This window comes from Buteo buteo, chromosome 19, assembly GCF_964188355.1.
Source record: "Buteo buteo chromosome 19, bButBut1.hap1.1, whole genome shotgun sequence".
NCBI lineage: Eukaryota > Metazoa > Chordata > Aves > Accipitriformes > Accipitridae > Buteo > Buteo buteo.
The window spans coordinates 27,608,354-27,752,532 of record NC_134189.1 but is presented as its reverse complement, the minus strand read 5'-3'; the positions used below and the strand labels follow the sequence as shown (position 1 = coordinate 27,752,532).

At 43.5% G+C, this 144,179-nt stretch overlaps 1 protein-coding gene across 2 annotated transcripts; it reads left to right on the top strand.

Moving 5' to 3' along the window:
* Positions 1-63,585: 63,585 nt before the first annotated feature.
* Positions 63,586-119,030, top strand: PRR5 (proline rich 5). 2 transcript variants are annotated; one of them, XM_075051826.1, is made up of 9 exons: positions 63,586-63,873; positions 64,091-64,204; positions 74,787-74,867; positions 81,483-81,531; positions 82,221-82,278; positions 86,981-87,072; positions 89,287-89,427; positions 114,672-114,810; positions 117,669-119,030. In XM_075051826.1, the coding sequence occupies exons 2-9, from the start codon at positions 64,101-64,103 to the stop codon at positions 118,217-118,219; spliced, it is 1,215 nt and encodes a 404-aa protein (XP_074907927.1). In that variant the 5' UTR covers positions 63,586-63,873; positions 64,091-64,100; the 3' UTR covers positions 118,220-119,030. The 2 variants fall into 2 exon arrangements, with proteins under 2 accessions (XP_074907927.1, XP_074907926.1); XM_075051825.1 differs by having other exon boundaries at positions 63,586-64,204.
* The last annotated feature ends 25,149 nt before the right edge of the window (positions 119,031-144,179 follow it).

Sequence of the window (144,179 nt, the reverse complement as noted above, 5' to 3'; positions counted from 1 at the left end):
TCTGCTGTAAGACCTCCTCAACAGCTATTCAGTTTTCTTCTATATAGCCTTTTCTGAATATTTTTGCATCAGACACGTGGGTACTTGATTTCCTTTCTTGACAACTGTGGCCATATTTTTGGAGTCTGTAACACAAGTTTTCAGGGCATCAGAGGAAACTCGCATGCAGTACAGGCTCTCTGGTATCCAGGCAGGGAGGAGAAAAGACACAGAGACACCGGATTCCTGATGCCCTCTTCTCTCTGTTGGCAGCTGGAAAACAAGCTGCAGTTCAGTCTTCACTTCCAGGCAGCTCCACTACTGCCAGGATCCCAGGAGAGACAGTGGGGATTCAGGCTACGAATGCCTTAACACCTCCAGTATCAAAACCAGAAGGAAACACTGTGGTTTAAAAAAAGAAATCCGATTTTATGAGCACATCTTAATACATCAGAACAAGAGACACAGGCATACTTCTGTTATTTTGGACTTAGTCTCATTTTAAATGCCATTTCCTGTTTTACTAGCTCATAAAAAATCAAGGTCATATATTCTGTGGTAAAATCTGACACAGGTCTATTAATTGCAGGAAGACAACTCTGTTTATGCTGCTTGAGGCTCTGGCCCTTTTAAACAAGCTTCATGTGTCAGAGACTCTTTGAGCACACCTTGATGCAAAGGAGAAGAAATATGTATTTGTGATCCATGGTTTAACTCTGCATGATAATGTAACTCATATTGCTTTCATGTACCCTATTTATTAAAAAATTATAATTGCCTTCATTTTATCCCTTCTCTGCTTGTCGCAATGCAATATTTCGTATGTATTGATTATATTCAAAAGTACCCAGGTGATGATTTCTCCTCCTTTATTATTCCTGTATTTCACACCCTGTAAGACTTGATCTGAAACATGTTTATTAAAAGTGACAGCTGGGAATATAAGAACCCGAGCACAATGAAGACATTATCTGCCTTGCTGGGTTGTGCTCCTGGAAGTGTTCGTCTTCAGGCTAGGCTGCCTCTTGCAAGATTTTGTAATCCAAAAAGTCATTATTACACAAACGTGTCCCTGAAAACTTTGTTAACAAAATTGGTAGAAAAATTCAAAATGAAAAAAATTGGCTAATTTTGAAGTCATTTTCAGTCTACAGGTTTTGAAAAAAAAAATAATTTTGTGTCCCTGACACAGTTTGCAAACATTTTAATACAAAATGTTCTTTTGTCTCCCATCTAGTATTCCCTCTTTCATATCCTTTTTGTCTCGCCATATATCCTTTCCCAATCGTAGCACACTGCTAAGCAAAGAAAAGAAATAAGGGGAGAAAAACTTAAAAGGTGCAGAAAACAGTTTTTTAAAGGAAGGGGACAATGCCAAAAAAATGCACATTTTCTCTTCTCCTGCTACAGAAAAAGCAGAAAATTGAGATGAAAAAGAGATAAAACACTCTTCTCTTAAAAAGTCTTGAGCCAATAATTTGCACACTAATGGTAATTAATTAATGGCACTAGTTCCTCCCACCACCACCACTGCCTTGAGGGTATAATTTCATTCTGTCCTCTGTAGAGGCATGACGGTGGGGAGAGCAGAATGAGGAAGCTACAGCCCATGTCTGCAGTACAGCCACAGGGCAGGGGTCTCCGGTTAAGCAGATGAGCGTGGGGAGAAACAAGCCCCCCCGGTGAATCTCAGCACTAGAGTTAAGCTCTTCTTCCCCTTTCACAGTGGTCAAGAAGGTAGATTAGGGTTTGGTGGCACGTTAGCTGAGGGGGATGTAAATCCACACTGCGGCACCGTGCGGTCCTTCACCTGCAGTCCTGTTTCCCCGCTGGTGACAGCACCGGCAGTTTTGCGGCGAGGGGGATTTCTGTCCAAAATTGAGCTTTGTTAGGTACAAAGACATTCACATGAGAAGAGAACTACTGCGTTCAGGGCCAGCCTGGAGTCAGAGCAGATGAAGGGGATCATCGAGGCGTTCCCACAGGGATGTACCAAGGATGCGGGTTGTGATGCTGCTCTAGGAAGGTGGCTGTGACAGGGGACAGAGTGATTCATGCTCTAAGTACAAATGCTTCATTCATGTTTAGAACAGTGCTGTACTCTCTGAGTAGTCCTGGTAAGAGAGGCAGGTCTAGATCTGAAACAGAGTACCAGCCCACAGGGAAAGGGGACCGGTGCTCCTCACCCAATGGAGAATTGTGCTAGAACTGGAGTATGTGTCCCCTGGGCACCACGAGTGTGGTCCAGCTGTTCCTATACCCCATGTCCAGCAGTACCCATCTTGCAGCACTTCAGGGGAAAAGGAAAGGTACCTTAGAGCTAGTTATTTCAAAATTACATGTCAACACATAGGGAACGTTTTCAATTTCACCTTCTTTCTGTGCTGGTTACTACTCCATTACTAAGTGGTACCAATCATTTCTAAAACATATGAACACAGCTGTGCACAGATCTGTGGATGGCAGGATAGACAGAAACATCAATACTCCTCAGCAGAAGCCTAAAAGAGAAGTGATGTCCTCTCACTGTGCCCAAAAGCAAGCAGGCCTCTGGTTGGAGGGTCTGAAAAGCCTTTATGGTTTTACTGCACTTGAGAGGATTTCTGTCAGGGCCCTTAATAGGCTTTAATGACCCCAACCAGCCTCACCTGGGGCCTCCACCCACACCCATGAGCTCTATTTAAGATCAGCCCTGAGGCACTTGTTCCCACCTGACCTATGTTGGAGGAGTGCTAGTCTACAGCTATGACCACCCTTGATCTGGACCTCAACCCACGGACTGGTTTTCTGTCTTGACCTGGGACCTGCCTTGGCTCTGTGGATCTGTGGTTGGTGATGCTCCTGGGAGAGATGGGCTAGCAGGATAAGGGATGAGTAGCACCTGAGAAACAGCTCACGCCACCAGACTGGTGGTATCTTGGATCAGGTCTTGATACCAAGTGACACTGGATAGTCCCAGACTGTAGAGCAGTTCCCACAAGTAGGGTTGGGAAAGGAAACATCTTGATCACAACAGCTGTCTGTCTCTCCAGAGGAGAGAGGGCTCTGGGACGCTTCCAGCTGTACTTGAGGAACTGGGTGGTGTTTGACATCAGCCTCCTTGGACTCCTTGGGGGCATGGGGGCTAGGACTAGCTCTTGAATAAAACATGAAATCATTGACACTAGAATGTTTAGCTTAACTTCTCCAGATCTCTGGATGAGACTTGAGCCAGTATTGTATTAGTGATGCTTTAAAACTTGATCTGCAGCTGTTGCCTCTAATGAAGCACTGGCAAAAAGCTTGTATAAGCGTACTAAGAGAACAGCTTAGAAAACCCACTCTGCGAGTGACTTTCCTTCAGGGGAAGTATTTACACAGTGACTGTGGCAAGTTTTCAAACAATCTATCTAGGAAAGAATGGTCAAAGGTGTTAAGGGTGGTTAGGTGCCAGGTACCTCATGGGCAATGAAGCAAATGCAAACAGGATATACAGGTCCTACTTATCTCCTATAAACTCTCCAGCTGATAGTACTGTGGTCTAACCAGCCTCTGTTTCTCTTCCCCAACTGACTCCTACCTTTGTGGGGGAAAGGCTTTGGAGAATCAGTCCACGCGATACTCCTGATGTTAATACAGAGTTGATACGTCATGCTGAGGCTTGACTGAGCTCCAGCTGCTTCTGTAAACGTGAACTCATGGCCAGATAAAGCTTCATAGCATCCTCCATTTCCTATCATTTTAGAAAAAAGAAGGGATGAACGCTAGAATGATGGATTTGTCAGGTGTTTTCACTGTTATAACTTTATCTTGCTCCCTTCCCACACCTGTTTCTGCTCCAGCCAGCTCTGCTGAGTATTGCTGACTAACTCTTACACCAGTGACTCAGAAGAACTCATCCTGGTTCAATATTTCCCTGTGTAATTATAGGGTACCAAAGTGGTTATTAATGTTGGTGCAATGCAAAGATACTATCTTCATTCTCCATATGTTCTGTCAGAACAAATGTTATTGCTACAAATGACACTTCTCTATCAAGTCATACAAATGTAGCTGTCTTCTCCTGCTACTGCTGTTCATTTTTACCTTCCAAATAACTGTTTACACTTTAGAAGATGAAGTGAATCCATCTGTGTTTTGCAAGTAACAGGACCATATGTCTGGTAGGGGTCAGCTGTAGACATTACGTGAAACCATGGGAGTCAAGAAAAGCAGTTAAAACAGCAGCCACTGCACTGTCTTAATGATGAGAGACATCAAATTTGATGTTTAGCCAAATGCTTGTTCCAGACATTTTTGGAAGGAAGTGCCAATGACTGTCAGAGACATCCTCAGAAAGGCCGAATGCTGTATTCAGCCAAATGCTGGGAATGTTTGATTACTTGTTGTAAATATATGAATAAAGGGAGTGTTAAAAGAGGTAAGTGTAATGCTGTGCTGAAATGAGCAAAAGGGTGAGGCAGAACCACTGCTTTGACACTTCGTGCTGGGTTGCAGGACTGTAAATTTGGTACCAACAAAGTCCTGATTTTCTTCTTTCCTCGAGAGTGAGGTCTAATTTCACTTAGTAGGGCTATAACTGAAGTCTTTTTTACCTCCTGAACTTCTCCATTCCTCATTTTCTCCAATGAGTTGAGTCAAGCATCTTGCTCATCACTTACAGTCCATTCATGATCCAAGTGTTGCATTTCATTTGGCTTTTGTCTTGGGGGGCTTACTGAGCCTGTGGCCAAACTTTCAGTTCTAAAATCTTTGTTCTTTGATCACGAATAGAGGTGGACTAAATGATTTTTAGCCCACTGTTCCTTTACACAGTACAAGTAACATTCACAGCTTCAGCAGAGGACTATGTCCCACCAGCCAGCTCTAAAACTTTTATCCACAGCCTGACCATCTTCACAAAGCACCCATAAACTGGAAAATGTTTGAGGTAAAAATGAGAATTTGGAGTCTCTCAGGTACCTATCGCTAGTCAAAATGCAATGCATCAGGTTTACCCTTGGAGCATTTTGTTTATAGTCTACAGACTTCTCATATTGCCAAGGTGGTTCTAGCAGTGCTGGTATTCACAGCCAACTCCTTTTTGTGGGTACAGGCACAGGAAAGATCTGTCAGTGATATTCTGATGTAGTTGGTGCAATCACAGCTATACTGACACGCTATTCACACCTTACTATGTCCTGTGAATACTTTCCTTATGATGTAGTAGCATCATTCTGTGGGATGCAGGCAGACCACCCATTCAAAAATCATCTGAATTTCAGCCAAGGCAGTAAAATTGAATTACTCATGAATGCTTGTTACCAGACTTGCTTTTTGCTTACATTTTTTTGGAAGAAAAGTGGATAAAGTATCTTTGCCTTCTTCAGTGCTCTAACTTCGGGCAACTGGAAATCTTCCAGAGCAATTTAACAATGATCAATGCAAAGTGAATTAATGCAAGTCACAGACTAGATAATAATGTTGAATTTATTGGGTACCTATGGGTGTCTATTGTTAGGTGCCTCTGTGCTTACATAGGAATTTCCAGACTGTCCTGATATGGCAATAATGAACTGTTAGAAAAATCAGTCTGCAAAGAAAAAAGGCATTTCTAGAAAGGTTTTTTTAATAAAAGAAAAATATTGAACTGCATGTATTGCATGCAAGTTGCTCAAAACAGATGTAGCAATTAACTTTTAATGCATCTCTTCTGAAATGCACTGGACACATAATTCTATATTTCAACTTATAGATGAATGATAAAGGAATTTATTAATATGGATTTGTTATAACCATTATCTCTGTGACCCAAAACAGGGTACTTCATATTTGTTATTATAAGTCATGGTCTCTATTAGTGTATTTGCTAGGTGTGTCGTATTTCAGAGTGGCAGCCTGCAGAACACAGGTTTTGACCACAGACTGCAGTTTAACAAAAAAACCTTTGGAATATGTGTATTAGTAAGTATATGCATAAAGGTATCCCTATTCACCATGGCCACTGCTGAATCAAGGTCTCCAGTTCCTGCAACTTTAGTGTCTTTGGCATACTGCGTGATTGTTGCTATTCCTCAGCAGCTGAATATTATTGTGCAATAAAATAGGGGATTTATTTCATCTTTTTAATCATTTTGACTTCATGGAGTGTGTTTTGGCTCCTTCCTTTTAATACATGTTGGCTTTTTACATGGCTGATCCATGCCTGTCTCTGAGTTATGCCCTGACAATTTACCTGCAATTATTTCTTTTTTTATTTCTTTGTGATTACAATTGTTATTCCAGTCTAGTTTACTCTTTGCTTTAATTTCATGCTCATCGTTTAGGTATTGTTGAAAGCTAATAGCATGATCGCTGCTCTGTTATAACTAGGACAAGCAATATCAGATGTCTTAAGGAGTTTATAATTGAAAACAGATTGACGACCATAGTTAATCCATTGCATTCTAAAGTAATCCTTCCTGGGTTTGTTTTTTCTGCTGGCTTCCAAATGTTTCAAAAACTGATTTCAATTTAGAGCACTGGCTCTGTGGTTCATAACTGCTCACCAAATAACTTCTGCAGCTTACGTTGCCAGCCTTCTGTTTATTGGTTGTTGATGTTAATATTTGTACCTGGGATTTATGTTGCTACTTTCACAGGGATGAAAGAGGTGTGGTACCCAGGCCACATAACTTCCATTCCCTCCTTAGATATCCAAGGGGGTGACTTCACATCATACCCCCTCTGATTTATGAAGTGCTGATGAGAAGGACAGCCTTGTCCTCGTCAGCATCTCCGCGTTGAACTTGGTGGTCTGCAGTCTCACTGGCAGGAGATTGCCTTGCTCATCTCAAAGACAACGAGTTTCTTTTCTTGTTTCTGCAAACTGATCTGATTCAACACATGGATGCAAAATCTGTATTTGATGCAGTAAAAATAGTGGGAGGGTACAGCCAAGAGAGGAGACACCAGCACTTGCAGTTAGACAAGGTTAGGAATAATATTAAACTACACCACTAAGTCCCACCGATACTATTAACATTATTTGTGGGTTTAAAGGCAATTGCTCTGAGTTGCTGTTAAACCCTTGAATGGGAGACTAAGAAATGGGAAGAGAGTTAATAACAAGTGACTAATGTAATTCATTATTTACTTGTAATGGTGGTTTCCAGAATGCAATCTAAAGTCCAAGCTACAAGTAGACAAAAAAGGAAATGGGTAAAGTGTATGTCCTTTTTGGGGAGCTCACTGTATGAAATATATATTTTATATAGAATTCTTCCCAAACAGGGAACAGAAGACTTTCTTCATTTTGTAGAAAGCAATCCTTTCTTTTGCAATTCTTGAAAGTTTTGTATCAGCACGTGTTTTTGTTTCTGTCATAATCTAGATTTGTATCTAGATTTCATTTATCTCAAACTTGCCTATCCAGATAAGTAGGTGTACCCTCAGGTCATCTAAGTATTCTTGAGGGATGAACAGTGCAACCTTGCAAGCAGATCTAAGTCAGCATTTCCATTCACAATCATATTTCTTATTTTCCTCAGGTTTTTTTGTTGTTGTTTTTTTTGTTTTGGTGGGGGTTTTTTTCCTAATCTAATGACAAACAGCTCAGATGAAGAATGCATTGACTTAGAGTTTGGAGGAGCCTTGCATGAAGTGATGTAGGTCTCCTAAAAATATCATGTTCCTTTCATCTGCACATCCTTCTAAAAAAGGCATGTTGGAATGAGGGCTGCCTCAGAGAATTCCTGTGAATACAGGAAAAAGCAAAAAGCTGGCACGTGTAAAGAACTCGTAAGTGTAGCAAAGATTTAGGAATGTCACTTGCCATATGTGCATGCCAAGTAAAGAAATGCAGCAAAGTGTTTCTGCCTTGTTAGGACAAATACCTTTATTGGCTTCTCTTTTGGTGCATTTGTGTTTTCAACTGGATAGTCTTTTTCTTTAGAAAATTATTTATAAAGCCCATTGCCCCCGCTGATTACTTGTCTCCTTCCTTAGAAACAAATGCAGGTAACCATGGAGGAAACAATGATTATTTTGCTGGAATATCACTAGAATTTCCATTCTGGCTGTAGATGTTTTCAGGTCTTGTGGCCAAACAAAATAGCCTGAGTTTTTGCAGCAGGAGAATGGATCAAAAGGCCTCACTTTTTCAATTTCACGGCTACTACTTAGATAATATACAGCAGCTTCTTCTATGTATTTTTTTTTTCAGTTTGTGAAAAGCATGCTATCCTGAGCCTAGCAGAAGGAAAAGCCTAGCAAACATATCCTGTACATTCAATGCAATTCTTTGAGGCCAAAAAGATGTAAAGATTAGACACATGTTATGAGTCCCAGCCAGAAATCTGTCTTCATCTTGTGCCCCAAATTCCCTGAAGAGCTAAAGATGTTGCTCCTTGGTAACATCAGGCTCTAGTTTGCCCTAAGAATATTTCTGAATGAGTCTGATCCTCCCTGTACCGTTCAACTAGGCAAGGCTCCAGGCCTGCCCTGGTTGCTCCCTTCCCTCCCAGTTCTTCCCATTCATTTTTCTGACATGCTTTCTGTGTCACCTCCCCTCACCCCCCCCCCCCTTCTATTTTTGCACGTGCGTTTGTGTTGCGCCTATGTAGCTTTTTTCCGCTGTAATCCTAATTAAATGTAATTGCATTGCCTGGGTAGCCTTCTACAGAGCTTTGTCTGCAACACCCCATTTGGTTTAACTCAAATGTTAACTAAATGTCCGCGTCTTTCTGAAAGCATGTCAAATGAGACAGAGCCTAGGTTATATAAAGCAAGCTTGGTTCTAGCATGTTCAGCTTAACAGCAGATAACAAGAAATAAAACGGAACACCATAGCTGCTCTCTCTTCAACCTCTCCTTTGCTTGGAATTGTAAATGCAAGCAAATATTTTGCAATTTTAGTATTTTTGTTGGTGTGTGGTTTGTTTTTTTTAATGTGTAGGGACTCATATAGGTTCCTGAAGGGAGCGGGGGAGGAGATGATGAAGTCAGAGAAAAAGCCTTTCAGAGCTTAAGAGGTGAGAGTTAAGGGATTGCAAGTGCTGGAGCAAGGCGAGAGCTCAGTTAATGCTACAGGACAGAGAGCAAGCTCCAGGAGAGCTGCACCCCTCAGTGCTTCACTTTCCTCCCCAAAAGGGAGTATCATGCTTAGCACAGTGAACAGTGTTCACCATCCATTTGGGGCCTGGATGAAGCCCTGTTGGACTTATGAATTTATTAGGATCTCTACTAGTTACATTAATCTTTGAACTAAGTTTATATTTTTTGTGCTAAGGTATAGTGAACAGTTTAAACTGGTATTATGCTCTTGCTTGTATGTTTTACAGGGACGAGGTGCAAAGTTTGCAGTAGGTATTACGATAATGTTAATCCAAATGATCTAGATGACAGGAGCAAGGGGTGTTGTGTGTAATAGATTCATGTTCAGATTGCTACAATGCCCACCCCTAGAAGGAAGAAAAGCTCTTAAGTGTTTACACTCCTTTCCCCCCTCAAGTTAATTACCTGAATTAATGATCAGAAGTTTGTGTTAATAGGCAATAAATTGAATGAAATAAAAATTCCCTGAGTCAAGACTTTTGCTTGTGACTTTGCTGAAGGACATGAAATACTCAGGTGAAGTGGAAGAACAATCAAAGGGTCACAAGAAAAGCTTTGAGTAGGAGGCCCTGGCTATCAAGGGGACCTGGGTCCAAACTAAAGAACACAGGAGAGAGCAAGGAAGTTGAGGCAAGGATGTTTACTGGGCTTTTTACTTTGCCTAGACCATGTATTTCTTGTACTCCTTGGTGAGAGTCAAGAAAAGCAGTAGTCTTGTGAGATTCATGTGACATTTCTGCATATGTGCCTATGTGACTGCATGCATATGTTTACACCTATAACACATCCAAAAAGTTAATTGTAAACCAAACAAATCACATCTCAATCATGTGTTTGGGCCTGGAGTGTGTTTAGGTCACTACAGAGCAGGGACCTGGGAGGTGATGTTAGTGCAGTAGTTCCCTAATTGGTCACTATTTTAATGGTGTGATACCTCAAAAAAGATGTCTTTTGTCTGGCTCTGAACTTTCTTCACTTCCAATCAATGCAACTTGTAGTACTATTTGCTACTAGTTTAATTATCCATCTAATATCACAAGTCTTTTCTGTATGGAGCTTGCTGAGAGATCATTATCAGGTCTCCTCAAGTGTTTGTCTTGCATGATGGAAGGAAGGCAGACTTTCCAGTCCTCAAGTCATCCATCTTATCCCCATACCTTCTTTTTTGACTTTTTTTTTTTAAATATGGACACCGGCAGATAATCTGCTGCCTTGTAATCAGGAAAGTCAGGAGACAATGATCTTCGAATCCTTTCATTTTTGCCATTGAATTTGTCTTTTCCTTTCACACAGGAGTCTGGGTATTTGGATAATACTAGACTTATGCCAGAAATATCCATGGTTCTTAGATTTACTTGTGCCTCTGTGTGATACAATGCAGATATGTTTTCCTAAGAACATTTTTAAAAGTGGGTAGGCTCTTCCTCCAAGAGCTAGGAGCTGTGTGTGTCTATTTAGTGCCTTAAAAGATCCTGGTCCTTCACAGAACTTTAGTTGAATGTTTTTGGGAAAGACTAATCAAATCAGCTGATTTTGGCATTAAACCTTAGTGCTTTCAATTGCCCCTTCCCCCCACCAGGAAATGTCGTCTCAGTCATTCACTAGCTACATAGGCAGCATAAGCATTATTCTGAATATGAAAGGAGCTTAAGCTAAATGCCTGAAGAAGCTGGTGTGAATTTTCCCTTCTGGATACATCTGCATGGCATGTTGCAGTGCTGTGTAAAAATATTCCTATTACCATGCAGAGTCCCACTGGAGTCAGTGGTTCTGTTTTTGTAGACTGTTTGAAACATGAGGTCCTCAGCTTCAGTTGTTAAAATATATAGATATTTCACTGTAGCCTAGGCTGAAGCAAGATTGATATTTTTGATATGTGCATAATGATGCAGCTAGACTTCATCTTTCTGATTTCTTCTACATTTACACATTTCTCTGTCAGTATGACCTACAACAGAAACACACTGATATGACTGCAGAGCATGAAAATACTACAGAAATATGTCAAATAATACATTTCTATCATAAAGCTTTAACACATTATATTGTGTATATTTGGGGAAAAAAAGGTATTGTGAATTAAGACCTATCCCATTTAAGTTAAATTGCTGGGGGAAGAAGAAAGGAATTGAGAATGCAGAATTAAAATTGGCTTTTCTGGAGCTCTTCTGAGCTGGAATGCATATCAGCAATATGATACCTGGAGCACAGAATTGCTATGATCTTCCTTGTTGAAGAAGAGGAGCTTCATCCAAAATATCTCTCATGAATGTCACAAAAGTCGCATTTACTATTCTGGTATATTGTCATGAATGTGTCTTAGATGCGAAAATTATATTTGATCCCTCCACTTTCTCTGCAGATTCACTGTAGTGGGAGTAGGATCAGGCTTTTGTTAGATATTTTGTTCTGCACTCTGTCTATCTGTCTGCACCTCCCTCTCTCCCGCTCTCTTTAATCTTTCTGAGCAATTTTCTCTCTTCCTGCAGGGGTGATTGAAATGATCCTTTGAAGCAACCAGCTTTGACATTTGGAAAAAAATTTCAAAAATGAAAGAATGCTCTAATTAAGCAAAACATCAGTTAAAGCTCAAGCAAAAATATAAGATTCTGATCAGTTCTTTCATGTACACTTGAAAACTGCACTGCATTAGCAGAGGGGCTCATTAGAGGGTGCTTACAGAAAAGTGCAGATTATCGAGTGGAGACACCCATGAGTGATATCCAAGACTATATGTAGGAAAATTAAATATTCACCACCCTTCACATAACACATGGTGTGACGTACTGCCCAAGCAGCTCAGGAAAAGAGAAAACTTTTGTTTACACTGGGGCTATTAAACACTCTTCCAGAAGTGAAAAGGGGACTCAAAAGGGGGGGGGGGGGTAGTATATTCTCCATTGTTGGTTTCACTGAGAACTGAGCCCTCTGGGTCCAGGCACTTGCACATGTGTCTGCTTAATCGTACCCGTGTGACTTACCAAATATATGGCAAGATTAAGAAAAAAAAATCTTTTCAAGGCCATGGTCTTTTGTTCTTCCATAGTGTTGTCCCCATCGTAGGTGTACACTAGGTTCAGAAAACGGTGAAAGTACAAGTTTTACCTTGTATCCCCAGGTCTTATGGCCACCTGATATAAAAAGCTGAATTTGGATGTTGTGAGAGCTGAGGCTGGCACTTCTGCACACAAAATACCCACAGCTCATTGTTTCAGCTGTAATGCCATTGTTGATAAGATAGCGATTACTTTTGTTGTGAAAATGACACACACAATATAAGGAGATGTTCTGAGTTTAACATCAGAGCGGCTCTCTGTGAGGCAGGGCTGGGGAGGATGTCAGGGGCCAGCAGGTTCGCAGAATCCAATTCATAACAGTAGTGAGATAGAACTTAAAAATGAATAATTGTGGCATGCCCACACACTGCCCTTTGAAAAGCTGTTTAAGTAGAATGATATAAATTGTTTGCATTGTTTTACTTGCTTTCCTTTTCTTTTTTGCTGAGTGAGGAATAATTTTGTGCAGTGAGGTTATGTGCTGCTGAGGCTTTTTTTCCTGAAGCTTTCTCAACTCATTTAGTGTTGTTGGGTGAAAATGCTAGAGGAGCAAGATGGGCGGAACTCACAAAAACCCTGGTTTCAGTCTCCCTGAGTTTCAGGTGTGCCCATCTCCTGGCATGGATGGTTTTCATTTAGTCATAGGGTTTTTTGCTCAGGGCCTGCAGACAGTTACATGCATTCTTAAACGTTCTACCACAAGCGCTCCTGTTGGAAAGCTGCACGCCCACAGAAGGCAAAATGGATGAAATGGGCACAGAGACAGGAGGAGGGTCATGGTACTTTGGCAGGACTGGGAGTTTATTGCCTGCATTAATAACATGCTAGTGCAGGAGAAATAAATTTTGAGAACTGATTGCATGTGGGAGTGCTACTATGGTGTGAAGAATTTTCCTTGCAAAAACCCACAGCTTTTATCTTGCAATGGCCGTTTGTCACCGAACACTGTCCTAGGGGACTGGGCACATTTAGCCTGGCTGTTTCAGGTGGCTATCTCCAGATTTTGCTGTCCTTGCCTGACTTACAGCACGGGTCTAATGTACTCTCCCTAGGGGCTGCAGAAGGAGTCTCCTTGGATAGCTTAGAAAGACACCCAAGTGTTGGGGGCCAGTCCATGCACGCATGATAACAGGTTTTTGTGTCTTGTTGCTCTTTAAGGGCACCTTGCAGAAGTCTCACTGCTGGGGCTAAGCAAGGACATCTTCCCTTGGGTAACAAGAACTGTTTATGAACAGGGTTTACTGATGGGCAGGGGTGCTTTTCTGGGGACAACAGACTAGAGAATTCCTGACCACTCAGGAATTTGAACTGAGACTGGTCAGTCTCAGTTTCAACATGAGACAACATGGTGCATGAGTATGTGGAACAGCTTCTACCCACTTTGCAGGTATCACGGTGGTGCTCCAGAGATCTTTGCAGTGTAGTTAAGAGTTGGGAAAGATGTGGCTGCCTGGGTGGAAATTATTTCCTCATGCACAAGTACAGCATAGGTTAAAAAAAAAAAAGTGTTTTTTGGAAAAATGGGCTCAAGCACTGAAATCTTGAACTGTTGGCAGAACAAGGAAGAGCCTGTTCTTTACTCCTTCAGTCATCAGGCTTTTGTTGACAATTATTTTGGCATGCATAACGCACACTATGATTGACCATACAATTATGCAACCTCCTGAAAAAAAATGAGGATTGTGTTGGTGTTTGATTCTGCAGCCCTCTCTGATGCCCAGCATGACAGAAAGTAAGATCTAATAGAGTAAGTCTTGTGTTCCTTTACTTTTAAATACATGCATTTTTGTTTTATATCATTCTCCCAGAACACTTACTGGCAGCAGATATAGCAATACCGTTTTAAAGTTGACTCCTTTGATGGCTTCAATCAGATCTGACAAGGAGTCTGTTCCCAACAGATATTTGTTGGGGCTTCTTGGCTAAAGCATCTTCCCAATCTTTTGACAAATTCAGTGTCTCAACACTGTGAATCTCACACCCACCACCCCCAAAATACTGTCAGAGCAAGTGGCTTTCTTTAGAAATGTCCTCTTTCCAAGTTTTGCACACTGAAAGTTCCTCTTCAGATTTACTAAGTCTAGCTTGTGGGAGGATCTGATGACGTCTTCTCTTTTTTATCTTCATCTGCAGCGTATCAGTTGTTCCTGCCCTGCAGACTTGATGGCTGATCCCTCACTGCATGCACGCCTCCAGCCTGCCCGTGTGTACTAACGAGGCTAGAAAGCAAGTTTCTCAGGGCTGGTCCTGTGAGCAGGACCTTGCGCCTGGGTGCCTGCTTCACTACCGCAAGAAAAGGCTGGAAAGTCAAGTTGTGTCACCAGATCGCCTAGCACAGTTCAGTGAGTAACAAATACTAATTGCCATCTGCTGACTAACAGTGATGGCTATCCATGACAGACAGTATCTATTTCGCTTGTTCTCACTTCATAGATTATCTCCCTGTAAGAAGGGTGAAGCTGGGTGAAGAAGCCTCTGGAAGGAGAAGGGATGCTCTTTCCCTTAGGGAGCAATTGAATCTGCCCAGGGGAGAGAGATGCATCCAGATTATGGGGCGGATCAGAGGAAGCAACAGTAAGGCTTTAGCAAGGCAGCAATTTGCAGCACAGCGAGGAAGCGAAAGACCGGGGAGAGAAGCAGTGAGCACGCTTTGAGCTCTGTGCTGATATAAGAGAAAACCTCTTAGAGAGCTGAGGGGACTCTGTATGTAGTTGCAGCCCACCAAAAAACTCCAAATATAGTTTGAGAGCAACGGCCTGCCTTTCTAAGATACAATGGGCAGGGGGAGATTTGTTTATAAGCTTTTTAAACTACTCCTCGGTCTTATCTACTGTCTTTCTTAGTTACTTGGCATCTTCTGATCTAAAAAGTCAACAAATCAGATTTTTTTGTCTAATAAAGACTGGCTTTCTCTAAATTTGAAGACTTTGAGGAGCTCCCTGTAAAAGAAAAGGTCTTGACAGATCTGTATGAAAGCTTGGGCTAGGCTGGGATCCCGTCACACAATCTGGTGGTTTTCATAAAATGAGTTAGCTATCTGACCTCATTTGAATTGAATCATCATAGTAGTAAATGACACTTTGTTCTTATGTTACCAGACTTAACAGAAAATCCTGCGACTGAATCATCAGATCACCATGAAGGTAAGGTGCTTTTCCATCCTCTGTGCCTGACCTCTGCAGATCTGCTGAGGTGCATGGCTGGGCTGCCTCTGCCTGGGTGGAAGGACTTCATCTTTGCAGTGCAGTGGACAGGACACTTCAATTCTCTCCTTCATCAGGGTATTGTACATCTCTAACACTGAGAAACTGCCTCCCCAAAATGTATCTCCAAGTTTTGCCACGTTTTGGGGTAGGGTCTGCTTTCCTCTGTCCTGGGGAGCAGAGGGCGCTGGCAGGGGCCTGGACTGGTAGTCAGATGAAGTGTGCAATGGAAAGAATAACCCTTCCTTGTGCGGGTTTTTTCTGCCCGTCTCTGTCAGCTGGCACCCTTTGGGGCAGGAACTGTCTTGCGCTGTGTGACGGTACGATGCGCATTGATGGTCTCGTTCTGGGCTGAGGCTGCCGGAAGATCCTCTGAAGAGGAAAGAGGAGCGTTTCTTTTCTCTGGCTTTGGCAGATCAGGTGTGCTGCTGTTGTGCTGCCCCAGGCAGGCCGGGTGGATTAGCCATGTTGCCCCTCTCAGACTCTCACCAGCAGATCAAACCCTGTGAGGCAGAAGTGCATGTCAAACCCCTTCAAAAGTTGGTTCAGTAGCTCTGTCCTCCCTTCCCTTCTCCACAGCTCTGTATGGACTGAACCTGCCCTGACCAAGGCAGAGGCACATCCTCCCCTGCTTCTTTGGGAGTCAGCAGAGCTACAAGATTTGCCTCTGGTGCTCCAGACACTCCACCCCCCTCAGTGGGTTTCGACTTATCACCAGCCTTAAGCTTTGGCAAAGGCAGAGGAGAATTTCTTGGAGAGGAGGAAGCTCTTTTCTGCCCAGTATTGACAAACATGCTGGTGTATATTAAGTCCGTACTGTCCATGTGAGAAACAAGCACAGTAAAAGGAAAATAGGTACCTCCCACAGGAAAAAAAAAAAAGCATCATCAGTGTGCAGCTGAACTTGAAAAATGTTATAAAACATCACTCTGAAACTCTTCAGTGGGTTTGTAGCTGGTCTAACCAGTCTTTTACATCATGGAATCTTCCCCTACATATTATTCATTAAACAAAGGTATTTATTAGAGCAGAAACTGCAGCATGCGGCATAGATAACATCTCTATTGCAGGGCAAAAAAGCTCTAACCATTCTTTAAACACACCTTGCTTTTGTGTGAATGGCAGGTAATGCTCCTTCAGTGGCAGGGACAACATATTCCTGAGGAGTAGACAGAGGATTTCCACTGTTGGAGCAGTTAAGAGCCAGCAAATGCCCTACTGCTGCTTCCACCCACCTTGTTCATCTATGACTGTTGCTCTTAGTATGCTTTTCTACCCTGTTTTTCTGCATATTCCATGCAGCGGGCTTCCAGCTGCTCCTGAGGGGCAGCCTTTTAAATTGGTGCCTTTCACTTGTTCTTTTCATGGGCTCCTAAGTGTCTCTGACTTTAAGGTGTCCACACAAAGGTACAAACAAAAAAGCCATCATGCTGGCAAGTGGGCTTACATTTGGCATGTAGGAGGCTGTAGAGTCACTTGGAAGGCTTTACAATTGTACAGCTAAAAGGAGATTGAAACCCCCAGTTTAGTTGAAAGCAGAAAGGATTATTACACTTGTACCCATGTATGTTTTGGCTGCCTGATAATGGCTGTATCAGAGCAAAGGCCTTCTCCAAAGCAATTGAATTACATAGGCAGTGATTACCATTCTGGTGGCACACAAGCCTTCCAGTTATTTGCATAGGTTGTTTATCTTTCTGTATTGTTGTTTTTCTCTTAAATTTCCTTGAACTGTCTTTTTCCAAGGTATCAGCAAGAAAAACTCTTTAATGACTGTACACAGCTCCATGATCAAGGATATTTCTCTTCCACAGAGCTGTTCTTTGGAAACATGGTGATGTTTTGACCAGGGAGCTGAGTTGCTCATGATAGAAAAGCTGTCTTTTAAGCAGGAATGCTACGTACCTATGTATGTACCTATTCACATGGAGATGCCACTTGACCTTTTGCAAATATAAAATTTGCAGACTTTGGATCTTGACTGACTAGTAAACTACCTACTGACATTCTGTTTTATACAACTCCCAAAGTCTTCAGCCATTCCCCAAAAGAGAGAATGCTCATGAACAGCTGGGATTTTCTCAGTCTGCCTTTATTATTCTTGTCCCCTGAAGTGAGCGGTGTAAAGGTCTCTGTAATGATGCCTGGCTGCCTTATGTAGCCAATAGAGTCCAGCAGCTTAAACTCAAGAAAATTCCTAAGCCACAAATATGCAACATTTGAGTTAATTTGTATTTGCTGTTGGAGAAACTTCAGCTATGGGTGCTGCTGCAAACAAGTGTTGGCCAAAGTATAAATGAGACGGAGTGGATGTAAACAGTCCTGGGCAGCCAGTTGTCGTGCAAGCAATGTATCTGGATACATTAAGAAAGATTAAACTTTTTTTTTACTTGGAAACAGCAGTGGCTGTGCAAAGACAAATAGGAAATGCTGTTGGAGTCTTACAGAAATTCCAGATGCCTTTATGGTAATTTTTTTGAAAGAGCTGTTACAACAGTGGGTATAAGGGAGCAAATATGTATGAATTATAATTTTATTACTTTTAGTCCAGCATCAGATTTGTAATGTTATTTATTAAAGTCATTTTGGTATGTATTTTAAAGAAGATATTATTCCCTACAGCATTACTAGTGTGTTGCTATTAATATTTAAAATCTGTTACATAGGACTACTGAGTTTGATCTTCAGGGTATTAAAAACAGTACTTAAAGAAAACAGACTTTCTTAAGGAAGAGCCTCAGCAGTGTAATAAACAAGTTGTTTAAAAAAAATTAGAAAATATAAAGTGAAAAATGTTAAAATGAAAATACTTTTGTAAGAACTTGAAATCACTGTAAATTATACATGTTGGTTCTTTAGCCAAACCTTTTTCCTTGCAGTCTGTCTCATTTCATGCTTGCTTCTGAGTGTCTCATTGTTCTGGGAAACTTAATCATGATTATTATGTACCATCTCTTCTTTGACAAAGACTCTTAGCACTTAACAAACTTTTAATGGTATTATGAGGTGTAAGAATCACTCTTGCAATTGGGGAAATGCAGCCAGTCCTGGCATGGAGTATGGCAACTGCTTAGAAGCAAAGCTAACAGGCTACATGGTGTCACGGTCACGGAAGGAATAGTTGAATTGGATCCAGTGGTGAAATAAACAGTGGTGCCAATTTATTAACCACCTAAAAATCTTGGAAAGGATGACTAGAGATGTCCTATAACCTAGTTCCCTGGACCAGAGCGAGTTACTGATTCAGAAGGGTAAGAGCATGACAGCAAGAAAACACCTGCATCATTCCCTGCCATACCTGTAGCAGAGCAGTGCAGAAACAGTTTTTACCGTTCAAAGTATTTTATTTTTTTTTCATTAGAGTGGTTCTGCTTTGAGGAAGTCATCAGATAGATACTCCCCATGGCTGGGAAAGTCCCAGCTGGCTGGCGAGAGGCAGGGGTGGTCTAGACCTTCATGGAGCACACGGGAGGTTTGAGGGACGGAGGGGACAGTGGTGTCTGCAGCCCCGTTACACGGTAAGGGAGAGCGAGCCCTTGCCAACAGGGGTGAGAGTAGGGTGAGAGGGCAGCGATAGCTTCAACAGATTCCTTTTCTTGGCAGATCTTGTGTCCTAGGGATGGAGGTATTCCCGGGATTCATGTCATCGCTGTGCAGTTCCCTGATGTCCAACAGGAAGGTCACTGGGCAAGAGCCTGTCCCTTTGCCCAGTTTATAGCGAACGATTCACACCAAACGGAATAGTTCCAAAGACAAGACAGATGCAGATCTGACTTCAAGCAGCCAAAGTCCCAGTTGTAGTTTCGCTCCTACAGCAGCTGTGGGAGACCTGCCTGCAAATTCAACAGTTGAATCAAAGTAGGAACTTGGGTCCCTGGCATCCTGGACAAGTGTTTTAAGTCCTTGGGTGTGCCATGTATTCTCAGGGCAGCCTCACTGATTTGGACCAAAAGTTTGTCTCGATTTGAGACTTTTTCTAATGAAAGCTTCATTTGGAAATTACCTAATTCCTGGTTAGTTTATAAGATAAAAACAAGAGGAAAGATAGTCTCTCTCTCTCCCCTCTGTGGTTCATAGCCATCTCATATCTGGGATGGTGGGTTTGGAACTGTGGGCTCCTGCCAGACTTCACCCGAGTGCGTGTTTAAGTGATGCTAAGTGCAAAAAGAGCAGAGATCCCAGCCAGCATCTCTGCAGAGTACTGCAGTACTGCTACAAGTAATTGTGCTCAGGGCTGACATTGCATTGAATTGCATCATCAGAGATGGTGGTTTTTTTAAATGTCAGCTGAACTGCAGTTCCTTTTCCTTCTCAGCTGACTGTCAAGTTGAAACCTCTGGTTTATTTTATATATCCTCCAATGTTGGCCAAAACAACTCCAAAATGAAAAATGGTTCTAATGTTCAAACCTGTTTGTTTATGCTGAATCCTTGGTGGAAGCCATCTACCGCTGTATTTATGTTTAATTTGCTGGAACACTTGAAGATATCTTGAGGTTGGAAAGTTCCTGGACCACTGAGAAGCAATATGAGATGGGGTATAGGATGTCTAAGACACATATCAGTGGTACATCACTGATTTGCTATATGCCCTTCAGCAACTCATACCTACTTTTACATTTATTTTGGTGCAAGTATGCTTACATGTATTTTGGTGTTTTACCTATTGCAGCTATTTTGCAAAATAGCTATCGCTGTCTTGACTGGATGCTTTGAGAGAGCTAATTAATTAATGCTAGTGAAGCATTTGGTATTCTTGGATGAAAGACACTACAGAAAAACAAATTATTATCCCTTATGTTGTAAATCAGATTCCACTCCATTCCTAAAAACTTGCTTTATCTAAGGCTGATAGCAAAAACTAACAAGCTCATTTTAAAAAAAAAAAAGGTTAGATACAGTTGCCTGAGGGCATCCTTAATCGGAGAAGATATTTCCTTTTCAGATGAAAAAGGCATCTACAGTGAACAATTTCACTAGCCAAGAAACAGTAAAGAGAAGGCTTCCCATGCTAAGTTAAATAGGCGGTAATTGCTTTGTGGCTAGAGAAGGGGTGTGGGAAGAAGGCTAAGACAAGCATCCCACTTCTGAGCCACTTAAGCTATGAAGGAAGCCAAAGTCCTACGGCTCCATTAAGAATCAGAGATCTTTATCCCAGCTGTCCCATAGCTGAGAAAGTTAACTAATCATCTACTTGTGCCTTGGTTGCCTAGGTAGGTTTCTTTTTTCCACTCTCCGCAACTGTACCTTTGTACTATAAGCCCTATTTAAAATTTTGTGATTATGGTTCATCTTCACTTCCCGTGAGCTTCCCATCCTCAGCCCCTTGGACAGCAATCCCTTATGTAATTTGAGGAGAAGCAACAGCAGGGACATGTAAAACAAGTGCGCACACAAAACCCATCACTGTGTGCAATAAAGTAAATCCGGCCTCGTATTAATTTTAACCAGCTGGTGAAAACTGAGCTTTCTCTGTGCTCTTACTTCATTGTTTAGAAAAATGACTGGTTGGCAAGGTATTGTTCTTGCAGATGGAGGGAAATTTCTGCCTCCAGTAATATCTGTGGAATGAAGTTGCCTGGAGTGGGCATGCTACAGCTTAACTGAGGACACTCTCTGGCAGTCATACTCTTTGACAGCGTGAGCTGGTAATTTTCCACAGCCTTTACCCAGTATCAGGACATCAACCTTTTTCCATTAACTCATCCTTTCTGCAGCTCTGTGGTTTCCTGTGCTTATTCTAGTGTGAATTTCCTTCCATCCACAACTTTGTTGTGCAGCTTTTACTTCAGGAGGTAAGAGGTTTGCCCTTGTTTTGTAATTGTGAACTGCTGAGGGCACCAAAAAAACCCCTGCTAACAGCTAATGCCCTACATTTTCAAAAGCCCTACATATTCTTTCTGCTGCCGTAGCTGAGACATCGAAAAAACGTGCCACCTCAGCATATCTAGGCACCAGGAAATGCTGGCTTAAAATTAACTTTACCAATCTCCTGTCTCTTTGGCAGCCTGAGAATGTGAGCACCAGAGTCTCCAACAACGCGTGGATGACCACGTTTCTGGCAGGGCTGTCTCGGAGCTTGGCAGCCCGGCTCAGCGTGACCTATGCAGGCTGTTCTTGCTGCTCATCTCAGCCTTTGCTGCTGCTGCTCAGGCTGCCCTTGTGCTTAATGTTGCTGGCGGGGGTGGCCCTGCTCCTTGCAAATATTCCAGTTGATATTTGCCTTCTGATCAAGTCTCCTCAGTGACATGACCCACCGGAGGGAAACTGAGCTCACAAAGCTGCTGCTGACTCCAACCACATCCCAGTCTATTTGAGTGTGATGCTGCTGCTCCCTTTGGTCACCTAGTGCAGGAAAACAAAGCAGGATGGAAGTTAGATGAGGTCCTGTCAGTAGGATAGTCCCCAATTACCCCCCATAATTACCTTGCTGCTTAGCACAGACCCTCTGCTAGACAAGCTCCCTCAGGTAGAGAAACCTCCTACTCCAGCCATACAAACTTCTGCCTCCCTCGACAGCTGATCAAGAGTGTATTTGCATGTGCAAGGCAGCAGTTTGGGCTTTTGCAGTGTAAGCGTGCCCTGCCAGCTCTTGCGCGTGGCCTGCTAGCAAAGCCATCTTTGTGAGGAGATGAAGAGCAGTGAGAGGATCATCCTGCGTCACCCCCCCAGCCGGCTGGCTCCACGCACCTCCGGTTCTGCTGGAAGTACGTTTTCAGACAGGAACCTAAAACTGGCTCTGGGAAGGAAGGAACTGAAACACAGAACGGGGCTGAGCCACCTGTTGATTTGGCTTCTGCTGCCTTCCTGGGCATGCTTTGGTTGATCATTTCTAGTTTTACACGGGTACTGAAGAGGGCTTGCTTTCTGTCTGGCTGTGTCCTTTAAGACAGGGAAAAAATTAACAATTGTCTCCTATGTACAGATAAGTCTGCACCACACTGTTTTGCTGCCCTGGGCACCTGGTCTGACTGCAGTTATAACGCTCCTAGTCTGCTTCTTGGTGCACTTATATCACTATTGAACTGATGGGGAGCAATAAAATCAGTAGACACCTTCTCTGAACTGTTGCTGTTTCCATGTTAGAACTGTTCCCAGTGTAGCTATGCTGTACTAAACTGTGCCCATCATCTCTTGTACTTAGACTAGTAAAAAGTGTAAGTATACAGATTAGACCTTAGTAGGAAGATGTTGCTAGTGATGTGGTTTTTTTTCTGAAGCAACTGGATGTGTTTGGCTGTTAGCAAAGGATCTGAGCATATTCTGACTGATGTTACTCCACCTGGCACTGAGATTAATTTGAATCCTTTGGTATTTTCTCCTGCTGTGAAAACCAGGCAGCACTAAATATTTCTCACACCAAGATACCACATCGGTCAGGGTGGTATTTCACCTACCCAGAGTAATCACAAATTAATACTGTAAAATGAGGCTCTGATCCCATAAGAGGTTCCTAATGGAAGGGGGTTTGTGCCCATGCTAGTTTTGCTAGAAGTCAGCTGGGCTGCAGAGGGGTGCAGAGAGGTTGCTCATTCGGCTGTAGCTACGATCCTGGTAGTCATCATTAAAATCAATTGTAAGTACCAATTCTTTCATTTTTATGCTTGCTAGGGAGTAAGCAGTTTTTAAAGCAAAGCTTTTGGAAAACTCCCAGAGATAATGGAACCTGTACGTTTTTGTTTTGTTAAATAAACAAATGAATGTATCTGAAGCTTCTGATGAGAAATTCAGATACCAGTTCCTACCAAAAAAGCATCATCTAATAGTGATTCTGTAACACTTATGGATCAAAGATGCAGTTCAGGTTCCTTTGCATATTAATTAACTGTGTTTTAATAATTCGGTTTAGATTTTCTAAGATGGAGACAACTTAAAAGAAAACAGACAGTTTTGAAAATGTTTCTTCCGAGGGCTTTAGTTTGTCATAGAGACCTACTGTTTGAAAAAATGCCAGATCTGGAGAAGAAACTGCTCCCTGACCCTTAGTTTAACTCTTCTTTGCATTTAGGGACAAGGGCAGTCAGGGACATTCCTGACATTCCTCCACCGCAGGTTTAGAAGGGCAAAGTTGTCTTCCCCAGATTTCTGGGTCAGTTAAGCTGATGAGAAATCACAGCTTTTTTCTATGCAGGAGTATAGTTTTATAGGTTACATGACTCTCGGACTGCTTAGTCGTGAACTTGACAGTTTCACCGTTTAATCGCAAAAGACACCATGAATTCTGCAGGTATAAATACCCCATGACAACTCACACACTGCTGCTGTTGCCTTTGCAGTCAGAAAACAGGCAAGGGTGTGCTTTATTAATCGCTTTTGAAATGTACCAGTTTGCCCTGAATGCTGTAAAGGAGGACTCCTTTACATGATCCTTACTTCTCCTCTGTTAGTTTCCTTCACCTAGTGTTACCATCCAAAGTCATTATAGTCTGAACACAACCTGAAATCAGCGCAGTAAGTCACTGACGTCCACCTTCCACCGAAATGGGAAGTGAAGCACGAGCAGCCCCTTCCCAGATGAGCAGACCGCGTATTTTGAAGCCCGCAGTACCGTGACGTGGTGTTGTCGGGCACTGAGGCCCAAACGCAGCCGTCCTTCGAGTCCCCTTCTTGGCGCTGCCGATCCCTCGGGCGGGACAGCGGAAGCAGGTAGGAAACCGAAGCAGCGTGCCCGGCAGATACCCCACACCAGCTGCGGTTTGATGTGGCTGAAACCCGTGGTGGAATCGATTTGTATAAAACTTCCTTTGGTTTAAATCCCTGCAGGGCGCGCTTAAAATCCCATAACTCAGATCAAAACTACCAACTGCAGGCCAGGCGAAACCACAAGTTTTGATTGATACGCAAACCCTAAAGCAAACTCCAGCCGGCCAGCGGGCCCGGGGGGCTTCCAGCTTCCCGGGGGGGGTTCCAGCTTCCCCGGGGGGGTCCCAGCTCCTGTATTATTCCCCCTTCTCCCCCCTCGTCAGCCCGCCGGAGCGGGGAGGGGGCTCCTCGGCCGCCTTCGTGCTGGGCGGTCGTTCCGCAGAACACCTCGGGGGGGCTGCACGGAGGAGCTCGGCCCTCGGCCGTCCCGAACCGGCCGCCGCTCACCTGCCCACCGGCACCGGCACGGGATCCGCCGTCGCTCCCCGCCGCCCCGGCCCACCGAACACCAGCGGGCGGGGAGGGAAGGGGCTGCCGGCGACCGGGGGGGGGGGGGGGCTTGGCGGATCTGGGGGGGCTCTGAGGTGCCGCTTTTCCCTCGGCTCCCTCCCGGCGGCCAGGCGAGGCTGAGGCTGAGGCTGAGGCGGCGGCCCGGCCCCGCCCCGCCCCGCCCCGCCCCGCCCCGCCGGCGCGGCTCCCGCGGCCGCGCATTGTGCATCGCGCCGCTGCCCCGGGCGGCAGTGCCGGTCCCGTCCCTCCGGGCTGTGGGGCTGCCGGACACCAGCACCCTCCAACCCAACCCAGCCCAGCCCAGCCCAACGCACCCCTCCCGGGCTCGGGCCGGGCCTCCGGCTCCTTCCCCTCCGGCGCACGGTGAGTGGGGGGCGGCGGCGGAGGGGGCCGCGCACCCCCGGCGGCGCGGTCTGGGGGGGGGGGGGGGCGAAGCGGCCGCCGCCGGTTTCTGTGCCCGGCGTGGGGCTGGCCCCGGGGAACTGGGTCTGTCTCTGTGTCCCCCTGTCCCCCCCCCCCCCCGGCGGACAGGGCGGCCGCGGGGACCCCTCTGTCCCCCCCGAGGGCCGGGGGGTGCCGGGGAGGTGGGGGAGCCGGCAGCCGCACGGTCCCCGCGCTCTCGGGGGGGCTCCCGGCTTTGTTCGTGCCCGTGAAGTGCGATAAAATACCCCTCGTAGCCGTCCGGGTGAATTTCTGTTAATTCTAGACCCGGGGCTTGCGGTTTTTGCACACTACGGGAATATTCAATTAGTGTTTGTGCAGACACTCGTCTCCTTTTTTTCTTTACAGTCTGAAATAGCTATCTCAGGTAACTGGAGTTGACTCTAAATGTGATTCCTGTGGGTTGACTGCTGTAAGCCTTATTCACGCAAGTAAGATCCGTGTGCATGAGTAAGATAATTTTTTGCAGAATGATCTTGCATGTTGCCGCCCTGAAGTGCATCATCTCTGATAGCTTTTGTAGAAGATGGGCTCGTCCGTTACAATTTTTGCGTGCGTGCAGTCGCTGTTAATTTTGGCAGCTTGTAAGCGATCGTTGGGAAAGGTCCGGTGTCTTCGTTTTCTTCGAGAATACCTTAAGTTGGATGTATGCCAGTGTTTTGATAGTGTAAAAGCAACAAGAGAGACAGCCTTAGAAAAAGGATCAAGGAAATTATTTAGTGTTCACAATGTTCATCAATGTTTCCAGCCAGCGTACTTTCAAGTGCTTCATTTTAAAGTACAGGAAACAATCAGTTTTTGCGTTTACCAGCGTGTTGATTAATAATGGAAAGATAGGTCTAAAACTAAATTTTGATGCATTTAAAATAAATGCTTTTTTTTCATCTGTCTCACGCACCTGTTAGCTTTTAGGAAAAAGAAGGTTATTAGGTGATGATTAGGCAGCTTGCTTACAATTTGAGTAAAAAAAATAGTTCAATATAGGCTGGCTATAGAATAATGGACACGCTTGGCATCTAGTATATAGTTGGATGTAGAGGTGTGGTGCTGCCTCACAGAACTGTTCTTTGTTCATAAGTTCCCCTGTAGCCAAAGCGTAGTGTATCGAAAACTTAGTTCTGGGAGTCAGATGAATACTGCGTATAACTCTAGTTTCTCTGTGGTAGGCTATAAATATGTGACTTACTATGAAACGTGTATTGACAGGGATTTCATATTTATTATATACACCATTGATTGAATGACTTAATGCCTCATCTTTCTTTTTCTCATTATTAATCTAATTAGGGGAAGACTCTGGAAGGAATATGGAATTAAGACACGTTCCCAGTGGATACGCAGTAAAAAAGACACTGCAAAGCAGACAGTGTAAGAGGAATTTCCAAAAGTACTCATCACCCAAGACAGAGCCCGATTTTGAACTCTCCTAGGCTTGCGTTTAGGCTCCAGAGTAAATTGCTATATTTGCGGGTCTTTCTTTTCAGTTCTCAAACTTTTGTATCCAGAGTTCTTTGGGGCAACCTTGAGGGAAATGTATCTGTGTAAACCAAGTTCTGAGTCTTCAACACTTAAGAAAATCAAGCCCTGAGCACTTCAAAGAATCTGATCCTTGGGTTACAGTCATACCTCCCCCCATTTTCATTCTGGAGGCATTTCCTTTTAATTTTGACAGAATTATAGTTGTAAAATGTAGCCACAATAAAGCAAGCCAGTAAAATTACTTTAATTATTTTTTTTTTAACATAAAAGCCAGCAGGATTAATGAACAGCTGTATAAATACACATGATAAAATGCAAGAACAGTAGTAGAACTGCAAGTGGGACTTAATCTTTGAACTAAAATAATAGGTAATGGCTAAAAATAGTATTTCCCGTTTCATCCGTTACAATATTTAACTCTTTAGTTATTAACTGCAACAAGGTAGATTGGTCCAGAGCTGGAGGCTCTGACCATTCATACCCGCTGACCTTCTGGCCTACTTCTTTATTTTCTTTTGAAGTAGCACTCTTGCACGTGTATTTGATAATAAACCAGAAATGCAAACCAGAAAGCTGTTCTTTAAAGGGAAAATCAGAGTGTTTTTGCCGCACAATAGCGGGACTATAATTTCTAGAATGTATTCTGATCTCATGTAGCTCAGTGCAAACTGCTGAGCCGTGTTCAGGTTGCGCCTAGATTTACACAAGTAGTTGGTCCCACGCATGGCCAAGAGCATCCTTGCACCAGAGAGAAAACGATTAGGCCTGGTTCTGATCGTTTAACAGTGTTTGAAGTGTTTCAACATCACCGCTAGATAAATGCCTTCATATTAAGGTCAGTGAAAAATTTGCCTCTCCGAATAGCCCTGGCCAGAGCCTCTCAAGGAACTGTTGAATTACGAGAGCTGGTAATTATCTGCCTACACCTGTGGCCTGGGACTCCTTGACACTGAGCACAAAGAAGAGAAGAAAATGACAAATGCTTGTCCAGAAGCACGTCCTCACAGTGGTGTTTGCTTTTTCCCCTTGGTTTCTTAGGATAACACTGGTGAGTTTGGGGTGTGGAGAAAGCAGTGATTAATTAGCTAGTGCATATCTAACCCTTGGAAGATGGAAAATATTGTATGGGTATGATTTGAATTAAGTGCTGTTATTCTCTGCTATTAAAGAAATTGCTTGCCTGCTCTACGTCTCAAGTTGGAGTCGTAGGCGATTTTAAAGCATTATTTAAACTGTAGTTTAGGTCTGTTTAAGCAGAAGGGCCAGGGGAAGTCTTTCAATAGGAAAAAATAGTAGGTAAAGATTTTCATGTTTAAGCCTTTTTTTAGTAGCTGCAAAATCCATGTATGTGGGAGGGAGGAAAAGGGAGTCGAATGGACCCAAACGAGGAGCTGTAGTGTGGTAAAATTCTGATATTGTTCTCTCTTGCCACCCCACAAATACATTTGCATTTAAAATTTCCAGGCGAGCCAAACTGTAGGACCGGTGCAGAATGCTAAATGAAACCTGCCAGCTAACTTGGAAAACGCCACATAATGATGGCAGGCGTTCCCTTGCTCGGACAATTGAGTTGAGGATTGTTTCTTGTAACAATCGTGGATCTGAAACAAAGGCAGGTGCAGGAAAAAAAGAAAAAAAGAGACATCAGTTTTATTCCGAGCTGTTTTCACTTGAAAGATGTTTACTTTCTGTCACATCACGCTGTGACTGCTGGAAGACTCACAGGAACTGTAAACCCCAAATCCCTTCCTGCCCATCAGCTAGCCACAATATACTCCTTTGTGTCGCTCAGGCTGAAATTCAATCTGCCTGGGAGGCTGACGAGTGGTTCGGGGCGCAGTTGTGATCTGAAAGATATTGGGTGTCACCAGGGAGGTACCCTTTATGCCGCTTGTGCGAGCAGACAAAGCAGCTGCTCTTTTGGGGAAACTTAGTGATGCATCTCCTGTATAAGAAGAAAATGTATTTATGCCTAGTGGCAGTGTGATGTAGAAGCCGGGATGATGACAACCGAGGAAAGAACATGAAAGGCATCAGAAAAGCTCAGTGCGTTTTACCTTTTCACATGTAAAACTTGGGTGTCTGCAGTTACTGGCAATGAACTGTCCTTCTGCAGACAGACCAATGGTGCAGAACAATCTGAGCAGACTAAGGGATGGAAACAGGAAAAGAAAATGAATGCTAAGTTAGCCTGTGTTTTGGGTGTGAAAGAGCACACGCAAAGTCACGGGGCTGAAGCAAATCAAGGGCCTGTGGTCAGGCACGGCGGCTGCAGTGACGCAGTAATACAAGGCAGCTCAGTTGTCCGTGATACCCCGGTTACGAATGGAAGAATAACAGGCTTTACGTGTGCTGTGTGGATGCATCTGGCTCCCTGGCTTAAATATAGGACACCTGCCCTTTGAAGGCTTGAGAGGGAAGGGAAAGAGCTGATTAGGAGGGCAAAGGGACTGATTTCTGAGGAATGATTAAAAATGCTTAATATAGGTACATTATCAAAGAAGCAAAGATGGCAACAATTTCAGGTGTGGGTACTTGGGAGATAATCGCTTAGCCATTGCAAGAGGGTGCAACTACACTTAACGGGCTGCAAAAGAGAAGGTAACTTGAACATCAAGAAAAAGTTCTTGGTGGAATGAAGCTACTTAAATCTTCCACGAAAAATGCTGGTAGTGTTGTCGGTTGGGGCTTTGTAAAGCTCCTGGAGAGCCCTGGAAAATGTTCTGCGAGGCTGGCAGCTCAGGGTCGCATCTCCCCTGGCTGAACTGTGCCTGGGGATTAGGGTGGAGGTTTTGGAAACAAGGCTCTAGAGTGAGCACGCCAACTCCTCTGCTGGGAGTCGGCTTCTCAGCTCCCCGTATGGTCTGCTGGAAGGGTCAGAGTCATTCTCTGCTGGCTTGGATGAGATGCCTGTCGGGAGGGAGATGGACTGCCTGGATTAATAGATCTTACTCCGTCTTTAGCCTGTGATCCGGGAAATATACGAACACTTATCTTGCTGGCAGCTGACATGTATGCAGTTATTCTGTAAAAGCAAACGCTATAGCATCTCGGCTGCCTTTCTGATCACGCGGCAAGGGAGGCTGGGAGGGGGGAAGACACTATCCTGTGGTGAGCACAGCAGGCTGGGCTAGAAATACTGCTTGGTTTACACTGATTCTGTTAGTTTGTGTCCTTGGACCCATGTTGAATTTTCCTCTTGAGGAAAAGCTAGAAAGCAGCAGGCTTGGGGTGTTTTCCTGCTTTAAGTTCCAGCCGTTATCAGCAGAAGAAAAATTTATATTCTTGGACAGTAGTTACCTCTTCCTTTGCAGAGTCCTGTAATAGACACAACATTGTGTACTTGCCGAAATGCGAAGAGCAACTTCAAAGGGGCGCGCAGCTCTGCTGAAGTTGTAGGCGAGGCACAAACAGATTAGAAGGGCTGAGGGCTGTGATCCAAAACGCACCGCAGTCGGGGGAGAGACTGATGCTTTGGATCAGCTCTGGCAGTTCTTTAGTCCAAGATCTCATGTTCGCTTATGTTTGGATTTAATCAGTTTCTTTGGGATTAAGGTATTTTTTAGAATGTGGTTCCAAGAATATAAAGAGGTTGCAATTTTGAACTTAATTAGTTTTATGGTGTTACTGTATACTAGTGATATTGTTCTGCTCCTCGCTTCAGATACGAGGTGGGTCAGTTCATGAAAAGTCTGATTAAAGAGACCCCTGATAGTATGATGTAGATAGTATGGTATAGTACCTCTCCCGGGTGGTTTGATGTCTTAACATATAATCTTTCCTCCACTGAATTTCTGGTTGTATCCCAGAATACACCAGAGTTTGTATAAATTAGATATGCTCTTACTGCAGGACAGGTGGCGTTAGAAGTGCTTCAAGGTGGCATGTTGTTGATGGATAGGAAGGAATATTTTTATTGTGATTCATAGTGGCTGCTTTAAAAATCAGAGACAGTTTGACTGTCTTCAGCATGAATGGTTTATTGGAGGGCAGGCAGGAAAAACACTGACGAACATTTACAATGCTGGCTTAAGGATGACTCTCCTCTAATTACATGTGACTTGAGTCCCAAAATTCCTCATCTGTTGACTTGGTACCAGGTTTTTACTTCCTGCATTGTCCATTTGAAGTGGAACATTGGAAGAAAAGAAACTGAAATTTTGTTGTCTTGATTGCAAAGGAAATCAGAAAGCTGAGAGAAGTTAAGCATTCGTCCAGAAAGTGCATTAACCCAGCTTGGATGTGCTCGTCCAGCCCCTCTGTAAGCCAGTACTGCTGGTTTTCTTTTCACCACTATATTCATTTTTCTTTCTGTAAAATATTGTGTTAAGGTTCTCTCCAGGAAGAATGGAGGGCCACTTCTTTTCCTTTGATTAGCTACTTATATCCTGATCCAGAGAAATACCAGTGAACTGGTTAAATTCGGTGATTTTCATTGATTCCAATGAATAAATTAATTTCATATCCAACTGTCCCTGTAAGAGGAACACTCACTGTTGTCTGCATTAGTTCATAGGTATGACTTGGCTTTATAGTATCGATTCCTTTTCAAAGTACGGGCACTAAGGATTACATACAGAGAGTCTTGATTCACTCCTGACTGCTCCGCTGGTGGTTACCATGACTTTGTGGGCATGGTTTTGCTTGTTTGTTTTGCTGTGTTTTGTGGTGGAGTCTTTGTTTGGTTTGGGTTTTTTTTAATTTATTTTAATTTTTGCTCTGGAGGGGCAAAGGCCGCTGTCAGCAAGTTATCGGACTTAACAGATGATTGGGCTGGCTTGGCATAACAAAACCTCTACTCCTAAATAAAGCATCACTCCTGGTATAAATTATCCTATAGTGTATTCTGTCAGTGAGGTCTGAATCAGTCCAATTCAAAGTGCCAGGAAAAAGACATTCTTGTGGTAATTCTGGCATCCCTGAAGATAGAAAGTATTGGAAAATTTGAGAGAGAGCTTGTTCTCATGAAATACACAAGCCAGTTTTGTAACTGAGAAGCAGCTTGGAAAGTTCAGATAAGAAGCCAGATGTTGGCCCAAACTTGTGAGATTTGTTTGCATGGATCAAATTTGGCATTACAGCATGATTCCCAAATTAATTCTGTAATGTATAATCCAGCATGGGTCGATTTTCCATTTTATTCGGCATGACTTTTGTTCATTTATCATTATTAAACAATTTCCTGGAGATACTCAGGCTTAAGTATGTGTTTGTATGACTACCAGAATCGTCTGCGGTTATACAGACAGGACAGAAAATATTAATGCAGGTTAGAAGATAAATTTTTCCCCATCTACAGCACTGTGTCTACCCTGTTACAGTCATCGAGGATTTCTCGAAGTGTACCAGAAGATCTAATTTGAGAATGGTCCCAGTCAGGAATAAGATGCAAGGTTTATGCTTAGCATACTCATGTATAGTAAATTCCTCTTTCTTTTGTTGTTTTTAGGCTCAAGTTTTTAACATTGATAATACGCTACTGGCATCATCCCTTTTTACTCTTTTGCTGGGAGAGGGGTATCCAAAAGAATATTTATTAGCTGATTTATATTCAGTTAACTTAATTTCCCTTTCATGGAGTTTTTAACAATGTTTAATGAGAGATGCAACTGAATTGCAGAGCTATTATCTCCCCCTGAGCACATCGAAGTCTGTCTTGAATTCCCATGAAGGTTTCTTGATCATTCACATTTTAATCCCGGCCCTCATAATTATTTTGTAGCATATGGAAAGTCCTGTAAATGCTAATTCTGGTAGCCTTTGTCAGGCCTATTTAAAAAATAGTTCCAGTCTCTCACTTATCTGCCTTAGTATCTATTGTTTATTGGTGATCTGATTTTTTTTTTTTTTCCCTGCCTTTAAACCCTTGGGTTGAGGAACTAAGACCACCCTGTGCTAGGCAGAGTACAAACACAAAGCAAAGTGCAGTCCCTGCCCTGCACATGGACACTTTCTTTTTATGTCTAAATGAGGGAGATTCTTCTTAACCCATCTGTACTCAGACCTCTCCAGACTCTCAGTTGTCACTTTAGCAGCATTTAGATACCCTAGAAAGCAAATCTTCAGCTTAGGGAAAACAATTTAAAACTCAGCACCACTGCTGCAAAAACAAGCCTTGTGCTTGTTGGAAGCTGTAAAAATTTAAGTTTTTAAAGCCTATCTATCATCTCTGTGCTTAGGCAAAAATGTGAATCTCGCTCTTCTTTGCCTCGTTTTTCCTCTCATTCAAGCAAATGGGCTGATGAATGCTTAGGCAAAATGTGCCCCTCCTTTTGTCTGTCTTGTTTTCTCGCCTTCTTTCAACAGCTGCTCTGTTCAGTGTTAAACAACAGGAGAAGAAAATGACTGCTAAAAATGAAGATATTCTATTATCACGTAATCCTGTAAAGAAGGATGTTCTGCTTTCCCCACAAATGGTCAAACTAGAAAGGTTCCATGCTGGCCCTAGAATCTGTGATTGCAAGAAGGATGATAAAAGCACACTGAAATTACAAATCACTGCGTTGCTGAGCGCAAACTACTGGATGTGGAGCACTCTGTACCATTTGAAGACTACAGCCTGGAGTGTGATTTTGTCGGCAGCTGAGATTCAGAGGCAGAGCTTGGGGATGTCAGAGGGCAGTTAACTGAACTAAGCTCTTTTCTAAGCATTCCTTGTTTTTCCTTTGGTTTTCCATACAGGAGCTTATCCATACACAGACATATATAGATACACATGCAGACACACGATGTTTAACAGACCGAGCATGAAGGCTGACCTGCCGCTCTTAAAACAGCAGCCACCACTCTGCAGGTTTTGCAACGTGTCCTCCCTAGTGCCCCGTGTAACCTTGTTTGAGGTATTAAGCGGAATGTGACTCTTGGAAAGATACATCGGGTGCCTAGATGATGCCTTTCTTGTACTGACACAGCTGGTGGAAAAAGTGTATGGGGCTTGCTGTTCTTTTGATCCAGGAGAAGGCATGTCCAGGCAGACCCTGGATGGCTTGTGTGCAGTGATGCCATCACCAGCGGGTGCTAGGAAGGATGGATGTGGCTTTATGCTGCGAGGGTGGACCCTTGAATGCTCCTTGCTTCATGCTCTTACAGGGAACGTGGGGAATGCTGTCTACTTGTGAAGACCAATGAAACAGCTGACGTATCTATTGGGATACCTACTCTTTCAACCTGAGCTTTCCAAAGCCTGGTGAGATATATCTGGTAGAGCCCTGAAGAGCTCAGAATGGCTTTTTATCCACGAGTCCTACCGAGCAGTATTTATGTAACTTGGGGCAGGATCCCCGGTGGTTTGATCTTTGGGTATGACCCAACCCAACTCTCTACCACTGCATGATCCCATATAAAGACTAGAGGCGTGCTGTGATTTGGGATGACCGCAGTGATTAGGAGAACCCCTCCTGGAGGGGCATGGGAAGCTTAGGAAACCATTGCTGCTGCTTTGGCTGGCCCTAGCAGCTCCGTGGATGCATTCAGACATCCTAGATGCAAGCAAATAAAAGCCATTTGCTTAGGTTCCCCCCCCTTCTTTTTTTTTTTTAAACTCCTGCATCTGCTGTGTTGCACAGTCTTCTGCCTGCTTCTACAAATGAGACAGTAATGGAGCAGATTTATTAAGCTGATAAAGAACAGGAAATAACAGTGGATTTAGTGGAATTTGAAGACGGTTCTGACCTCTGAGGAGCACAGCATGGTGTGCTGGAATAAAGCTGAAAGGTGCCCTTGGTCAGGGTGTCCAAAGTCATGGGGGATGTTTGAAGTCATTTAAGAGAGACTCACTTTGCTTGTGTTTCAAGAACACCTTGTTGTTTTGCTGACTCTACAGCAAAGCCCCTATCTTCCTACCTTGGAAACAAAGTACAAAACCTTTAGTATGCTAGTGGTGCAGGTCCCTCTCAGACCAACACTCAGTTTAGTTCTTAATTTACTATGTTTTTTGCTTACTGAGAGGAGGTCAAGTGGATTGAGGCACTTGGATGGTGGCAAGTGTCTGGGAATGGTGAGTCCGGTGCTGTTGCAAACAAACCTTGGAGCTCACGGCTTGCTTTGTAGCTACCAGGCGGGGTGTCATGAGCCGGGGCGTGATGAGCCGGGGCTTACACCGTTGTGTTACAGAGTTGGATGAATTCTGGGAGAGCGCTTCGGTAAGAAATCTAAGTGCAGGTTTTATTTGAACAAGTGTGGAGAGGTCAAGTAATGCCCATGCATTTAGAGTAGCTAAAGGTATCGATTAATTTTGCATTGAGTTTTTAGGTATGAATCCTGTCTATAAGCAGCACTGTGTGTCCTCTTCCTTGGAGCTTTTCCATGCAAACACTGCTATCTCGTGCTGTAGCTGATGCCTGCAGCACTGACAGCCAAGTCTTGTGTGCTGTCCTATTTCTTATCCTTCCCTCTTCCCCACCCCCTCCAATTTTGGTTTCTTCTATTTAAGAACTATAAATTACTACAGTAAACCTATTACTCTCTGGGGTTATGTTTATCTGTTGCTGATTTTACCGAATGGAACTGTGCAACAGCCTAAATGATAAGACCATGTGAATTAGGATACTAGGTTGTGTTGGGGGCTTTTAGTCTCTGCTAAGTGGAAGAGCAAATACTGCAAGCTTGAAGAAATATAAGGGAAATATTTACTGCAGCCTCTATGCATGGAATAACTTCAGGGGACGATGCAGACTCGCCAGCCCTGCTGTACCTCAGTACACCTAGGTGAAACACGGTGCAGCTTCCTGGTACCTAAGTGGAAGATGGATGTTTGGCACAGCACAGCTTGACGCAGCTGTGACCTCGTGCCTTGTCCCAGCAAGGTTGTGCAACGGAGGACAGTGGCAGCAGGGAGCGAGGACAGAAGGGAAATGACCTTCCAGTTCTCTCTCCTCCCTCCCAGGGAAACCTGGGCATCGTGAAGTCACCCTGAAGCTAAAGCAGTTTGAAAACTCACCGAGTCAAGCCACCACCCTTGCCAGAGACCAGAAATCTGGTCCTCATTTCAGTTAATTCTGCTTCAGCCACCAAACCCCCTTTGTATTCGGCGCTTAGGGCGATATTCCAGCTGTTTATTTTAAAAAGGCAGTCTGGCTGATGTCTTCTTGGGGGAAGAGCCTTACTCTTACTGGGGATACCAACCCTGGAGAGTCCTCTGGCTCCACAGAGGATACTTACATTCAAATAGAAACAAGCAGAGCTTTTTACTGAATCGAAAATCCCCGTCTCCGGTGCGTTTGCTGGCTGACTGCTGCAGCATCTTATTTGCTGTGCTCTCGTGGCTCGCTGGCAGGGTTCTCCGCTGTCGTGTTTCATTGTATGTTTTCCGTGAACACAAAGGCATCTGTGTTAATCTCTCATTTTCCAGGCGATTCAGTGTTCTCTTCCAGCCTCTGGCTTTCTCCTTTTTCTCAGCTCTTTCCCGAGGTGGAAGTCAGATTTGGTAAAAATGAGGAATGAATGTATGTAAGGGGGACTGACCCAAGTTTTCAAGACTTGAAAATTTCTATGAAAGGAAGCCAAATGCATTTATGCCCTTCTTTATTTCTGTTTGATTTTTTTATAGAAAGTCAGATCCAGCCGAGCCTGTGAGTCTCCATGACTGTAGTAAGTCAGGCAAGGCAGGAGGGACTCTTGCATTTTTTTTCTTTAGCAAAACCTATAGCCTTCTAGTCAAATCCCACCGCCTTAGAAAGGCAGCAGATTATTTCAGCTTTTGAAGGCCTACCTGCAGACTGCTCCGTCACTGAAGAAAATGTACTTGGGGGGCTGTGGGGGAGGGAGTGTTTTCCCTTGTGTTTGATTTTGTTTTTCACTTTTAGAGAGCTATTTTTGTTCGTATATTTTTTTTCACTTCCTTGAGCATCACTATCATATCGGAAACTAACCTTTTAGAGTATCTTTCTTCTGCCCTTTAGTTAGCGGATGAGAGCTACCAAACATCATCCCACAAATATTTCAGCAAAACGGAGACATTCCTGGTGTATCTATAAGGTAAACAGACGGAAGGAAAAAAAACATAAGTTTTTTTATAGCAGTCATATAATATTAATAGTAGACTTTCAACTTCTTCTGAGGCTTCAGAATTAATTTTGAGGCAGGGAAGTAATTTTTTAATTACCTTTAAATACAGTGCTGAGGAGTAAAAAAAGCTGTGTTGACTCTGCGTGGGGAATGGAGCAGCAGTGACCCAGACCATCTTTCCTGGCGGACTGTTGTGTTGTAGTAGTCTCAGTGAGGTCTTCAGTATTCAGAGTCGGATACCAACTCTGTGTGAAACAAATGGAGTCTGCCAGCCTTTTGTGGCGTCTTGTAAAAGCCTTTTTCTCCCTCATTGTTTGAAAATGAAGGGAAATAGGGAGGAATTTTTTGAGTCGTCTAGCATGCTGCTATGAGATTATGTGGAAATGCTTTTGCTACTCTTTAGTTACCCATGAATGATTGTGCCTAGAACATATCCTGAGAGAACATATGCTTCTGGTTTTGCTTATGCTTAATTATCTTTTTTGTGCTGCCTTCCCACAGCACCTACCTCAGTCAGATTTTGGTCTGTAAATCTATGGTTGAGGCTCCGTAGTTGGAGAATAATGCAAAAAACCCCAACAAATAATAATTCAAAATCCTTAAATACAACTACTTTTATGCTATTTTGTAGATCCTTAGGAGCCTGCTTGATAAAACTTGGTGGAAAAAATTGTCCAACTTGTAGTTAATTTTTATTGAGGTGTGATTGTCCTTGAAGCTCAGAGAGAGTTTTCCCTGAATAAAGAGTCTTGAGAAACTATGCTTAGGCTTGTGCAGTCTCTTGAGCAGCTTTAAGGTTTGGGGTTTGTGTTTTTGGGGGTTTCCCCCTCTTCGTTCTCTTTGCGTCTGAACCCTTGGCAGTTTTCCAGCATTGTTCTCTGACTTGCTGTGAACGAGTGCAGGAGCGGTGCTCTCACCACTAATTCAGCAGCGATCGAGCGATAACTTTTGGTAAAGGTTAGAGACGCCAGCTGAGGATAGGTTCAGAGTCACCCACCCGGCCACATGCGTCAGCTTGTGGTTCCTCCCCATTGTATGTGCCTGTTTCTTACTCAGTGAAGGTGAGCACTACCAAAGCTGGTCATTGCTCTTCGGGATCCTTCCGACTCAGTTTTTCTTAGTGTATTTTTTCTTTCTTTTGTTGCGTACATGGAATAACTGATGCTCCAGTGTAAATACTGTGGCCCTGGCAAAAGCCTCTCTCTCCCCCCCTTCTTTATAAATGCTATACAGATGATTGTATCTCTGCGTAGTGCAGAACAGTGACAAAAAAAGATTCCAGGTAAATTAATCGTCAAAGCACTTACTAGCCAGTATTGTCCACCAGCACAGTTTTGATAAGTCCTACAGTGTGCCTTAATATCCAGATTCTTCCTTCTCTTTGGTTATCACCTAAATTTTGCTATTGTTATGCAGAGTTTTAATAAGATTTCCCAAAGTTTGGTTTCACATGTAGCAAAATCTTCTGGTTGGTTGTGCTGCTGGATCTGAAATCCAAATTGTGTTGCCCTTCAACTACCTGCGATCCTAGACCTGCAGTGTTTCCTTTGCTTTCATGGAAGCTTGAAAATTCTCCAACTCCAATCTTTTCTTGAAGTAGCAGTTTTGTTCGGGTTTTAAATGACGACTCCTGCTTGCATAGGGTTGTTACCTGCTTACAAAAGGGTTGTGGAAATAGCATTAAAAAAGTCTGTAGGTTTGCGTTCTTACGCCAGCAGAAAGTTGCACTGAGGCTTTTGCTGGATCACTCAGATAAGGCACGGCAAAGATGCTGCACTGCCATCCACTTCACAAACTGCTGTTGCTGGTTAAAATATGGAGAGGCACCCTTTGCCGCAGCTGTTTGATACTGCCCCTGCTCCTCTTGCAGCAGTGAGTCTTGCGTGTGTCTACTTAGCAGAATAGACTGAGCACTCCCTAACCCACTTCAGGCAAAATCGGAAAGCTCAGCTTAAACTGCGGATGGGAGCTGCCTGCACGGGGATGGCTGTGTTAGTGCTGGTGTGGCTGCTCCTCCTCTGCCCTGGGCAGGAGGTTTCCCTGGACCTGGGCACTGCTTTAAGCCTCCCACTTGCATCTGCAAAGGGATCTGTTTGAAATAAATCCATTTAACACTAGTGCAGCAATCATGTTCTGGCAGAACTGGAGTGTTCCAGTGAGCCTGGATAATTTGTTAGTTTGCAAAATGTTCACCTTTAAATTGCCCAGTATTCTTTTTCTAGCAGCACTCTCCTCTGCCTGGTGAGAGGCTAACACTTGGGGCTTTCATTTATGAGTGTTTTTTTTGTCCATGTGTCTTGGTACATGCTCCCAAAGCTCACAGAGGACTGTGCAGGTAGCAGGCTGCCTGTGGTCTCTCAGCAGGTGGTAACTCTTCCTTTGCTGGAAACAAACTCATCCATCCATTCATGTGTGAATATGTCAACAGTCATGGAAATTGCAGTAGGAATGAAGACATGACAATGAAAGTCTCTCAGCACAACCTGGCAAATTAAAATGGGGAAGACACCACCACTTAGAATGAAAAGGATCTTATTTTTAAAAGTTCGAAGTTGTGTAGAACTTTAGCCAAATTGGGGACCAGTTGGGTAGTCCAGGGTAAGTCATTGCTTTTACCAAGTGGAGGAGAATGGGGAAGAAGTTTTAGGTTTGGTTTGTTTTTGTTTTTTTTTTTTACTGATGAATCAGCGTTCCTTTTTTTTCCCCTCTTCTTTTTGTAGTAAGGGTGTTTCGTTTCAGTTCAGCTGATACCAGTTTAGCCCTCAAGATGGTCTTGAGGCATGTTTGTATGCTCACAACAGTGGCAGGTGGGGACAAAGCAGTGCCATGACAGTTGATGAAGTGGCATCATATTCTGGCTGTAGAATGACTGAAGGGAGACTCTTAGTGATATTGCTGCTGTTGCAGTTACTTGATCATGATTGTACTTAAGTCGCTTATTAGCAGAACCATTGTATTAGACTTTACATAAGTACATGGAAATAGACACTTAAAATGCATATATATATACACACACTCACATATGTATACACATTCTAAGTTAATAAAAAATAAGATGTCTAGTAAGAGCTCCTTGGAGTGAAGTAACTAGAACCAGTGCCAGTGAGGATGCTACAGCCTCCTTCAGTCCTCCAATAAATGCCCAGTGTCAACTGGCGTGATCTAAGTCTAAATGGACAAGTATATACTAGACTTTTCTGTGATTAAACTGCCAGCCATCCTGCTGGAACAGCTTCCAAATCACACTCTTCTTAGCCGATAGGCTGGGTTTTCTTCCTTGATTTCTTTGCAGCTGATGAGCCAAACCAGCATCACACCTGCCTGCCGTTCATCCGCCAGCTTTGCCGGTGCCAGACCAGCTGTGCAGCAGCAGTTGCCATCTGTCTGGGGTGAGGACAGATTGCTAGTACAGAGACTCAGGAAGTAATTAGAAGGCGAATTTAATTTGCTCTTCAAGCACATTGAAGTCCAAGTAGCTCGCCCTCCTCCTGACAAAAGAATCGGGTGGGGGGGAGGAAAGAAAAGGATAGGAGGGAAATATAGGGAGGAAAGAGTCGAGCTGCATCCTCGCCATCTGTCCGCTTGGACTTGCGCAGCTGCTCTGCCATTGACAGGTTGCCGTCTCTCCACCCAGCGCAGACAGCCAAATGACTTGCATCGTGAACACAAACCACTGAAGATTAATACTAGTAAACAGCCTGGTCAGAATAAACTATACCCAGAGGCAGAGCCTTTAATGGCTCGAAAACCCTCAATATCCTCTTCCTTCTCCTCTCATTTCTCCCTTCTCTCCACCCCAGATTTTCCCAGAATTTGGGAGCCAAATATAATTTCAGTACGTGTGCTTTTTCTGGATCAAATCCCATGCCTCTGAATGCAGCACCATCAGTTCTGGAACATTAAAAGGTTACCTAGAAGCAAAGGGGAATGGCCAATTAGAGCTACAGTGGAACTACTTCTGTGCTTAATATCAGTTGAGGATGTGCTTAAATGCTTCGTTAGCTCAGGGCCTCTACCTGCTACCTGGTGCTGCACAGTTTCTGACAGTCCCAGCTCCAGGGGCATGTGGAAGATGCCCTCCTTTTATTTGAGAAGAATATGTATTTTGCATCAATTGCTGTGGAAATGTGGAAAATGGGCAAATGTGGACTTCAGGGTAACAAATACTTGAAACTCAGCAGAAATACCAAGGGTGAAGTGTGCTTTTGTGAATGGCTTTAGATGCCTTCCTTGAAATCTCAGTTAGGCACTCAATAGGTGTCTGAGGGGTTGCCCCAGCACAAGGTGCATGGAGTCCACCTCTCCTCTCCTGGAGCCGCAGGCTCTTCAGGGTGGTCTTATAACAACCCGAGGCCTGATCTAGTATCTGTTGACATCAATAGAAAAATATTTTGTGTACCCAATACAAAAAAATCCAGCATACTGCTATTTTTGGTTTTCATCTCCTGGTATTACTAATGATCATAGAGATTTTCCAGAGATTAGTCACTGGCAAGTGTCCCTTCCTGAGCCTGAAGGACCATTCAGGCAGGTGTTAATCTCCAAGAATAGCTCTGCACTTGAGTCATTACTGAAAAATTGAATATTGTTTAGGGGCTTAAGGTGTATTTCATAACTGTTCAGAGAGAGATAATGGGATGACAGTTTTTACATCTGTAGTATTTGCACTGTAGGACTTTAAATTATTGATGGCAGAAGCACAAAGAGATAGCTGAGTTGAATGCAGGTGCTTTTTGTGATAGTTGTGTAATTGCTGCTACTTCTATTTACCTCTTCTTTTTTTGAAGTCAGTTTATTTCCCACAAAACCCTTCCCTACATACTGCCTCCAGCACACCGAGTCCTGACATTGCTTCACAGTTTATCTAGCTTCTGCGTGGTTTCAGTGATGGAGGATCAATGGAGCCACGAACTTGCTGAGTTCTGTGTAAGTCCAAGCCCAGCATTCTCATCTCCCCAAACTTCGGCAACTGAGAGATTAGAGACCTGGCCTGTCTCCTCCCAACAGCTGCTTATCCTCTGCTCTCCAGGTATATCATCCTCTTTAGAGAGGCGTCAAAAACTTCTTTTATGTCCTTTCTCCTTTTATTCTCAAGGCATTCAGGCAGCAGTACCTGCTTTGAGAATGGCAGCAGATGCAGGCTGTGGAGCTGTATTCTCATGTTACTGGGTTTCCTCAGGAAGCTTTTGACTAAGCAGCTGCTGGCTCGTATGTAGTCAGAAGCTGAATCTGAGACTGTAGTAGAAATGTCAGAGGAAATATAAGAAGTCGCTGCCTGCAGCTATTTGCTACCTTTCTTCAAAATCTGCAAGGCTGGTAGAGCAGAAAATATCTCGGTATTGCATCTGGCACCTTCACCGGAACCTCACCTTCCTCGGCAGCAGAGCTGACACCACTGGATTTTGTGCAGAACCAGAGTATAATGCATTCCCTCTGCCAACTTCACTTTGGTAGGGCAGGGGAAGAGGCAGAAGGGGTAGTAGTGTCATCATTACTTAAATTTCTCTTTGCAGACTTGGAAACCATCTGTAATGAGCTTAGGATGTACTGCCTTCTTACTGTTCTTTTCTTTTTTTTCCCCTTTTCCCTCACATTTTTAAATGCAAGTGGCAATTACTTCTGCTTTCAGGATGCATGACTGTAATGATAGTAGAGTACTACCCATCTAAGGATTGCACTCTCTTTTTTTTTTTTTTTTCCTCCCCCCTCCCCCTCCACCCTTGCAGTCATAGTGATCGTGGAAATGGGGAATTATGGTGTTTCACATTCCTTTTGCCCAATCCATGCCACCCAAACAAAATTTTCTTTTGCAGCCAGGGCTTTGTGAGCATCTCTTGTAAAACTCCGCTACAGGTCCTGCATATGTCTCTAATCTGGTGCCAATGCTGGCATCGTTAGGCTTGGTTATCCCTGCTGTGGCCATAAGTAACCCCAGCTCTGCTCTAAAAATAGAGAAATGTGAGTGGCTTTTGCTCTGGTGTGTGCCTGAAATGTGCTGAGCCAGAAGCTTGGTGGATTGAGCAGAGAAGTCCATGTTAATGTTGACGGGCCTTAGAGCATGTCTAGCAAAGTCTACAGATTTGTGAAAAGAGACAGATGAAATTGTCAAGGGGGTTTGTGGGTTGTGACCTTGTCATTCCTTTTTGCCATGCAGACTTGAAATTCTTGCTGTATTGGAAGTCACTTCTGGCTCCGCTTTGCTGTCAGATGTCTGTCTCTCCCTCTCCTGTTGCTTCTTCCAAAGCTTGCTTATTGCTGGCCGTGCCAGGAGCGATGGATCGGCTGAGAAGGGTGTGATTTGTTTCTCTAAGCTGGTTATGAGTCTCAGTTGCGCAGGATCAATCAGTCTCTTAATCTCTCCATAGAGGGTTGCTGTTGTTCTTAATAGGAAGCTACTGTTCGTGGCGGATGTTTTTCACGTAGGCTTCAGAAGCAGCTACTTTAAATGTGGTCTGGCGCCTCTGCAGACAGAGGCTGAGCACTGGGCTTGGAGAGGGGCCGGGGTGAGGATGGCTGTGGGCAGGACCTCCCCGTGGTGCAGGGATTGCTTATAAATAGGAAGACAAATTGAAATGTTCCCTTTTTGGTTTTCCACCTCCCGCAGTTCTTGGGAATGAGGAAGGAGGCCAGTAAGAAATGTTGGCATTTTAGTATTTTAGTCAAAAGCAAAGGCAGCTGAAGGGGAATGCCTCTTTTTTTGATTCTTTTTTTGAGAAATTTTGCCGCAGAGATGGTGCCAGGTTGCTGTGCAAAAAAACCCTATCTGGATTTGCTTGGTGTTCAAATACAGGGGTAAAGCAGTTGACAGTCCCTGTCCGTGAGATTGCCTGAAGTGACTGAGCGAGCAAAGGCTCAAGTGAAATTCTTCCAAAATGCCCTCGTTTACACTCACCGCATCCTTTTCCAGTAAAACCCTTCAAATGCTGCTTCAAAAATTCATGAGTTTGAGCGCTTTAACGGAAGCAAAGGACAGACTTTTCCGTTTCATCCTGAAAGAGCCTGTGGAAAGTTCAAAGGGAACTTTTAGTGTTTAGTTATGCTGCATTCACCCATCCAAGAACTCTTCTCCCTGAGTTACCTGAAGCTTTAATGTTTTATTGAGATAGCTGTGGGATGTTGACTTTCATGTGAGGCTTGTAAATGGGCAGAAATGGGCAGCCTGTAAAACCAGGGCACTAATATATCAAATATGAATTTAGCTTAAAATGATGGATGTTATGAATAGGATTTTCCAGTCTTTTCCTGCTGAAATTGTTGAATATTTTTCTTTAATTTTCATTAAAGCAGAGCCAGGGTAGTGCAGAAAGATTTAAAAATCTCAGTCTATAAAGACAGTTATGAATTTGAGGAGCACTGCCGTTGGGATTTTTTGTCTGTTTTGTTAAGTGGTAGTCAGCCCTTGAAAAATGTGTTCTTGTTCTACCTGCATGATTAAATTCACAGCCTGCTTGTCTGTGTAAAAACACTGGCAGTGATGCAGTTACATTTGCAAGCTTTGCTTGTGAGATGTTTTCACTCAGCTGAATACAAATTAAACTTGGGGTGCTGTGAAGTCCAGTTCACAAGGTGCTCTCTGCAAAATGGAGCATCGCCACTGACATCTGTGGAAGCACGCTTGCAGTAGTCTGTGTACCACTTGTCCATGCAATCAATTAGTCCTTTAATTTAAGATTCGGTCTATGGGAAATGAAGAATGAGGGAGGTTTTAAATATGAATTATTGGAGTTTTGAGTGTGGAGAAAGTCATCATCTGAGATGGGAGATCTTTTGGTTCTTTTAGACTAGGTTAATCCTGTAATTGGCCCCTTGAAGTTTCATTTTTGTTTTTGGTATGTACTAGCTATTTCTTTGTCTCCATGGAGTTAAATTTGACACTTTTTAATGCAGAGCTTTCTACAACTTTTTCATCTGACTTCTTTTAAGAATAACATCAAGGATTTTCAGGAGAAATTATCGCCTTTAGGGTTCTATCTTCTTAAGTTTATGTCCTCAGAGATATAAAAGCAGATTAAGTGTCACTATTGCAGCAGAAAAGAAACTCAGCAATACATGCAACAGAAACAGACTGTCAGCAAAAAAAAATTCAGCTGTGAGAAGTCAGCATTAAAAACAATCTTATTATTTGTCTGAGGTACAATGTTGCCCCAGGGAAAGTCAACAGGGGCTTTCCTATCCATTTCTGTAGCCAGAATTCATCCTTTAGTTATAATTTGAATTTATAGTATGAGCTTTAATTCCATTGAAGTGAAATATTTTTTTAAAGGAGCAAGATCAGGGAAATAAAGCCCAGAAGACATACTACCATCTTTTTATCTCTGGCAAAAAAAAGAAAAAGTACTTTATAGCTGCAAATCTTTCACAGGTCTGAAAGAAGAGTGAACCAAGGTGCTTGGGAAGCCAGTTATAGCATAGGCTGAACCCCATGGTTTTGCTTGGTGGGACCAGTTGCAGACTGGCTTGTTAAATGGCTGGGGAGGGGAAGGCCAAGAGCACAAAAAGCCACTTGCTTCACAGACTGAAATAAGGCTTAGCTAGCCCAAAGAAAATGTATACGTATGTAACTCAAGGAATAAAGCCAAGAGTACAGATGGTACTTTTTATATCGACTTCATTCTTCCCATGCACTCTTTTCTACACTTCTGGTTGATTGAGCTGAGCTTGCAAAACTCTGAAACTAGTGACCAAGCCTTTGCAATTTCCAGCCATTGATATTCTTCCTGGTCATTGCAGCCCCAAATCAAAATCTTCTAATAGAAAAAGGTCCGTAATGGTGCTGGGTTTGTACATGACTGACCTTGATCACATCAACCTGCCAGGCTGATTGTAGTTTAATTGCAATCACCATTTCCAGCCAGTGTGTTGATTCTTGGCTTGCACCTTTGTAGACTGCAGTCACTGAAATGATAGAGCTCACTTGCTGGCCACTTTACAGCTGAATTGAAAGACACACGCAGTAATACCCGAAATTAGAGTCCGTGTGACTGATTTCTCAGGCCGTAGCTGGCTGAGCAGTAGGTGTAAGTGGGGCAACTGTCAGCTCCACTGAAATACTGATTTACAGCAGCTCTCGTTGTCAGTCCTGAGGAGGAACTGACATTCCTTTCGCTGAGCAAGTTCATGCTGTATGAGAAATGAATTTCACCCACACTCACAAATAAGTTAATTTTAAAGTATGGTCACTTAGAAAAGGAGGGCAGTTATATTAATGTATTATTTATAATGCACCTGTGATGCATGATCCTGTGTTTTACCCTATATTTTTGAATATTCTCTAGCATTTGGACAACTAGCCTCTCTGCCAGAAGTAGCATTTTAGATTTGAACAAATTCCAAAATAGCTGTTTTTTCAAGCAGCATCACTAGCCATGCTACACCTTTTCCTCCTCTGCCTCACATGCAGAATATACCTGGAACTCACGCTGCCCTGCAGCTCAGAGCAGTTTGAGCTGAATCTGGGTTTGTAGCAGCTTTGGAGTCCAAAAACCTCTAGAGTCGTGTTTCTTTCCATGCTGGTCAGGAGGTCTCTAAAGCTACAACGTGATGGTTATGTCTCCAAAAGTATTTCGGGTCTTTCACAGTGATTCTCCTCAGAGACTTGTATTGCTGCTTTCCCTATAGCACAGTGGAGGGATGGGTAAGTAGTTCTGAAATTCTGCCTGTGGGAGATGCCTGGTTTAAGGCATGGTATCAATACTTGATAACAAAATGCTATATGAATTCTTGATTTGCTTTACCTGCCAAAATAACATACTGATTGCTCAGCTGGTGTGAGCAATATGCTTAATTACAGTCTCCTGGAACTTCTGTACAACAGCATCATGGGTTGGTTTTTTTTTCAGGCATTCTCTTCTTCCCTTTCCCCTGAACCTATAAATAGTTTAAGATATACAGGCCATTAGATGAAAGCAAGATAAATGTAATTCACAAGTTTAAAAAGAAATTATTTATACTTCATGCATGCATTGACGGAATAGCTGAGCTTTGATCGTCAAAGTTGGGTTGATTTAAATAAAAAAGGCAGTGGAGTTTTATTCTGAAATAACCCTCTCAAATCCTGAAGGATAGCACTGTGATGTTGGTTTACTACCCCAGCTAATCAAATTATCACAAGTTATAGGCAAAATGGAGGATTTTTTTTTTATCTGCTAGCATAGAAATGTCAAAGCAGGATCTCCAAGCAAAACACTGTTTTCGTACCCATAAGCATCTACTATTTTGAGAACCAAATAGCTGTTATTACCCTTTCTGTCTGTCCATAATATCCGTCTAAAATCAGTGGGATTTCTCATATACTTTAAACTAGAAGATTAAGAATCTTCTTCAACTTGCCTGTTAAGCAGGGAGGGGGGAAAAAGCCAAAATTCATGGCAAGGCCTATTATTTTAGATACGTACTTTGACAGTATCCACTTCCAGCTGAGATCAATCGGTCATAGCTTTTGGAAGACCTCAATGTCCTGACCACTCTAGCAGTTTTGGCAGACGCTCTTAATATAAACCCAGCTATATCAAGAAAGCTCTAGTGTGACAGCTTGCTTTCCTTGGAGCAGTTTTTCGTATACTAGTGCAACATATAGCTGTGTCCACGGGAGTTTTTGTTGGTATAGCATGTTCGTATCCAGTGTACTATGCTCATATCTTGAGTTTTTGCTATACATCCCGCACTTCAAATTTGTTCATGTGTCATCTCCCAGATGCACACATGTCGCTGAAAAGGTTGCTTTCCCTACCTTGCCCCTAGGTATTTAAAATACCAGTTCATGGCTGTAGCCTACAAGCTGCAGATAATTTCTCCCATTCTGCAGGCTGTCTGCTGAGCTGCTTGTGTGTGTGCTCCTTAACGCATTGCAGTCAAAATGCACTGACTTCGCACAACACTGTTATTTAAACTAACACCTCTGATTTTGAGTAAAATAAGTGGTAACAGAATGAAGCTCACACCCATAGAGCAGAAAAAAGGTGGGAATATAAGGGGGTTTCTTAGTTCTCTTAAATGCAGGAAAGATTAACCTTAAAGTATATATTTGTAAACACATGCAGTTATTTACATCCTGGCAAAGTGGGTATGAAATGCCACAAAACAAAAGCAAGAGTGGTTTGTATACAGGATAAACTGAGCCAAAAAGGACATCTATACATTCCTAATCAGATTTAGCAGTGTGTTAGAGTTGGTGCTAATGACTATGCAAAGTGTAAGGCATGAAGAATTGCACTCAGAATGTGGATGCAGATGTATGTGGATACTGCTGTGTGTCTCTGTATGGTTTTTTTTTCATAATAGTGTTTTATATTTATTGACCAGTGATTAAAAAAAAAATAAATCTTTGTATTATGAAGATGTTTATATTGTAAGTCACATAATTATAAATTCTGTGCTGTACCAAGATATCCGCTCTGGAGTGGTTTATTTTGTTAATAGTCATCTCAGAGAGGCACTTCAAGACCAGCTCAGGACAGGCAGTGATATTATGACCATCATTTGAAGCCCTAAAGAAAGAATTTCCAGTATTTCTAAATGATGCATTTAAGACTTTTCTAGGCCTCATAAGACAGCTGCTCTCCAAAGGTGATCACTGCAGATTGCGCAGCCTATTTCAGACCTTTTTCTGTCACCTCTTTAGTGCTGGAACACAGAACTACTTGCACTGTGTGTGCTCACGGAAACTCTCTTATCCTCTTTAGTGATAAGCATAGCTCTTCACGCTGGTGTCAGTGAGTTGCTCCCCCTGAAGAAAATAAAACAGAAAAGGGAAAAGTGCAAGAAGCAGCATTTAATTGTCAGTGATGAGGTGGAACAGCACTGATTATTGTACTACTTGTACTTCTGTGTCTGTCATATATGGGCTTACTAGTGCACTCTCGAGAAATGACTCCTAGAATAGCAATACTTGCAATACTACTTTTTGTTCATTTTTTGTTGCAGAGCTGCCTTTATTGCAAGGCAATTGACTTTTTCAACCAAATTGTATCGCCTGTCAAGAATTTTCATGTGACTATCAGAAACGTGCTGCCAAGAATTTTCATGTGACTATCGGAAACCTGCTGCAGAGTCTTCCCTATTTGCTATTCACTCCTGTTGTCTTCTCCCTTTAGCAGGTAAGCACATGTTTCTGCAACACTATTTTCAACTGGAAAATGTTTCCAATTTCAGACACCTGGAGAGTTCGTTTTGTTGGACTAACTAGGGTTAACATCTGTCCTCCAAAATTTCCCACAGAACCCACTGTATTTTCTGCTATAGAAAAATATCTGAATAACAATGCAGTACTTTGGGATTTTTAACATCAGCTCTTGTCAGTCTACATCCCTCTAGCTTTAGTGCAGCTTAAAAAATGGTATGCATGAACTTTCAGCTGTGAATCTATTTACAGCTGAATCAGGGTTGTGAGCAAGCAATATAGAAAATTACTTGAATTTCTGCACTCTGAGAGGAGCCTCTAAATAACTTCATGTCCTTGGGAAAAAAGCCCTGAAATAGAGAGCCAGAATGGGTGATGCAAAAGCTCGGGTGTTACTCATCACGGTGACCTCAAGCTGAATGAGAGGGTTCAGATACTGTTCACCAAGATCATAGTCAGACAACCGTTGCAGAAACAGATTAAGCTGCCCTGGCTGACTGTGCGCTGAAGCATATGAGGAATTCTCAAATGACCTATATATGATTGATGTATACGTAGGTGTGGCAAGAAGAGGCACCGAACAGCTGAGTGGTAGTAATATCTTACACAGCTGCAGCTATTTCTGCAGAGGTGCTGGGCACAACCCTCTAGAGTTCCTTAATATTCCCGTGTTTGAGATACAAGGTTTTTAGGAAGGAGGAAATTTTTACAGATTTCTTGAAATCACTTGCAGTAAATGCTAGTCATGAAGGGAGAGTGTGTATGGGGGTGTGTGTGCATTTATGTGAAAGGAAAGTAAATGTGCTTAATCTGTCTTTGATGTTGCTCTGTTTTTCTTTTAACATTATCATCGCATGTTAGCTCTTATTTTTTCAAAGCAACTTAGAAATTTTCTCAGAAAACAATTGCCAGTTTTCTCCTCCAAAAGAATTTTCTTTCTGAACAATTTAAGGCACTTATTTTCCCTTAAAGATTTATTTGCTTTATCACTAAGCTGCAGAATCTAACCTCTGCCATGGCTTCAACTTTTTTTTCCCTCTGTTTTTTTAAGCAAAGAGGCCTTTTCTAAAGGATTCACTCTTGAAAACTTCTGGTTTGATTTACTTGGCGGTAATGCATGCTTTCTTCCCAGTTTGTATCAAGCGGTAAATGATGGGAATGCCTGTTTTGTGCTATTCCATTGCCGTGGTAGCTGGATTTTGCTACAGTGGTTACTTGGTCTCGTCTCAGGCTGCAGGGGTAAATGGTCCCCTATAATCTGCAGCTCCCACCGGGGCCTTGCACCATAATCCAGTGCAAGGCTGTGACCTACAGCAGAATTTAGCTTGGTCTGTAAACTGGGCGCAGATGTTTAAAAGTGAGAGAAGTCATATTCATTTGTTCTGCACTTTTTGCTGTAAGGATTTCCAAGGTGTTGTTAGCTACTGCCTTTCTGGATTCCCTGAGAAGTGAATTAGTGGTATCAGTAGCAGAGAAGGGGGTATTGTACAATGGGAACTTGATAGTCCCAGGTCATGAAGAGTATGGATATGGGTATGGCTTTTCTCCTTATAAGCCGTTCCTCTGTAAAGTTGAGGGAAGAATCTGGGTATAACTCAGTCAGGAAATCCCTGCTACCTCTGCCCACATTATTCAACCATACCCAGAAAATATCTGCTCCTGAACTTTACAATCTTCTCTAAAACAAGGACCCATGTCTGCTGTTAACTAAGTCAGCAGCCTACCAATTAATCTGTTACCAAACATGAGTTCTGTCAGCAGCACCTCCAAATACAGCTGCTAGGAGGATTCAGCCATTGCCAGAAGAACTAAAAGCTGCTCTAATGCTTCACTGAAATATTTTGAGAAGTTCAGTGTGAACACTCTATCTTTTTGTTCGTTGTTAAACTTTTTATTCTTGGTATTCTGTGTAACTGCCCCTCAGAGTAAACGGAGACACGTGCATGCCTTCTGTTTCTGGCAGAGCATTTGCAAACTATCCCACTGTAAACTGTTTATAGCTTACTGTGTAATCTGTAACCTTACTATGATGGACAGTCAGATCAGAGTTCCCACCATAGGAGGAGGCATTATTAGACATTATGCCTTGAGCAACTTAGCAAACACTGTGTCAGGGTGGTGGTGACTAGAAATACCAATGCCTTATGAAAAAACACTGCCTGCCTGCTGCAAACCCAGCATTTTATAACCGCTTGGGTTTTTTTCATTGCAAAAGACATAACTTACTGGCAATATAATAGACTTTAAGTGATGCTTATGGTTTTATTGTATTCAAATTTTATATTCCAACAGTGTACATATTTTCCCAGTTACATTTATTATTTGCTCTTCATTGTGGTATGATATAATTTAAAGGTCTTAGGAGTCTGGTCCTACTGTAACAGGGACCATAGAAAACATGTATTGAAGGTTTCAGGCCCCCATTAGTTTGCATCTGCAGGCCATGGCCTTTGTAGATGGTTGTACATAGGTTTTACTTTCTGGATGTGTCCCATACAATTCCATGGAAGTGTCACAGGTTTCAAATCCAGCACATGCAGAAGCCTTGGCATGGCAGGGGCCTAATCAGAAACAGCAAAGTAATATATTTGCTGTGGTCACAAGGAGACAGAAGTCAGTAGGAGAGTGTTGAGATCATAAAGGAGATTAGCAGTGTTTACTATGTCACAGCTGATAAGCACTCAATCTGTTCATAATTAATATTATGAAAAGTTCCTGGCAAAGTTGTAACTCTTTCTTTGCTCCCTTTTTTTCTCCTCTTCCAATTCAGATGAGAACCTGACAGTATTTTTATTTATTGTTTAATTCTCCTTGTCCACTGCTGGAGTGGGTGTTACTCTCAGCTCAACTCTTCTCTAAAATTTCAGCGGATTCCCTAGCCAGAAGATGCTCTTAACCAGCAAATCCCACTTGCCTTTCTGTTGAGGCTGTCCCAGGAAGGCTGCAAAGTTTGTCCTTTTCTCTCAAGCCCACAATGGCTTTGGTCAACAGCAGACTCTCCTAGAAATACTCCTAATTTAATATCTCCCTGCTTGAAATACCAACTGAGCTTGAAAACCAAAGATAGCTCCCTAAGGTCTCTTCATCTAGGGTCAGAGCATGTACTTGAGGAAATGAAACATTCATTAGTTGGATGCCAGATTATTTACACTTGTATCATGATCAATCAGGCAGTAAGAGACTGGGGATGACATTCATCTCGTCTAATTTTAGGTATTTATAGCTTGGAATACCATATCCATATCTGAACTGCTCACATTATGTTCTCTTTATAGTTGGTGGAGAGAACAGGCATGTCCCCAGCATGACTTTCCTGACCAGGTTTAAGTATCCTGTATAGGATGTGATGAAGTATACCCTGGATGTGCCCCGTTTTCTCCAGCAACTACAGAGTGAGGTCTGGATTTTCCTGTACATCTCTACTTGTACATATCCCACTCCTGATGTCCTTGCCTCATTTCCTAGTAGCTAGTGCTGAATGAGCTTAAAAAATGGAAGGCCAAGCTAGAGTGACTGAACTTTATCACAGGAGAGTCTTAATTCCACCTTCCAGTTCTGACCTGCCAGGTCACTACACTGCTGTCACTGTGGTCATGAGTATCTTGTCTCTTCACAGCTCTTATGGATAATTTAATCAAAAGGAAGGAATTATTCCAAATGTTACTCCCAATTTTCTTCCTGTTACTTATTTACCATCTCATTAAAATCCAGACAGCAGTAAAGTGTAGATAAAAGCATAAATATTGTATCTATAGATCTACCTATCTAACTGTATGTGAAATAACAGCTGAAGTGTTACATTTATTACATTTAACTTTGCTATAAGTAAAGGAAGCTGAAAATAGTATCTTTCATTCCTCTTTTTCTCCCCAACTCTACTTAAATGCAACCCAAACGACTTTCACAGATCTAAGCAAAGGAGGACACGTCACCTCACTGAGATCTGAATAATCTTCCAAAAGTTAAATAATGAGTATTACCAAAATAAGGCCTTAGAAAGTCATATGCCTGGCACAAAAAATCATGATGTGGGCTTGAAAATGGATTATTTTTTTATTTCTGCAGAACTTGTGTTCTGCATTTGAACTAAAATGGGACTTCTAACTGTTTCAGCACCTAACATTGATGACTAGATAGCATCTCTTGATAAAAGTGTAAGAGAAGTGTGAAATGCAAGTGGGTCCTGGTCATATTTCCATTAAACCTCTTAACTAGGACTTAACAAAGTATCTAATAATTTTGGATGCCTTTTGGTTTTGGCTACAAAAGTTTAGTCCCTGTCATAGGGAAAGACAGTTATACAATATTAAGGATTCAGCCTTTAAAATGTAAGGGTCCTATACTTCTTTTTTAACACTATAGAGTACCACCTATAAAGTTGGAGAGCCACCTTTAAAAAAAAATAAAAGCTTCAAAACATTTGAACAAAGAAGATTTTCTGTTGAAAGCATTAGGTTGGAAGCAATACACTACAGTAAACAAACACTGAAACTTTCTATTTTATTCCAGCAGAATAAGTCTGGATGCATTTATGTTTCATACGACATGCTAAATTCTTGTACTAAACGAACCGAAGAAACCCAAATGGAGTCAATGAACCAAAAACCTGGATTCAAAAAGCCATTTATCTTTATGCCAGTCTGAGTCAAAAGTTCAATTCTGGATACTCTCCTTCCTCAGAGCGTTCAAATCTGGACCCAAAACTTCATTGGAGCCAATCTCTTAAACCAGATGACTAATAAAACTAACATAATGACACGCACATATATACACGCACATATCTCCTTTGTAACATGCGGAGCATTAGCTGGGGGCCAGGATTGTTTTAGATTTATTTTATGTATAAAGTGATTCAACTTTCCCTTCCCTGTCCTCCTCCCTTCTCCCAGTCTGGCCAAATCTTTGTGCTGGTGCCTACTGCTGCATAGCCAAATACTGCAGAAAGGAATACAGCTTTTTTTTTTTCTTTTTTCTTTTTGGTAGCAAAAATATGAAGGTTTTTTGGTTTACTTTTTTCCCATGTTCATCAATCAAATTAAACAGCTAAAAAATTGATGCAAGCAAATGGCATCCAAAGTGCCCTTGTGCATTTTATAATTGCGCCCAGCTGTGATTACAGTCCCACAGAATATATTTTTGCATTTTCTTTTCTTTTGGTGCACTTCACTGGTGATTCACTTCCTAGAAGGGATTCACCCCTTTTAGGAGAGAGAGAATTCACTGGTTTCATGACCTTTTATTTCTGCAGTAGAAATGGGTGAACTCACTTGGAATAAATACAAACCAAGCCAAAACATTACATAGGACAAAATTAATTTCACATCTGACCTTTCTGAGTCTTGGGGGGGGGGGGGGGGGGGGAGAAAAGAAAAGAAAAAAAAAAAGGTTGTGTCTTTTGACCAGTGCCCTACAATTTGCAAGTGTCAAAATACCACAGCAGGGACTAAAGCTTTATGGATGCATGTCCTGGTGAAAAGCAGATGAATGGCAAAACAGGAAGGCTCACAGTGGTATGGCCATTTTTCAGGTATGCACTGGGAGTGTGGTGGGGAAGCCCCTGTGGCTGCCTGGAAATGCCCGGCTGCCCCGGCTGCGTTGAAGCTGCCAGTACACCTTGCTGCTCCGACCCACCTCACCACCACCGCTTGTGGTGGCTGTGGCTCAGAAGAGTGGGAATTGAGAAAACCAGCACTTGGAAACATACGGCTGTTTTTTGCCCCCTATTCAATGAGGGGCTGTGGAGAGCGGAGCAAAAGTGTGAGGCAAGGAGGTCCTCTTTGCTTGCCAGGGATACGAGAATGTTCTGCGGGAAGCATCTCCCACCAGGAGGGGTACTGACCTCAGATTTTTGTGCCCCTCTAAACAGGGGCTGACATGCCACTGGTCTTGCAAGCTGCCTGAGGGAACGGGGGACCAGGGACGGGCCCTTGCCTGTCGCGTTGTCCCTGCTGTTGCTGCTGCTTTCGTGCCATCTGGAAAAGCAGAAGACAGACGTCTTTTATTAAAAAAACCCCATACATGACAGAGCAGTGTTGCGGCAGTTAAGCTGTTTCAGTCACGGGGCCGCTGGCCTCGCCCTCAGGCAGCAGGGTCTCGGCGGGCTGCCCTGGTTGCCATTTTGTGTCACCTCCTCCGAGGCTGGTGTGGATGGCACTCCCTGCCCTGCTGCTGGCGTTGGGCTGAGGAGTGGGGCAGGGCCCGCGGGGAGACATGGAGCCATCGCCTCTGGTGACCAGTAATAAAATGGCCGCCTGGGCAGCGTCTCCTCAGGCCAGGCGGCGGGAACGTGCATCCTGCCCGAAGGAGGCCATAACAAGTCGTGAGGGGCTCTGTCAAAAAGTTAAAATCTGGTTAAAGGCAACGTGCCTGGGTGCATGCCTTCACAGAAGTTACGGTGCATTTTTTTATTGGGGTTTTTTTGTGTTTTAGATGGCTGTTTTCAGGGCTTCCTCCCCACGCGCCCAGCGGGTGGGGTTGCTGAGCGCTGCCGCAGCAGCCCCTGCGCGGCTGAGGGGGCACGCAGGCCTCGCTCTGCCTGGCCACCCTCCCAGGCGTCCTCATCACCTCAGGTCTTCACCCCTTCGGGTTTCATCAGGCTGAAACCTGGCATGTGGCTCAGACGGGCTTGAAATTTAAAAAAACCCCACAAACAGGCTGGCACAAATGGGTTTGTCAGTTTTTGAGAGTCGGGGTGAGCAAAGGCTGTAGTTTCTCTGTGAGGCCGAGATTTGTTCGTCGTCCTGTGATCCTCCCCTCAGGGATCACCATGTCTTACCGTGAAAATGTCAAGTTGGTGAATTTTGGTACCAACCTATTTATAAACACCAAAGTATCTTGAAAGGACTTGAGGCAGGGATTTGAGCACAGAGCTGACCACGGTCCAGGCTTCCCCACTCGTGAGAGGTTTTCAATTTATTTATTTTTTCCAGTGACATTCCCAAAGTGAAGTATGCTCTGCAGGAAGCAATTCAAGCAAGTGCTGGCTGCAAGCCTGGGACTGACTACCTGGCCTGCGGCTTTCTCTATGAAGGAGCTGTGCATCCTAGAAACATGGCCCAGAGTTTTCAGTACCAGGATGTCAGCAGTCCAGCAGAGCATCTGGGAGCCTTGCTCGAGATAAGTCCTTCCACCTTTCTGCTTCAGAGTGGGGGAGCTCAGTCTGTGAGGGCTATCAAACTGCTGGCCCTGGAGCGGCAAGCTTGAAAGACCCTGGATGGGTCACAGGTCCAGATGCCATGAAGCCTAAAACCTTTTTGGTCCCAGCAGTTTTCTGAAAGGAAAAAAAAAACCACCAAAATTTAGTTTTCCATAAGTTTAGAGAACTTGAACTATTTTGCAATGAAAAAATATAGCCTGAGTTTGGAGAGCAGATCATTTGAAATGACTAAAGGAAGCCTGGTGAACAAGCAAGCTGGAGCAGCAGAAGTCATCAGAAAAGAGAGAGAGGAAAGATACCACATCACTGCTGAAGACGCACAAGCCTTCTGAATGACACCACTTTTCTTCCACCGAATCCCTCAGTACCTTGAGGAGGCTCATGTTTATGCTGACTTCAGGGAGGGAAGAGTACCTCAACTAGTTATCTAGTTGTTGCTACTTTGTGGGGGAAAAAAAAAAATTCTGGAAGCAAATGTAATGGAATTTGCCTTACCTGCTTGATAACAAGGCATTCCTTCAAGGTGATAACTCAAACGGTGATGTAATGTTGATGTCTGATTGAAGATTGAGACTGGCTAACGAGCTGGAGTGAGAGTTTTCGAAAGGAGTTTTTCCAAATCTTGTCATGGAGTCTAAAAAATTCCAGCACTCTGCCCTTTGAGATAAGTTATTTACTAGAGAATCCTGAGAAAAACACTGACATGATTCATACTGGGAGGCCATAGTGCTGGACCTGCTGACCTGGTGAAATGAAGATTTAAAAGTACAATATAAAATAATTTGTGTGATGAAGGCCTTTTTTACCCTTGCTATTTCCACTGCCCTGTATCTCAGCGCGCAGGGACTGTCTCAGCATGTGCGTATGAAAAGATGGCAAAAGGTCCCCGTTTTTAAGTTCCTAATGAAAGCTCCACTGTGCTGAAGGCTATAGAGTCCAACTACATAGCTAGATGTTGCAATTTTGGATTACCTTTAAAATCTGTCTGGCGATTTTTCCATTCAGAAAAATACCCTTGTGATGCCAAGGGAGAATGATAAATTTTCTGAAAGAATCCATTTGTACTGAAGGCTAGGCTTTTTTGACTTTTACGGGACTACAAGATTTGTTCCAGAGAGCTATAGTACTGTTTGAGTAACAGCAGCGTAGTACTACCAGAGTCAAAGATCCCCCAAATTTGCATACCTGTTTCTTGCATTGCTCAGTACTGAAGTGACCTCCCTGACTTATGCACAGGAGGTGGCAGTAATCTCAAGGCATGGTTCATCTTTCCAGACATGCTCACATTCTCATAGAGAGAGAATATCACACAAGTGATATCCTGGCTTTGAGAGTAAAGCCAGGATATCACTCGTAACTAACAGCTGGCCACCCGTGCAGTTTATTAAAAACTCAGCTAGTTACCGAAGTGGGTTCTTTATCTTGGTGACCTTCCAAGGCAATCAGAGCCTTCTTGGAAGACCTTGAATCAGAAGTGTTTGGATATAAGAAAAATAGCGCTGCGCAGCACACAGTTCTGATCTTGCAGGGTTCACAGATTTGGAAGGTGCTGTACCATAGATAACTATAGAAGACAGCACTGAGATACTGTAGCTGCTACATCAAGGTCATGGTGTTCTGGGATCCAATTAAAATTATGCAAGATAGGCAATTTAGGAAAGAATTCACACAGAGCTCGGGAAGGAAAAAGTCATATGTGTTATGAGCTCAGTTACTTTCTAAGATTAATTTTCCACTATCTATCTCATGATCTTGTAATAAGAGCACAAAGTATTTTAAATGTTTGATTTGCTTATTCATCAGAACTCTTGAATCCTTGCTTTCTAAATCACAGTTAGAGGTTTGACTTCTATTTAACAGCAAAGTTGTGGGCTTGCCTTGGAGTATGTACTGGTTGCAATGGGTTGTGAATTTGGTGAGTGGGCAACAGTGAAACACGGAACGGACACGTCTGATGCTTGGAAACCCATCTCCTTCCCTGGAGGTGATATGAATAGAAAAGGTGGTAATGCCGCAGGTCCTGTAATCCAGAGCATTGATCCTCACCTCCTCCAACATCGTCATCGCGCTCATTCGGATCACTGCGCTATCTTTAATTCCCAGAACCTATAAAGAGATAATGAGGAATGATACTATGAGCTAGGGGAGTTGCCCTTTGATGGAAAGCTTGATATTTTGGATGGGGGTGTAACAGGCCTATTCCTATCCTAATTCTCTCCTAATTCGTATCTCCTGAAGGACAAGGAAAAAAAAATTTAGCTATATCTACTGTACTTTAAGAACTGCTTATATTGTTATGCTCTGTAAACCAAAAACTTCTGCTGGCAAAAGGGATGGGATTTCATGGATGCTTTGAGCAAAGGCTTTCTTACAGGTATTACTAGATTCATGACCTGTGTAAGATTAGGCTGGTGACTTATTCTGAGCTCAGAGCCCTGTTTTGCTAGCTAGTGTACAAACACTGAATGAAAAGTGTAAAGAAGAGCTAAAGAACAGCTCACAGTCCAAACAGGCAAGACAAGGACTTGATTCCCTTAGAGCCAGTCAAAGAGTTGTTTGAAAACACTGTGTTAGTACCAGTGTTTTGGTCTCAGTTTTCCTTTCCCTTTTCATTATATTTAAAAACTTTGTCAGAGGAAGAATTAGCTAACCAAGAAAACACAAAAAAGGAAGAGGGAGCACTAGAGCAAAGGGTGACGGAGAAGCAGGAAGGGAGCAAAGTGGGGAGACTGAGAAGCTCAGTCAGTGAACAGATAAGAAATGTTGTCCAGCAGAAAACTGAAAAGAAGCTGGACATGGATGGTTGCTGCAGTCCAGATGGTCCTTTGCTCAGATGCAGGTCTCTCTCTCTGCTGAAAAAGTCTCCTAGGCACATTCACACTGCTCTGCCTCACGCTGAACAATGCTGGGAAGGGAAGGTCCAGGAGATTGGCCCTGATCCTCCGCAGGTTGCAGTGATTACGGGTGTCCGTGCTTGGTGCAAGCCAGTGTATCTCCAAAGCAGGCAGTGGAACTGCAGCAGCCGTGTCTGCCTGTGGGTCAGGTCTGAAGCTTTGTAGGATGGACTGCGCTTGCAGGTGTTACTGCAGAGATGGTGAGGGGAGCAGAGCATCCTGTTCTAGCGGTAGTCAAAGGACTCTTCTTGGGTATAACCTTCTGCTTGCTTAAGAAGGAGATACTGTCTTGAGCATTTCTTCTTTTTCACAGCATAAAAGATAAAGAAACCCTATGTGTGAGTCCTACATGCAGTTGAAGGATCAGAAAGCCCAGCTCGGTCTAAAGGGAGGCAACTGTGGTCGTGTGGGCATGATTGGTCCCAGGATGCAGAAGTACAGGAGTACACAGGAGGTGTTTCAGAGGTTGGGGAGATGGCTCAGTAAGCCCAGGTCCCCTCCTATAAATTAGTGCTTGGCTGTTGTGAGGACAGAAATAATGCAAAGGACTAGCAAAGCCGAGGCTGTCCTGTGACCAGCCTCCATAAACGACAGGCAGAAACTGTCCTTGAGGGTGCCTTTATCTCCAGAGGTTGCAGAGAGTCAATGGGACGGAGGGGGAGGGTGTAAATAGCGCCTGTTTGGTTTCATACTTTCTTTATTCTCTTTATTCTTTGTTTTCTGATGATAAAGGAGCTTTATGTAGATATTGTAGCAAAGGAATTGATGAGTCATAAGGTTTGCAACTTCGTTTCCCCCTCTGCTCTTTTTATTTTTTCCCTGATAGTCACATCTTCTTCTCCCTTTCCGCCTTGCCCCTCCTCTGCTGGCGCAGCAGAACGCGTTGTGCCTTTAAGAAGTGTGGTTTTTCAGAAGACTAATTCCTGAGCTTTGGCATATGTTGAGGCATGCCCTAAGTTTTGTGGTGTGGTTTATGAAAAACTAAAGTGCATTCGTCTAAGGAGGTTTTTAACTCCTTTCTGCCATAGATACACTTTACCTCTTTGTTCTTCGGTTGCTGAGCATACACCATTCAGCATTTCCATAGGGTTTTCTGCTCTCTTCTCCAAAAAAGGAGGGGAGATAAAGTGAAGTAGCGGGCTTTCCTCCCCCCCCCCCCAATTAAAATTTATATTTATTGAGTTGTTTTTTACATGGCAAAGCTCTGGTGAATAAAGCTGAGATAGCAAATTCTCTTGCTGATTATATCCTCCCACTGGCACCAATATCGCTGCAGTGTTAACCTGTCATTGCAGTAGCAGAACGGTGTAGCTGAAGACACATTGACCCATAGCAGTCACAGTATTGGCAGCTTTATTATGAGTTTCATATATTGTGAATTTCTTAATGTTCCCATGCATGAACATTACTTTTTCCTTCCTTTCCCCTCTTATCACTGTCAAAAAGAAACTTTTAAGAAGACAATATGATTGTACTGTAAAAATTAACATAGCATTACGTAAATAAAATGTAGGGGGTTTGGGGGGTTTGTTTGTTTGTTTGTTTTAGCAAATCTCCTTTTGAAACCAAGTGTATGCTTGGGGAGATCTGCCTCGATTTTTTTTTAACATTTGCTAGGGGCAGCAGTATGGTCTTTAAACCACAGCTCCCAGTGAGAATGTTGCAGGCATTGCAGGCATACCAGGAGGTAACTACAGAGTTACCCTTGGTGATTATTTTAAAAGCCATGTTTGCTACAAGGTCCTGGATCTGTATGCTAAAGTTGTCTTGTAATAACAGCATAAATGCTCTTGGGCTGTTAGCCTAGATTCATGTACCTATACGTTGTTTTAGGCCTCAAGATAGCAACTAAGTCCAGGTGAGCAGAATTCCCCTACGTCTCCAGCACCGTGGCGGCTCCGGGACTTACCATGCAGTCACCCGCAGGATGTGGGCCCCACAGATGAAAGAACGGTTTCTAGTAGAGACAGGCCTGTTTTTATGAGGAGAGATGTTGGAGGGGAAGGGAGGGAGCAGGAGCTAGGACTGGATGTGCCTTCCACGCTGAGGGGGTTTTGTGGCTTTGATTAAATCACTTAACCTTTGAGCTGCAGGTTGCACGTGAGTGAAATAGTAGTATTAGCACCGTCTACGGCATGCTGCGATTGAATGAATTAACGTAACAGTACTTTACAGTCTCAGCTCTGTAAATGTGCTGAGTGCAGTTGTTCTATTTAAGAAGCTTGTGCTTGTTATTGAGCCTACGGGAGGGCCCCCACCAATCCTCCGTCCTCCCCTCCCTCCCAATTAGTCTGGTCAGTGCTCTTATTCCTCTCCATGACCAATAGCGAGCAATCTCTGCCGCTTAGCCTCTCAATCTTGAAGCAGTGCTGTATTGCGACAACTCTCTTCACTAGTGGCTACAGAGGAACGGCTGCACCGCAAGTCCTGGCAAGGAGCTTTGTCTTCTGCATCACCCTCCGGTCGTCTGGGCCCAAGGAGTCCCTGGCTACCCAGTCCTTGCAGCATTCCCTTGGGACTGTGCTGGAAGGGAGGTAGAGGTCCTGGGATCTCTTGACATCTCTGCCACCTGGTCACGGGGTAGCCTGGGCAAGTCACATCACCTTTCTCTTCTTCATTCTTAATGCTGAAGTGCGGATTGTATCCTTTATCTTCATACCCAAGAGCTGCTCAGGCTGAATTAATGAATGCCATGAAGTCAAGGATGTCCATGGATGCGCAGCACAATGTAAATGTGAAGTATCACTCTGTAATTATGGGTGGAGGTAATCCTTGTTGAAAATGATTTATTTTATCATAAATCAACATTTGATCAGGTGGAATTATAGGAAGGCGGAAGAAGTGTAGAGAAAGCCTGTCCTCTGTTACCTCAATCTGAAATTTTTCAGGAAACTGGAACGCTGCCTCTCCCATGTGTTTTGTGCATGTGTCAACTCTGAATCTAGTTCTGGTTAGTGAGATTGATGGGGTGGCATAAAAATAGTCTGACTTCTATAGGTGTAATATTTCAACATACAGCCGGAAAGAGGTCTTTTTTTTTTTTTTTTTCTTTTCTTGGTATTTGGCATTTTACGAGAAAGCAAAGTACTGCTTTTTGCAGTGTTTTCTGGCGTATCCAAGGTTGACACAGCAGGTCTCTGGGTTCAGTCAGTTAGCTAGTTGAGGATTTTAGGAAAAAAAGCAGATGAAACGTTATTATGTAGCTGCTGACGTACTGGCATCATCAGGGTACAGTTTATAAAGTCTTCGGTGCTGCTGAGGGATCAAAGAGTTAAAAATTCCAAGGGTTTAATCCAGTATAATAACATTTTGCAAGGCCTATCAAATTCACAGCAAGTGAGAAACAGAAAAGCAACTGAGCTAGGTGGAAAATGAAATTAGATGGAATTATATTGCCACAGGTTTATCTAACTAGTTGTTTCACTTAGCAGGGCAAATGCACGTTTACCTGAGCCCTCAGCAGAAGCTCAGCCTGAGTTGTGCTCTCCTGCTCTCCCAGGCTGTATTATCTACAGAAATTGAGTGCCTTTCATCCGATTTGAACAAAGAAGTGTTCTGCTGTATCTATTTTTGGTCACTGATTTGTATGCTGTAGAAGCCATCTCATTCCTTAGAATACAGCCATATATTGTTGTGTTTGTTTTCCTTTTGCTGCTGTGTACATAGCGGATTGTTGCTCGTTTGTTTGAAGGATTTAAACATTTGGAAGAGACTGGGGATAGCGATGTCTTTGTACATAGGTTAGATGTGGAGGTGCAGGTCTGTTCCGAAGTGAAACGTTATGTGCCATCTACTGTGATGCTCATTTGTATACTTGAGAGTTTTGGTGTGGGAAGGACAATCAATATAACGCTAATCCAAGCAGCTGGGTAAAACTGCTACTGCTAAAACGAGCACAAGGTGGAAATGGATTTATTTTCCTAGGTAGTTCTGGAACTGGTTCCCATGGAGGTAATATCAAATACAAATTTTGGAAGAAAATAGTTACATGCAATAAGCTTAGCTGAGTTTGAGTGAGTAGTGAGAAGAATTGGTTTTTACTAAAATATGTCAGTAAATGATGCACATAGGGCAGATCTTGCTGTGAGAAATTTAGTTCTCCTGTAATGTAAACTTTGCCATATTATTTGGACACAAACAAATCCAATTATAGCCCAAATATAGACAATAGGTTATCACAGATGGAAAGAGTAAGTAGGAAGTGGGGAAAAAAAGAAAGGGTAAATTCTTCTATATGGTAGCCCCCTTCCAGTGAGTGGAAGGCTACTCTGCAAGGAGCCTTCGTGGCTTTTACCACTATTTGCAGACCAATGCTGTAGCAACAGAAGAGCAGTTCTTGGGCTCTGGCTCAGTCTATTGCAAACAGTTTCTTTTCTGAGAAAGCTAGTGGCTGTTTTGTTACATTACTTCCCAGCAGACAAGCCAGGCACTCCTGAATTTAAAACAGAACCGCAAGTGAGTGACAGTGAGCTAAGCATGGGCTGGAGTCTTGTAGCAGCATATCCTTCAGCTCCAGTGCTGCAGTCAGAGAGAGAAAGAAGATTTTTCCTTTGAAGATAAGACACCTGGGGCTTTTGTAGAAACTAAGTATGCCGTGAGTTGTGCAGCTGTTATCTCGATTTAAAAAAAAAAAAAAGGGCAGAGAAAGACAAAGCGTCTCACTCTTCGATGCACCACCAAAAATTCCTCAAAATGCTAAAACCCAAACCAGCATTTTTCATTCTGCAGTTGTGTTGCTTGCGAATACTTTCTGTCTGGTGGCTTATGTGACACTTCCAGCCGAAGCAGCCTCCCAGGCGAGCCGTGAGGCTGTGCTGTGTGTGTATGGCAGAGAGGGAGTGCGGGAGTGTGCGTATGTATATGTATGAGTGAGGGAGCAAGAGCGCGTGTGTGCAGTGTCGTAACGTGGCAGGGCACAGGCAGTTATGAAACTTTCCAATAAAGTCTCAGTGCGTCAGTATTGGTTGCTTGGGTGGTGGTTTTTTTTCTGTCCGTTGCCCTCCAGTTTCATTTCCATTTATGAGTGCAGAGAGGAGGAGGGAGAGGTTGAGAAATGCTAGCAGACCCCCCCAAGCCGCTGGAGGAGCGGAGCAGTTCCCACGACAGGTGGAGCACGCCACTGCCGCCGCGGCGCTGAGCGAGATTCCTGGGTTGGAGATTCCTGGGTCGTGGTGCCCGGGGACAGGGGGAGGGGAAGCCCTCGTACTCGGGGCAGCTGCGGTTGCAAGGGGCCCCTTCGAAGTGCTGCAGCAGCAGCCAGAAGTTCGACTTTGATTTTTTGAAAGGACTGGAGAAATTATTAACCACAGTTGATGACGTCAGAGTTGATCTGATTAAAGGTTTGTTTTCTTGCTGGCAGAGGTGTGCTCCGTAGAGACTGGTTCTCTCTTTTTTTTTTTTTAAGTTTCTTTTTTGAACAGCAAACGGAGGGAACTGCTCGCATTGCTGCTGCTGCTGCTGCCGCTGCTCCAGCTGCGTGTGTGTGTGTGTAAACAGGATGGTGTATCTGTAGCTGCCACGCGCAAACACACATTTGACCATGAGGACTCTTCGCAGGTTGAAGTTCATGAGTTCGCCCAGCCTCAGTGATCTGGGCAAGAGAGAGCAGGCAGCCTTGGATGAGCGGGGGACCCAGCAGCGACGGGCCTGCTCCAACGCTACCTGGAACAGGTAAGGTCTCGCACAATGTGCCGACTCCCCTGCAGCCTCTCCATGCTCCCACGGCCGTGATTAACGTGCGGGTAGCCGCTCCATCGGCTTGCAGGCTAGGCTGCCTTGCTCCCAGCTCAGCAAGGTTACAGTACGCCGGGCTTCCGCGTTAGCGTGTTACACGTACTGGAGTTCGCGTTCAAGTAGAAGACGGGAGCGGCTTTTTTCCCGTTACTGTTAACCTTTCTCTGAAGGCTGACAGCAAAGAGCCTTTCCTGCAGATGGCTCAGCCTGCTCTTCCTTGTGACGGACAAGGACTTATTTCCCAGGGTCCAGCTACAAATTTGTCTTTGTGTCTATCTAGATATTCTCATTCGAGGTTAATTTGGTTTATTTTAGTTTAAAAAAAAATTACATATACGCAACTATTAAAATACATTATTTTTATCTGCATAACTATATATATTGCTGGTTGCTGATACAGATATGTCAAAGTCTACTCAATTTACTCACATTAATACAAGTATGTCTGTGTGTATGTGCATGTGCAAGCACATGCACTTTGGACAGGTAAAAAATAAGCTCTGATTGTTTCCTTTATTGTCTTTATACATTTGAATTTTATTACTGTTTGACAAAAAAACCCATGCAAACATTTTGTTCTGAATGTGTCACTTAGCACAGATATTCAGAAAGCGTCTTAATAACCATTTTGGTGACACTCTTAAAGATAGGTCTAAGTTGTTAGGAATTATATTCTTACGTCCTTTTTGAAAATGAAATGTCATATCCTGGGTCACGGCTTGGAAAGCGTCATTCGTAATGTTTTATACTTGTATGGCTGTACAGCTGTAGGAAGAAAAATACCAGTGAACTATAGACACATTTGTTAAAGGTATTTCAGTTTTGAGGGAAAAAAAAAAAAAGCATTTAAAATGCCACATCTTCTGTCCCTCTCACCACTTGATTTGTGGTTTCAAGTCTGCATTATGAATTAGTTTTTGAATGCTATGAGCACAACAAGCACTGAAACTGTACTGGTCACGTAAAAGTCAGAGTTTCTGTTCAAATATTGTGCTATTTATATGACCCAGAGTTGCACCCGAGGTCTGGATGGTGGTGGTAATTAAAGGCTAGTTTGGGCCACCTTGGCTTGTGCCAGTTGGGACTTCATTTGGCCAGTAGCCCCATGGGAAGCAGCAGGGAGTAAGATACTCCTTGGTGTGAACCAAGGTGAGAGAATACGTTCCCCAAAGCCTTTTTGTGATGGTGTGCTGACAGCTTTTGTTGGCAGGGATTAGCATTTCCAGGTCTTGCTTGCGGAGAGGGCGCTGTGGAGGCAGACGCAAATGGAGAGCAGGTCAGGCACTGGGTTTGCTGGGAGGGGGAGAGCTCCAGGCTTAGGGGCCGCTGATCTTCAAACCAGAGGATTTTCCTAAGTGAGCCGGAGCAAGAGTTTGTTATTTTTAATTCGGACAGGACAGGTATAGCTCTGGCCAGAAGTGGTTGCTGATCAGCAAGCTAGACATCTGCACATTTCATCCAAATGATTAGACAACTGTCCCATCGCCTCTTCCTGGAATAGGTGTCGGCAAGTCATCCTGTCGCTGCTTAGCGTGAACTCGGGCCTAACCATGCTTTCCTGCTGTGGGTTGCCTTTTCCCTGTGCAGGGATCGCCAGGCCGTCCCTGCCGTTTGGTGGCACGTGCCTCTGAAATGCCTTGGGAGCGCTGGCAGGGCTGCTGTTGTGCGGTGGCAGGCTGGCGCTACCTGCGGTGGCAAGTCAAGTGGGCACTGCATGTCTGCGCTAACAGCTGCCTAAAGCTGTGGCAAGTACTGCAGATTATGGGCCAGTTGCACTGCATGGGCAAAGGAAAGGCCCTTTATTTCTTATTTAATAGTGCAAGGCTTTCTCCTGAGTGGAAGAGAGAGTGAGGGTAATTCTTCTTTCAGGTGCATAAAGACTTGTATCCTCTCTGGAGTTTATCCTCAGGAAAGCCAGGGCTTAAATGATATTGGTTTAGTTGTATTAAGAAGTTATCCACTGTAGCTTCTGCCTATCACCATTGCATGCCCATCTTGGCATGTGTAACAGGGTCTGGTCTTGAGGGAGTCAGTGTTCAGCTCTCTTGGAGAGACTGTAACGTTGATGTGGCAAACTTGGCACCTAAACTTTGACTCACCAGAAATCTTGGGTGGGTTTTGAAAATCTTGGGCTGTGGAAGGTATTTTATTTTTCCCCTGCAAAATTAAAACATCCCAATAGAAGACTAGCATACCATACTTTAGTTTATGGGAATATTTGTTCTTCCAAGTGAAAGGATTGCCTGTGCTGTTTCATTCTGTGCAATATTGAGCGTAAGAGCTTGCTGATCAAGGAAGTCGAGATGCACCAGCAGAGCTCTTGCCTCTCGCCAAGCCTGGCTGTTCTATATTTAAATGTCTGCTGGTTTCTTGCCTAATGTTAACAGCTGTGCCTGGGTGTGGCATGTGTGTATCTGCTTTTGAAAGAGGCTTTGAACCAAGTTCATCAAAACCAATGCGGGGAAAGGTAAAGCACAACCCCATGGCAGGCCCTGCCCCACATGAGACTGCTGATCCCACTTTGTTGAAAGTCAGCCCTTTGAGGTGGAGCGAGGATGCTGCCTTGGCCCTGCCAGGGACCGTGCTGACACGCTGCTGAGCTGCAGTTCTGCTGGTGGGGTCTTCTGCGAGGTAGCAGCTCTGTCACTGCGGGCTTTTTCTGAGGAGGCTGTGCGGCTTCCCTTCTGCAATTGGCTTGTCTGCGGCTGCAGTCTGGCTGCCCAGCGACGTCCCCTCCACCACCTCCGCTCTGTTCAGACGGGTCTCGGCCCTCAGACTGTTTATACCAGAGGATGCCTGCTGCTTTCTGACACCAGGGGAGGGCAAACTGCAGGAGCCTAATAGCAGGGTTCAGTGTGCAGGGGCCACGTAGCACTCGGTGCTAGCAAGGAAGGTCTCTTCCTCCCTGATAACTTTCCTTCACCTCCAAACTGAAATTCTGTAAAACTTCTCGACACTGTTAGATGAAAGGGAGATTGGTGCTAAGCTGCTGTCTGCTACTATGCAAATTAGACTTTATATCACGGCTTTTTCTGAGCTTGCTTTCCCATGAACCCCAAAAGATCTGTACAGCAACACACTGGCAGTGCACGTTAACTAGCAACCAACAGCAACATAGTGGAACAATACAGTTTCGTTACAGCTCACAGAATTTGCATTGGATTAAAATAGCTTAGATTTTTTCACTAGCATTGTCTTCAATTCCTTTTCTCCCCCACTTTTCTGCTTCAGGCAAAAAATGAGGGCTGAATGCTGACTAACCCAATTGGACTAAGAAACCTAGGGGTTTTAATCTTGAGCTTGCAAGCTGGGGGGGCCCCTCTCAGGGCAAATAAAATCCATTGCGAGGTTTTCATTCTGACTGAGCTAGCACAGACTACCTAATCAGGAGCCGATACTGTCTGAGTTGTGCTGTGGGAAGGCCTCTAGTCAAAGGCACTTAGATCCTCTTTGGTATAATAAAATGGGGAAAATTCACAGAAACATGAAGGAGTAGGAGATAGCAAAGAAAAGGCGAAGAAAACACAGATGAGATGCCTGTGACCTTATTGAGATCAGCAGTAAATCCAAGGAGACATATGGAATCAGAAAGAGTTTTATGGTTCGGGCTAATTTTTACAGGATTGTAATAAGCACACTAACTTGCTGTAAAGTAATTTTTACAGTCATGGGAACCATTTTTCATCTTCTAATTAGAAGTGAATATTTTTTCAGATCACAGGGGGGTTTTGCTAGTGGAGAAAGCATTCCAGACCAGCATATTTATCTATGACTTCTACTCAGAAATTTTCTTTCTTCCAATATTTAGTGTTTATTTAGAAATATTTAGAAATATTTCTGCATGTCCGAGAATCACCTTCTTTTTACTGACCCTTTATTTGGAGCCCTCTTTGGAGCATTTGGCTATGTGCATGCATGGGGGGCAGAGAGCTGAGCTGTGGGGTGGGGAGGAGGGATGGGGAGGTAAAGGGGACTTCCCAGCTGGTCAAGCCAAAACTGCACCATGGAGCACGTGCCAGCCTTGACTACAGTAATAGAAAGTGGTGGTGGTGGAGAATTGCTGCTCCCCATAGCCCTGCAGACATATTTATACTTGCTTGAATGCAGGTATATTTGGAAACCAGAATCTCCTTAGTCCTGTACTCCGTAGATATATTAACTCTTAGTAACACCTCAGGGAAGTCCCTTCACCTGTCTGTCTCAACTTCTTCATATGTAAGAGTAATGTTTATAGTTGGTAAAGTTAGTGAACTAATGCCTCTCAAACTCTTTGAAGACAGAGTTTTGCAGACCAGCTTATTTTCACTTGTAATGACCCAGTGTGTAATTGCAGCCTATCCCTCTTTGCAGATTGCTTTACCTTGGATAGAAATTCCAGAAACGTAAGTGAACTAGCAGCCGCAAGCTTGTTTTGAAAGGGTCAAGGCCTCATGGAAAGCCTGTGGAGTTGCAGCTGGACTGAAGCTGTGCTGAAAATGGGCTCTTCCTGATTGGATTAAGCTAATTCAAAAAAATGAGGTTTTATTCTGGAGTGAGGTTGTCTTCAAGGAGGTTCTGATGCAAGTATATCAGGTTAATTAGCTATTCCCATAACTGTCCAGAGGAAACGTGCCCTAAGTCACTTAGTCCCTTTTGAAAATGAAAATGTTGCCTTTAACTACCCAATACTTGCAGGATGTGATTATTCACACAGCATTGTTTTTGCTCATGGACTTCACCTGGAGCTCTGGAAAGGGGAGAATTTGCAAACACTAAATAAAAAACGCCATGATATTTTCACCCATGCTGTTTGCATACAAAGATAGTGACTGCTTTAGAGAACCAAAACTATCTGCGTGCTGTGCATGAATGAAAACGTGGGCCGCTCCACCTGCTCTGCCAGGAAACGCAGAGCTGGGCGGGCAGTGGTCATGGTCAAAGCAAACAGAAGGTCAGGATTCAGACAGAGACTTGTAAGCCCAACTTTGCAGCTGTTCTTCACCTCTGTGGAAAAACTGATTCTGACCTGGCAGAAAACAGTGTTTCAATCACAATAGTTTTTCTTTCTTGGCTTCTTAAAAATGTCAATGAAAGAACAGGGGTGGGTGGTACTTGAATGCTGGAGGGAGCCAGCCTCCCACCCACCGAAGGCAGTGGTGTCTGAGTGGACAGCTAGCAACTCAAGGGAAATGTATGTTTTGGTGGTATTGAGCTACTTGGGCAGTGGCTTTCTATTATGCAAAAATCAGAATAATAAACCCCACCCTCCCCATCTTGGCACTCATGCTGTTAGGCTGGTTGGGAGCGCTGTCAGCGAGCATCCAACTTTGTGCTCTGGCCATTTACACCTTCCAGATCCTTTGGTGGTGAAGTAAATGGTGGGGAAGGTCTGCACTGTGTGTGCTGGAGCTGCCGTTCCCTATGTTCCGGGCAGCTGAATAGTGAGTCCTGGAGCTGCCACCTCCTCTGGAGGATCGGGCAAATGTAGAATGAGTAGTCTCCAAAGAGGTGAAGTTAACTTAGTCTTCTGGGTTGATTTTTGTTGCTCTGAGAGCCTTCTTGGCTGTAGGTAGTTTTCTTTTGGTACTCAGTGGCCACAGTGGGATAGATAAGTACAATGCATTGCTGGAGCCATCTGACGTTTTGTCTTCATTCTAAAGGTATCCCCCCCCCCCAAACACCTGGTCTCTGTAGTTTTCCCATCCTGATTTCCCCTCCCACAGCCAGCCTGCTCTAACCATGCTTCTCTCTTCCCTGCCCACCCACTGACCCATGGGAAGCCTCCTCCAAGGCTTCTTTCTGCCCTGCTGCTGGTCTCTCAAAATATTTTCTTCTAGCTATAGTCTTCAGACGAAGAGTGACCCATGGCTTATGTTTATGTGGAAAATTGCCTGCACAATATATCTTAGTGCTCGGACTCAGATTAAGTAATACTGCCACAGCAGTTTACCTCAATTCCTACCAGTTGAGGAGATGGGTAATGAATTGGTGTTGCACTTTCAAGAAATGCCATAATCCCATAACTCAGAGATTTGCCTTTTCTCACAGTGTGAGGGTGGCTGTAGCTTGTTTCAAAGGTGCACTGCTCAGGTGCACAGGGCTTCCAGGTCCCCCTTGTTCCAGCAGAAGATACTGGCAGGGGAACATTGGAAATTGCTTATTTTCTTAAGTAGGAGAAAGTGCAGTGCTGCAGGAGTAGGAGGTTCTGCACAAAATATGTCTGTTGGTACAATATAGCAAACCAGAAGCAGAACCAGGTTTATAACCCTGGACATACAGTGTGAGGCCTGGTCTTGATTGGAAACTGGAACCTTACTCAGTACTGAGTATGGGCAATTCAGAAGCTGACTTTTTTGGGGGGCTCTTTTGGGGTCCTTTTTGTCTCTGCGGTGCTGTGTTCTTGTGCACACATTTACACGTACAGCAACTACAGGCAAGGTGTTAAGAGTAATATCTGTGCATGAGTGCACCCATTATTAACTTTCATGTTGTAAAAGAGTTACAGAAGGGAGTTTACAAGGCATTTTCAGTTCAGTTTAACTATTAAAATATAAGTTTAATTACGTACATTATTGACTTAAACCTTAGTGGAGGCTGGTCACAGGCACAAGTAAAGGTGATCCACCCACCTCAAGCATCTTGCAGGGCTTCTGTGTGTAAGCAGCAGCTCAGATTTTCTTTACACCAAAAAGTTGTACCATTCAGACTAAACCCTTTTAAATAATCACTCATTATAGAAACCATAGCGTTACTTTGATTTAAGCAAGGGTTGGGTTTGTTTTTTTCATTAGCTTAAAGTAGCTAAGAAGATTTAAGCTAGCTTTTTATTATCCTGACACCAATTTATGCCACTGATAGCATGCCGGTTATTCTGATTCCTCTTTGTTGCCTCTTGAGCAAGTATGGAGGACCAGATTATGGTGGTATTCCCATGTCACCTGCAGCCTGGGACTGCATGCCTGCACCCTGCATGCAAGCACTGCTGTCTGCGGTGGGAAGGAAAGGCAGGTGGTCAATGTAGCAGGGCCAAGACTTGTCTTCCAGACAAGGCAGTTGTCCCTCACTACAAGGGAGATCCCAGGCAGATTAAAAGACCACTGCTAGGATGTTTTATGTACGTGCAGTTCTACTACACAGGCAATAACTTAAATGCTCACAACCTGTCCCCTTAGTTCTTGTTAAAAAAGCTTGCTCTCTCTCTTCTTTGAGGAATAATAATGGACCTGTTAAGCTGGAAAGAGAAAACCTCCCCCTCATTTAGAAAGGAGTGCCAGAGAGAAGGAGAGAGAGCATGTTGACTTTTAGGAGAGATATTTAGTCATTCTTCTCTGCAGAAGGCTGGCAGGGAACATTGCAAAGTTCATTTCCGAATCAGAAGAGCGTGTAAAGACTGCTTGTTTTATTCACTACATTAATCGTACTTCACATATTACTCATAATATTAAAATACCCAAGTCGCTTCACTGTATACCAGAGACATTTAGCTGCCAATTTTCAAATAATCGTAAATTGAGTGTGTCTGTCTGAGCCAGCCAAAATAAGTTGGGTTAGATCATGAGTGTATGTCTGTGCATGTGGGTGTAGGGGGGAAGGAGGGACCACCGTGGTGGGGGGAGTGCTTAATGCCTTGGAAGTGTCATCAAAGGAGCAAAAGAGAGAAGAGGATAACGGTTCCTATTTTTATCTGCTTGTGCATTTCTCTACAGTGGGTCATATCCTTTACCTGCCACTTTTAATTTCCTTTTTCCACAGATGAACATGGCTGAGCTTTTCTAACAGTGCACCTCTTTGCTGTTCAGTGTTATTGTGTGCCTGCATTTCGAATCTCTGTGAATAGTGTCGGGTTTATCTTCCAGCCCATTCCTCTGCTCCCAGCAAGCACAGAAAGGGGTTGCCCTACCGTGGACCTGGGAATGTTTAATGTGGGTGCTTGAGGTCCCCAGGCACACTCCACTGCCAGCTGGCATAGTGCCTGCCGTGACATCCCCTTGCGGTGGGAGCAGCTGTGTGTGGCTGGGTCTGGCCCTGGAGGTGGCACCAGGCCAGAGCTGACCGAGCTTGTCTGCCAGTAGGAATCAGGCTTCCTCCCTCTGGAGACCTTAGAAACAGGTATCACCTTTAGCTCTTCTTCACTAGACATGGCAACCCCAAATCCTGGTACCTCCAGGATGGGCAAATGTGGTCCTGGTTTTGCTTTCCAGAGCTCCAAAGGTGGTTGCTGCTCCCGTGCACCAGACCCCAGTGCAGTATGAGCAGGGGGAGGTCAGCTGTAAAGCTCTGAAAAATGATATTGCAGAGTCACTGGTAAAACCAAATCCCCAGGAGGCATGTGCATGCTGTAGCTTCTCATTCTTAGAAGGTCTTTTCAGTAGATATTCTAGGGGTGAGAGTCAGTTCAGTGGCTCCTAAATACACCTCTGGAGTGTCCCCGAGGCTGGTTGTTGCTGTTCCTTGCTCCTGCTGAGTGCAGGCTGAGAGGTGGCATGCAGAATGAGAGACACCCAGGGAGATGGTGCAGAGCAGGAAGACTTCTGCCCTGTGTTTTTTGTAATATGCCTTAAGGTGTCATCTCCCCTTCTCAGGTGCAACCTCAACTAGGAAGAGCCCTGTGCCAAATTCTGTATTTTCCCTTTGCAATTAGTAGAATTGTGAGGGAAGAAGAAAAATCCAGTGACAATGATGACATGTAATACTGCTATTGATAATCACACTCATTGCTTTTGTTACGATTTTCATAAATACATCTTAAAATATCCTTTAGTGGTCAGTGTCATCATCTTTATTTTACACGTGGGGTAACTGAGTCAGACAGAAATGAAATAACTTGCAGTCACTGCCGGCGGTGGGAATGGTCATTTCAGTAAAAGCAGTCATATCGGAAATTGAGTAGCAGCAGTAGAGCAGTGCAGCGGATAAAGGCTGCTTTCTTGTGTGTTAGTGTCAGGAAACTAAAGCATCTCTGTGTATGTGGAATAAAGACTGAGCTCACCCTGCAGTATGTTTTTGGTCACTAAAAGATGCTCCTTCTACCCCATCTGAAAGCTAAAAGGCCTTCATGTTTTGGGGACTTCTACTCCACAGTTAAATGTGGTAGAAATTGCCGAGCGGTTCCAAGAGTGGAGGAGTGGGGATGACCTGACAGATGGAGGGGGACCATGTGAGTCATCTTTCCTTTTGGAGTCAAAGCTGTGAGGCTATAAAAGGTGGCACTGCGCTGGGGAAGGAGACTTCTGCTCCCTTCTACTAATGCTGGAACAGGTTTGGTCTCACCTTTCACTGGCATTTCTTTACCTTCGTCCTCAGACTTAAGCTTAGTGATTTAGGCTGATGTGTCATCACGCTAATTGTGTCAGGTGTATTTCAGGAGCATTTCAGAGCTTTGTCTTGAAGCCCATACTCATTTCAGTAATCCTTTGAGGTGCAGTCTTTTTAAGTTCATGGGACCAGAAGCATCCCTGCTAAGCACGTGGATTGCCAGGTACATGCAGTACCTGGTACATTTTTGCCATTCAGCATCCTAGAATTTATGGGGCTGCTGGCCATACATCCCAGGGACAGACATCATTGGGTATGTGACTTTCTGTTGAGCTAGAGAATTTTGTGGTCTCAATCCTGTCTTCAGTTGCATCTCATTGCAGCAGAAAGTCACCACCTCTAAGCAACATCTGCTTCTAGAACAGTTACAAATGGCATTGAAAATGAAAAGGAAGCATTTTTGTAGGACAGATGGTTGGCCTATGCCAAGCACGTTGCTGCCTCTCTCGCTGTCCACCTTAGAAACTCTAGACCTATTGTTCTTTCAGTGCAGCCTTGGTTTTCCTTTAGCTGAAGCAAGAGCATAAATCTTTGAGAAATGAGTAAGTGGTAATAGGAGACAGTCTTAGTAACCAATTGCCCCTTTTCTATTGTTTAATTTTTGAAAATTAATGAGAAATTGGTTACATTGAGTTAAAATTCATAATTGTCCAGTGTTTCTTTTATTATTTTTTTTTAAAGAACTAACCATTCTTGAGATTACATTCTATTAAAGGGATGCTATATTTGGGGGTAAACTTCAGGTATAGTGTCCAGCCTGGATAAATGCTGCTTCATTGATAAAGCTCAGACAAATATGTGCCAACAATGCCAGGAATATCATCACTGATCTCATAGTGAGGCTGTTAATTGTCTCTGTGCTGAGCCACAGAGACAAAAATATACTTTCAAATACTTCAAATATACTTAATACATTAAAAGTTATACTTAATATACTTAAAGTACCTAAAATATATAACCCTAAGTTTTCTGAAATTACTGATTTCAGATGTGCAACTGTTGAAGTTACCGAGTTGGAACAAATCAAAAAGAACTGATTTTCAAAGATGTCGTCCATTTTCTAGGCAATAATTCCCTTTAAGGCATCTGGGATGGGGTACCAGAAGTCATCTATGACTTTTAAATAGGTCTTGCAGTGTCTAGGCAGAGATGTTAGGCTTATTGTGGAAGTGATACCCTTCTAAAATGTGATCAGGTGCTAATGACTCCTAATGTCCTCTTTCAGTATCCACAATGGAGTAATAGCGGTGTTCCAGCGTAAGGGTCTCCCAGACCATGAACTTTACAACCTCAATGAAGGAGTCAGGTAAGAGACTCGACACTAGCAAGGTGTTATTAGCCAGCATTCACAGTACTGTTTGCTAGCACTCGCATTTGAAAACTTCTACAGCAGTATTACCTTTTTTTTTCCCCAGTTGTTGTTTCAACCAATCTAGTCAATTGGGCCTTAGTGAATAGCTGTTGCTGATGTGTGTCGACATCTCACTGTGTAGTGAGAGCTGGGTTCCTCCTTCTGTGGAGAAGGTGCATAGCCATGAGGAGGATGGATTATTACAGAGTCTGTCTTGATGTACTGGATTGAAACTAAGGAAGGGAAAACCTGGACCCCTCTAGTAATGCAGCCCTATTCCACTGCAATGATGCTGCCCATTCATAGGTTCCAGGCGTAGCTCTGAGGTGCTTCACTTGCATACATGGAGGATGTAAAGCCTTCAGGCACTCAGTGCACATGGCAAGGAAAGACGTCCTGCCTGGTGGTCCCTTACATCTAGCTGCTCCTTCTGGAAAGGCTGAATATGCTGTAGATGCTGTAAAGCTGTCTTGTCAGCACAGTGAACTGAGGTTCCTATTTCTTTCTCATACTGTGGTGATGCTGTTCGCAACAGACTAAATATAGACCGGTGAGATGCATAACGGGAACTATTTTTCCTAAAAAAAAAAAAAATATATATACAGAAGGTGAAAACCCTACCATTCGAGTTATTTAAGTTATACTTGCAAAGAAACGTTTACCAAGAGATAAGCTGATATCTGGATTTACAACACTTCAGTTTTTACTACTTTTTCTAGCACTTAGTATTACTTACTAAACCCTCTCTCACTGACAAGGGCAAAGTAGCAGATTTCCTTTTAGAAATTTGTCCCAATGCTTTGAAGAATAAATAGTGGAAAAGAAGCTGCATTTAGAAAAGACAGACAGCTTATTACGTTCCCTGGCTGCCTTCAGATAAGAGCCTCAGTGATTCCCTTTCCCTTACTGCTTATTCCCACTCTGTCCGGGCACTGGAGTCTGACAAAATCCACAGAATATCCAGATATTCTGGGACTATCTGTCCCTGTCTGGTTCCCAGTCTGGGATAGCTGGCCCAGTCTGGTTCCTTTAATTGTGGACTTATCTTCAGAGAAGTCCAGGTGAATGAGTTTTGGTGTGTGATCTCTCTTTTTCCCTCTCTCTCTGTCTTTTTGAAATTAAAAGAAACTTATTCTCCAGTTATTTCTTACTTCTCTGGGGACAAAATGACATACAAAGAATAGCTTTTCTAGGATGGCTGTCAGTTAGCATGATCCATCAATCATTTTCAGTTAGTTATTGGAATAATGGTTGATTGTTATTACTGTAAGTGCAGTTAGGATTCTTCAGCTTTATCTGAATGACAAAAAATGGTAGTTCTGGGCTAAGATTTCCTGGACCAGTGCATTTGCCTCAGGGTGCTTGTCTGCTGGTGAGGGACAGAAGAGGAAGAATTATCTACTGATGTGGCAGAGACAAATACAATCTTGTATGAACCAATGAATAGAAGACAGATAGATAGATATTATTTGGTGAATTGTGCCCAGATTTTGCTTTCATTTACCTGGGTATAAACCCTGCACCATGATGATGCTTGCTAATATAGTTGTGTTGAATTTATTGCAACATCCCAGGCAGCTGAACAGGCAAGCTGACTACAAATAGACTGATTTTTTTTTTTTTTTTTTTTTTTTTTCATTTTATGATGGGCTTTGCTGCTGCATGATAGGCCCATTTCTGTTTTTGTTAGGGTAAGGATAATGCTGCTTTGTTGTTATCTCGACTGATCGCTCGCTTTGGGGGGGAACGCCTGGTGACTCATACCTGAGCTGATGGACAAAATATTGTGAAATCTAGACTGAGCTAGAAAGCTGCTGTTGTAAATGAGGCATCAGCAGCATAACTCTCCTGGGATGAGCGAGCATTTGGCAAGATGCAGCGTGGCTTTCAAGACTGGTTCTTGTCTACTGCTGTTTTGAGGTTGTTCCCTCTTGCCTCCTACTTGGCCTGAACAGTCTTCTAATTTATTGCCAAAAGCTGTCCATCCTCTAGTTGACAACTCTTAATTTGTTTTTGTGAAGCTTCTTGTGTGTGTCCTGCTTGCTTCATTCATAGAAAAAAGCTAAGATGAGAAAACTGCAAGTGCGTGAAGAGGACACAACAGCCAAAAGATCTGTCTCTAGAGGAGAGCATGGTAGTGGTATTTTTTTAAACATGTGTGTTCACAGGCCCAGCCACGGCCTCTTTCCAGAAGCTACTGCACTCCTGCTGTGTGCTTCATTTTAATGCTGACCACAGTCAATAACGTTTTAGGGCCCCCTGACTATTTGCAACCAAAGCCCTTTTGCCTCACTTAAATTCAGCTCAAAACCTAACTAAGAAATTACTGATTTGACACATACCAAAAATACCTGGCTTATTACTATTGTTGTTTAATTCAAAATAACTTTCTTTGGGTTAATGTTATTATTGAATGCAAAAATATCTGATTCCTAAACATGACTTCAGAATGGAACTAGTGTATATTTGCCTTATGATTGTTTTAGATCCATTTTCCCCACAAGTACATAAATAAAAGGAAACAAATAGCCGTTATTTCCACTGGACAGGATTTGAGTATAGAAGCATTCAGGTAAATGGCTAGTATCAGTAACTTTTTCAACAGTTACAGGACAGTAAAAGAAGTTATTTTATTTTACCACTTTAATTAGAGCAGATTCTGGGATACTTTTCATAGTTAAACCTTGAATATCCAAGCTGTCTCACAGACCAAGTGTAAATATTTGAACAGTTAGGTTATGCCCACAATATTTGCACACTATCATTTTAACTTAGAAATGTCATGTATATTCAACTACTGTATGTCACATATGTGCAAACAAATATGTATAACTTCCTTTTCTGAACACACATCTTGAGGCTTTGAACTCTGATTATGTATGCACTGATAATTTAAGAAAACATCAGTGGGTACAAATCTGTACAGTAACACTTACTTTTTTTCTAGGTTTGGCTCATAAAAGCTGCTACTCATTTACACCGATGGCTTTTGACACTATTCTTGCATTCCTCTGGCATTAGAAAGTGGCCTTAAATACGGAGTTACATAGCGCTCAGAAGGCCTACTACCAATAAAATCAGTGTGTGACTTCAGTCTCTTTCATATTACTGTAGCTCCTGACTAACTGCTAAAGCTAATGCAGTACAGTAAGGTGGTGAGAAGATACTCCAGTAACTGCGAGTATCACCAGTGTATGGCCTGTATGTTACTACTTCTGAGCCCTCACTAGGTGATTTAATAGGAGATTGATTCAAAAGTCAGGTAATAAAACTTTATATGCCTACACTTACTGTTTAGTATTTCTGTTGGTGCATGCGTGTGATATTAGTAATCATATAGTGTTTTTTCTTTTTCATTTCATGCACCATATGTCATTTCAAAGTGTTTATTTACACCACTTGTAAATCAAGGAAGAAAAAGAAGGAAAGGGAAACGTAGTGGAAGCAGGATGTCCTGTATTAAAGCTAATACATATTTATAGCTGTCTCTTTTCTGAGTTTCAGGATGTTGGCTTAATGCAAACAAAGCACATTTTAGTGGCATTTCCTCCTTTGTAGCAAGAGTTCAAACCCAGTAAAATCACTTGTTTCCATTTGCTTCATTTAACTTTATCTAACAGAATTACACAGTGTTAGACTTTCCATTCTGAGTAATATTGCAAGAGTTATTTTCAAAATGAACCAAAGAAGCAACAGCAGGAAGATACAAAAAAGTCAGGAGCTACTTTAGCATATTTTATGTGAATTTATATTATTATCTTAATTTCTGAAGTCATTAAACAGGGAATGAAGACCTGATACCAATGATATACAAGCTTCATAAGAGTGCAAAAACACTGGCTTCAACATCAGATGTGCTTGAAACAAGGTCCGCTATCTGATCAGGGATCTCTTTTAGACTTAATCAGATTTTTACCGGGATTCCACCATGATGTCCATATATCTAGATAAGGTTATTCAGTAATTTGAATTACCCAGGATCTGACAGGTGACAACCTAACTGATTTTTGTTAAAGGAAATTAAGCAAGGATGAAAAAAAATTGCAAGCAATGTCTTGGATCCAGTTTTGTTGTGGATCTCTTTTACATGAATATGGATACAGAGAACATAAAACACCAGTGTTCTGATGTGGCCTGAGGGCCTCACTATTTATTTCACTAGAAATTAATTAAGTAGCATGAAGTATCTGTATTATTAGGGATTTAAAAAGTAAGACACATTAACTGTGCTGTCAGTTGTACCCTGTAAACAGAGATGCTAATGTAGCCATAGTGCTGATTGGTGTGATGCCGTCCAGTGCATATAATTAACTACAAGCTGGTTGTTTACTTCATTCACAGCAGAAAAAATGGAAATGTGGTGGGATTTTGTTTTATCAGGGGGCTAGTTATTGGATAAGTAGAACATAACTTTGTATTTCCTGCTCTAAATGACAGGAATTATCACTAGAACCTGCAATATGAAAAGAGAAAGTATTTGCAAATCACCTGTTCAAAACTAAGAGGAATCCAAGACTAGACTTCAAAGAGCTTCTAGCTTGAGGAAAGGGTAGAAAATTAAGCAAAACCTGTCAGCATCAAGTATCAGTACTTTTTGAAACAGTGGCACAAAGAGATATCTGGGAATAAATTGCTTCTATCATAGGAGAATTCAAAACTGCTACTTTCTTGTTATTTTAACCTAAAAATGGTTTATTTATCCGTGTTCAAAGTAAGAAAAACCTTTAGTGCCATTGCTTGCACTGCATTCCAGAAAAAAATCACAACACTTGGACGGTAAATTCCCACTTTGAGTGAGCATGGCAGGATTTGGCTATAGCATCCTTGTACTCGTTGTCTACTCTTAAGGCTTTAAGACTTTAACGATCTTTGGGGGGTTTTAACCCCTGCCAAGGGCTTGTCAGTGGGTACCATTCAGGATGGAGTCTCAGGATACTGCAAGGGTTGTCCTCTCCCATATGTTGCAACAGCGTGCCAAGGGGACTAGCCATACAATGGCCATTCATGGCAATGAGAGACCTATGGCTAAAGCCTGAGCTGGCTTTGGAAATTTTTGTCCAGAGATAGTTTGTCCGAATTAATCAGGTTTTTAGCTGAAAAGGATTTTGATGCTTAGGAGCATCTGAAAATCCCCTTCCTTTTGTTTATTTTCGATTTCATTTATGCCTAGGGTGTTTCCACAGGGTGCTATGAGGTCAGTGTGGACATGTGCTTAAGGATAAATAAATAAGATACTGTATTTCAGCCTCCTAAAGATTGACCTGCTCCTCCTTTCCCTGAACTTTCAGAAGATATCAAGAGGCTGTGCTGAAGCATGTGCTGTTAAAAACATCAGATCCAGCTCCTGCAGACTTTTTCATGGAGCGTAGGGATATGGTGGACTTCTAAAACCGGACGTGTATTTGTTTACTAGTTAAAAAATTTGATTAATTAGTTATTTGTTAGTTAAAGACATAACCCAAAGGGTTAGATGATAACATGCTACTGAATATATAATTTACATAACTACCTAACTGAAGTCAGTGTTTAGATTTTAAGTTGAACTTGACTTCATTTCTTCATGGGACCCGAGGTGGTCACTCAGAGACAGGTTTTCAGAAGAGCTCCAGGCCAGATTTGCATGTGTTCAGAAAACCCAGCTGGGGCTACGTTTCTATAAGGTCCAGGCTCTCATTTATGCACCTAAATAGTGACCTGACTGCAGAGAAATATATCTAGTGTCCAACGTGTGAGATTTGAAGGACATACAGCTTTTTAGCAATGTAGTGAGTTTTACCTGGGTACAAACATTAGGCTTGCAGGTTGGGTTGAATTCAGTTTCTGAATTTGAGGATTGTTTGTGGGAATTTTTTTGCATGTCAGTTTGCTTTGCTCTGTGAGATTGCTTTGTAGGTTTTAGTGTAGAGGAATCATGAAAGGCAGAGCTAAACTGTTAAATTCCTACCTGCTTTTTTACTGAAACTGTAGGAAACTTCAGCTGTCATGAGTCTCCTGAGTGGAAGATCGTGACCCTTTCAGTGAAAACTGGCCAAGTTTCACACCTGCAACAAAACCCCCAGAATATCATCCTGCTTCAGGTTTCTCTCTAAATATTTTGTCACAGCTCTTTTTTGACATTATGCAGAAGAGGGATGATTTGGCTCTGAACATGTGCTCGGTTTTTGGCTCAGACCCACAGATGGGCAGAGAGCACCAGGAGTCCTCCCATGTCTGCAGTGCCAGGTGCCACCGAAGCCCTGGCACAGCAGGAGAACAATTCGAGCATTTTTGAAAGGATTAGATGTAGGATGGAAAACATCCTCTTTTCATCAAATCTTAATTTCCTTTCATATGTATTTGTGCAACTGAACTATCTAAAAGCACAGCAGTTACTTTTCAACACATAGAAATGCTGGTTGGGAGTCTTGGTATTGTTGACCCCATTTGCTCTATTTGTAGTTAGGCATTATTGACAGGCTCTGCACTCATATGAAAATATTTTGCTATTAGTGACTTCCCCTTTTCCATGCAGTGCACAGCTAATACGATTTGCTGATTACACAGATCCTTTTCTTACTCTTTTGAATACAGGCAATTATTGAAAACAGAACTGGGATCCTTTTTCACCGAATATCTACAGGTAGGCATGTGCTTTCTTTCATTTAAATCAGATTTTGTTATATGCTACTGAGCAAAATCATTTCACCCACTCTAAATGCTGATCCAGAGACCCTTGAGATGATTCAGAGATGTCCACTGACTTCTGTGTGTTCTGTCATTTATGTTCTAATGGGATTTGGATTTTACATATATATATATATACATACATATATACACAGTTAGATAGTGAAAGTCCAAGCCGTGGAATAGATTTGTGTAGTCACTGAGTTTCTGTATGACATTGCTGTCTTTCAGTAGACTTCAGACAGTCTCTTTTAACTTAAGTTCCTGAGTAAACCAGTTAAGTTCATTGTAGTATAGTTAATGGGAAAGACATTTAGCAGTTAGTACACACTATTGAAGCAGTATTCTTTTGGCTTCTCTAAGGCAGAGTACCTGCTTTGTCGGTCAGCCATTTGAAGTTTGAGAAGCACTTTCTGCTGCACAGAATATGTGCTGTATCCTGAAAGAAGTAGGGGATTCTATCATCATTTGACAAGTGTCCCAAGTGATTTAAGCAAGATGGACACAGGAGGAGTCCTTTGATGATTGATCATTAAAATAAAAGAGCCTCTTCATTGTCAAAAGTTAAGAATGAACAAAATGTGAAATATGATGCCTGTAGGGAAGTACAGTAATAAGTAATGGTAGTTTATATTTTATTTACAGAATCAGCTGCTCACAAAAGGCATGGTGATCCTAAGGGACAAGATCCGGTTTTATGAAGGTAACTTGGATTTTATCATGACTACCTATGTCTGTCACAAGAGTTTTAGCAAATGCATTCTGGGAACAGTGTGATGCTTTCCCCTATCTTTCCAGGACTATGGATTAGCTGTATCAATTCATTCTTGCAGTCTGTTGTTGTGTCTTGCCTTGGTGTTCTGACCTGGTTTCGGCTGGGATAGAGTTAATTTTCTTTCTAGTAGCTGGTATAGTGTTATGTTTTGGATTTCATATGAGAAGAATGTTGGTAACACACTGATGTTTTCAGTTACTGCTAAGTAGTATTTATACTAAATCAAGGATTTTTCAGCTTCTGATGCCCAGCCAGCAAGAAGGCTGGAGGGGCACAAGAAGTTGGGAGGGGGCACAGCCAGGACAGCTGACCCAAACTGGCCAAAGGGGTATTCCATACCATGGGACATCATGCCCAGTATATAAACTGGGGGGAGTTGACCTGGGGCGATCACTGCTCAGGAACTAACTGGGCATCGGTTGGTGAGTGGTGAGCAATTGCATTGTTCATCACTTGTTTTGTATATTCCAATCCTTTTATTATTTTTATTATTGTTGTTATTGTTGTTACTATTATTATTTTCTTCCTTTCTGTTCTATTAAACTTTCTTTATCTCAACCCACGAGTTTGACTTTTTTTTCCCCATTCTCTCCCCCATCCCACTGTGGGGGCAGGGGAAGTGAGTGAGCAGCTGTGTGGTGCGTAGTTGCTGGCTGGGGTTAAACCACGACAGGGTCCCGCTGGCTTTCATCAAGGAGAGGTGGTTGCCTAGAGCAGCATTGATGGAGTAAGGGAAAGGTTACCTCCAGCGTGGACACTTCCTTCTCCTTCAATTATAACCTGCTCAATGTTAAGGGAAAGTGGAAAAATAGACTGAGATATCTTAATAAACAAAAAAATAAGCACTAAGATCCCAGTTAGTTGAAGTGTCTGGCTAAGTCCAAAATAATGCTGTAGATTGTTTTAAGAGTTATTGTGGATTCATGCTTACATAAACGAGGTCAGACACTGTCTCTTGTTTTTTTTACAGTCAAGCCTCCATTTGTCTGTCTGCACCTTCTGGGGGTGTCACCTTACGGACATAAACATCAAGGATAACCTCCACCTGATGTGTCATTTTGCAGACACCTTCATTTCATGTCCTATGCTCCTGTGTGGCATTTAAATGTTCTGTTAAAGATGCTGTTTTGTCCTAGATGTAGGCATACACCATCAGAGGTTGAAACGGTTTCAGAATATCTTCAAGAATGATTGCTCATTTAAACAGTCTGAAGATCTTTGGGGAGTCAAGGCAATTTTAAAGAAATGCGTCTTTCCTTTTCCAAAGTTGCAGTCATAATACCATTTAGTCTAAATATACTGTTTAAGCAGTAGCCTGGAGATAACCATGTGCATTACTTTCAGCTATCTATAAATCCTAAATGTAACCTTTCATTACTGACAGTACAGTTAATCAGATTAAGATGGTTCTATGGGACCCAGCTTTTCTGGTGAAAAGACAATAGCCCTGAACACCGCAAAAAGAGAACAAAATTCACATTAAAAAAATACCCCCCAAAAGTACCCAAACTCTTCTAAGCTGAACAGAGAGTTCCTCAGTTATATAAAATAACAGCTTGGAGAGCACAAGGGGAGCTGTAAGGATCTCGAGGCCTTCACAGCTGCTTTGTAAATCACAAAGGAAGTTGGTTTCTAAGTATCAAATCAGCAAATTGGATGCACAGACCTACCAAAGTCCAACCCCTTTTTTTCTGGTTTTGCTAGCTTGAAAATAAAAAAATACTATCTCTGATGTTTGAGATCAAAGCTGAGATGAGAAATTGAAATGCGAGACCACTAAATGGCTTTCAAATGTAGGAGCATGTTTGGCAAATAAAAAAATTTCAGCAAGCTGTTAAGTTTATTTTGGTTTTGAATTTGGTGTATCACTTTGTGGTTACGCCTTAAAATATGGTCAGAAATGCTGGTAAGGTGAGGATTAAACTGATCATGTTTTTTCAAGTGCGTCCTTGGAAGTGTCAGCTCAGTAAGACTTTGCTAGTTACAGGAGGGTAGCTGTAATTTAGGAGTCTCCTTCAGAACCAGAGGTCTTTGTGACAGATAGCTTTCTCTTAGCTTGCCTGGGGAGCTGCTGAAGGATGTGAGTTTCCAAGGCTGGAATTTGGGTCTTTTGGCAGCAGAGGTAGCAGCACCCCAGAGTCCATCCCATAATCAGTGACTCCCTGGCTCCCAAAACATCCAAGGCAAAGCTGGGAGCATGGTAGTCTTGGGAACTCCCATTCTGAGCAGGGCTCCCTTCCTGGGTCTGCAGCAGCAGCCGTCCTGCCCTAAAATCTCAGTTTGTCCTACATCCCATGATTTGAGTTTCCCTATCCAGTTGGTATTGAAGTTTTCAAAATAGGAAAAAGATCACTTCAGGGCGCACTTTGGAGCATTTTTGTCCTGCAGGAGGTTTTGAAAACTTTAGCTTTTGTTTTGAAATGATAGTTTTTATTCTTACATTTATTTCAGGAGTTTCCATTAGCTTTTAGAAGCACTGTGAAAAGTACTACATGAATTTTTATGTCATACAAAATTGGCTATATTGTGCTTCATTAAAATGAGTATTTAGAGTAACCCAACTTCCTGGAATCCAGCAAATGCTTATGGTAAATGCAGGGATCTTTGCCTTACAGTAAAACAAATATGTTCTTGAAAGGACACGGAAGTCACGTTCTTCTGTGTGAAAGATGCTCATGATCAACAAACCGTAGGAATTCTTCCACAGCCCTCAGTAAAAGGCCTGCCTGGCAAAAGGCAGTTAACTCTGCAGCCTTTCTGAGCTGCTGTACAGAAATCCATCACTTCACAAAACAAGCTGCCCACAAGGTGAAAGGAGTGTGTGACAGTAAAGATGTATTAATCTCAACAGGGTAATTTGACTTCATGCAATTCTAGCAGCAAGATTGAAAAGGACCAATGTTCAGCACCCACATCTGGAGCCAAATTTGTAAGGGCTTAGTTTCCACTTAACCTCAACTTGTGGGCAACTAACATATTTAACTCTTTTTAAAACTCTGCCCTCAAGGCATAGAGTGGTTGGGCTTCTCCTTCATGATCAGATTTACATCTTTGAAACACTTTAGTGTTTTAGACACTAGTACAAGGAGGTTATAATGCAACAGTATTTATTATTATTACTGCTACAGCTGCTAGGAAATTTTGAACCTGATTCCCTGCTCTGTTCAGTAGAACTAATGCAAGACAAATTTTTAAAAAAATTGAAACCGAGAACACCCTTTTCAGTCTTGTGCCATGAGTGTGTAGGACAGAGAGAACTCCTGCCTGGTGGTGCAGAAACGAAGACCTTGGTGTGGTTCACAAGCCAGCAGCCTCAGTATAGCATGGTGATCCACATTTGTCACAGAAAGCACTTAAAGTCATCAACCTGGGAATAATTCAGGAGTTGCAGATGGGCCAGAGCTGGTGCTATTTGTCATGTGCTTAAAAATGCAGGGAGATAAAGTATTCCATGATAAAGATTGGCACTTGGCTAACTTTGAGTGTAGCTGCTTTCATGCAGTTTCTTTGTGATATGTGTGTAATTCTAGGCAAAATGTTCCCTGGCTGAGGCCCTAAGAAATGCTGTAATACAAAAATTAAGAATAGTATCTGATTCTGAAACCAATTGTAATGTTGATTGATTGCTATTGAATTTGCTTCCTGATAAGTCATATTGTCTTGTCTGAATGCCTCATAATCATTGCTGTATTTATCTCCATAGTACTTGCTGGTGGAGGTACAGTGCCATTGCTCTCCTTTCATAGTTGAGTTAGGGGCAGAGGGATGCTGAAGAGCTTACCCAAGGTCACACAGGCTGTCTTGGAGAACAGGGATTTGAGGCCAGCATCTAGTGATCAAGCCAGACTTCCTCTGCAGTAGATCTCGGCTCCTGCATTTGCCTCTGTTTTACAAAACGTTCTGTGAGGAACTTGGTGTTCAGCTTGGTTGTACCACCTGGCCAGAGCTTCTCCAGTCTCCACTGGGGAGCTTCCCGGTGGCTGGAGCTAGGGAATGGACAAGGAGGTGGCCTTGCTGTGAGGACCATGGATAACTTGCATCATAGCAGGGTTTCACTGCATCCTTTGAAAATTACAGTAAAAAACAGAGCTGCAACACCATTGTCTTTTTCCATAGAACTTGGGGAAGGTCAGGGAAGATCAGGGATCGATTTGACGGAACACTTTGTGGAGCATCTCCACAGAGCGCAGGTTGCTCTGCTTCCTTGCAGCTTGGTGGGCAGAGGGGAGCATGGTGGGGGAGATTTCTCTGCAGGAATGCTTCCACGTTTAACCTGCTATGTCCTCCTCCTACTGCTCTCCTCCCCAGTCTTGTCCAGTAGGTATTACTGCAAGAAGAGGAGGAGGTAACCAGGGCCATTACTCTGTTCTTCACGGGTTTTTTTCTGAGTAAGCTTTAACCACAAAGTCTGAGTTTACTAAGAACATTAGATGTGTCACCTGAAAAGACACAAATACTGAATGATCTGATATACTGAAAGGAATACTAATTCCATACTGCTAATAGTAGCTGGTACATGATTCATCTTTGTGTATAATAGCAGATTCACATTGTTTCCTGCGTGTTTTAGTCTTTGGAGTTAGCTGATTACAACCTAAATGGTTCACTACTTTTTTGTGTGTTTTTGCAGGGCAGAAACTACTGGATACCTTAGCTGAAACTTGGGATTTTTTCTTCAGTGATGTCCTGCCCATGCTTCAGGCTATTTTCTATCCTGTGCAGGTGAAAAATTACTCTGTTACTATAGAATCCTGAAAAACTTGAAAAAGCAACTTTACTGGTTCATCAACAGATTGATGCAATCCTTAACTCTCTTTCCTTGGGCCAACCTCCCAGTGCAGCTGTTCTGTATAGTCATGTCATGCAAATAAGTTACTTACGCCAACGGGTTTGAAGTGCTTGGGTGAAAAAGATGAAGGGGGATTTTGTAAACAAAAGCAGAGTGCAGTGAGGATGGTTAGTCCTTCTGCTAACTTACACTAAAAGTCAAAAAAGGTTATGAATGATAAACTGAAATATGCACACAACGAAATAAGTGGAGCTGTGTTGACTTAAATATTTGCATTTCCTTCTCTGCAATGTGAATTTGTCTCAGAAGTATATCCACTTTTGAAAAGGAATTGTATTTCTGAGATCAAATTCTATGCTACTATAAGTGGACAACAATAGTGAAGTTAGACTAGTTTACATGAACACATAATTTGACTCCAGTAATTTTAAATCCACAACAGGTACTTGATCTGATTTGGATGAAGGCTCAATATTCTAATTTCATGATGGCCACAGAGTGTTGTTTATCACTTAAGTCCCAAGAAATCTGTACCAGATAGGTATAAGTGACCTTCTGGACTTGCTTCTAGATGCCTATAAATTTTAGTGGGAGCTTGGTGCCTGAACATATTTGGGGAAACTTCGAAACCTTCTCCCATTTTTCCGAGTGGACTTCACGCCTAAAATGATTGTCCAAATGTTAAAAATATTACTATTTACATCTGCAGATAATTACAGGCATGAAATCTGAAATCAGTGGAAAAGCTGTAACTCTACACAGACTTTGATTCTGAAAGAGAAGACCTCTAAAAACATACAGGGCTATTTCACCCATTGACTTCTGTCTTACCAGTAGAAACTTTAAAACAATAGAAATAAGATGGTACCAAAAACCTATTAGAACACAATGGGAGATTTTTCAAGTGCCACATAATTTAAATCCAAGGCATTTGGGCACATAGAGATATAGGTAGGCTCTCAACCTCATTTTTCCAAAGCACTTGACTAAATTAGAACTCACTCAGAAGTTTTTGAAAAATGCACCAAATCCCCCTTTTCATTGTTTTGTTCCTGAGGCCTTTGAAAATAATTTAGCAACACAACTCTCCTCACCTTTCAGATGCAAATAATTGCTTGAATTTTCAAAGGAACCTAGAGGGGGGTAAGAGCCCTAAGCTCCACGTAATTTCAAATAGATCTAGGTGTCTGATGTTCTGAGGTTACTTCCAAAAGCCCAGCTGGTGCTTATGTGCTCTTGTAAATTCTGTTCATTAGCAATTGAAGCAGTTTGGGGGCCTTTTTTACTTCAGTATAAATAATTAACAAAGTGAAAAGGAATGGTTGGGTTGGGTCAGGTCAGGTCAGGCTTCTTTATTCCCAACTAAGATAAATCAATATCAGCTGAATAACAGATCTTCCAGAAATGTTAGTATTTGGCTGGCAGCACTCATAACTGCAGGCAAGAATATATATGTACAGCCATATTTACCCAAGGAAAAAACCCTGATGCTGGAAACAGGAACAGCTTTGCAACTCCTCATAAGGCAAGCGGTGTTAATCTCTGCAGGCAGAGCTAGCATTGTATTCTAAAGATGAGATTTTCTTCAATAAGAAGGTGTTCTTGAACTGCAAAAAGATGTCTTTTGAAAATACAGTATGAAACTTCAATTCCGCTCCTGCCTTATAGTGAAGTCTCCCAAACTGTGGAGAAAAGGAGGATCCACAGGTGGGCTGAGTCAGGATTCCCACCATAATTTGAAGACAGTACCCAGCCAGTACTCAAAATCTTGTGAAATAATGGAAATTCAACCCTTTTTCAACCCTGCTTTTTTTTTTTTTTTTGAACATATGATACATTTCATTACCATTAAAGTACAAAATATACATATGTATCCTGCGCTCAGGTATGATTCCCCCCATCCCACCCCTTCATCATCTTGAAACACAGTCAGACTCACTCAGAGTCTGCAGCGCTTGTTACTGCCAAATCAAATTCACTGTGCAGACTTATAGGCTGCTCTGTGTCCTTTGTTGTTTCCTTTGCTTTTCATTCAGGTTTACCATTCTTGTAATCCCTGAGAAGTGAAGGAAGGAATTTTGACAGAGGATTTTGAAACTCATTTTCACACTGCTCATAATCCATCTTACTTTGTTTCTGTTTCTAAGGGGAAGGAGCCCTCAGTTCGGCAGCTGGCTCTTCTGCACTTTAGGAATATAATTACCCTCAACATTAAATTGGAAGATGCGTTATCACGTTCCAGAGCCAGAGTTCCACCTTCTATTATTCAGATGCTATTAATACTCCAGGTAAATCGATTACTTTTCTCAGGCTGTTTTCTTTATCTGTCTTTCTGTACTATATTGCTGAAGTCTTCTTAAGCAGTCTCCGATTTTGCTCATTCATTGAAAACTTCTTACCCAGAATACCAGAGTGTCTGTGCAATTAAATGTGGTCCTAATATCTAAAAGTAGAGACTGTATAGGTTCAGATTTCATGCCTTAAGATCCAGAGGGTCTGAGAGTAAAGACTCATTTTGAAACTGTGGGCCTTGCAATACGAAATTTTGCAAGCAGACCAGTGTGTGTGGTGGTAATAACATGACTTCCATTAAATTCTGCATGTTGCTGCATTAGCAGTTCTGGATATGAAGCTTCACATCTGGAGTAGGCAATAAAGTGAATATGCAATTTATGGTTGAATCATGGTCATATTTGGCCACTGGAACCAAATTCTATCAAAGCTGTTGACAGATGGTATCAAGATAACACCTATCACCTAAGACCAGATACTGGTATTTGCCTTCAGTATTAGTTTTGGCTTTTTTTAGTAGTAGTGAGGTGAAACAAAAAGAGGAATTCCAGGCAAAGGGCAAGTTTAAGATTTTTTTTTTGCTTAATTGAAGAAAAGCATGAGCTTGTGTCAAGGATAAGGGGAATGAGGCAGGGAGAGAGCCAGGAGGGGATTCTTAGGGGGTGAGGAAGTTGAGATTTTCCTGGCTGGTGATTTTTTTTTATATATAAACAAATAGATTTACAGCAAACAAAAGGATATAGTTCCTCACACGTAAAATGTTTCTTTGTTCTTTGTCACCGTATGAATTAGTTCTGTGTCTGAAATTGTTTTAAAGAGCAGGATAATCTAAAGGCCAGTGATGAAAATGGAGCAAGGAGTAAGATTCTCTCTGCTGGGTCAAGAAATGGTATTTCACCCCTGCTATCTCACTGTACATTTGTTGGAGTGTATAATGGTGTGTTTAACCTAGTTTTCTCAGAAAAAGGTACCTACGCAATAGGACTGCTTGCTTGCCCCTTGTCTGCCTTCTCCCTGTCCTCCATCTTACCAAATACTTCTTGAAACTGCTGGCAGATTGTGGCACAACGACAGCAATATTGGAGATACTAAGATTCCTAGGAGTTTCATGGAAATTAGTGTCTGGAGAGAGGAGAAGAGCCTCAGGGAAAAATTGGAGCATGGCTTAACTGCATAATGAGACATCAAAGAATTCACATAATTGAACTGTGAACCCAGCTGTGTTAATAGACACCAGAGACTCCACATGACAGAGTACCATCGCTAAAATCTTCATCACAGGAAGGTTGTCTATCAGGCCTCATCCCTTAGATGCAAGGTAAACTGTCCATTCTAAACCAGGCTTCAGCAGTGTCATTGCTAACAGATCTGCTAGCTTTTTTGTGGTTTCTTCTTTAGAGAGTCTGTGTTGGCTATGGGCAGGATCCAGCTTTGAATGAATTCGGTGGTGAGCTGGAAACTGAATAACTTCCTGATTTAGAAAGTTCATAGGAGGTGATGTAGAGTCATTTGCCAGGATTAGTGCTACAAGAAACAGCTGCTTTGTAAATCTGCTTTCTTCAACAACCAGAAGTGTTAACAAGGTGGATGCCTGTTTCGGTAAAAGGCCAAATCCGTTCTCTTTGCAAAGCTGTCAATGGAAATCAATTACGAAGTGAGAGGGAGTTTGCCCCTGGGTGTTTATTTCTGAATACGTTACCTATGGTTGTATGGTGGGGACAGTGAAAAGTCCTTTCTTGGCAATAGCTCTGCCAAACTTGTGGTTTAAAATCTAATGGAATTACAGGAAAAGGTCAGAAGAAGATCTGGGAATGAACTATTTACATGCTTAGCAGAGTTAGTCAATAATTGGATTTCAGAGCAAAGGCTTTTTCCCAAACTCAAATGTCACGTTAAACAAAAGCAAATTTTATACATTTATGGCATAATAATAGAATTTCCTTGACTTAGATCAAATCAACATGTGAATAGGGCTGGAGGAGAGATAACGATTCAGCTGTCCAAAGAGAACATGGTGGACTTGCATGCATGGATTTCCCAGACTGAGAGACAATGTCTTGGTGTGAACATTGTCTAATCCCTATTTCTGTCTACCGTGGATATCTCTTCCATAACAAACTCGGTGACGGTGGAGCCAGACTCTCACAGCTAGATGATGAGTCTAGTGATGTCAGCCCTGGACCAAGTGGTGCTTGGTGCTAAGGTTCCCTGTTTCTGTCCTTGACAGCCTTGTGCAGCTGTGTTATCTAATTAAGGAGTAGGTCATGTTCTTCAGGACAGCAGCCGTAAAGTCAGCTGAAGGTCACAGGTTGACAAAGGCCCATGCTGACATGCACCAGTCTGTCCTGTTAGACTGGATTAAAGCGGCAGAGATTTGGAAACTAATGCAGGGTGCATCTGGTATTGCTCATGTTGTAGTTCGTCATGGTGTAGGGGAAGAGCTCTGTCAGTTTATCAGGAGAAGACACTTTTTCCTTGTGGAGGGCAAGGGAAGCTGCAGCAATCCTTGGACTTCATTCAGGAGCTAGGTGCTGATTCAGCAAAGCTTAGTAAGCACGCGTTTTACCTGAGCTTGGCTTAGCTTCATTGGCTTCAGCATGTGAATGATTTCATTGACCTCTGTGAAGTTACTGACCTATTGCAAGTTGCACACATTTCTTGCTTGCTCAGCTGGCCATGCTCTGGCAAGGAGAATAAAACAGTCCCTGCCAAAGAACTCCTGAATAAAAGGGCCTGAAGTGAAGTTGCACCCCTTACGTCATTGTTTGGGTGATTGTTTTTCCTTCTTTGTATCAAATCTTTTTTCCTGTCCACAGTAAACTATTTGCTGGAAGTATGCCTACGAGCCATGCATTTAATAACCTAGCATGTGATACAGCACCCACACCAGTCCTCTGACATACAGTGACATGATAGAGGATATATGCTGGGACAGAAGGGGTCACCAACCTGACACATACCTCACAATTTGCCCGAAGAGCTGAATACCTAAATTTCTTTGTGTTTAAGACATCAAAGACTAAAAAAAAATAACGAGGGGAAGGAAAATCTTGTATCTTCTCTATGCAGTCCTTTTTTGAAGGAAAGAACCACCTCCATTTCTGGGATAAAGCTGTTTCAAGTATTGTAATAGCAGTGCATATATCTGAAGCTTTGTTGTAGGATACCCTCCATTTAAAGGATCAGAAATTAGTCCTTGACTTAATTATTAGACTTGGGTTCTCCAATCCAGTAGAGCCACTTCTCACCAGTGCTATAACCTGGTCTAATTACAAACCAGCAATCTATCAGGAAAGCAGCAGTCCCCCAGAAGTGGGGGAAGAAGTGATAGTCCTGTGCTGGTGAAGTCAGTGGGAGTTTTATCATGGCTTGGAAGAAGGGCCTTATACTGCTCAAACTTTTGGTTACCAGCATAGCCTGACCCAGTTAGAAAGCAAAAACTCAAATGTTAATCCTTTGTGGCTGCATATAGGAACATAAGCTGAAGTGCCTCCAGGATGCTCCTGTTTAAGTTGCAGGGCCTTCAAGAGCAGAGTTGTGACTGAGGGAAGTAAAAGAACTAAAACTGCTTTTGAGCACAGACCGATGCACAGGAGCTCATGTAACTATACTGAGTTGTCAGTCTCACCTTGATGACCTTTCTTTTTGGGTGAAATTAGGAAGCTGGAGGGAGAGGGATAAACAGGAGAGATTAGAAAAGAATTTTCTCCTTTATGCTCTGTGAACCAAAGACAGCAAAACTACCACCAGAGGATAAACAATCTGACTTATTTCCCAAAGCGTGTTGTCAAAGACGACCTTTGCCACTGAAACTGGAACATCTTATCTCCAGTTATGTCTCCTGAGGTCTGAGAAGGTTGGAAGAGAAGAATTAAAAAGTGTTTATCTGCATCTTTCAGTTAACATCAGGATTATTTGAGTTCTCAGAATCTCTCTGGGTGACCTGAGGTATTTAAAAACCTTAGAAGAACAACACAATATCTCCCGTGCTGAGAGATGAGGCCTCACTAAACATAAGCTCTGAAAAGAAAAATAAAACCTGTGGTTTCCTTTTTGGCTTCTCTGAGCTTCATTTGAATTCCCTTGCCCGTTGTCTTTCTCTGTAAAGGAAGACAAAATAAATACATAAAACTGCCCAGTGTGACCTATTTGTTATCTCTGGAAAGTTCCTAAATGTAGGTTCAGCTCCTTGCACTTTAAAGGGGTAGAAAAGCACACTGCAAGAGCTGAAAGCAAAATGCAGAGTGTGCTGTTTTTCCGTCTCAGCAGCCACATAGCAAACCAAAGACAGCGTAGTGGTTAAAAACAAAATACCCTTTGCTATCAGAAGGCTTTAGGGTCCTGCTTGTGGAACAACAGATTAGCTGTAACACTACAATGTGTGTCAACTGGGGTCAATTCTTTATGGCCATAGTTTTTCAAATTTGTTGGTTGCTTTAGAGAGGTTGTCCTACTAAGTCTCTTAGACCTGAAGCATAGGTTGAACAAAGTGGTGTGGGTGTGAGGTTTCAAAATGTTTTTAATTTCTCTTTACCTTTTTCTGAATTCCTGATTTATAAGACACAAAAAGTAGAAGCCAATAAATAAATGTATTGTAGACCCTATTTAAATATAAATCACCATATCAAAAACTTGTGCTTCCCCTGGGTTGTGCATTAATGTGTTTTCTTCCTTCCTGGTGAAAGGCTAGCTTGTCCGTCATTTGCATCAGCCCCACAGGCATGTAAGGAGTCAGGTAAGAAATCTTACAGCCAGGACACTGCCTGACACAAGGGGAAGAGTCCTCCATTGCTTTGTGTTGACATACACAAAACTGAGAATCTGGGCCTCAAGATTTACACTTTAGAGTATTTTGTAGAAACAATGCTCACTTCTAAGCAATGTCTTCTGTCTTACTCTGTCTTATTTGTTGTCTCCATCAGCAAGTGCAGTTTGCTGTAATGAAATTGACAGAGGTTTCTTATCCTGGAATGAATTTGTATTGCCATGATTTTAACAAGGCATAGCATTCGTTTGTTGTAGGAAAAAGATCTTTTGAAAGAAAATCTTGACCTTTTTGCTAGTGAGGAGTATTTGTCATACTTGATTTTGAATTTCCTCATATGGTTTTTATTATTGTGCTTGTTTTCTGGTGCTGGGAGTCATTTCTGCATGGAAGCAGCAAAAATGCTGGAACTATTTCCTCTACATCTTGGGGTATTGCCTCAAGCAGGTTGGGATGTGCTGTGTTAATGACTATGAGACAAGAAGCTGGGAACTGACCAGAGTTCAAAAAAGTGACAGCAGCAGTAGCCTGAGTGCAATACAGGGGAACCAGAAAGGTCTAAATGTACATTACAGTCGTGCTGACACTTCGGTCAGCTGATGGTGCCAGGTGGGAGTGCCAAATACACTATTTGTACTAACCAAAGTACCACCTTCGGTTGCTTGCATGTCAGTCAAGAGCAATTCTCCTGCCATAGTTGGGGACCTTGGTGTAAGTGGTAAGGACATGAGTCAGTGACAGTCGGTGGCTCTCCATTTTCCATTTACGAGCTGTAGGCTTATAGTTAAGGAGGGAAACCACATCAGAGGCATTTTCCCTCTATAATGTTTTTAGCTCTGTTTCTGCCTGGCACTTATTTCATGGCTTACCACAAGTATGTTTTCTTTAGGGGCAGAGATAGGGGGGAGCGAGCGTGGTTGCTCTTAACCAATCTGTAAGCCTGACTGACAGGGCACTTTTTCAATAGTAACTCCAGTGCAGCCAGCATTTCTGCACCATGAATCTTAGAATATCTGTGCTCATGTGGACCCTCTTTGTAATTAAGGCCAATGGAAGTCCATTGCCATATGAAAAGAAGAGATTTCATTTGGAAATCGAGTACTCGCCAAAACTAGCTCTGAACATATTTGACAACACTACATGTTGCCACTTCTGTAATCTTAAACAGGAAAGCAACATAAAATATAGTTGCTTTGCTTTATTATATATAAACGCGTCTCATGAACACTGTGGTGTAGTAATTCAAATGTGCATCTTGTCCCTCCTCTTAACAGAAAGTCAGTGTTCAGGGGTACACAACCATAACATTGTCCATACCAGTTAAACACAATTGTTTTAGAAGGCAATTTGCATTGTGCAAACTCCCTTTGGGTGTATGTTCATAGTGCATTTTAAGAGTACCTTGCGTTAAGTAAAATGTCACTTCTGTGAAGGATACCAGTTAGTTGACCAAACGTATGGCTTCAGATGGAGTTGGTCAAATGCCACAGCAGTTGTCTAGACTGCCCTGAGTTATGCTGTTACCGTCCATCAGATAACTCTGCAGTTACTGCCCATTTGCCATCTTGCACTGTGGTAGGCGAGAAGTGCTTACTTGTCCTTCAAATTACTCAACACTTGCCTTGGGGTTAGAGTGGGCGTGCATGGAGTTACAGCGTAGCTGCTGCCTATGGCACCTGAGACTACCTTAGCCCACAATAATTTATTTGTGCAGCCTAAGTGTGAGTTGTTTCAGCTCAGTTCAGTTAGATAAGTGTTTAACCTCAACTAAACCAGGTTGTCCTTACTAAAATATATGTCTGTCTCCTGGAGTTTGCCTCCATTAATGAAACTGGCCTATTAAAACCAGTACAAGTTCATTGGTAGGCAAATCCTTAATCCTTAACAAAATAGAGCTAAATCAGTAAAATCATTCTTAACTTGAATTAGAATGTCCCTGTAGACCCTGTAATTTTATCGAGTAAAAGGGAGAAGGTTTTAAATAATTGCATTAGTTTATACAAATGTCTTTTGTGGACCCATTTGGGCCAGTAGACTAAAACTGGCATAAAAGATAGCACAGAAATTTTGACCGTTGAAAAACTGAGCAATAAACATTCCCACAGTGCAAGAATCCTTTGAGGCAGGTGCTTCAATACTGTAATTCATGGGTTGTCTACAGGGGGAACATAAGAAAGTTAATCTAAGCTACCTTTTAAAGAAGATTAATTAAACCCCATTAAAACTCTGTATGGACACTCATTCTGAGAATTAAAGGGGTAGGAAGGCTGGGGAGTTAAATTAATGACACTTCAATTCTACATCAGAGGCCTACGCACAATTTATCTAACCAGCTTTCTGTTCTTAATTTAGTGAATATAATTCCATTTTCCTGACTATCCCCAGGTAGACAAAGCCATGAAGGAACTGTGGCTGTTGAATTGCCCAGGGTACTACAGGGGGGGGTCCCCAAGAGGTGGCCGTCACTTCTCGGCTGTTACGGCTGACCGCAGACCCGGGACCCGGCACCGTGGGTGGTACCTACCAGCTATGGCCGTGGTGGCGGCCAGCACAACAGGGGAGGACGGTTTGCTCTCCATGACTGAGTCGTGTCCGTGCAGGTAGAAGGTCAGCCAATGCTGGTCGGGGTCGCTGTGCAGCACCTCCTGTTCTGGCCTGCTGGGATTCGCCTGGCCCTGCTCACGGGAAGAACAGCCAAAGTAATTTCCAACAGAAAGGCTGTGCAGGGTTGTTTCGTAGTGTTGCACACCTAGGCTTTCCTATGGTTTTCGGAGATGAGTCGACACCAGTTTCCAGTTAGATCTGTCCTGAGCTGCAGCTGGGTGCAGAGCTGCTTGGATAGCACTCTGTGCGGGTACCGCCATGCCCCTGCCTCCTCACTGCCTAAAGCTTTCTGGCTGAGCACAGTGCTGGCAGAGAAGCTTCCCACCAGGAGATTTCGGAGGCGGCCCACATGCCTGTTCTCCTGCTGCCTGAGCCTTTCCTGCGGCAGACACGGGGCTCCACAGTCCTCGCTGGATTTTGAACACTAGTGCTTGCTGGTAGGACAGCTTCTCCCATCATCTCGCTGGCTGCTTCATCACCTTTTACCTTCCCATACGTTGCCTTCTGACTCTTTTCCTCCCCTGACCCCATCTTATTTTCCCACAGGGCAGAAGGGAGGAAGGCAGAGAGGGAAGTAGCTGGCAGCATGTTAGTCGCATGGAGGACAGCTGGAAACTCGTCCTTGCAGGCAACTCTTTCTCTGGTCTCAGTTTCCCCCTCCTGTCTTCGATTACACCCATAAACAGGGTCAAGACCCAGTAGCAGCCGGTTGCAGAGTGCCAGGACACAATGCGGGGAGCTGCCTGCGCCACGGGCTGTTAGATGGTCGTAACGAGCATCTCTCAGGAACGCCTGAACTACTGAGTCCTCCCAGAGGCAGCGGTGACCTGAGCAAGTTATGGGGACCTGGGTGGCAGCTAGGGGAAATGCAGATGCTGTGAAGTGCCTTTTGCCCTGTAGGCAGCTGGAGCTGTTTGCACTCTCTGGCAGGCAGCCAGCTGCCCATCTGGTTTGGGGAGAGAGGAGGGCATGGCCAGCACTGCTTGCTCTAGAAAGGAGGTGTCCCCCAGCAGCAGGCACAGAGTGGTTTGCTCACATCCATGTGAATGGCAACTTTGTAGAAGAGTCCCCTATAATTAGAGAGGAGCGAAATTAATCGTTTCCTCTATGAATGGTTTGGAAGTAACTCTGGCAGCTGTTTGCTTTCCATCAGGAGTGATTTCTCCTGGGGTTTTGGTGTTTGCCTGTTTCTCTGTCTATGCTATAGAATTTTATTATAATGGGAAGATGTGTTTCCATTGAAGCCGACAGGGTGATTAAAACAAATTATATAAAATGTCCTAGCCTCTGCCTTCTCCCCAGAAGGTGCACTGAGAAGGGAAAGAGTTGTGCAAGGTATGGAAATTCCTGATCTGCAGTGCCACCTAAGCACCCTCCCCAAGCCTTTCCTCTCCTGGTCTGTGGTTGCTATTGCCAGAACCAGCAGCCCACAGGGACAGTGTGTACCAGGCTAGTGGCACGGGGACTTGTGCAGAGGGTAACTGCTTTGTGGTGTATTTCTTTCAAAAATAAAAAGGCTGTGCATTGCAATCTGCAAAAGATAGGCGAGTGATTGAATGAGTCTCTCGGAGGCATTCTTTCTCCCATGGTGAGTGGACAGGGTTAATTGTCTTCTACCAGTAATTTCACAGTCTTACCCTTAGCTCTGCTGCGCCTGCAGAAGAAACAACTATGTGGCACAGTGATACACGACACGTACTGTGAAATTCATTAACTTGGCACTACCCAATTATTAGAAGCAATTAAAAGGTAAACCGTTAATCATGTGACAGAGCAGGATTCAGATTATGTTATTTGATTTAAACAGTTATTTCTTGGGAGCCTTCTCCCATTTCCAGTGAGCTACTGGGTGGTTGCAGCAAGAATTCTGCAGCACAAGGTGACAATGATGTGGTAGGTCATGCCTACGAGTCAGGTGTGTGGGCAGTTGTGCTGAGCATCCCTGGTATGTTACGGCTTTGCTGCGAGTGAACCATCTGATCGTGGTGGCTTGGTTTTGCTGAGAGGTGACCATCCATCAGAAAGGGTGGGAGCTGTGGTGGGGCAAGCCAGGGGCGCAGGGAGGGGAGGGGAGGGAACCACTCCTGACTCATCTGCACTTCAAAATGGATCCCAAGGCTTCTGGTTTTGAAGTCAGTAGGCACGGGATTGTGCTTTAGTGCTCTGTGATCCAAATGCAGAAAGCAAGCATGCTGCAGTCAAGCAGATGCTGGCAAGAGAAAAAGCTGTTGTTGAGCGTGGCTGAAATCAGTCAGAAAGGTGTTTTGCAAAATACAGCTGTTGTACTCGGAGTGGCTCTCGCATGAAACCAATTAAATTTCTTCTTGAGCAGCTAAGAGCTGTCAGCTGCTTCTATTCCCAGCCACCATGTATCTCCGAGCCTCCTTACTTGCTAGCATGGGTAGATGGGCCTTCGTGCACTGGGCACTGTATAAAAACAATTAAAATATCGTCTCTGCACTAAAGATTGTGCAGCCTGATGCAAGAGACAGTAGGTATATCTGGTCAGACAAATGGGGAACAGAAGGAAACAAGGAAACAAACATACTAGAAGTAATTTTATGACAAATAATACATCGTTGGCCTTAGTGGTCTAGATGTCCTCTAGAGACTAAGGGCAATGTGGTCCTTCTTGTCCTCTTGTTGTAGGTGACGTGTCGGGCTCCAAGAAAAAAAATACATCCCTCATTCCTCCTGTATCACTCATGAGCCTTTCTTGTGGTTTCCTTGTTTAGTTGGAGAGAACAAAACCTTGGAAGAGGCAGTGGGGTATTTCCATCGTTTCTCAAAAGACTGAATCACATTAGGACAGATGTTTAGGCAGTATTAAGCTCATGCAGCTCTGCTAAAGCCCCTGTATAGTAGAGGAGGAATTGGGCAGTAGTTTTGCCTGAAAATCTCTAGAATATGGTTATATATGTAGCTGTGTTGTTAACATTTAAAACAGAAGCAAGGAGAAGGTTTGCTCCATAGAAGTGGCTGTGTGATACTATGTGAATTAAATTAAAGCACCAGCCAGCATTAAGGGAAGCAGGGACAGTGGGAAAATACTTTTGTTTCAGTAGTAGGGTCATATCGACAACAGGTAGGTCAGGGCGTCTGTTGGTTTCAACCACATAGGTTTCCATTACATGTAGAGCTATCTGTTGCAAGATAGATCTTGCAGGTTGTTGCAAGAATTGCTGAATGCTGCTGAATTTTGCCAGAGCATGGAGTTGCCAGTGTGCATGTCCCTGGTGGGTGATGGGGACGAAGGAGGGAAGGTCAGCCTTTTAGAGCTACTCCTGCAATTACGTCCCTAATCCACCTACTGTTTGCATTTGGGGAGTACACTGCTCAGTGCTCTCTGGCTGTAAACTCGGATTTTGTATGCTTGTATTTCTTTGTTTCCTTTTACCCTCTGCACGCTGGGTTGCTGAGACAGTGTTTCTGCTCTAGATCCAGTCAGTTACTTTCCAAGTATTTTGAATTGGCAAAGATTTTTTTATTGAAATTTAATTGTTCTGTAGAAAGGTGTTGCTTTCAGAAAAGCTTTTGCTGCAAGCCAGGAGGGCTCCCTAAGGGCCAGGCTGCTGGGCACCTGGGCTCCAAAACTTCTGTGTTCTGGGATTGATGGAAGCTCGACCTCCTTGTGCAAGAGAATAACCACAAAGCACTCGCTCAGCAGCGTGCTGCTCAGTTCCCAGTTCTCCCGGTGGGTTGCTCCCTGCCTGCATGAGCAGCAGGCTGTGGGCAAGCAGCTGTCCTGAGTGGCTGGTTGCCTGAGCAGACGGCTGCCCACGGGTGGTGTCTGAACCACACACCTTCTTAAGCCAGGATAGATAGGTGATCTCGAGGTAATCTGCTTTCTGGCTCACAGGGATGAGTTGTTGGTGATGAAAATGGTGTTGCTACCAGAAATAGCAAAAATTCAAAAAAATCCAGAAGGCACAGCTGACATGTCTGCTCAGTCTATTCAAGTGTATTTCAGAAAAGAAGAAAATTTGTGGAGTAGATTCAGTCACCTGTGAATGATGAAGCAGCATGGAGGATGCTGAGGGATGAATGTTCATTAATGATTTAAAAGGGGAGTGTGGCTGTGAAAGGCAGTGTCAGAAATCCTCTACAAGTAGGTAACAGCAGTCAAGTTAATGTTTGCAGCTCTTCAGAAGGATTTCTTGGATGTCTCTTCAAAAGAGCCTGGATGCACTGAGGGAGGGCTCTGCAATCCTTTTTTCTGTTTGAGTACCCACCTGAAAATAAATGCAAGATGGATTTTCTTGTAATAAATGTTAAATAAGAAAACACTCAGAGCCAAGACTAGGTAAAAGACTTGAATGCTCAGAGTTTAAAAGTCATCAATTCCCCAGCAAGGTTAGATGAGCTTAATGTGTATAAATCAGCAAGAACTTCAGGAGGGAGCCTAAAAAGAAATGAGAAGCTTTATTCTCTTGGACATTAAACATCACATCTAATTATTTGGTAACTCGCAGGGTGGTCTCTGCATGGGGCTGCACATGCGCTTCCGTGCACGTGTGTGTTTGCCCGTGAGTGTAATGTGGTAGTGCTAAAGCATTTGTAAATGCAGATAAACTAACTCCAGCCCAAATTTATTCCATAAACAGCTCTTCAGAGACGCTCACCTCTGCATAGATTTCATTTGGTGGGTTGTTTCAAAGTCACATTAGCTTATTTGACTGAGATGATTGCAGCTCTCATCTGTGCCCAGGGGAGTCACTTAGCCGGGAATCAGACAACCTCTAGCCCTAAAACTATGAAAGGCAGAAATGCATACCATTATTTTTGTTGGATCTTTATTAGCAAACTGGCTGTTCAGCGTCTGCAGGATCCTAAGCACTGTATTTAAAGCCACAAAGTAACTTCCTAACTTCTAATAACTTCCTATCTTTTGCTTATCTTCAGTCTTCATCTTCTGCTTTGTCTTTTGCAGTCTCATATAAAATGTTTAATAACAGTTTAAAGAAAAATAATACATTGGATTTCTGTGGGTCAGGGGAATACTAGCCTGTTCTTTGTGTTTGATCCTTTCTGGAAAGAAAAATCCTATTGCTATCTTTCTGCAGCTAGGCCATTGGAAAAACCCTCACCAGCTGAACACAAGCCATGTCTGGGTGTTTTGTCTTCCTTATCTTTTGTCTGTGTCTCAGTGCCACCAATGAAAGGAAGAGAGAGACAGAGCAGCTTCTCACGCTGACATTGACATAACTTGGCACTTGCTGGAGATTAAAGTGAATATGACAAGATCTTTATTTCTGAGGCAGTCACAGGTATCTGAAGTGCTGACTTTTGTCAATATGGCAATGGCAAGCTTCTCTGCCTCTCCCTCCTGTGAATGCTGTTGCTATGAGAAAAGCAAGAGGCAGAGATGAGACAAGACATGATTTAACCCTTAAAATATTCTAGGTTTTACCAGTTTACCAGTGGCTTAGGATAGAATGAAGAGAGCAAAAAATAACGTGAGGCAACACTACCGAGGGCTCATAACGATACAACCATGAATTGTGCAGCTGCATTTGTCCAACACGTGCAAAAGGATACCAGTGCCTAGGAATGGACCTGTAATGCACAGGGCACAGCCTCCTGTGGTTGTAAACCAGTATAAAATTATTAACCTAACAGAGGTTATTCTGACTTAAAGCAATTGAGAGTTTGATGCACAAGTCCTAGTTTACACATTTCCTCCCACCATGAGATATACCTGTTTGTGAACACAGATAGCATAGACTTCAAGGTTTACTGAAAATGAGTCCATTATGAATTCCTAGCTGAGCTGAGATAGCCCTCCGAGAGGGGAAACCGCTTTCTTCCAGCCTGTTCCACTCTGTAAAGATGTGGTCTCCATTTCCCCCAGCCCAGGCACATTTTCTCTTTCTGCCTCTGGACTGCTGCAGAGAAACCCCTATGGGGAAGAGGGCACACACAGTTTAAATGGATCAGGTTCTGCTTAGTCAACACAGGCTTGGACAAAGCAAAATTTAGTCCCTGCTTGAAGCAGTTATGATCCTGTTTTGAGTCTGTTTCCTAAAGGCTAAAAAATGTCTGAGTTGTCTGCTTGGGATGAAAGTGGCATGAATCATCAGGGAAACCCAGGAGGAAGTACCTGAAATTTTCTATCCTGGCAAACACAGACAAGTGGGCTAGGAGCAGGAGCAGGAAGATTAAACTCCTAGTCCTTGACCCCTTTCTGCTCCCAGTTAAGTTTGATGCAGGGCATTTCTTTTTATCCAGATGTCTTTTCAAAATGGATCAATTGATCTTGTAGTCCTTCTCAAGTGAGCTCCCAGAGTTTACTCAACATTTTTATGGGACTTGAAGCTCTCAGGTGGAGAGTCCTCCAGAAATGCGAGCCCCATTGAAGCTAGTAGAAGAACACGGGCCAGCAATGTGCCCTTGCTGCAAAGAAGGCTAGTGGTATCCTGGGCTACATTAGATAAAGTATTGTCAGCAGGTCGAGGGAGGTGATCTTTCCCCTCAGCACTCATGAGGCCACACCTGGAGTGCTGTGTCCAGTTCTGGGCTTCTCTGTACAAGAGAGACACGGACATACTGGAGAGAGTCCAGCAAAGGACCATGAAGATGATAAAAGGACAGGAGCATCTCTCATGTGAGGAAAGGCTGAGAGAGCTGGGACTGTTCAGCGTGGAGAAGAGAAGACTCAGGGGGATCTTATCAATTGTTATTAATACCTGAAGGGGGAGTGTAAAGAAGATGAAGCCAAGCTCTTCTCAGTGGTGCTCAGTGACAGGACCAGAAGCAATGGGCACAAACTGAAACACAGGAGGGTTCCTCTGAACATAAGGACACACTGTCTTACTCTGAGGGTGACTGAGCACTGGCACAAGTTGCCCAGAGAGGAGGTGGAGTCTCCTCCTTGGAGACATCTGGACATGGTCCTGGGCAACTGGCTCTCGGTAGCCCTGCTTGAGCAGCAAGGTTGGACCAGATGACTCCAGAGGTCCCTTCCAACCTTAGCCATTCTGTGAACATCAGGATTTCATCAATGTAAGTGGAAAAATTCATCACTCTCTCCATGTCCTATCTGTTTTCACCCAGTTTTCCACCCTTGCTGGCTTAGGCTGGACTGCCAGCTGATGTCAGTCAGCATAGTTCCACTTAACTGCAATTAACATTCAGAGTTAAGCTGAATAATTGTTGCCAACAGTCTGGTCCTTCTCTGTCAGACAGCAGAAGGGTTCAGCATCGCACTCACTCACCTCCTAACTAGGAAAGCTGCAACTACACAAGAAAAGCACTTAACAAAAGTACCAAAGAAATCCATCCTTTCCCCTGTTCAGAGGACTCAGTAGTAAGGCTTGTTCTTTATTTCTGGAAACTAGCTATTCTGTCAATTATTGACCATCTTCATCTTGTTGGTTAAATAATTTCTAGCACAGATTGTTTATGCTTAAGGGCTACTGCAAAGTCCCATGCAGCAAGTTTTTATATCACTGTTTGCCAGAAGCACCAATGTATTCAACAAGAAAGCCTGCACTGAGCATGCTCTATTTCCTTTTTTTGCCCATGCACTTCTCTTGCTATCACCGTTAGCAAGAAAATGTTGAATTTAGTTAACTTTTGGTCTGACACTGCACGGCTGATTCTACGCACCGTGTTACCCTTGGTGTTAAAATTGCAAAGGCTGAGAAGAATCTGTTATCACATGTGATACCTCCATGAGTTTACTCAGGGGCTTGCATTTACCCCATGTGTAAATGGAAGCCAGATGCTACTCCACAAATGTAATTCCATTTGTATAATACTGGGGGATTTGCTCTGCAGGGCTGACTCCCAGGGAACAAGGTGGATAGTTGGGATTGAGGAAGCCCAATATCTCCACCTACTTGGGCTTCCTGATTTTGTGTTGAAGCGTAGCAAGTTCCTGCAGGGGCTATAAAAGCGAGATCTTTGCGTTCTTCAGTAGAATGTTGTGCATGTCAGCTGAAGGTGGAGTAAATGTGAGCAGGAGACTCCCATGATGATGCTCCTCCATGGTGCAGTAAGAGCAGGCTCTGAACAGCTGTGCACAGGACAGCTTCGGCTGTTTGGGCAATAGTTACTGCTCCAAGAGCCAACTGTGGTCTCCTCCAAAGCATGAGGCTGGGTGGTCTTGGTCAGTGAAGTGCCACAGTGCTGTAGAGAAAACAAAAATTCTGCACACCTGGGGACCACTCCTGAAGCCTCTTCTCAACCAAGTAAACCATAACGTAACTTTGCTGCCATAGGTTTGTGTGTGAGCATTGCAAGATCGGTAAAAATTAGATGATTAGCTATTAGATGATACTAAGTATGTGCATGTGTCTATTCAAAGGAGGATGGAGAGATGCAGACCTCAATCCAGAATGTGACCCATAACATAACTGAGAGCACATGCTATGCCACCAGTGGTGGACATGGCAACGACTGGTGGCCCAGCTGTCCCCAGTTCCTCCTCACAGTGATTTCATGCCTGCCCTGAGACCAGGTTGCTCTGGGTTGCTCAAGTTTGAGAAGGCTAGGTACGATGCAGTGAAAGGTGTCACATGCACCAAAGTGGGATAACAAGTAGTCATGGCCTGTAAGGGCATTGGTTTCCAAATCTCTTACAAGCAAGGCTGCTGCTGTCTCTTTGGCTAAAATAAGAAGCAGATCTTGCCGTTTGTGTGGTCACCAGGGTGTGCACTGCAGTCTGCATGCCGTTATCAATTCTCCACCAGCAGTGTTGCCTGAGTAATGTGTGTTTTCCCTATAGATACTATTCTGTGTCTGCCTTGTGGTATGTCTTGTGACTTTTAATCTCAGCTTTCCCTGGGAGTAGTTGGGCAACTATTATCATCCAGTATTTGTCAGATTATTGCTGCTGCATGTGTGTTTCTCTTAGTCATATTGATCTGACCTGTTGCCAGTTAAAGAAAGAAATGTGGTTCTTAATGCATTTTTCTTTCCTCCAAGGAATCTGCTGCTTTTAAGCAGAAAATAGTTACATTTCTTAGCTGTTTTCCTTTGTGGTTAAGAGAGGACAGTACATGAGGCCAGGACCTCACTTTGTATTTGGGCCTGACACTGTAAACGCTTCTGGCAGCATGTTTCCTTTCACATAGCACCAGGTCAGGACTGCTTCAGCAGGTAGTAGGTCACAGCTTTTTGTTGGTAGACCGGGCTGGAGGCCAGCCATCAAGGACGCCCCAGCAGTCTGAGGTTCAGGGTGTGTTATTTGGCCATGAGCAGAGCCACACACAGCTGTTCCATGGGCAGAGGACTTTGCTCTTCTGGGCCATCAAGTCACCAAGAGTAGTGATTGCTGAAATGACTTCATTAAATAATCCAGAAGTCTGGCTTTTACTCCTTTCTTTCCTGAAGTCCAGAAGTTGGTAACCCAGGATCTAGTTCACAGGTCTTCCTGTGTGGTGTCTCCTGTGGTAGAGCTGCTCCCGTGTCAAGCACCAAGACATGCTGTGCCTCCCTCGGTGCCGTGTCTGCTCCTGGCAGGGTGCTGGGCTTGGGTCCAGAAGGCCTGCTTGCTTTGCCCACCCTGACCTGGGGGAAGACAGATTTTTATTTATGTTTTATTTTGTTCTATTTTATTTTATTCTGTTCTATTTTATTTTTCATTTAAAAGCTATCCATCAGTCTGTCAGTTGAAATAGAAGGCAGTCTTCTGCACCGGTACTTACTTACTCATGTAAACTTGCTGATCAGCTGAAGCATTAAAGCTAAAGTTGAGTGCTACATCATTTAATCAATGACCAGTGCATACGTCAGCATGTCTACAGTTGCAGGTGGGCATGAAGTAGTTTCCACCGTCACATCCAATTGTTAGGGTACACTTAGACACTGGAGATATCTTTTAATATATACTTTGTTAGGTAAGCGATCCTGTAATACTCTGTGCTAAAGAGAGAAGTGAAAAGCAACTGAGTGATACCACCATTTCTAGGTGTTACTAGTGGTGGGTGCTATTAGTTAGAACTGGAAACTGTAGAGGACCTATGACCTTTTATAAGTACTCAGCAAAACATTAAGTTACTGCTGGTCAGTTATAAGCAGTTTGGTGTTTAATAGTGGTTTATGATTATTTTCAGACACAGATGAGTGAGGAGTAACCTGGGGCAACTTGCAGTTGTCTGGCCAGAACTGAAGCAGCCTGCAGCAAAGATGAATACAGGGAGGCTCACGCAGCAGAGGAGCTCAGCAGATGACAGGGGGCTTGGCCAGGGTCTGAAAGAGGAGCTCGGGATGAATGTGGGGTATTTTGAAACAGCAGGATGTCAAGGGGGTGAAGCAAAGGGTTAAAACAAAAGGAGTCAGGCATGAGAGAGTCATGGCCATGTGGAGATCCAGCTAAGACACCAAAGTGGAATAACATGAGCCAAGTATCAATGAAAAGCAGCCAGGTAGCAAAAAGAACAGCCAGCAGCTAGGTTTATTTCTAGCCTCTTGGCATGCATGAGACATCCCCTTGAGGTGTGCCTGGTAGCCAGAGGACGTGACAGCTTTAGCTGTAGCTCTTTTGTTTCCAACTGCTGTGATTTATGTATTCAGTTCTCTGGTCTGGTGCCTCGCCTGCCATTAAGAGGGCGATGCATTGCAGGATTTTTAGGGTAAATCATTTTTCAGTCAATGTAAGCCACCAGTTCCCAAGATTTCAAGAGGGTTGGATGAAGTGGTGAATATACCATTCTTCTGCTGGTGGCTGCTCTGCCCACCAGAAGTACTTGAGAAGAAAATTTCATCTTTGTTCTACTTTGTGCTGTGCTAGCAAGCACTTGTGAGCAGGCTGTAGTTCACAGAGTGATGGGGCAGAAACTGATGCAGCCTGCTCGGTGGCGCAGGAGCAGTCTCTGCTCCTAGGGCTGTATTTCATTATTGGACTCCCTGGGCAGGTTATTAAAAGTGGGGCTTTGCCACCAGTTTTTGCCACTGAAACAGTAAGGTTTTGCCACCTCTTTGCTCCCTACTACAGGTAAAAAGGAGGCATGCAGCTTCACATCCAGTTTTTGTGGTGAGAAGCGAGGGCCATAAGCAGCAAATGATACACAAAACCAAGTCTCTTTCTGCCACATGACTGGGTTTCGTGAGCCAGGTCTTTTCCATAAGATGTCCTACATCTGCTCACAGGACCATGGGAAGCCTAAAACTCTGCATCCTAATTTAGCCAGGCTGTCTAATGAGACATACCAGGCCATCAGCAGCCTAAATAAATAGTTTTTCATGGCTGTGACTGTCTTTGGGGATTGCTTCATGTCTGGGTTTCTTACCAGAGCCTGAGGAAGTGAAATAGCCAAGACCAGGTGAAAAGTGGTGGAAGGCACATGATTAATTTCTGGGCTCCTTTGCAATTCACAGCCTGAACGCTTCCTCGATGGGCTGGGCTTGGTGCAGCCAGGTTTATGGTCATTTCAGAGCATTGTTTGGAAGTGCTGATACTATCTTGGGTTTTTTTAGGTGTCTTTTTTTACCAAAAATTAAAGGATTTCACTTATGGTGATGAATAAAAAGACAGAGCTGGAGCATCAGGGAGTATGCAGCAATGACCTCCTAGTTGCACAGGGACAGAGGCTGCAGGCAGGCTTGCATCTTACACCGAGTTGGATTGATGGCACATCCACCTGCCTGTGTGCCACTATCACTGTTCACTGCTTATGAAGAGAAGATCAGGGTGTTAAAAATTAACATAATAGGATGTAGAAATAAAGAGTTGTGATTTTGGATATTTCATTGCCAGGGTAAAATAAAGCAAGGACATTTGATACTTTTTTTTTCCTAAGAAAAGCTGTGGCAAATGTTACCAAAATAGAGTTTAGGTTTTGGGTAGCTTTGCAAGTCACGTAGCCTGTGCTTAGACAGAATGTTGATCACAGCTTAATAGTATTTTTTGTTAAAATATATGTATGTTCATTAAAAAATCTTCAAAGCAATCCCTCTTTGTTGTACGGCATGCAAAAAGTTAAAGTAATAAACCTTAGCCTCAGGCAGGTTTTAAGGTTGTGTTTGAGGAGGACTCTTCAAGTCCTTAAATGCCTGCCTGGAGTGGCCTCCACTTTAGGAACTCTTTGAGGCTTAGAGGAGTCCTATATTTTGAAAAAGGAGGCTGTGGCCTTACATGGGGTTAGAAAACCCCCAGCTATTCTTCTGAATGTATCTGTTTATTCGCAGTGCCAAAAGACAAATTTATTCTTTCCTCTGTGCTTTCCTAAGAAGCCCTTGTGCCCTTTAAAAACTCAGGAGGAGTTTGTGGTTAGCTTATGGAATTAACAGGGATGGAAACCTGAGCGGTTTGGTGTGTCCATTCTTACTGGAATGACTTATGGTTTTGACTCATGGGGTTTTGTTCTCAAACACAAGGAATGTTTCATTCCAGCAACATACTCGAGTGCAGCAACGGGGAGCATGCATGCAGCCAGTGCCACAGTTCAGCAGATGGGGCAGTAACTTCATGAAGGAGCTACCTCAATGACCTGTAGTCTTTAGGGTATATGGCCCTTCTGGGAGTGCTTACAGATTTACATATCAAAACCAGTAGTGCATAGGGTCATTTTAATGCTTTTAAACTATGATATACTTTGTTTCTAAATGATTTAATTACAGGTTAATGAAGTAAGGGACTTGGATACTGTGTTACATGTAGAAATACATGTCTCTCTTCTTGATGCTGAGCGTAGACCTTTTCCATTTGCAATGGTATTCACATATTTGGGACTCAAATCCCCATTATCCATGCTTTGAGAGTAAGGCAGACTCTTGTCATAATATTACATTATAATCCTTCCAAAGATAATGAGGTGACTCTTGTTGCATTTCAAAACAGTATGACCAAGATGAGGATTTCATCTAGCAGCTACACTGTTCCAGAAGTACTAAGGTACTTGCAGCTATTTGATATTGAGCTATTTGGGCCCTCAATTGAGAAATAAATAGGTCAGGCAAGGCCTTTGAAAGGAATTTAATAGATACATCTCACACTTGCAGAGAAGCATGAAACTCTACTGCTAAAATGAAATTGGGTTCATGAAAGGTCACGGTTATCTTTTAAAGTAAGTTTTTGCATGTCTACAGAGCAAATATTGCATTAAAGATAAGGGTAGAGCCTCTGTTTTACTGATAATGCTCCAAGTTTTCATTTTTTCCTCCAAATTATGATAGAGCTTCCTGCAAGCTAAGCAGCCAGCCTGCTGGATGTGACTTGTTTTATTGCTATATAGTGATATACCAAACTAGAAAAGCATCAAGCAGTAAATACAAGAAGAACCATGAGCCTGCCAAAATAACGGGAAAATACTTTTTTTATTATTTTATTGGTGACTTTTAAGTCAAGTCCTGCCATCAGGTTTTCAGAAAGTACTGTAACACGGATAATAATCCCAAATTGGCTTTACTCTAAAGCTAATTTTGCCTTTATAAGCACAATCACGTATGAATTTGAGGAAGAGTCTAAAAAGGACTTCATATATCTTTAAGTATATATAGATATCCATGTAGATAGATGTATAGATGTCTATCTATCTATCTATATTTACATACAGATATACAAAGCATTTATAACGATACTTTGCTCTATCCTAAACTTCCACCAGAAGTGCCTTCCCACTGAATTTGGTGTCACACAAACAAGTGGTTTCACATGTGGCACAACAGATGGGGTAGAAACCTCTGGTGGAGAGAAGAGTTGAAATGCATCCTTGGGGCTTGCAGCTAAAGCAAAACAGGAGCTTCCCCTGGCCTGCTAAAGCTGATCTGCTTTAGGAGGTGTCCATCCTTCCCCTTGAAGTTCCTTGCCTCCCTCAGCCCCACACAGTGCCGAATTACAGTACCCTCCGAAGTGAGGCTTGCACGCTGCTGTTGGTAACAAGAATCGGCAGGTCAGTCGCCGTTCAGACTCCTTTTCTAACCCAGCTCTGCCGGATACTAGTATCGGTGAGGCAGTAAGAGCTGGGACTCGGCAGCCCCCCCCCAGCCCCACTCCCGGCTGCTCAGAGGTGCCAGTGCCACAGCAGTCCCCCCTCTGGCTGCCCTGCGGCTGCACCAAGGGCAGCACCAGCCACGGCTGGGGTTCGCCAAAGAAGTGAAATTGGGAGAACTGCGGAATTGGAAAGCCCCACTTTCACAGTAGGGTTGTGGGGCACCCCTGCCCCTGTTACTACCTTTGGTATACCTCAGCTGACCTGTTGCGGGCTGATGTATGAACCTGTAGCTGCCTTCTTTGTGGGCCGTGATCTTAAAAGCTCCTGAAGAGAAGCAGGGGCTGCCTTATACCCCGTGACCAAACCTTTGACAGCCTATAGCCCAGACCACGCGGCTGGGACGCTTCCCAGCAGTGTCGTGTTGACGCAGCTGCAGCGAGGACCAGCTGGCTCTGGGACAGGGGACATTCGGCTTCGTGAGCGGCACGTGGTGGCTGCAGCAGGGTGCTGCCCTGCCCCTGGGCAGGGGCTGTGTGGCCAGGCGGAGGTGGCCACAGCTTGCTCTGAGCCTGCAGACACTCCTCTGGGCCACTCCGGCTGGGGTAATTCGTAAATAAGTGATGGCGTCGTTCAAGTCATATGGAAAGTTTAGGTTTGGAAAGCTGAGATAGTCCTTGCTGGATATTGGGAGGTATTTGTATTTGGTTAAATAGAGGCCCGGAGGATGTTTGTCATTGAATAACACAGCAGAAGGAAATGCAGGAAAAACACTCTTTTACAAGTTCAGGACGTGGTCTGCAGCCTGCTACGCTCCTGCTCTCACAGAAGCTCCACACCGAGAAAATGGTTTAAGGGACCTGCCCCATCGGGCACCTGCAGGAAGGCCCGGAACAATGGCCAATGCAGGAAGGATGTCGCAGGTGGATACGGCACGTTCGTGCCAAGGTGCAGAGCAGAAGACAAGTCACCGCAGCTCCAGCGGACACCAGAGGTTTTGTGACTTTTCAGTATGTTCTGAAAAGCATCCTGTGGATGATCACAGAGCTGAGGAATAAGACTAATGGTGGGCTGTGATAATACTGGGTGATTTTACACTGTAAAGGTAAAACCTTTACAAAAACTGTGTGTGTTTGCACAGCTGCTCCCCAGCCCTGTGATGGAGGGATGTTGCAGCAGCTGGAGCTTGGGGGTCAAGTCTCCATCCTCTTAGTTCACCCCAGGAGCCTACCCGAACTCAACAGAGCTACTGGAAGCCTCCTTGTATCCCTGCCAGAGCAGCAGTCAATGCAGAATACAGCTCAGGCTTTTGAGGTGTTCATCAGGGAAGAAGGAGTGTATAACAGAACAGACAATTCACAACCAAGAGGGAAACCAAAAGAACTTTTTAGGCGTGTAAGATCAATAGGAAATCAGATGGTGTTAAGATGCCACTGGGCAAGGACACTTTTGTCACTCGTATGGTGTTGCAGTTCTGCTAGTGGTAAGAGCTATTTTGTGGGCAGCATGGTACTAGTGAATTACTGGGTTTCATTCTCCACAGTTGATATTTAGCTACTTTCTTTCACAAGTATCAAAAACACTTAAAGGGCAGAAAAGTAAATAAAGCCTTACCACAAAGTCTGGGCACAAGCAACGCTAAATATCACTGGCTTTTGCCACTAGTATTATATATCATGTTGTTGTTGTTTAACCCCAGCCAGCAACTAAGCACCACGCAGCCGCTCACTCCTCGCCGCCGCAGTGGGATGGGGGAGAGAATCAGAAGGAAGAAGGTAAAACTCGTGGGTTAGGATAAGAACAGTTTAATAGAACAGAAAGGAAGAAACTAATAATGATAATAATAATGAAATGACAATAATAATAAAAGGATTGGAATATACAAAACAAGTGATGAACAATGCAATTGCTCACCACTCGCCGACCGATGCCCAGTTAGTTCCTGAGCAGTGATCCCCCCAGGTCAACTCCCCCCAGTTTATATACTGGCCATGACGTCCCATGGTATGGAATACCCCTTTGGCCAGTTTGGGTCAGCTGTCCTGGCTGTGCCCCCTCCCAACTTCTTGTGCCCCTCCAGCCTTCTTGGTGGCTGGTCATGAGAAGCTGAAAAATCCTTCCCTTAGTATAAACACTACTTAGCAGTAACTGAAAACATCAGTGTGTTACCAACATTCTTCTTATATGAAATCCAAAACATAACACTATATCAGCTACTAGAAAGAAAATTAACTCTATCCCAGCCGAAACCAGGACACATGTTTAGGAGACCAGTTCCGGAGGTAATTCGTGTGGGAGCTTGGAGCGGCTGGCCTAACGCACTGGCCTTTGCCGGTGAGTTATGAGCTCGATATGATCGTGAATATGTAGTAAGGTAGCAGGCATGTTGCCCTTCTGAGGGCTGAAAAGTTCTTGGCTAAATCCCAGCAAGACAGGGTGGGGAACCCTGGAGCAGATCTCAACATGACAAAAATTGAGACCCTTCCTCCTGTTATTTGAAATGTTTTCTCTGATATAGTCCAACAATGACTTGGAAATAATACATGCACCTTCACTAAGTCTTCTAAATTATTCCTGTGTTATTTTTGTCTAGTATAAATTGGTTGAATAGCCGTGGGCTTATTCTGCTGTTACTTTGGTGTTTGCAAGCTTTCAGATTCACTGCATATACCCTTGTGTTCATGTTTGTATTTGTGACTCTCCCAAAGTTTTACAGGACATAGCACATCTCCGAAGATGTTATTCATTATTTAAAACCTGCTGAACTGTAATCCAAATTCAGTCCATTTCCTGTTGGCCATTATTTATTTTCCATTCATAAACTTTTATCAAGTAACTCCAGGCAGCAGCCAAGAGGTGAAGTAAGCCATTCACAAACACATTGCAGGCTCATAGTCACCCGTAGACACTGGCTGGTGAATCATACTGAGCAGTGAGTACATCCTGAACATCAGGATCCTTTCACATGCTGAAGGAAGTGTTGCAGTTTTACTCATCTGATCTGCATATTGCTCTCTGGAGGCTTTCATCCCAACATGTTTCTTTTTACAATAATTCAGGGACATATTACAAAATCTGGAATTCTGCTAAATTCAAGCAAACTTCTTGCTGAGCATGACATTTAGAATCTTAATTTTGCAACAAGATACGTCAAACATATGGCTACGTAGCAACACACTAAAATGTGAATTTACTTTGGATTCAGAATCCTACACATGAGTATGCAGGGCTCTGCTCAGACAACGCAGGAGCACGCATGCTGCAGCTGTAAGTGGAAGGGACACTACAGTTCCACGGAGTTTTCCTGTCACCTCTGCAGCCTTATAAGCCCATTTGTGGGTGGAAATGCGGAGTTAACAGCTAAGGGCAAAAGACTTTGCCTATGGGTGAATCTTACCATGCTAGTTATAACATGACTTTTGCCTGGATAATGGCAAGTGCCAGGGAGGGTGTGAGGAAAGAGATACAAACCTCTTCACTATAAATATTTCTTATTGAAAATATCGTGGAAGACATATTTCTGGGAGTCTCAGTTTCACCTTTTTTTTAACCCTGTTGGTATTGCTTAGATGGCAGTGACACCCTGTGGTACCAGCCGCTGGTGCAGCACTCGGCAGTAGTTCGTTCAGAAGTCAGTGTAAGATTGCAATAACAAAAAGTCCAGGAATGTTTTTAATTCATTGTCACAGACCACAGCTTCTATCTTCCCTGAGTGCCTTTGCCCTAAGCAGGATGTACCCTTCTGGATTTAAATGTCCTGGAAGTAGCTACTGCCTCTTTCTGAGCATTGGTGCAGTGCCTGCATGGTGACTCTGTCTGGTTCGACTCACCTCTTGTCTTTACAGTAAGAGGAACCAGCGGTAGTAACAAACCAGTATTGCATCACGGTGCATCTTTGCTATATAAGTTAGTGCTGCCTCTCTGCTTGCCCCAGTGAGCAAGGAAAGCTTGTGGTTGGAGAGGACAGCGCTCATCTTGGGTATTTTCTCTCTTTCAGGGGGTTCATGAGTCGAAAGGTGTGACTGAAGATTATTTGAAACTGGAATCACTGATCCAGAAAGTCGTTTCTCCTTACTTGGGCACATACGGACTGTATTCAAGTGACGGACCCTTCACGCACTCTTCCTGTATCTTGGGTAAGAATAACAGAGGCTCAATTTGACACAGCACGGAGGGCTTCACCAAAACCTTGCTCTACACAGGGCCAGGGCACACACAAGAGGAGACTGCCAGTACTAACGCAATGTGGTCAGGCTCCTTTTCTAAGGCCATGCTCTTTGCAGTGTGCAAAGTCACAGTGAAACTTGGCAGTGGCAGAAGGTGAAACCAGATCTTCATAACAGCGCTCAATGGGTCTGTGAATCTAGAGCGTGCTTAGCCTTTCCAATCCACCTTTTAATGAGAGCGCTTTAACACAGGGTGCTTTATGGTCAGTGAGAGGAAGAAGCAAGAAGCCATTTCTAGAGTGCTGAATAGTGTCTGTTCATTAGTACACAAAGATCATACAAGGCTGTTTAAACCAGGGAAGAGAGTAGGAATTTGTCTTAGAGAAGACTAATGGATAAGCCTTCAAACCTATGAAAGCTTTCTGCAGAGTGGAAGATAATAAGCTGTTCTCCATCCCAGTGGAGACAAGAAAAATAAAGTGGACCACACATAGGGGAAATTCAGATTACATGGAAGGAAGAGTCTCTAATGTCACATAAACTGCATCTAGAGGCTGTTGAATCTTCACTGCTAGAGGCACTACATACATGTTACATACATAGGCATCCATAAGGAGCAAGGTGGGTAAACATGGTCCTGCCTGTTGACAGAGGCTGAGTGACCTTCTTGAGTGCCTTCCAGCTTATTTTCTATGATTCTTTGAGCTCTGAAGCATTCAGTGACCTCTGTGAAGGCAAGATTTGGCCAAGACGAAGGTCTTTTGAATATCCCATGTAGTAATTCAAATCTGTTGAAAATGCAAGGGGGATACTACCAGCATAAATCAAAAAGGAAATGTGGTAGTACCTGACTATTTTAATGTAAATACTGTGATGGCCTGCTTGAATACAGAAAACAGAGGGGAAAAGAAGTTCAATTGTGTGTTTTCTGTGCAGTCAATTTAATCCGTTTGCTTGTCAGAAATGATCAATAAGGTGGTTGATTTTCCCTTGAAGCTGAATGGAAAAAATGGTTGTATTGCAGTAGGCGTTTAAGAAACAAATCAGTTTTACGTGAATAAATAGAGGCCAGTTATTTATGGAAAATGGTTCAGGATTACTCCTTTGTATTCATTGCTTGCCATTAAAAGGCCACAAGCATTTAAACGGAGCCCCAAATTGATGTTTTCTGAATACAGGCTTTTGTATGTCAGGACAGAAAAAATGCACCCAAAGATAATAAAACTCCAGTGAAATGGATTGTTAAAAAATAAATGTTGTATTACATGACTGCAGAAGATAGGAAGGTTTTGGTGGACCAGGCACTTCCCTTGCTGCGGTCTGGGGTGTGGATCTGTAGCAGTACCCCTGAACAGGTCTTACTATAGTCAATGAACCTGGATCCAAGGGAGTTGAGTGCCTAAGTCTCTGCTGCTTTTAAAGTAATGCATCTAGTTCTGTCCAACTATTTTGGTAGCGTGATTTAAAGCTGTGACAAATTGTCCTTGGGACTGGTGAGACCACTGACCTCTTTTCTTCCCTGTCTGGCCAGCACACCCAGCCTTCCCTTCCAGCCAAGCCTTGGTGTGACCAAAAAGCCAGAGTTCCTGTGGCAGGGCAGCCCCAGGGAACCTTTTCTATTTGCCAGGTCAAACTCCTAACAAAGCAAAAATCCAAAGGTGAACTTGGCTTAGTTGATTTCACTGCTGAGGCAGACACAACTGCAAAATACAGTCTTAAGTACAGAAACTGGTTTTTTTAGTAGTACAGCATATGATTGGAATTTGCGTCCAGGTGAGCACGTAATTATACATAAGTAAAATTTTAGAAGAGACTAGCATTTGTAAAGGAAATTGCGTGGTTTGCAGGGGAACATATATCAGCATACTGATTTAAAGCAGACAATTTATATGCAGTGGCTGTGGTTGACTTGCAGAGTGTAACTTGATTCTCCAGCCACACGCCTTTTGTGGGGATGGCAGTGAGAGTAGCAGGAAGAAAGCTTCGAAAGTGAGACCTCTTATTCACATCACTTTTTTTTTTTAGCACAAGTGAGTCTGAGCACTGAGGTCCGCAAAAAGTTTGCATAATGATCGTTTTGATCTAGCTTGCCAGAGAGCACTCCAGCCCAAAACCACTGGTGGAGGCTCTCTGTGCTGACTTGCTGCCACCTGCTGCTCATTCTTTGGAAAGAGCCCACTTGGTTAACAGCAGCATTCATACCATCACTGCCGGATTGAGTGCAGGTTTGTTCCCCAAAAAGGTTGCTGTGGGCACTGCCCTCCAGTTAACGTTTCCAAACACTCTTGGTGCTCTCTCCTTGTGTGGTCTCTGACTGATGCTTTGGATCTAAGTTTTTCCAGAATTATTAGTAAGACTGCCTGTCTTAATCCTTGTGCCCCAAGTTTGAAGGGACCTGATTTTCCCAGGGTGGGTGGAAAAGTTGAATTTCAACTACTAGAAATTAGTGATGACCTTTATAGCCTGAACAAGAACAGAATTGCAGTTTCTGTTCTTGTCTAAAGAAAGTATTTGCAATTGTTTATTCAGGTCTCCCACAATATTTAGTGTTTTACTCCAGCTGCTGAAGTTGTATGAATATAAGGGAATCTCAGCTATTATTTGTAAAGATAGGTTTGGACTCTTCAATGCACTAAAGAAATATAGGAAATCTGAAGCCTATGGATCTACAAAACTATCAAAATGTATTCTTTTATAAAAGTTTGTGTCATTCAAGAAAAGCTCATGAATATTCAGGCCTTGACTTTTCTTTTGAACACTCATAATTATTAGTACCATGAAAATAGGAGACTTTGTGGATATCACTCTGGATCTTTCTCTATTTACAGAGAAGCGGTTCTTCAGGCGCTCAAAATCAGGTGACATCCTCGCCAAGAACCCCGTGGTGCGATCGAAAAGCTACAACAACCCACTGCTGACACCAGTGGCTGAGTATGAAACTGAGGGCATGGCTGCCAATGGAACAGGCATCCGAAGGCACTCCGTTTCGGAAATGACCTCCTGCCTGGAGCTCCAGGGGTACTCCAACCTCACCACCATCATGGACAACGGTTCTAAGAGCTCCATGACGGCCACGAAAAGCTCGCTGTCAGGAGACCAGGAGAGGCCCAGCACCGGGTCAGTGCAATGCTCTAGCAAACTCAGCACAGTTGAGCAACAGAAGGGACTCTTCCACTCAATGGACGACCCGCATAGGTCTTTTGAGCTGGACAGGGACCCTTCCTTGATTCCAGTTCCTTCTTCCAGCCCTGAGAACATAGTGGATCAGATTCTGGAGTCGATCGACTCTGATTCTGAAGGCATTTTTATTGATTTTGGCCGAGGCTGTTCCAATTCATCAGCATACAATGTGGACGTGAACAGACAGAGCATCATGTGAAGGACATTGGGAGACAAACCTTGGGGTTTAATATATATGAAAGTTACTAATGCATTGAGTCGGACTATGAGCAAGCTATATGTGTCTAGGGCAGAACCTCTGTTGTAGGTCATCACAGCTGTACTGAAGTACACAAACACAAGTTTACAGCAGGCAGGAATCTGCTGTGAGGGGGAAGAAACCCCAACCACTTCTCCTTGTCCCTGTCACTCTGCAGTTGGATTTCCTATTGTTTTTATAAACTTAGGGGTTCACAAGCTGACAAGTGTCTGGTAAAATGCTATTGGTGCAGCTGGCAGTGTTTGTTCAGTAAAACAGCCTAGCAAATGGCCGTGTTCACTTTTAATTTTCTCAAGAGATTTCCTGTAGACAGCAGGTTGTTCTCTGAACCGTAACACCTCAGCCAGAATAAAAACATATCCTTTTAAAAAAAACAAAAAAACCCAGAGGCTGTGGGTCTTCATGCCACAGAATACAGTGATAAAGAAGTCTCTTTTAATCTTTTTCTTGTACATCTTGTATGCACTCCTTTGCCTAATGGTGAGTTAAGAGTTCTTGAAGAAAGGCAAATAAACAGAAATGTGCTACCTGATGTCATGCGATGCCTTGTGTCTCATGTTCTGTTTCACAGCCAATGCCTTGTGTCTGTGAGAGAGTTGTCTTGAAACTGGCTTTTAAGGCCATGTTTATTTGCTCTGAATGTGGCAATTCCAAGAAATCTGTGCACTGTTGACTCCTGGAGCATCCGTTGTATGGAGAGATTCCAGCAGAATTCAACTTGTTTCCTAAATAAATAAAAATATGGCCTCTCGGTGGAAATCCTCATTATATATTTATATTCTTAAGGAAACACAATAATGCATATACTGTCAATTATGTACTGATACTTGTGGAGTGTGAACCTTGCAGCTCGTCTCATCCTGAGCACTCCCAGCTCTTTGATTCTCCCTCGCAGTAACATGGTGGTGTAAGAGCTGTGTGAGTGGTTTTACAGAGGATAGATGCACATGATACTAAGGTGAAGTAGAAGTCCTGATGTGTGATAAGATTTTTGAGCAGATGGTTTTACAGTGAAGAAAGAGCTACTTCAGCTCACTGCATTCTAGGCCTGTCCACTGGAGGAGTCACTTGGTAACTCCTGAGGTGCTCAGCAGAGATTTGTCATCAGTTTGGTCTGGCAGCACCCGGTGCTTAGCTCAGATGCTCAAGGACTCTACGGCTTCACTCTGCGCTTGCACTGCTGACCCCAACATTCACCAAACTCTTCCCCAGGCTTTGATTATGTTTCTAGGCTCCTGGCCCCACTTCTGATACTTAATTTCCTTTGGCCTCACTACTTGATCTTTTGGAAAGTGTTAGCTCAATCTTTTGCTACCGTCCTGCTTCACTGATGGAGATTTCAGCTTCCGGATAGATGTGCAGGCTCCCCATAACACAGAGATTTGAGAACCTCAGAAGCCAGCTGAGGAAGGAGCCCCATAAATGAGGCAGGGGTTTGGTGTCTGGTTTGCTGCTTTGTGTTTGGCATGTTCAGCTGTGCAGCCTCCCCTAGAGGTAGGCACTTATGTTAGGTCATACTTTAATGTTCCTTTTACACAGAGATAAAAAATTGCTTCTATGTCCCAACAGCCTCAAACCTAACGGCCAGGGAACACAACTGGATGGGACCATCTGGTGTGGGGAAGAGTCAGTGCAGAGGGACTTAACACCAACCGGCAGGAACACAGGTGTGGGAGAACATACCCTCAAACGAGAGCAACTCCGGTGCCTGGGGGGGATCTTTGAGGTCCAATAAACAAAACAGCTTAGGGTGCAGGCACCAAACTAGCCCTCTGGATGTGCAACTAAAAGTTGCGCCCATTTGGCTGCTTCCTGGCCATGGCGATGCCTGTGCAATCCTGCCGTTCTGCGCCGGAGCACACCCAAGACTACTTCACTCCTGATGGGGCTGAGTGTGTTGGCAGCTTGCTCACATCTGAGGTTTATCAGGTTCCTACCAACTGGTTGGTGCTGCCAACGGGTGTTTGCCCACCCTCTCCTAGCTGGGGGGCATGATGAGCCCACAGTCTCAAGGCACATTTGGTGCCACATTTGGCCCTGTGCAAACCGCAGGGGAGAGAGGAGGTCTCACGGAACTTGCATTCAATATATGACAGGATCAGTGATTTCCGAAAGTGTCCTAAAGTGTTACAAGCCCCTGTGCTGGTGCCCTGAGCCCCCGCACTGATTCCTTCTGGCAAACACGGTTCTATTTCCTGAATTATTATTTAGGTTGGAGAAAAAGAGTATCTGCAGCCTTGTTCTAAGGACACAGTGCAGGGGAGGAGAAGATAGATTCAAATCCTTACAAGAAAATTTAAAAAAATAAAGTGGACCAAGGGTTCTGCACACCTTCTTCCTTTAGGGAATACTAAATGAAGTAAGAGTCATGAGCTTACTTAATTACTGGGGAATATTTAAGCATAGTTGTAACTGAGAGGAGAAAGGGACTGCTAGGACCCTTCCCACCTGAGCATGGTTTGTGCCGTCCCCTGTGATAGGGGACCTTGAATCTGAATCCCCTGGTATGCTGGCAATGAACTGACCTCTCCAACCTTGCACGCATGGAGCTAGCGAATGAAAATCCTCTTCTAGCTGTTTAGGTTATTTAAAATTGGGCTCAAGACAGTGACTGCATAAGAGGAGTATTCCTAACAGCCACCTCAGAAAACCTCAGAGGAGCAGGATTTAGGAAATAGTCTTGTCTTCAGCTTTTCCTCTGGCCAAGGCAGGCAGCCTGGCACCCATTACAAAAGCCGGTTCTTGGACGCTTCACCTTCTGAAATGCGCTGCGGAGGGAACCGGCTATCCTGGAGCCTCGTAGCATTGCAGCCCAGCACTTCCAATCTAGCTTTTATGTTTTTAACTCTTTATACTTGAAGTGGGTTCTTTAGGGTCAAAGCTCTAGCAGCAGAAAGATCTAATGTAGGCTTTCATGAGCAGCACGTAGACTTCAGAAGATACAGACCAAGGCCCATTCGCTGGATCATGTTGGAGAAGGGCAGAAAAGCAAAGCAAAAGCCTGTACCACCTCACCCTGCCCCCAAAGCTGTGATTACCAGCTGTGATAGGTTCAACGAGTATTTAAGGAAGTTGGGTTCAGCCCTGTTGGGATTCATTACTTGTTTTTAGGTACTGGGATGATCTGTGAGTGCTGCTGAGCTGAAGTAAAAGGCTTATATTGATCCTATTTAGGATGAAGAGGATCTCGATTGGCTTCAGCTAAAGTAAGTTAACCTGATGATGCTGTAATGGAACGAGCTGAGCTCTGCTGTTGTGGTTTAGAGCTTGCTGAACTAAACTTGCTTCTCTGCTAGCAAACGCGGTATTTACAAAAGTGTTTTGTCTGTTATGCTAAGGTTCTTTTACTGGCGTAATGACTAAAGAAGGAGCAAATGCATTCTGACTCTAAGGGTTAAAGCTGCAGTTTCAGCGCTACTTTTTAATTAAAGAAAACATGATAAAGTCACTCAGCAGGCTTGCTATGAAGAGCCTGAAAATCCGAAGTCAGAGTTCAGTTCCCTACTGCAATGGTGATAGGGTGGCATTTTGTCTCTCCTTCAAGTTTATATTAAAATATGCAGGCAGCTATTACTGTAAACTGAAAAACTGTGTGTGATAGTCTGGCAAATTCCTTTGAAAGCCACTGTATCCATTGTCCTCAGAGATGAAGTTTCTCATCAGCTTATTCCCCAAGAAGTGGCATGGCTGGCGGCACAATGTACTCTGTAGAAAGGGGTAGGTGGAGCTGTGCTCTAGCTCTGTGCTTTGAGCCTTTGTGCAGGTCTGGCTTGTAGTCGCAAGATCTGTGCAAGGTGTGGAGGGGCACGGAGTCAGACATAGCCCTGGGAGGACAGATCGTGTGAGTGATGCTGAGCCAGGCGTGTACAGGCAATCAAAGCCCAGTCTTTGGTGACGTTAAATGTTGCACAGATGTGAGACTACCCTAATATGGGATCCTTCTAATCCCAATGCAGACGAGTCAGGGATGTGGTCTTTCTAGAGACAAATCATGGAGTCGTTACAAAGGAAGAATGTGTATCAAAGAGAATAGTGCACGTTCTTGCCAAAATATATTTATGAAGCGATGGCTTTTAGCTTTCAAATGCTGCTACATGGCAGTGTCCCAGTGCAGCAGTGATACTCAAGTTTTGTCCCTAAGGGGGCATTCTCTGTATGCCAATTCTTCCTCTCCACCCTTCCGTTGTTATGATAAACTGTGGCATTTTGTATCCTAATCCAAAACTCAAAAGCTCTCTGCTCTTTCCCTGGTTGGAACACGTTCCAAAACCCTACGAGGGAGATACAGAGCAACAGATAGCACTTAAAGCTCCTGTCATCTGGCACTGCAGGGTGAGCATTAGGTAAGCAAAAGGAACTGGGAGACTAACCTAATGAACAGCTGCTGAGCTCTGTGGAGAAGTAATACAGCTCCCTGGAGCACAACTGGAAACAGCAGAATAATTGGCTGCAAATAATGCTGCCCAAATTGAGGTCTTTTTTTGTAGAAATGGGGAAAATTACTTTCCATTATACAGTTAGCTCCTGGCAAGCTGGTTTTGATAGTGCTTTTGACTAAAATGCGCTTGCTGACACCATCTGAACCACTAAGCTGTGGTAACAGAAGAGCTATGGGCTACCTTCTAGGGCCACCATACAGACGTGAGTATATGAAAATATCTGATATCTCTCTAAAGTTCTGGCTAGAGATGTGTGGATTGTCACTTTATTAGGGTAATATCCTGCAAGAACATATTGGAAATAAAGATGTCAGAAAGCCCTTAGTGTTATTTTTGAGCTCTGGTCTGCAGAGGTGTGACTGTCGTTCCCAAAGTACCAAAATTTGGAGAGGGGGGGAGCAGAAACCCAGATACCAATCAGGCTGGCAGTGCTGCAAATAACATCTGCAGCTATTTTAATAATACATAAATCCTTGCAACCGTGGTCTCCAGGAGAATAAAAATGCTTGGTTTACAGTTGAAGTATCGTTTGCACCTTTCCACAAAGGAAAAAATACACTTCTAAAGGGGAAATAAATATATTTTGCCTCAGAGAGCCTTCTGACATCCCTTTCTCTTCACATGGTGTGGTAGCAACAGCAGCAGATTGCTGTGCTCAGTGGTTTGCAAGTTCCTAGACTCCTCTTCCCGTGCAAAGGGAGGAGACTGGTGCTTGGGGCTGGAAGAGCAGACCAGCATCTCGAGATGAAGTGGGTGAAAGGTGCCAAGAAAGCAGCAGAGCCATTGTGTCCTCTAAAACCCAACTCAAGTTAGAGCTTCTTGAGGCAGTTTATTTGTCTTAACTGGCAGCAGGCTTCAGAAAACCACAAACCACCCGATGTTTGTTGGGCTGCTGCGGGTCAGCTGCCAGCCCACCCTTCCCAGGAGGGTGATGTGGAGAAGAGCTGCCAGGGAATAGCTGCTGGAGGCATCCAAGGTGGCTCCTGGTCACTCCGTATAGCCTGAAGGATCTCCAGCTCCTGCCTGTTTTCTGTTACTGACAGGTTAGGGATTTCTGAGGGATGGAGACTATACCAGATGACTGAATTCCCCAAGCTATTGAGAGATGTGCCAGAAAGTGGTCCAAGTATTTTGTGTGGTCCCAGGCTACTGCAAACAAGTGGACACGAACTCTCCCAGGTGCTCTGTGTTGGCCTCGTTGCTCCATCAAGACTGATGGTTAAACTCCACCAGTTTCATCAGACTCAGAATTAGGCTAATACGTCGCCTTTCTGAAAGCCCTCACCTGGCTTAAAGCTGCTCCTTACTCCTCTGTATCACCTGCAGAAGCAACATTTTTGGGGAGAACTGCAGAAAGGATTTAGCTTCAACCTACTCTCTCAATGTCATAATTACACTGGCATTTTAATAATCTTCAGGCAGGTAAATTGACTAGTAATTAAATAATGAAAATAGCCTATTCTTTCACAAATGGTGCACCCCTCAGGTCTTGTATTGTGTAATTGGATTAGCAAGTTGGCTGTTTGCCTGCCTATAGCAGGATTGCCTACCTGAGAGATGAACTGCCAGCATGCTCTGCCAAAGCCAGAGCAGAGGGAAGGGAAGACTGGGTGTGTGAACAGCCGTGGAACTGCTGGGCTAATAAACCTGCAAGAAGTTTATTGTTAGTTATTTGCCTTTGTAAAATGAGGTAGCGGAGGCTAAGTTTGTATTTCTATTACTGAGGGTCTGCATCAGCATTTTCACCTTAAGATTGCTAACTCTTCCAGAACATACTAATTTCCTAATTATTTTAGGATTATTTTTTTTTTCCCTTTGCAAAAACAAATAGTTAGTCTTAGGCTGAGTTTTAGATAGATTACAGAATGCATTCCCTTTATAAATCCTAGCCAGCTGAACTCAGGGTTTGGAAATGGATTTGAAGGGAATTCTTAGAGCACTGTTGTCGTCTTTACAATGAAGATTAGTCTTGGGATCAGACTGCTTGACTGGAACTCAGACTGGGGTGGCTTAATTCCATGTCCTCCGTGGGCTTTTTGCATAGATTTAAGTCACTTAATAGCTCTATACCTCTTCAGAACATGGGCATAATATTCTTATCTGTCTTTCTTACATTTTAAATTGTCGAGTAGATTGTCCGTTGCTTGAAGGTTTCATGATAAAGCATGCACAAGGGGAGAGGAGGCAGTGTATTGGAGAATGATTGAATGTAAATTAGCAATGCAACCCTAACTTTTGTGTATTTAACTTTGTTGCCATCATTCTTTCAATGTAGCTGCATCTCTGATTTAGGTCTATACATGCTAATTAATTCATATTTATGATCCATTCCTTATATATCTGCATGCCCTCTTTGGCTTTCCTCCTCAACAGCAATCCTCACTGACATGTTTACAATGATGCTAGGCTCTGTTTCTTTAGCTGATGTTACCTCTTTAATACTCTGTGAGCTTTGAGCACATCATGGGTTTTTTCCTTCAGTTCACGTTACTTTGTTCTTACCAGCATCAAGCTTCTTACTGCCCATTACTCTAAGTAGTTTAGGTCCCTCCGAAATTCCTCATGTTCTGTCCTGAATATACTCGGTAACCCCCAGGAGCAAATATCTCTGCTTCATGCTTCATCCATCTCTTCCAATAAAAAAAATGGAAGGCATCAGGTTTGATTTCCAAAGAGGAAAAATTATTTTCCCACTTGCAGCAGTTCTGTGGAAAATTGAGATCATAATGTTCTGTTCTTCACAATCACTCAAACTGTTTTTCCCAGATACAGATGTAAAGCTTGCTAGTTTATAAGTGTTTGGATCATACCCTCTGGCTTCTGTTAAAATACAGGTAAGGTCCTTGTGGTTCCCAGTTCTCTACAGCAATGTCTTGTCATTCATAAATACTCCGTTTGCTGTGAATCGAGCCACTTCATTCTTAAACCTCATGGGTATGCAATCGTCTGGGATGGTAACACGCTACAGGAAGCTGGAGAAGTTGGTAACCTCTTGTGGTGTCCACAGGCAATCTCTTTACATGGTAAAATAGGGTAGTAAAAGTAGAAATGGAAATGCTGCACCTAAAATTGGAAGCAGAATGACACGGGGGTGCTAGAGCAGACAAAAGATGCAAACCATTTAAAGGCAAAACTTAACTGACTTCAAATGCAGCTAAGATCTCACCCCACATCTGTGCCAGCAGCTTTGTAATGTCGCTATTCTTAAACCTTGTTCAAGCCTCCCTGGGGGAGGAGGGTGAACAGAAATTATTCTGAAGAAAAAATAGTACACAGCTCTGAGTGGAGAATTTTGTAAGGCTTGTGAGGGGAGGAATTTGCCAGGGTAAGGGTGGAAAACATTTTCAGTTTCACTGGTTCAATTTAAATCCTGAGTTGTCATACAAATGTTCCCAATCTTTGGCAAAATTGGCTTTTAAAATTATTTTTAACTGCTTTTTGTGTCATCCACTCCAGGAGGGAGGAGTGGTGGCAGTCGAGTACATTATACCACTAGCAAACCAAGCAGTACTTAAGTGGATAAAAGCTTTCTGAAGAAAACTCCAGATTTCCAGGGCGTGTTGACTGAGAGGAGGAAGAAAGGGCTTTGTTGCACAAACATTCCTGCAAGTCCCCAGCTGCTGCTGTGCACAGCGAGGGGGAAGGCGATCAGCTGCACTCTCCGGGATATGATGAACATTGCTGAGAAAAACAAGCTTGGGATGTTAGTTATTCTCCAGATTCGCTTCTCCTCTCCTTGGGTCAAACACCAAGGACTCTGTTCGTGCACAAAATGGCATTTGGGTGCCAAGACCCAAGGTGGCACTTGAAGTTTAACTCTGTCAGATCCAGACACAGCAAAGCCTATCGGGGGCAGCGCTAGTCCCCTTGCCTCCTCTTTTTCTTCAGCTTCCTATAAACAAGTAATTGCTGATTACTGACAAACAGCTCTAATATTTTGAAATTGGTCTTGCATGGGTCAAGCCCTGGAAGGTACTATAGATGCATCCACAGTATATGAATCCACCCAGATACTTCCACTAAGCTCGTCCATGGAGCATCGGGGAGCCTTCTGCCATCAGAGACTGCAAGCGCCCAGCGCAGCTCAGGATCTGGCCCCGTCAGTCTGGATTTAGCAAATGATGAAGAAACGGAGTAAAACTGATGCCACACTTAGCAGGGAAAAAAACCTGCACACTGATGCCTCTGTTTGCATGTGCAGTCTGGAAGGACCACATACGTGGTTACTGTGCAGATTCAAGAGAGTCCAACTTTCTGTCAGCAAGAATTGCTTAATGATTTGCTCATGCTGAAGAACCAATTCGATATTCTACCTCTTGATCTTCCAAAAGTTGTTCCTTAAGTGTTGTGTGTGGGCAGGGGTTCTTGGGTGGTAATGGTGCAGTTCAAATGCTTCATTTTAAAAGCTCACAGCGGATATATCAGTCTTGGTTCAGGTTGTAGGAATATTCAAATATAGCACCAACTCACTGCTAAACAGTCTCATGCATACAAAGATATGGTTAATTTTTTTCCCCTACTTTTGAATCTGTCGTATATTTTTCCTCTTACTAGTTAAGTAGAGTTCAGGGATTAATGTGTGTGGTGGGTGGTTTTTTTTACTCGTTTGTTTTATTCCCAGAGGATGCTTTAAATCAAACCTGAAGTCCTGCTTTTCTGCTCTTGGCACACGCTGGGATTATCTCTCTGTCTTTTCTAATACAGATGATTGTACTGTTCTTATTTCTTCTCTTGCACAGTAACCCTGCCAGCTAGCTCCTTGGGACACTGTGACAAAATCTGACCCCTGGCTTCCTGTAAGAAGAGGGTCCCTCAGCGGTGTGCCAGTGGCCAGGCTGCCTGTTTGAGAAAGGAGACGTAACTGTCAATAGGACTGACTCAAAATGGCTATGCCGTTTGCTCCTTCCACTGGACTTTCTCTTTTCCCTCATTAATCTAGCTGCTGTTGCCTTTCTGACTAATCTTGTTGACCCTACAAGCTACAAAGACAGACACCACAATAATCTTGTTGGGGTTCAGGATCTGTTTCTTGGGGTCCTTTTTGCATGGCCAAGAAACCTGTTGATGGTGGAGGTGAAGATGGCAAGCAGATGCACCCAGAGCTGAGTGTCTCCTGGGAGGTACTCCTGTTGCAGCCTGGCTTGTAGAAGACAATTTCTCATCTCATATGGTCAAAAGTGGTGAACAGCTTCCTTCAACCAACACCTCCTGCTCTCTCTTCTCCAGACTAAAGCATGTGTAAAAACTACACAAAGTAAGGAGCCCACTCAGCATAAATGCTTCCCCTTCCAGCAGAGGCTCTTTGGGAGGGCAACGCAGTGCAAGGTTTGCTCAAGTCACTGCCACAAGTGGGCATTTTCCCAGTGCAGGAGTCCAAAGGCAATGCTCAGAGGGGTAGAAGCCCCCTGACTGCTGGATAGCGGACTATTTCTGCAGGATTTCTATGGCCTCACCTCTGTGATTCCTTGGATGAGCAGTGATATCAAGCCTACATCATTTCCTATTGGGATGAAAGGAACCTGCAGGTCCACTTCTTCACCTCTCTCTGTGTGGTCTCAGGCCAAAATGCCTCGTCTATAGCAGCAGATCAAATAAATCCACATTCCTGCCTCCAGATGCTGGCCCTCAGAAAATCAACATATTTAAAATGTTAGTTTATTAGTGACAATGGCAGTGCTAATGCCTTCTAGACGGTGGGCTCCTTCCTTGCTGGAGGGCTGTTGTGGAAGTAGTGTGCGCCCTGGTCTGGGGCGCAGGTCCTCTTCTGGGACGTGCGTTCCACTCCAGAGTGGTGTGGTGCTGGGCTTGTGTCGTGGTTTAACCCCAGCCAGCAATTAAGTACCACACAGTCTCCCATTCACTCCCCCACCTTGGTGGGATGGGGGAGACAATTCGGGGGGGTGGGGGGGAACTCATGGACTGAGAGAAAGACAGTTTAATAGGACAGAAAAGGATGGGAAAATAATAATAGAACATACAAAACAAGTGATGCACAATACGGTTGCTCACCACTGGCTGATGGATGCCCAGCCAATCCCTGAGCCACGGTGCCCCCTGGCCAACTCCCCCCAGTTTATATACTGGCCATGACGTGACGTGATATGGAATACCCCTTTGTCCATTTGGGTCAGGTGTCCTGGCTGTGTCCCCTCCCAGTTTCTTGTGCCCCCCCCCAGCCTCCGCTGGCAGGGCAGTATGAAAAGCTGAAAAGTCCTTGGTTTAGTATAAACACTGCTTAGCAGCGACTGAAAACATCAGTGTGTTATCAACATTCTTCTCATCCTAAATCCAAAACACAGCACTATACCAGCTACTAGGATGAAAATTAACTTTATTCCAGCCAAAACCAGGGCAGCTTGGTGCCAGCATGCACAGCACCTCCGCTTAGCACCACAGGGAAATAATACTCAGAAAAATGTTAGTGAGAGTTGTACAGTTTTGTGAGGATGGACCCTACTGCCCCCAGAGAAGAGCTGCCCCATTTATTGATTCCAACAGCTCAGTCCTGAGCCTCTGTTACCAGGAAACATGGATCTTCTGTGCATCTCTTAAGATCGCTCATCGGTAGACATCACTGCTTCTCTGCAGGCTCAGTGGTATCGCAGCTCCCTTCAGGTGCTTTCTGGTTTTGTAGCGGACGAGAGCTCGTACAGTATTACTGTGTTACTATCCAGACTGGCCACTGGATTGCACCATTGCTCCAAATAAATGCGTCTGAAAGCAGTGCAGCGTCTGAGAGCGGAGGAGCCAGCTCTGTATATAAAAGGCCTTTTGTGTTCTCACTTTCCGAAGTCCCTCAGAGAACAGCAGCAACACGCTGAGCTTGCTACAAGAAAATCAGTCTCTGATCAAACTTGTGTCTTCATTTGTGAGCTGTCGGGGGCTGAGAAACACGACAACCTCAGCACCCCTGGGTTTCCTTGGGCCCCGGTTCCTGCAGCACACTCAGCCACGCGCGGTCTGGTGATGAGCTGGGCAAGAGCGGCGGCGTGGTGGTTCGGAAGAACACCCCTCCTGTGTTCTCTCATCTCATGGTGAAGGTGAGAAGAGTGAGCAACTTGGAGAACTAATTGCTCTTTTGAAAGACCCTGGTGAGAGGAAGAAACAGCAGAGGGGCAGCACAGAAAGGCAGAATCCGGGCTGCCCAACACAGCCACCGCAGCAGGGCCATCTGCTGAGACGTGGAGAGCTGGGATGGGGAAGGCCCTTTTAATGAACTGGAGCAAACAGTTCTTGCCATAGCTGTCTTGCTTCCACACCGCACGTCACCTCTCTAACCCCAGGTGTGCCTGGAGTTGCTGATGTCTTCCCCGTAGCCCAGCCCAGGAGCCAGCAGCCTGAGACACTGGCACTGCTGCGGGGCTGCTGCAGCTCAGCAACTACAAGATTCATTTCTGTAGAGAGATCGGATGACCCTCCTACGGATTTGGACCACGGGTAGCTCCTCTGCCTCGGGCACTCTGCGAGGCAGGGACCTCTACCATCGGTGTGCGGGTCCCCCAGTGCGTAGCCTCTGGGGTCTTTGGGGGAGCTTCCCCAACCCCGGGCTGCCACAGCTTGTACTTATACTGGAGGTCTCTGATCATCCAGTCAGACCCTTCCTTGCCTTGCCTTGGTGCTATTCGGTTGTCGTAAGTCTCCAGCGGACCGTGATTCTCTGTTGTGACTTTTGATCGGCTGCCTTGCAGCTATGGTTCGTGTCCTGCCCGCCACCCTAAAGCCACCAATTAGGCATTTCTCTGGCACGTGCAAGATGTCCAGGGAAGACCCTGCAGGTTCTGCCACAGGTGCCAAGCAGAGCGAATGGGCAGGTTACAGAGAGGCACAGAAGGGGCTGGCATGGGGTCGAGAACTGAGGGCCGGGGTGTCCCCAGCAAGGCAGTCTCTTGTTCCTTCCCATGCGTGAGGTTTTCAGCATGCAAAATACTCCTAATAAGCTTACAGGCACCTTGCCTCTGCGAGGCAGCGTCCACTATTTCCCTGGGTTCAAATGGCACGCTTTTCCTCTAAATGATGAAAGCAAAAGGTATGTTTGACTTTCAGCCATCAAGTGGTTGACTTTTCCATTTTACAGCATCTTTACTTGAAACACATCGTTCTGTAACTGCTAATTGTATATGTGAGACCAGTGGTCTTTCTTGTGCTTTCTGCCTGGCACAGCATCTCAGCCAAGTGCTTAGTCCTCTTTCTTCCTGTGTGCCTGTGCCAGAGCTGTGCCCTCTCTGCCTCTGGATGTCTGGGCTGGGCTTTTTGTATCTTCCCATCTCATCTGTGCCCTGCTTATGCCCCACACCTCAGCACAGAATATTACCTCTTTTCCTCTGGTGACACTGCTCCTCTCATGAGTATTAACTTGATTGCTTGTGTCTGAAATCTGTGATACTAACTCCGTGAAGCTTTCTGACAGTGAGATCAGACTCCGTTATGCTGAGTAAAACCTTAATGATGAGGAAAACCTTAGCACTGATCAGCCACCTTGGTGGCTTTTCTGAGAGATGAGGAGCATATAAGGCTGCTTGCACAGAATCAGGACAGCTGTGGGAGTGGGAGAAGAGGTGGCACTGAAAATATGAGAAGAGCTTTGCTTTGCTTCAGGTGGTGCAATGGGCCAACACATCTCAGGGACACCCGTTCCCAGAGCACACAAGAAGGGGAGTGATTATTATTGCATCTGGTTGTTTAGCTCATGTATAGCTGGTCTTAAGGCAAGGCAGACTTCAAAACAAGTTCAGACTGAGGTGCTTAACTCATGTCTAGCAAGACGTATTCATTGCTTTATCACTGTGCCCCAAGACCTTGACTAAATTAAAAAAAACCTTTGCTGAAATGAAAGTCAGTGGGATACTTTTATGTACAGAGAATCCAAGAACGTTTATCTGTACAATACACTCCAGCACTGTTATTTTAAGAAATAAGGGTAGAATGTGTATTTATTTCACTGAAAACCAGATACATTGTACAAACATGAAAGTTAAGCTTTGCAGTCATTGTTGAGTTGTAATTTAAGATGCCCTTAGGAAATGCTGAATTCAAAAAGAATATGTATCTTAAAAATATATCCCCAACATAGGTAGGAATTAACCTAGTTTTACAAGTTGCCAAATATCTGTGATTGTTTGAGACTATTTGATATGACTGTTCAGTCATTTTCAGGGATGCTTTGGATGATTCAGTTAGACTTGCAAGAAGGTTTAACAGTTTGTTGTTGATAAAAGCTCTATGCTGCAATTCCTGGCTATGATACAAAGGAAGATCTACAGTATTTGTCTGATGAATGACTGAATTTAATCTATATCTTAGAGCATAACATAATAGGTTTCATGCTTTTATTTATGTGCCATTAGTGTGGTAATATATTAAAGTGCATAGTGGCTGTTTTGTTTTGCACACCTGGCTTAAAAAGCAAAACTACAGTTAACTTGCTGATGTTGTAGGATCAACATTTTTATATACTATGAAGGTGAATATTGTGCTCAGTTTTTTAAATCTTTAGGCATGAGAGGAAGGAAGGTGTAGGTAAAGGCAAGGGCAGGGGTAGATGTCTGATGCCATTTTACATTATCTAGAGGTAACCTGGGACAGCATTCTTGCAGCCTAGGCACACTGTAATATTAATCATGTCCTTTGGGAATTTCTATTATTCCTCTTAAGTAACCAGCAAAAATGATCCAGAAGTTCAAGGGCTTGTCCAAGGCTATAAAAAGATTCTATCTAAATTCATGATTGAACAGATCGTTACATAGTCCAGTGAAGACACAGTCCTCCAGGCTCAGGCATGAAGCGGAGAGCTCGGAGACACAAATGAGACCCGGAGAAGTGAAAACCTGAGGACACTTGTGAGAGAATTGCAAGGAGCTCCCATCAGTGGAGAGAGCCTAATTCCTAGAAAACCAGATCCCGATCCTCTACCCTTTCGGAAGTCCTTCCTTATTCTAGCTGTGCTGGAGGCTCACATCAAGGTAGCACAAGGCAGCTGAAGATGCTTCTGCCAGCTCCACATGTTTGCAGTGCCTGGGCACTTTGGCTGACAGAACGTACTTGCATGCACAGCTTCTGCTCTCCGTGCCAAGTGAGACGGTCCAAGCCTGAAGTGGCACGTTCACTTTGCAGACAGCCTTCTCGGGCTCTTTTCCGTCCTGTGCCACATAAGGACAGCTAGGAAGAGCACAGGAAGAAGCCTTTCACAAATGGCTTTCACCAGGCTGGAGTGACAGTGTTCAACATTGTTCTCAGTTCAGGAGGTGACATCATACTTCTTCCCAGTGAAGGCCTTCCTCTTCCAGGAGGACAGACTCACCTCCTGCAATCATAAGTGAGAACACCCCAAGACACCTCAGGGCAAGGTTTCCTCTCTCTTTGGAGGAGACAGAGGTGGCTCTGAGTCCTCCTGGAGAAGAAGCATCAGAGTTGGGGCACAGAACTGCAGGTATTTGCTTCTCTGGGAGACTGAACACAGCCCTTTTTGAAAAGGATGGAGTCCAGTCATCCTTGAGGACTCCCCAGGGAGATGCAGTGATATCACCACTTGGAAAGATGCTTGGTGAAGAGGTGAGCGAGGCCAATGCTGAGAAGTTCTGCTGGGTGTCAGGGAGAAGAAGATGGGAAGAGGGACCTTGTGGCCTGCAACAAAATGCCTTCCCAACTCTGGCTATTGGCCAAGGCCCATGGCAAAGACCTTTTCAGGGGTTGCTTTTCCTTGGAAGAGCAAAAGCAGTCCAGTTCACTCCGTGTCTGCCACCCAGCTGGGGCTCTTGGCTCAGTGCAGCTCAGGAGCCCTCTGCAACGTGGCCTTGGAAGTCGTGCAAGGGCCTCTGCCCTTGCTTCCTTGAAGGACCACTCAGTCAGGTGTGGGTGCAAGTCTCTCTCTTGTGTGGGTGCACCCAAGCTGCAAAAAAGGGAATCAGTCCTTGCCAAGCACACAGACAAATCACAGCTTCCCCTTGATCTCTGCCTGCCGCTTCCTTTGCAGGCTAATCAAGTTGCAGAGAAGACAGTCCAACTGAGGCTCCAGATTACCTTTTGCCCAGCTCCTTTCAGAGCTCCAGCATTGTCCATCTCCTGTGCCAGGCTACCCAGAGAGCTTTGCTCAGTGTGGTCACAGATTGGATGGGCACAAAGGCAGTGCTGGCCGTGGAAAGGTGGTAACAGGGACAATGTCCTGGCAGGAAAAGAGATCTGTGCAAACACCAAGCCAAAAAAAGCAGCAGGGGCTTCCTGCATGGGTGCAGGAACAAGTCAGGACATAAGAACTGATTGATTCTCCAGCATGTCATCAGTTTGAGGCTTGTGGTTGTAAGAAAGGGCTCTTGAGCACTTCTTAGGCATAAATGGGAGTCTCCGGCCAATAGATTTCTCTTTGGGAAACATGTCGCAAAGGCTGCCCTCAGAAGCAGGTTCTTTAGCTCTGCAACAATATGCCTACCCTCTGTTATTGATAAGCCCTTGAGCAGGACCGTCCCTGGGAGAAGAGTTGCCAAAGAGGCTGGTGGATGGTCCATTTGGCTGGAATTTCCCACCATCTATGCTTAAAAAGAAAGTGAAACAATGGTGCACTTCCTACACTTCCAAAAGAGATGGCTTTGTTTTAATCGAACTTCCATTTTTTTCTTCCAGAGAACCAAATCCCTGGTGTGTTTTGCGTGCCTTCAGACTGTGGTTTGGGAAATGCACCCAGTTCTTGGATAGAGGTGCTCTGAAGACAAAGTTAATAAAATAAGGCTGGCTTTTGTCTTGGGGGTATTTTGGTCCCTCCCCATGAAAACATCATAACCCTCCACAGCCGTTTTCTCATCCTTGTATCTGTCTTGCCTCAAGCCCAGCACTGCAAGCAAATCGGCCAGGAGGAATCCATCCACCAGAAGAGGAAGTTCACTGTGCCTGCACAGTTGCACGGAGTTGGGACTTTCTCAGTTACTAACAAAGTTATAGAGACAGGCATGGGGCAGCCTCCCATTTGAGCAAAAATAATTGTATATGAGAAGGTTATAAGGTCCTTTCCAAGGTAATGGCCATTTCTTGCTGCCCACCCTTCTTGTTTTGCATGAATTTGTTCTTTAAATTCTTATTGCATTTTTTCCTATGTTTGTACACACATACACTAGGAAATTTTCTGTTGGGATCCCCAGCCCCTAGAGTTGCCACTGTATGGCAGTTTAAGGCATTGCCACATCCTGCTCTCCTCCTTACCTCTCTGCTGATCTCAAACCCTCCAGGGTATCCAGCAAAGGCAATACTGGTCTCTCCTGTTCTTCTTTTTTGGGTCTGTAGTCAGTGCTATAAAGGAACATATGCTTTTGTTGTAGTCAGTTCACAGCTTGTTTTAAATTAAATAGGCTCAAGCAACTGAAATGTGAATATATTCCCTAGTAAAAAACCACAGGCATGAGGAGAATGAGGTGGAATGGGGGAAAACCAGACAGCTGTTCTAAAAACTTCCTAAAATAATCATAGCAGGGTTTATCGGGCTTGCTTTATCAGTTTTCAGCCCTCTGTGGTTCAACAGGGCAGCATATCCAGCTATGAGGTTTGTAGGGCCAGATGAAAACTGCCACAGCCATGGGATGCAAAGTGCCGAACTAACATAAACTCATTCCACTGGTCACATTTGTTTTAAAAGTAATTACAAACCAACTGGACAATAGCAAGGTGGAGCAGGGGTTGTTGGTCCCTTTACACCTAGCATAAGCTCCGCATCATGTGTGCTGGGAAACTTGATAGAAATGTGATCAATGCTTGACACAGACTGTATTTTTGTGGTCAAGTGATCTGGTCATATGAAGGTCTGGCATTAGGCTGCATGGAATCACGTGGTCCCACAAAAGCCACTTTGCTTTGTACTTCCAAGGGAATTTGCAACAGAGTTTTTCTAGAATGCACTTGGAAAAATACTTGTAGTTACAGGCACTTGCTCTACACCGGACTAATTAACAGCATGAGCGATGTGATGGAATTTCTTTAACCTTGTGAACTAGAGAAAAGGGCTTGTAACAAAGAAGGACAGCAGTGTTTAATCCATGACTTTACAAGGAAAGCATAGCAGGAGCATCAAATTGCACTCCTTTTGATAGAATTTGTGCAGCCAGACATCAGAAATGCAAAAAGGGACAGAATATCAAATGGAAGTAAGGCACCCCGAAAGCCTTGGAGTAGGAACATGCTGTGAACTCAAAGCTATGCACATAAGATCAGACTTTAAGTTGAGATTTTCAAAGAGACCGAAAAAGAGCAGAGTGGCAGTATTGGTTTGGTTTTTGGTTTTTTTTCATCTGGAGCAGAGCAAGTGACTCTCAGGTGGGATTTTTCTAAAGTTTCTAATCTGCAGGGGTTTGGTCTCATCTCTCTACTTCCACTGAGCATTAATAGAGAGGAAACATGTGTGGGTATAGCCGGCAGAATGTTTTATTTTCTCTTTACAAATGTGACCACTGTTTTGACAGAGGAACTGGTCAGTGTCTGATGGTTGAATATGGAGGAGGAACAAGACATGGAACTTGTTTTCTCATTTCTTTTGTCTTCAGAGCCTTCTGAAATGTTGTGTGCTTTAAAAAAGGGCTTGGCTCTGTTTCCCTCTCTAGGAATCTGACTAACAAATCATTTGGGTTCTCAGCAGTACTGGGTCAAAACTCTTCAGACTCACTACCTGGTTCTGGAGTAAGAGAAGGAAATGTGTATCCTATCTGGGTAGTAACATGAAAGGCTTTGTAAAACAAAACTGGCTGTAAATTAGGAGAAGCATGTACATCTGTCTGCATTTTGTTCAAGGCAGGAACACCAGCTGCAGACAGATGTGGACTCTGGGAAGAGTTTCTCCAACCATGTTTCCCCAAAGCATCCCCCTCTCATCCTGCCTAGAAACGCCCTCTGAGGAAAAGCTTTCTCTGGACTAGAAGGTATTCTTCTTCAACAGCATCCAGCTTACTCTTTCACAGGTGGTGTGTGGACCCCGACAAGGCTACTGCCAAAAGCGTGACCAAGGGTTCTCTGCAGAAAACCTCTGGTATTTGCCACTGCTTTTCTTTCCCCAGATGCTGGGGATCTGTTGGATTCAAAATAGGAAATCCTTTCACTAAAATGCACTTGTAGTACTTGCTAAGTGGCACTGAGGTGTGGGGATGTGCGAAGAGATCTAGAGAGGGTGAAGTAACAGCAAATCACGGAGTTCTCCACCCTCCCACTGGGACTAGCTGCAAGAAGTGGTACAGAAATGAATGCTGCAGGCTGCAAACGTTCCCCCAGTTAAACAGAACATTTGAAATGAAGTTTCTTTAAAGCAAAAAGTTCCCCCTCATTCCATGAATCTGAGCGCCAATGAGCAAAGATGTCAGTACCTTGCTAATTAGCAACACCAAATAAAACTGTATGGTCTGGGCATGTTCCTAACCCAACTCAAGAAAGTCAGTGGATTAAATCTACTTTCTCCCCCCCCCCCCCCCCCATTTTAAGTTAAGTCATATTTTAAGGTGTAACAAATTTGGGAGAAAGAAAGGAAGAGATACGTTTTAGTTGTGTGGTTAGTTGTATGCAAACAATCAAGGCCATAGAGACCGTGGTACTTAGGAACTGCTTATTTGAGGTATGAATCTAGTCTTCTCCTCATATTGGTTACACTCTACTTACACACAGTAAAGCCCCTTTAGTTTGTTTTGTTTTTTTTTAAGCAAACCCACGGTGGGGCAGGAGCTCATACAGTATCTCAAAAGCATGGAAGTTAGATGCTTAATCTCCGCGGATGTTTTAGATGCTCAGTGGAAGAGAAGGAGCACTTCAGAGCCACAGTCTAGCGTAGGTGGCGGATCCTGCGTCCCCTTCCTAACTGCACAGGAATCCCACAGAGCCCACCACAATCTCGTAGGGTGCCTACTGCCCTCCTTCCCCTTGTTGCTCCCCCCCAGAAAGCTTATCCTTCAAGAATGACCCTGAAAGAGCTTAGAATGTTTCTGGCGACACCCCTGTCCTGTGGAAGTGCAGCTATTAACAGGGTGGGATGCTGACTGAGAGAAAGGGGGGAAGAATGCCAATACCCTACACTTGGGGCCTAAATCATACCGTGTGTAGGCACTTGTTACTGAAAACGAGCAACAGTGCTGATGGGGAGAGGCAAGGGGTGAACTGAGTGAATCCCACGATCACATTACCTGCATGTTCTCCCTCATCAGTAACAACTATGAAAAGGAAGCCCAGCTTGATTCGTGGATCCTAGTACTGTTTAACCTACTTCCCTGGAAGTCACAGACAGCACTTTAAAGGTCTGTCTTGAATAGAAATAAACATGTATGTCCCTTAAAGTGTAAGACCCAGCCTGAGACTTTCCCAGCAATTCCACACCAACAAGTCAGATAAAGCAACTGATTGTGCCTCAGATAGCTGAAAATGAGAATCTACTGATGCATTTGTTTAGTAGGATTGCCCTCAAGTGTACAAGCTATTTCTCACCCTTGCTGTACACGTGCTTTCTCTCACAAAGCTATCGTGCTCTGATCACTTGCTTTTTAAATGAACTGGTCAAGCTGTCTGCATTACTCTAGCTTGGCACTGATTCTGCTGTCTAGAATTAATGCACCCTTAACTGGAAACTTTGTATTAAGTGCTTCTTACATGGCATTAAAAATGAAACCGCTAAGGTAATGCGAAGGAAGCCAGGGAAGACCTAAAACACCCAAAAGAGTAGTAGCTGTACACAGTCTCATTTTTGCTGTACATGGGAAATAAAGTAAATCAAACAAAGTAATTTAATTAGCAAGAAGGGGGCAAATTCAGGGCCATTTTGTGACTAGCTGTCCACAAAGGCCTGATGTAGTCAGTTCCTTTTGAATGAGTGGGGTGTCTTCAGTAACTCGAATGCAGCCCTTCACATCTAAGGGTCGGAAGACACGAAGGCTTCAGGCTGCTTTCTCTGTGCCCTTGTAGATGAATCAGCCAGTATTCCCCAATTAGTATCCCCAACTTATAGTCATGCCAGGTTATACCAGTGCCAAAGCAGACGGTGCTGAAAGGGAGCTAAGCTGTGCACTGCTTTAGTTGGTCCCTTCTTCAACATGCAGCAGAATGCATTCAGCAATTTGTTTAATGCTAGTGGCTGTTGAGAAGCGGGAGAAAGGGTTGTTGCTACTGTTTTTTTACCAAAGCTACCTCATTACAGACTAAATTATCAGCACATTTGTATACCTAGGCATGGATTGATGAGGGCAGGGGACATTTGCTCTCCCCTCACATTTTTTTCTGCTCACCTGCTTGTATTATATCCTGTGCTCCATGCAAAAAAGAGCAATCGGAAAGTACATGCTACCTGTATGTACTCACCTGCCCTGGTCCAGACGCTTCCTAGGCAGCAGTGTCATCCGCTAGCATGGACAAGGGAGCATTGGGTTGCTGGCAATAAGATGAAGTTATGTTTTATTTTAAATTCTCAGTCCTTAAGACCATTATGCTGGAAGTGATTTGGCAGCTTAAGAAGTTTAGGGACAACTGAGGCAATTATCGCCATGGTGTCAAAATGCCGCACTCTGTTTCAAGTGGTGCCACAGCCTCTTCCCAAATGCTGCTTCCACTTTGAGCCTCTTTGCGGTCACCTGTGCGTGGTGTCCTTGAGCAATAGCAGGATGTCCTTGAGAACCATGATTTCTTCTTGGCACTCCTCCATAAAGCCACACATCTCTCCTCCAAATATTTCTACATGACCCACTTTATTGCAAAAGTATCTCTAAGAAATCAGCAAGCCAAAATGAGCCATAATTACTGAGAGCAGATATTTCCTAAAAAAGTCACATGAAGACCAAAAATGAAATCACCTTTGGAACAAGAGGGTTACACATCAGCTAACATCCAAGACCATTTGATTATATTTCCTTCCGTGGTTCTTCTTTTTGTCACTTCTTCCTTTTAGCCTCTTGTTCTCAATCTAATTTGAGATCTTTTAGGGCAGAGTATGCCTGTGCATGAGGGCTACTGCATGTAGCATGTTTCTGCTCAGGTCCTCTCCCATAACATTCTCTTCTTCCCTTCTCTTGCAAGGACTCTTTTTCCCTCTTCCAAGCTTTCTAACAAATTGCAATTGCCTTCACTCCTTTTTTAACTTTTGGGGGTTTGGTTCACCCCCTCCCCGCAGTACTAAAACTATTAGGGTTTCACCAGAAGCCTACCTGCTAGAAGCATCACCTGATGCTTCAGAATGGAGAGGATATGGCATTCAATAGCTACCATGTTAAGCGCATTCAATAGCTACCATGTTAAGCAAAGAACTGTTACCCATTTGAATGTTATGCCTCATGCTATACTTGGGCGAGTAATACCAAGCGTCCACGCATACTGCGCTCTCTGGAGAACTTTCCCCTTGTTCTCGGGCTCTGGCTGCAGAGATGCGGCTTTGAGACGCACGCTGCCCCGTGGCTCTGTGCTGACTTGTTGACTTCCAGCTACAGAGCGATGCCACGGTATTTCTGACTGTTAAATGATGATGCCTCGTGCCTTGTGCCCCGAGCCTACCGGTGCTTGTCACTGGGCATTCATCTCCACAAAATAAAAAGCACTCTATAAAGATAAAATAACACTGTCAAGAAGGGACAGTGTTGGAGACAGACAGCAGGGAGGGAGAGATATTATCAAAGCTTGATTCCCTTTTAGATTCGCTCCTGTTATGTGCTACACAGCTCTTCCTCCTGCCCTTTAAATATTTGGCAGCCAAGTGCCATGTGTTGGGATTATCCTTCTGTAAGGCCATCTTTTGTGTACAGACTTTTTTGAATCAGTAGAAGAGACCGTAAAAATGGCTTAGCGACTTTTGACAATGACTGGGAAGGGGGAATTATTTTCTGTCAGTATTACACTATATGTCAAATAACAACCACAAAGAACTTGCTGACAATTCATCACTTGGAGGATTTGTGTGTTAGCTTTTTTTTTCTCGGTGTGAATTCTGTCCTTTGGGACGAAGAAGTGAACGAAACTTTCTGTGCAGAGAATAGGAGCAGAGTGACGACCCCATTCCCATTGCCCCAACTGTCTCAGTCCAACATGGAGCAAGAGACCTGTTTTTCCTTTGGTCTCCCTGTGAGGTGGTTGCAGTAGCTGGTGGTTGTGGTTCTCTTGGTATAGATTACAGCCTTCTAGAACTGGATTGATACCAAACCAGATTATATTAAATCTGTTTTAATTATCCAGTTGATATCATGCTACTGATTCCTTACACAGTCCCCAGCCAAAGCTCTCCGATGCTATAGCTGACTTGACTGTTGGAGGTGAGGCAAGTGACTATTGTGTGTGGAAACAATAAAGTGATTTACGAGCCAACAGAGCTTTCCTACCCAGAGCTGCTAGGCTCCTCCAGATGGTCAGATGAATCATTAGCAATACAGAAAATGTGGCATTCATAGGCTAAGGTTAGCCTTAGCAGAAAAAGAAATGGGGTCAAACAATAATTTTCACTAGTATCGGGCTACGTTGCTCTGTTAAGGATAAAAAGTAAATTAACATGTTTAGCTGAGAGGAATTTTCACAAAAATTCTGGCAAACTATGGAATGAAGTCCCTGCTTGACTCTAAATGGACAGTACATTACCTATGAGAAAAAAGAATATTTTATGCATTTCCTCAATCACGAACCAGGGCATATAATGATGGAAGTTTCAAAAAAATTTGGCTTTCATCCTGTGGTGATTCTTTTGAAACCAGCAAGACTTAAATGGCCACTACACAGAGGAAAAAAATCCCATTCTTTGATGTTTGTGCAAAGAAGTACGCAAGAAGCCCAAGCCAGGCATGAAATTTGGAAAACTATCCCTTACTCCATTAAGTAATTTCGCGTAAGTAGCACTAATAACATGCAGCACTAATGTGAGCATACAGGAATCTGCTCAAAGGAGGAGGCTCCAGTGCTCCCTGCCTGCATGGCCCCGTTCCTGTTATTTTCTAAATGGCAGGCCTGGTTTTGATCTCTACCTCGAAGCACAGTGATATTTTTGGGTTGTGTTTTTTTTGTAAAGAAATATTTATCTCTTCTAATATGCTTCTTCCTCTCCAGAAAACTTCTTAAGCTGTATCTCCCTTTCATCACCAAAGCAGGGAAGATGCTTTCATCTTCCATCTCTAGTTATACTTCTCTCACTTCATCTTTAAAAAAGCAAAAAAAAAATCCCCTTTTAGTAGCAATGCTGTTCAGAACTTTGTTGGACAATTCTTTGCCCTTGGTAATCTCTCTGCCTCCTGAAAGGAAACGGGTAAACCCTCTAATTTGAAATGGATGTGATAAAATATCTGTGCTCAGCTTGTGGGAAGCACAAAGATAAATATATACTCTGCAATATTGGCGCACACCACCTAACAACTGCAGAATAGAGGATGTAAACCGCAAAGCAGGGAATCTCTCAAGACAGGAAAGTAGCAAAGATTCTCTTAACGACTTTGATAATTATTTTGTTTTACCCTCAAGAGAGAAAGAAAGAAAGAAACCAGCTACACAGATTTGCTGGGGAATCTGAAAGCACCTTCGCAGCACCAAGGGCAGCCGCACTTGTTCGTATTTTAACAAAGGGGGTGTTGCCGATTTCATTTTTACATGTTGAAAGAATAATTTTTAAAATGTCAAGGCATGTGCAGATGTTCAACTTCTTTGGCCTAAATGCTATATTTCAGTAAGGATATAAATGCTCTTCTTCTATTTGCATTACCCTCCTCTGGGGTACATAACACTTGGCTGGTGGTAAGTGAGGAATGTGCACGTGTCGGGGTTTAACCCCAGCCAGCAACTGAGCACCACGCGGCCGCTCACTCACTCCCCCCCCCCCCAGTGGGATGGGGGAGAGAATCAGGAAAAAAAAGTAAAACTCGTTGGCTGAGGTAAAGAAAGTTTAATAGAACAGAAAGGAAGAAAATAATAATAATAGTAACAACAATAATAAGAATAATAAAAGAATTGGAATATACAAACCAAGTGGTGCACAATGCAATTGTTCACCACTCACCGACTGATACCCAGTTAGTTCCCAAGCAGCGATCCCCCCAGGCCAACTCCCCCCAGTTTATATACTGGCCATGACGTCCCATGGTATGGAATACCCCTTTGGCCAGTTTGGGTCAGCTGTTCTGGCTGTGCCCCCTCCCAAATTCTTGTGCCCCTCCAGCCTTCTTGCTGGCTGGGCATCAGAAGCTGAAAAATCCTTGACTCAGTCTAAACACCATGTAGCAACAACTGAAAACATCAGTGTGTTATCAACATTCTTCTCATACTAAATCCAAGACATAACACTATACCAGCTACTAGAAAGAAAATTAACTCTATCCCAGCCGAAACCAGAACAGCACATTTCCCTAGTCACTATGAGGCACTAAGGGCATCCAAAGATGCTACAGCACTGAAAAAATAGCAAAAGGAATAGCCTGTTGTTGTTACTCATGCAGGCTTCTTGTGACTTTTTATCTGCATCTAAACAGCTTTTCTATAGGTTGTGTTTTTCAGGTTTTTTTCCTGTTTGCTGTTGTTTATCCTATGTCCCCTACATAAGGGTTAGCTATACAACTAACACAGACCCAGCTCTTTTCTTAGTATCTTTTCATCAAAGTCTTGTAGACCAGAAGAAAAATTTTACTGTTTCAAAGTGCACACTTTTTTCTAACACTTAAAATTCTGATTTTGGCTGTACTTTATTATTTTAGTTTATGCCAGACTAGGACAAACTGTGCAAAGCTGTCACTAACTCCTATCAGCTGAACCAAAATAAACTTGGTTGCAACCAAAATAAGCACCCAGGCAGCCTTTTGCACAGGTTTGACTAATCTGTTTAAAATCATAAAATCATCTGGGTAGACCTTGTTTAAATGAGATACCTACGAGTGAAAAGCCTGAGCCTAAGGTGGGCTCCGGATTTCATTGCAGAATCAGGGCCTGACTACAGACAGGAAAGCTAAAAATGCAACAGCAAAAATGGGAAGAAAATTAAGACAGAAAGATCCAGGTTACGTACCTATTAACTAGTATTTAAAGTAATTATTAGTAAGTAGTTATTAATAGTTTAATTAAAATGTTTTGGGTTTTTTTCTACTAGAGAGTGTTTTCTATATATTCTTGCCTCGCAACCAAGCGATACTTCCTTCCCACTCCTGCAAGTTTTTTTCCTCCTCCGAAGCCACAGTGCCTGTGACCTTGCGTTCAGGAAATACCAGCTGAGCCTCTTTTAGCCTCAGTGTAAATAGCTGAATTCAGTGCTGCTAAATTTTTTCAGCTTTGTTTTACAAGATTTATAGACATCGAAACATTACAGCGTATTTAAACACGGAGATCAGTTCAATTGTCCTTATCTTTTTGTTTAATAAATACACAGTGTTAAGTCTGCTTTGTCAGGTTGGGGTATGTGAATGCACGTGCGTGAGAGGAAATTCAATGAGCTGCAGTGCTGAGAGCAGCAGATTATTTTTTGCTCTTCTCAAAGCAAATAGCTGTGATTACAGTTCATACACACACACACACACCAA

Coding starts and splice junctions, on each gene's coding strand:
- PRR5 (XM_075051825.1), top strand. CDS start 64,074: ATGAGGACTCTTCGCAGGTTGAAGTTCATGAGTTCGCCCAGCCTCAGT. Junction 64,205..74,786: donor TCCAACGCTACCTGGAACAG/GTAAGGTCTCGC, acceptor GTCCTCTTTCAG/TATCCACAATGGAGTAATAG. Junction 81,532..82,220: donor TTTTCACCGAATATCTACAG/GTAGGCATGTGC, acceptor TTTTATTTACAG/AATCAGCTGCTCACAAAAGG.